The sequence below is a fragment of the Astatotilapia calliptera genome, chromosome 18 (genome assembly GCF_964374335.1).
Source record: "Astatotilapia calliptera chromosome 18, fAstCal68.1, whole genome shotgun sequence".
Classification (NCBI taxonomy): domain Eukaryota; kingdom Metazoa; phylum Chordata; class Actinopteri; order Cichliformes; family Cichlidae; genus Astatotilapia; species Astatotilapia calliptera.
In genome coordinates, this window is record NC_137439.1 from 56,892 (window position 1) to 197,043 (window position 140,152).

The 140,152-nt window shown below is 43.0% G+C and overlaps 3 protein-coding genes and 1 long non-coding RNA gene across 11 annotated transcripts; 2 read left to right on the forward strand and 2 right to left on the reverse strand.

The window, feature by feature from the left end:
• Nucleotides 1-12,410: 12,410 nt before the first annotated feature.
• amph (amphiphysin) lies at nucleotides 12,411-61,035 on the reverse strand. Of its 8 annotated transcripts, none has more exons than XM_026148848.2 (22): nucleotides 60,881-61,035; nucleotides 60,365-60,445; nucleotides 59,286-59,340; nucleotides 56,132-56,226; nucleotides 55,946-56,041; nucleotides 55,761-55,868; nucleotides 55,550-55,635; nucleotides 42,652-42,727; nucleotides 42,477-42,559; nucleotides 36,972-37,110; nucleotides 30,201-30,320; nucleotides 30,036-30,119; nucleotides 29,592-29,618; nucleotides 29,447-29,470; nucleotides 24,641-24,883; nucleotides 21,575-21,607; nucleotides 17,321-17,611; nucleotides 16,720-16,764; nucleotides 16,149-16,199; nucleotides 13,951-14,139; nucleotides 13,730-13,831; nucleotides 12,411-13,622 (listed from the first exon to the last, which is right to left on the reverse strand). In XM_026148848.2, the coding sequence occupies exons 1-22, from the start codon at nucleotides 60,947-60,949 to the stop codon at nucleotides 13,518-13,520; spliced, it is 2,202 nt and encodes a 733-aa protein (XP_026004633.1). In that variant the 5' UTR covers nucleotides 60,950-61,035; the 3' UTR covers nucleotides 12,411-13,517. The 8 variants fall into 8 exon arrangements, with proteins under 8 accessions (XP_026004633.1, XP_080148451.1, XP_026004634.1 ...); XM_080292325.1 differs by having other exon boundaries at nucleotides 30,201-30,311; nucleotides 60,881-61,034; XM_026148849.2 differs by lacking the exon at nucleotides 21,575-21,607.
• Nucleotides 61,036-68,042: 7,007 nt separating this feature from the next.
• On the forward strand, nucleotides 68,043-72,042 carry inhbab (inhibin subunit beta Ab). Its single transcript, XM_026150907.2, has 2 exons — nucleotides 68,043-68,874; nucleotides 70,641-72,042. The coding sequence occupies exons 1-2, from the start codon at nucleotides 68,475-68,477 to the stop codon at nucleotides 71,414-71,416; spliced, it is 1,176 nt and encodes a 391-aa protein (XP_026006692.2). The 5' UTR covers nucleotides 68,043-68,474; the 3' UTR covers nucleotides 71,417-72,042.
• Nucleotides 72,043-99,830: 27,788 nt separating this feature from the next.
• LOC145421714 (uncharacterized) lies at nucleotides 99,831-100,792 on the reverse strand. Its single transcript, XR_013903071.1, has 2 exons — nucleotides 100,678-100,792; nucleotides 99,831-100,078 (listed from the first exon to the last, which is right to left on the reverse strand). It is a non-coding gene; the product is annotated as an uncharacterized LOC145421714 (long non-coding RNA).
• A 6,908-nt stretch (nucleotides 100,793-107,700) lies between these two features.
• mplkip (M-phase specific PLK1 interacting protein) lies at nucleotides 107,701-109,093 on the forward strand. Its single transcript, XM_026149865.2, has 2 exons — nucleotides 107,701-108,401; nucleotides 108,806-109,093. Exons 1-2 carry the CDS (start codon nucleotides 108,096-108,098, stop codon nucleotides 108,917-108,919), a joined length of 420 nt encoding a protein of 139 aa, XP_026005650.1. The 5' UTR covers nucleotides 107,701-108,095; the 3' UTR covers nucleotides 108,920-109,093.
• Nucleotides 109,094-140,152: the final 31,059 nt, after the last annotated feature.

Genomic DNA, 140,152 nt, shown 5'->3' on the forward strand with positions numbered 1-140,152 from the left:
GGTGGGAGCCCTAACCTTAATTTTAAGATGGGCTATGCTTAAATGTCATGAACAATCATGTAAGCTTTTCACTGGCTGCCAGGCAGGTCCTCAGAAGAGGGTGGAATTCCTTCCCTCCTCCTCCTTCTTTTAACTTGATCCTAATAAAGGTTTTAATTGAGGATATATTGTTTTAAACAGCTTTTATTTTATTTTTTAGAATTTACATCTGTCCTTTTTCTTATGTGTTTTGAAATGTATTTTATAGCCTGTGGATAATGGAACGTACATGATTAAGAAAGTGATTGTGAATGCACCATGGGAGGAACACGATCATGTGACCCGGTGCGACCTATCCTGAGGAGGGCCCACACAGGTGGGCGTCCCTCAGAGAATCATTTAAACTACTGTTTTGTCTCTCCTGGCCTCACTTGCGCTGTTCCCTCTGAAGAAGCGAGAGTATCGCGAAACGTAAGGGATGCCTCCCAGACCGGCGTGAGCAAGGATTTTTTACCTCCCCCAGAACAAGGTGATTGAGATCTTAATAGCCTTTTTTAGCACGAGTTTTTTAGTGGGAGTGAAACGCACTTTGTTCTCCCATTGAAGGCTAAATTGGATAATTGAACCAGGGAGTGAGGAACTTACGCTTCCCACTTTTATTTAAACCTTTTTAAACGCAAATCAGCGGGAATAAGCAAGTTAGCCCTCCCGACTGAGAGTTTTAATATAGAGTTGGGAATAAGCAAATCTAGCCCTCCCTACTCATATTTCTTAAAGGTTTTTTAGTGGGATGAAGCAGAATTAGCCCTCCCGGTTTTTAAGATTAACCTCTGGGGGAGAGGAGGAGAGATTTTTATTCTTTTAACCCTTTTAATTTTCTGGATTTTAAGAGGGGAACTCCAATGTTTTTTTACCTGTAATATATTCTGTATGGCATAAAGAGTTTGCAGCGTGTGTATGAACCATAGTCAACTACGACCTCCACAAAAACGAGACTGTGTGAAGGAGCAACAGTAAGAAGAGACTTGGTTCAGAGACACTTAAAAAGTACACCACCCTGCTCACAGGCCCTGGAACAGCAAATAAAGACTATTCTAACAAGATCCAGTGGAAAGCCTAACCGCAGATGTAAAGGCAGGTGAGTTCCCCGGTAAGACTTTTTAATCTTGGAATCCAGAATGATGAGGGTTTTAGGAGAAGGCTCAAAGGCTGGTCTGGGAGGGGAGGTGAGGTGAGGCCTGGGGGAGACAGGGACATATGTTTTGACGTTCTAATAGGAATTTTAAACCAAGTGGGCTGCTAACATATAACACATAGTTTGAATATGGTCAGGTGTTGTTTTAATTTTTATGGTTTGGGGAGGAGGGAGGGAAGGAAAATAACGAGGGTGGGATTAAGTGGATTGTGTTTTAAATAGATCGCTTTATTGAAGTGATTTTTATTGGTCCTATTGGTCTCTTTTAACTTTTTTCTTTTTATCTGGCCTGGCTCGACAGGGACATCCACGCCACATGACAGGATATATAGCTACAGCCGAAACAGGCAGTACATTGGGGAGATGATGAGAAATGTCCCAAATTGGGCCAATGCGGTCTACATAGGAGTAAATACTTCATGTGACTGCACAGATCCCCATTCATTTTAATATATCAGTAAAAAGTGAGGTTTGATTTGAGGCGGCGTAGTTTAAAGTAACACTGCTGCCAATGAAAAAAATCACATCACATAATCATGTGGAGGCATAGATTAGTTAAAATGGATGCACTTGGGAGCGGGCTGGATATTTTTAAGGATGAAAAATTGGCTGACCTTAGGACCACCCAGGATGAGGAGAATTTTAATATAAATCTCATCCTGTGGGTTTTTAGTAATTGTTAGCTTCATTGAGCTGGTCTTTTAAATCCACTTTGGACAGCCTGGCGGTCAGTGGAATGGCCTCGGTTTTTATTATAATTCCCTGGGTAAATGTTATTTTTAGCTTAATTATGCAAATTTTAACATTGTGAGAGGGGGAATAGGTTGTGCTTTTAGGTTTTTTAGGTATTATTATTTATGTTTTAGTAATTATTTATGTTTGATAGTAGATCCAACCCAAACAAGGGGATCAAGAAATATACTGATATGTCAGCAGATCCTCCTTAGCCTCCAAAAAATGTACTAACAGGATATGTAAATAAAAGTTTTGAAAAATAATTGATTGTGTTTGCTGGTTTTCATAACAGCTGCATGTATTATTATATTTACTAATTCCAAAAATCAAATTAATTTTTTATATAAATGGGTGAGATTTCCCCTATGGAGGTGTGGGAGGGTCTGTTCACATGTTAGTTTTTAATTAAGCCTATTTTTTATCAAGACCTGAGCACTTTTAGCCATTTCCCTGGATAAACATAATCAAACAGGGATTATATATTGGAGAGGACAAGCACTTATATAACACTATAAGATCACAAGGAGATTGAGGGTCCAGTCAACCGCTAGGACCGTGCAACCTAGCTCCAAGTGGAGACAACAAAGACACAATCTCCTAATACCTAACCAGCCTGTGCCAGTGGTTTGTTATGCTGGACCCCTCCGGACGTTGATCTGAAATAAAGTGTGGAATGAACTTAAATTGAGAAAGTGCTTTGTGGACCTTGGACTTTGATGGATACAGGCTATCCTATATAAGGACATGATTGAAATGATATGAGCTACAATGTAAACCCTTGATGTGTGGAAATCAGATTTTGATAACCTGACCTGGACATAAGGCCCTGACCTTAACCATGAGAGGGCCGAGATATGAACCCTGACCCAGGATCAGTTGCCCTAAACATAACCCGTGAGGGTGGGAGCCCTAACCTTAATTTTAAGATGGGCTATGCTTAAATGTCATGAACAATCATGTAAGCTTTTCACTGGCTGCCAGGCAGGTCCTCAGAAGAGGGTGGAATTCCTTCCCTCCTCCTCCTTCTTTTAACTTGATCCTAATAAAGGTTTTAATTGAGGATATATTGTTTTAAACAGCTTTTATTTTATTTTTTAGAATTTACATCTGTCCTTTTTCTTATGTGTTTTGAAATGTATTTTATAGCCTGTGGATAATGGAACGTACATGATTAAGAAAGTGATTGTGAATGCACCATGGGAGGAACACGATCATGTGACCCGGTGCGACCTATCCTGAGGAGGGCCCACACAGGTGGGCGTCCCTCAGAGAATCATTTAAACTACTGTTTTGTCTCTCCTGGCCTCACTTGCGCTGTTCCCTCTGAAGAAGCGAGAGTATCGCGAAACGTAAGGGATGCCTCCCAGACCGGCGTGAGCAAGGATTTTTTACCTCCCCCAGAACAAGGTGATTGAGATCTTAATAGCCTTTTTTAGCACGAGTTTTTTAGTGGGAGTGAAACGCACTTTGTTCTCCCATTGAAGGCTAAATTGGATAATTGAACCAGGGAGTGAGGAACTTACGCTTCCCACTTTTATTTAAACCTTTTTAAACGCAAATCAGCGGGAATAAGCAAGTTAGCCCTCCCGACTGAGAGTTTTAATATAGAGTTGGGAATAAGCAAATCTAGCCCTCCCTACTCATATTTCTTAAAGGTTTTTTAGTGGGATGAAGCAGAATTAGCCCTCCCGGTTTTTAAGATTAACCTCTGGGGGAGAGGAGGAGAGATTTTTATTCTTTTAACCCTTTTAATTTTCTGGATTTTAAGAGGGGAACTCCAATGTTTTTTTACCTGTAATATATTCTGTATGGCATAAAGAGTTTGCAGCGTGTGTATGAACCATAGTCAACTACGACCTCCACAAAAACGAGACTGTGTGAAGGAGCAACAGTAAGAAGAGACTTGGTTCAGAGACACTTAAAAAGTACACCACCCTGCTCACAGGCCCTGGAACAGCAAATAAAGACTATTCTAACAAGATCCAGTGGAAAGCCTAACCGCAGATGTAAAGGCAGGTGAGTTCCCCGGTAAGACTTTTTAATCTTGGAATCCAGAATGATGAGGGTTTTAGGAGAAGGCTCAAAGGCTGGTCTGGGAGGGGAGGTGAGGTGAGGCCTGGGGGAGACAGGGACATATGTTTTGACGTTCTAATAGGAATTTTAAACCAAGTGGGCTGCTAACATATAACACATAGTTTGAATATGGTCAGGTGTTGTTTTAATTTTTATGGTTTGGGGAGGAGGGAGGGAAGGAAAATAACGAGGGTGGGATTAAGTGGATTGTGTTTTAAATAGATCGCTTTATTGAAGTGATTTTTATTGGTCCTATTGGTCTCTTTTAACTTTTTTCTTTTTATCTGGCCTGGCTCGACAGGGACATCCACGCCACATGACAGGATATATAGCTACAGCCGAAACAGGCAGTACATTGGGGAGATGATGAGAAATGTCCCAAATTGGGCCAATGCGGTCTACATAGGAGTAAATACTTCATGTGACTGCACAGATCCCCATTCATTTTAATATATCAGTAAAAAGTGAGGTTTGATTTGAGGCGGCGTAGTTTAAAGTAACACTGCTGCCAATGAAAAAAATCACATCACATAATCATGTGGAGGCATAGATTAGTTAAAATGGATGCACTTGGGAGCGGGCTGGATATTTTTAAGGATGAAAAATTGGCTGACCTTAGGACCACCCAGGATGAGGAGAATTTTAATATAAATCTCATCCTGTGGGTTTTTAGTAATTGTTAGCTTCATTGAGCTGGTCTTTTAAATCCACTTTGGACAGCCTGGCGGTCAGTGGAATGGCCTCGGTTTTTATTATAATTCCCTGGGTAAATGTTATTTTTAGCTTAATTATGCAAATTTTAACATTGTGAGAGGGGGAATAGGTTGTGCTTTTAGGTTTTTTAGGTATTATTATTTATGTTTTAGTAATTATTTATGTTTGATAGTAGATCCAACCCAAACAAGGGGATCAAGAAATATACTGATATGTCAGCAGATCCTCCTTAGCCTCCAAAAAATGTACTAACAGGATATGTAAATAAAAGTTTTGAAAAATAATTGATTGTGTTTGCTGGTTTTCATAACAGCTGCATGTATTATTATATTTACTAATTCCAAAAATCAAATTAATTTTTTATATAAATGGGTGAGATTTCCCCTATGGAGGTGTGGGAGGGTCTGTTCACATGTTAGTTTTTAATTAAGCCTATTTTTTATCAAGACCTGAGCACTTTTAGCCATTTCCCTGGATAAACATAATCAAACAGGGATTATATATTGGAGAGGACAAGCACTTATATAACACTATAAGATCACAAGGAGATTGAGGGTCCAGTCAACCGCTAGGACCGTGCAACCTAGCTCCAAGTGGAGACAACAAAGACACAATCTCCTAATACCTAACCCTAACCACTCCCCCTCTTCCCCTTTACCTCCTATCCCCTCCCACTACCTTTCCCTAACCCCAACCCCTTCCCCTAACCCTAACCCCACCCATGTTCCCTTTCCCTAACCCTAACCTTTCCCCTTCCCCTAATAACCCCAATTGGCTTTATGTCCAACCCTAATATCAGGTGGGAATATTTAAATATTTTACTCTTCTGAAAAGGGGTTGGATTAATGACAGTAAATTCATTATTGTACTGTCAAAGTATAAATATACAATTATACACTCAAATGTTAAAAAGGCACTCACGCTAATAAATAAGTAAATAAATAAGTTAATTTAAATAGGGTATAATTTCAATTCATGTTGTGTAATTCATTTTAGTGTAATGTCAAGCCCTAATTTTAAAAGGACACAGGGAAACTGGAAAAACATTTAAAACGAACGGTTTAAATCGCACAACAGACCAGAGGATATAAAAGGAGCGCAGGCAGGAGAGAGAGCTCATTCTGCTTTCGACGGCCAAACAGTGCACATCTCCAGCAGCCAGCCATTGTTTTGAGCGCTTGGATTTTTGTTGGTTTTATTTTCTTTCGTGCCTCACAGGCCTGAGGAAGACCTTTTAGGGTCGAAACGTTGCCTGAGGCACGTTTGATTTTTTTTCAACCGGAAAACGGGGTTTTTTTGTTTTTAGGGATTTTCAAGCCCCGGTGCTCTCTTTTAGTTGTTTGCAGAATTTTTTATTTTTGTTTGTACTAAACAACCGAATACACGGTTTTCTTTTAAGGGATTTTTAAGCCTTCGGGCTCTCTTTTCGTTGTTTGGGACCGAATTTACGGTATTTTAGTTTAAGGGATTTTTAAGCCTTTGGGCTCTCTTTTAGTTGTTTGGAACCGAATTTACGGTGTTTTATTTTAAGGGTTTTTGAAGCCTTTGGGCTCTCTTTTAGTTGTTTAAAAACAAGTTTGTTTTATTTCATTTATATTTACAATAGTAAATTAAAAACCACTCGTCATGGCGGACGAGTGGCAAGTAGTCCGCTACGGAAGGCGACGCCATCGTCCCTTCCTTGAGAACCCAGACAGGGATCGGGGGTTCTCCCGTGGGATGGCCCGTGCACCTTCCTTCTACCCTCGTAGGAGGAATCAATTCCCCTACCCTAACCCTAACCCTAACCCTAACCCTAACCCTAACCCTAACTTGACAGGGCCCAATTGGCCCCTTGGAAACTTTAAAAATTAAAGCCCAGATGGGCATTAATTAATTACTGTTATTTTATTTAGTTGAATTGTGAACTAATGAGTCAAATTCTCAAAGTCACGTATATACGTTAGACTTCCATGAGCCCAAATAGGGCCTCATTAACTCTTTGAAATGCGACTCAACAAGACAGTATGTCATTAAATGTGAACAACAATTAACGGTACAACATTGACCCCTTGGAAACTTTAAAAATTAAAGCCCAGAAAGGCATTAATTAATTACTGTTATTTTATTTAGTTGATGACACACCCCAAGGCTTGATCAACCTGGGCGGGGCCTTCCTTGGAAGAGGGTGTCTAGTGATAAATGGCCGAAACACCCAATGATTCCAAGGTCCACTACTGATGATGTGTCCTTAAATATTACCTTAAAAAATTAAAATACACAATAATGTCAAATTAAGGAGAGAATAAAAAGATAATACAATAAAATAAATAAAAAGAAAACGTAACAATGATAAAGGATTGAAAAGAACATAGATCCTGACTATGAAAAGTATTTAAACAATAAGTTTAGTGTGTAAATGAAGGGCACCATATAAATGGGGAGTGGCCAAAAGTGCTGTCTCAGGGCCTCCTGGGGGCAAGCTGGTCACTTCTCAAGGACAGAAGGAGGAGGACTGAGACGGGGAAGGGAAATGGGGACTGAGCATGACGTGCGGTGGCCCGTGCCTTTCCAGTGGCCCTCCATCCAACCACCCAGTCGTCGGACGAAGTGGGGAGGGATCATTGCGTTTTCTCTCACAAACCCTAACCCTAACCCTCACTGTAAGCCCTATGTCAGTCTAACCCCAGTCCTTTGTCTTATCCTAACCCTAACCCCAGCCCTGTATGTTAGCCCTAACCCTAACCACTTTATCCCCACCTCCTGGCCCTCGGTATATGTTATTTAATAAAGGGGGACTTAATTAGTGAGAAATTGGAAAATTGGCTTAAAAATTCTAAAAACCAGGGTTCATATAATTTATTAGCACAATTCATAGGGTTTGCAAGACTATTTACAGTTAAAAATGGATTAAAAAAACAAATTGGGAATAAAAACAGTGATTAAATTAATTTGGGCACAATTCATAGGGTTTGCAAGACTATTTACAGTTAAAAATGGATTAAAAAACAAATTGGGAATAAAAACAGTGATTAAATTAATTTGGCTTTAAAATTCATTAACAGTAATTTCATGGAGTGCAAATAGGTTATTTTTGGCTAAAAAACAGTTAAAATGTAATGTAGCTTAAAAAATAAAGACCAAATTCATTTTTACCGAACCAAAGTTAAAAAAGACGAATGGGATTTTACACAGCCGAGGGGAGAATATAAAAGGCGGAGCTCACACAGGAGCTCATTTTCCACTCGGCACTCGATGGGAGCACATCTCTGCCAGTCCAACTGTTGCCAGCTAACCTAGCTTACAGTTTTCTGTGTGCCACACCTGAAGAAGACCGTGTACGGTCGAAACGTTGTGTTTTTTGTGTTTATTTTTGAATAAACAGTTTTTTTTGGCACACCTTCTTTTGTTGTTTACTGTTTTTACGTGATTTTTTCCTTTCCACATTTTGGAAAGCGTTTTTTGTTCACATTAAGATTAAATAAAAATATTTTTTGAAGCACATTTAATTTTTTTTGGAAAAAAGAAAAGAGACAAAAAAATTCTGGACGCCATGGACGATGGCTGGACGGTGGTGCGCTATGGCCGCCGCCGCCAACGTGACCGCCAAGTCTTCTGGAACGGGTACGGAGGGCCGCAGGGAGGGATGGACCGTGCACGCTCCTTTTCCTTTCGGAGAAGGGATTATTTTCCTCATCCTAACCCTTAGCCCCAACCCACGTGACAAACCCTAACCACTTGGTGTTCTGGCCTTAACCCTAATTAATTGGGTTCATAATTCATAATTAAATATTTTTTGATTTGGCCCTAACCCTAATTACTGGATAAAAATTACTTACAATTAATTAAAAACATTCAATTCATGACTTACAAAAAAATACTACATACACAATAATAAAAAATACAGTAGACATGGTTAAAAGTGGTTAAAAAATTGTTTCTACAATTATAAATTATTTACATGGTTAAAAAATTAAAATCTTTCTAAAAAGATGTTTTTGCCAGTGAGGAGTGATTAAAAAATACATTTGTAAAAATTCTATTCGAAAAATTAAAAGCGAAAAGGTAAAAACACTAATTTGGCTTTCTAAAACTAAATTCAAACTGAAAAAAAGTGGGAGGGTATAAATAGAAGGGGATGGCACTCGCTGCTCATTTCATTCCAAACCATCGGACAGAGCAGACCTCTGAGAGCAAGCCTGTTTCCCATTTCTTTTTGTGTGTGCCTGGCCTGAAGAAGACCTTCACAGGTCGAAACGTTGCCACATAGGCACACAAATTCATATTCATTTGGCCTATTATAATTTGATTTCTTTTTTCTTTAATAACTAAAACGTTTTTTTCAAAACCAATTCATTTTTTTATTTTGTTTCTTTAAAAATTTAGGTTAAAAATTACATATTTAAGTTAAAGCTTTAAAAATTTACTTTAAAAATTTAATTTAAACTTTGGTAGAAAAACCAATTAAAAAAAACACTCGCCTCCATCCAACTCACCATGGTTGGATGGACTTCTGACTGGACCCTGGTGCGACATGGCGGACGCCGTGGACAATCCAAGGTCCAGGCCCCTTACCGAGGGATGGCCCGTGCACCGCCCGCCTCCAATTGGAGGAGGGGCCCAAACACTCATCCTAACCCTAACCCTAACCCTAAAACGTTTAAAATCATTTGTACTGTGGGGTTTTCTTTTTCTTTTTCTTTTGGAGCCAGAGCTTATTTAAGGGATGAGCCTGCAGGCCAGGCTCATTCTTTCGCTGCCCTTCGACGAAGACAGTCGCTTTTTCTGCGGCAGATTTATTTTAGTTAGTTTTGAGTGTGCCCAGGCCTGAAGAAGACCACATTTGGTCGAAACGTCGCCACAGTGGCACACGTTTAATTTCTTTTGAACCCTTTTCAGGGCATTTTTAGTTTTTAAGAGTTTTATTCTCTTTTGATTTTGGTTTTCTCTTTTTCTAAAAATTTAAAAAATTTAAAAAAGTAAAAAACACAAAAAGCAACAAAAAAATATTGAAAAAAATTTACATAGCCCTCCATCATGGCTGATGAAGGGTGGCAGCAGGTCCGCTATGGGAGGAGGGGTCGCTCCCGTATGCGACCCGATACTTATCGACCCCAATCTCGAGACCAGGACTGGTCTTCTTGGAACCGGGGAGGGAGGGGCCCAGGAGGGAAGTGCATTCCTCGGTCCCCCCCAGGGGGGACGGGGCCATATCCCACGTCCTAACTCATATTTTTAAAGGTTTTTTAGTGGGATGAAGCAGAATTAGCCCTCCCGGTTTTTAAGATTAACCTCTGGGGGAGAGGAGGAGATTTTTATTCTTTTAACCCTTTTAATTTTCTGGATTTTAAGAGGGGAACTCCAATGTTTTTTTACCTGTAATATATCCTGTATGGCATAAAGAGTTTTGCAGCGTGTGTATGAACCATAGTCAACTACGACCTCCACAAAAACGAGACTGTGTGAAGGAGCAACAGTAAGAAGAGACTTGGTTCAGAGACACTTAAAAAGTACACCACCCTGCTCACAGGCCCTGGAACAGCAAATAAAGACTATTCTAACAAGATCCAGTGGAAAGCCTAATCGCAGATGTAAAGGCAGGTGAGTTCCCCGGTAAGACTTTTTAATCTTGGAATCCAGAATGATGAGGGTTTTAGGAGAAGGCTCAAAGGCTGGTCTGGGAGGGGAGGTGAGGCCTGGGGGAGACAGGGACATATGTTTTGACGTTCTAATAGGAATTTTAAACCAAGTGGGCTGCTAACATATAACACATAGTTTGAATATGGTCAGGTGTTGTTTTAATCTTTATGGTTTGGGGAGGAGGGAGGGAAGGAAAATAACGAGGGTGGGATTAAGTGGATTGTGTTTTAAATAGATCGCTTTATTGAAGTGACTTTTATTGGTCTTATTGGTCTCTTTTAACTTTTTTCTTTTTATCTGGCCTGGCTCGACAGGGACATCCACTCCACATGACAGGATATATAGCTACAGCCGAAACAGGCAGTACATTGGGGAGATGATGAGAAATGGCCCAAATTGGGCCAATGCGGTCCACATAGGAGTAAATACTTCATGTGACTGCACAGATCCCCATTCATTTTAATATATCAGTAAAAAGTGAGGCTTGATTTGAGGCGGCGTAGTTTAAAGTAACACTGCTGCCAATGAAAAAAATCACATCACATAATCATGTGGAGGCATAGATTAGTTAAAATGGATGCACTTGGGAGCGGGCTGGATACTTTTTAGGATGAAAAATTAGCTGACCTTAGGACCACCCAGGATGAGGAGAATTTTAATATAATATGTCATCCTGTGGGTTTTTAGTTTTTGTCAGCTTCATTGAGCTGGTCTTTTAATCCACTTTGGATAGCCTGGCAGTCAGTGGAATGGCCTCGGTTTTTATTATAATTCCCTGGCTAAATGTTATTTTTAGCTTATTTATGCAAATTTTAACATTGTGAGAGGGGGAATAGGTTGTGCTTTTAGGTTTTTTATGTATTATTATTTATGTTTTAGTAATTATTTATGTTTTATAGTAGATCCAACCCAAACAAGGGGATCAAGAAATATACTGATATGTCAGCAGATCTTCCTTAGCCTCCAAAAAATGTACTAACAGGATATGTAAATAAAAGTTTTGAAAAATAATTGATTGTGTTTGCTGGTTTTCACAACAGCTGCATGTATTATTATATTTACTAATTCCAAAAATTAAATTAATTTTTTATATAAACGGGTGAGATTTCCCCTATGGAGGTGTGGGAGGGTCTGTTCACATGTTCGTTTTTAATTAAGCCTATTTTTTATCAAGACCTGAGCACTTTTAGCCATTTCCCTGGATAAACATAATCAAACAGGGATTATATATTGGAGAGGACAAGCACTTATACAACACTATAAGACCACAAGGAGATTGAGGGTCCAGTCAACCGCTAGGACCGTGCAACCTAGCTCCAGGTGGAGACAACAAAGACACAATCTCCTAATACCTAACCCTACCCTAGCGGCTGCTGGGTCCCTGTTCTTTTTCCTAAACCCTAACCCCCGTGTGCGGACCAATAAGACTTCTCGACCCCAATCTCAGGACCAGGACTGGTCTTCTTGGGACCGGGGAGGGAGGGGCCCAGGAGGGAAGGACCGCGCATACCTCGGTCCTCCCCAGGGGGGACGGGGCCGTAACCCACGTCCTAACCTCTACACCCCTCCTCCCCCCACCTCTCTAACCGCATCTATGACATTCCATTTGGAACTCCACTGGGGGGGTCCTGGACGCCCGAGAGGGGAGAAGGTATGGTCTGTGCATTGGAGCGCGGCCCCCTTCGGGGACCGTGCTCCCAACTTTGATTTCCCCTTTTTCTTCACCCCTAACCCCAGCGTAATTTGTTTCTGAATCATTCATTGCAATTAAACACACTAAGGTGAGAACTGCAAGTCTGCATTTTGAGTCCACCAGGGAACCCTAGACATGACAATACTTAACCCCTAAAAACTCACATTTTGGCCCAAACTTGGCAGGCAGGTGCATGCTGCTACCAGGATGCCACAGAATTTGTGGATTCTTGGCGTTAGGGTTATTCAGTCATTTCCAGTGAACCCCGTTTTAGAGCTGGCTATAGCCTAATGTAAACCATTTAAATCTTTAAAGAATAATTAAAACATAATTCTAATAGCATACCCTTTTTTATCTTTTGACTGATTTCTAAACATTAAAGATACCATTTGGTCCAATTACTTGATTGAAACATTAATATTTTATTATTTATTTTATTAGCATAGAACCATATACAATATCAAACATGGAATTTACTATTTAATTCATTACACCAATATTATCTCAAGGCTGTGTGCATCACATAAAGGTCTACTGGGAGGCTTCACCTGGCTATCAAAACCAGTTTGATGAAGGTTTACATTTTCTAGAGTATAAGAGTAATTTTTCTGAAGCCTAAAAAAATAATTGCAGACTGGTTTGTTAATACCTTCTATTTGATGAAACACTTAAACCGCTGACAAAAAATTTCCTTATTTGCTTTTTTTTTTTTCTTGTAACCAAATTTTCAGATGATATGCCATACACAAATCTATGCGTAACACACAAGAAATTCTTTATTTGTCATCTTTAGTATATGTACTTTGAATATTTAGGATTTTCATGCAGCATTTGCACTACTTTGTGTGCCAAAACCCAGACAATAAACATCAGTATCCCCTTAGCAGAACCAAAGCAACACAGGTCAGTGAGTTAGTTCATCAACACATATTACAAATGAAAGATCAATCACCACACACCCAATAATGATAACACAGAAAACATCAACAGTGATTCAAGAGTTACAGTTACAACGTGTCAGAAAAGAGAAACCCAAGTTTCATGTTGCACTCACAAACAAATCACAGCATTAAAGTTTCTGTAGTCTTTCATAGCAAAACAAAATGATTACCACACAGTGCAAAGACAGTTTTATCTTTTTCCTTTGTTTTCACCTGGTCACTTCAAGCTTTTTGTTGTTGAGTTATTATTGTTTTATATATAATTTCTATTTAAACAAAAGGCATATCTTACTTCCACAGGAGGGTGGAACATACTACCACACCATGCTTAAATCATCAGGGGAACTCGGAAGAGTACTACTCTCTCTCTTCTTTTTTTCCTTTTTTTTTTAACAATAACATTTCATTTTAGTACAGTTTCACCTGCCAGAGAATTTTTATTGTTTGTCCAGCAGACAGCTGCAGCAGGTACAACGTACAAGAAAAGGAATGGCTACATGCTGATTCAATGGCTGGGACACAGATTACTCATGTTTCTACTTATCATTTTGCCATGTCAGGGAACATCTTACTCCAAATGTTGAGTAAAGTTTTCTGGGAAAAGTCCTTTTTGAGCACCAGCTCCAAATGTTAACCAGTCGCTTTCCTTGATCCCTGTGAGCCAGCCAGCATCCTGCAGCAAACACACAAAAACATCAGAACAATCCTGTTAAGATGTTGTTTGTCATGTTGGTGAAGAACTTTTATTTATTACATTTCTGTGTGACCAGCTATTATCACCTGATCTTCCACTGAGGCAGTGGGAACCACCAAAACCACATCGCCTCTCTTCAGGTCAAGTTCATCTGAATTTGCAGCCTCAAAGTCGTGTATGGTCTCCACCTGCAGGTATCCATCATAGTTTACAGACATTAGACTCCACATTTTAACAGTTCATTAGAAAAGTCTTTTTCCTCCTCAATTGATAGCATAAAATATTTGCTTTTACTAAGAAGCCTCACCTTGTAAAGGAAATCATCAGGAAGTCCAGACGCTCCCCCAGAAGGACTGATATGCTTGATGTTCTGGTTTTCAGTTGTCACCCCATTGTCACTGATTGCAGTGGGAGAGATGATGTCAGCATCTCGGTCATCATCACCTTCGTTACTTGAGGCAGGCTCAATCACAACAGAAGGGATTGGCATATTTTCCTGCAGAGGACATTGAGCATTTAGTGATCACATCTAAAAACTTTCATTTCATATTTACAGCATCACAGCAGGTTACTGCTGCAGAGCATCTTGCAAAATGAAATGTCTCACTTAATTTCGCAATATTTTTCTATGGCTGAAAGACTTAGCTGATCTCAGCCCAGCAGGGCACTTTTACAGTTAATAAATTCAAAACAGAAGGCAGAGAGCCACAAACAAGCAGCAGCTGATTGTGCTGCAGTAAAGACCCGCAGAGCATCTCAAAAAGCAAACAACATTCTAGTGTAATGATTCTACAGGCCGTTACCAACTGCAAATGATTTGCTTTCAAGTATTAAAAACAATTCTTATATCTGAAATTATGTCAGTTTTTCAGTTTTGAGCCTTGGTTTAGACCAGGGGTCTGCAACCTTTAACACCCAAAGAGCCACTTGGACCCGGTTTCCACGCAAAAGAAAACACTGGGAGCTGGGAATACTTTTTGAAATCTAAAGTGAAGATAACACTGTATATGTTGTTATTTTTACCTTTATGCTTTGTGTGAACAACTAAAGTAAGTAAGCAAAGTTTATTCATTAAGCGCTTTTCACAGACAGGCAGTCACAAAGCGCTGCACACAAATATTAAAATAAACAATACAATCAATAGACATTATACACAATGTAAAAGATCAAATGTAAATAATGTAAAGAATATAAAATACGTACAACAAAAGGCTTGTTTGAAAAGAAAAGTTTTTAACTGCTTTTTAAAAGAATCCACGGAGCAACTAAGGTGTGTTGCTTAAATCCATGAAGTGCTACAGAGAAAATTACCTTTTATTTATGTAATTAACACATTTTGAACTCTTAAAGAAATATAACCAAAGGAAAGACGCTGAACTAAAATGATCCAGCAGACAAAAGCTGCTGTGAGCCACCCTCATATCGCCTTTGTGCTTTTGGAGCCTTGACCTGACTTTTAAAAAATAACTGGAAAAAAGTACTATGCTGCTAAAAATGAAAAATAGATATTTGCAAAATTCTACCTAAATATGTATTTTACCTGGTTAATGTGTGTGGCGGGGCGTGGTCTGCAGTGCTGCTGCATGGAAGTCGGACGCACCTGAGCGGCACCCGCAATCACGCCTCGCCGCCTTAAAGTCTGTGCTCTCTCTGCTGTTGTGTTGGTATGTGTCGGGCTGTGAGCTGCAAAGCTACAGCCGGCTGTATGTGTACAGCAACCGTGTGTGAAAAGCGGTCAATAAAGAGATGCTGAAAAGCTTGTTCATGCAAGCATCGTCGGGTCTGCTGTGATATGTTTACAATGAGACTTGTGGTCCTGAACCTCTGCGCACAGTGTCTGCAAAACGAGGCTTTCATCTTCACGCAGGACTGTAAGCTGTCATCTGTGAGGCGTGAGCGGTGTTTGTTTTTAACGTAGTTCACGGTGGAGAACAGCTGCTGACATAATGTGGATCCGAAGATCCATAACTGGCCCACCTGGGGTTGAAAGTCTCGATAAATGCACAGCGTTTCGGCGGGTACACCGGCTTCCGCGAGTGTGACGCTTATTTTGAGCGATGAAAAAAATAATACGATATAATTTTATTTTTATATTTCAAAATCACAGTAATCTCCCAATTTAGAACTACAAGTTAAAAAGAACTAAACACAAATAAAATACACTTCAGCTAAATACTTCTAATTTATTTTCCCAAACCACCCGGAGCCGCAAAATAAGGACTAAAGAGCCGCGGGTTGCCGACCCCTGGTTTAGACAAATTCCTCCAGTGAAAATGGGAAGTTGTGTAACAGTTAATGCATTACTTTTGTTAAACCCCTTGAATGAAAGCTGAAAGTCTGCACTTCAATCAGATCTTATTGTCCAATCTAAATTAAGGAACAATTTGTATGTTTGTAGAACACGCTGATATGACAATTTCAGCCACTCTCTCTCACACACACACACGGGCATTGAGTTAAGTTTCATGATTTCTTCTGAATCTAAAGTGATGATGCTAGACTCACCGATGAAGCTGCTTCACTGGGAGAAGTTTTGGCCTGTTCAGCAGGAGGAATCTGTTTACAGACAGAAATCATTTCCATTTGAGAACATTTGTGTGGCCATTGAATGTTTGAACAAACATTTAATAATAACTTTTGCTCTTGTAAAATTAGAACTTTGACCTCCCTGTTCACATGTGAGAAAAGAGATATGAAACAGTGACCACCACCCTGAATTCAGCATGTGTAAAATCACAGAAAAAAAATGAATTTTGTTTCAAAAAACGACCAACGTAGGGGTCAAACCATTATTCTTCAAGGTCTCTTTCAGAGAGCTGCATTCATTCTCATCATTTCATTTCAACACTTCATCCATCCTCTTCAGGGTCATGGGGGGGCTGGAGCCTATTCCAGCTGTCTTCAAGTGAGAGGCAGGGTACACCCTGCACAGGTCGCCAGTCTGTCCCAGGGCTAACACACAGATGCAGACAAGCATTCGCACTCACATTCACACCTATGTTGTTCAATAATTGTTGCCGATAAACAGTAAAAATGACAGTGAAAGCAAACAAACAGAAGAAGTGGAGTATCCTACCTCACTGACCTCTGCCTGTTCTGAGCCTGGAGATACCACTGTTGACTTTGGGAAAATAAAATAGATTTTGCGTTGATACCTGCTCAATCATCCAGGTAAGAAAATCCAAAAAGTTGATTCTGTTCATCTGGACGTTTTCAGTGGGAGAAACATTTTATTGTCATCCCACTGGAAACGCTATGGACATAGTCAACTTTTTGGGAAAACAGTAGAATATAACGATTTAAACTCAGTGATGCTAATTGAAAAGGCTTTTGTTTTTGTTTTGTTTCAAAAAGCAGCAGTGTTTTATGAGATTGAGTTCATTTTGTGTCATAAAGTGGATGGGGTAGGGTAAAGATTGGGGTATGGGTTTGTTGGCATGAAATGAGAAGGGCAAAGGGTTAAAATCCTTACACAAAAAGACATTTCATGCGCACTGGATACAGGCTGGAAACAGAAGAATGATTTCCACACTGACACATCTCCAGTGTGGAGTTCAATGATTTTCTCATTCAGTGATGATGATGATACGATGAGATGGAGGTCACAGTGATGATATTGATGAGATGATGATTAGGTTATCACAAAAGGCAGCATTTTTACAAGGTTATCCACTCACAGCAGGCTTTTCCTCCTTCAGGCTGTCTGAATGTGTGTCTGTATCGTCCTGACCAGCTGGAGCAGCTCCAGATTCTTCCACCTCACCAGCAGGGGGAGCTGGAGGTTCCTCCATCTCTGCTCCTGCAGTTGAAGATACAGGTTCCTCTCCAGCAAAAAGAGGTGGGCACTCATCTTGCTCTCCTCCAGTAGTGAGAGATGGAGGTTTGTCTTCTGCTGCAGGCTCTCTTGAACCTGCAGCTTGGGCTTCTGCAGCTTCCAGAGCGTCATTTGATTCACTGTTTCCTTCATTCTTTTTCAGAGAAAGATGGCATTTAACTTTAAATGTCCCACTTCATTTCACAATATTTAGTATGATGTTCATTAAACGCCACAGAATTCATAATATGAGCTCCCAGCATTTAAACAGTTATATGATTACAAGTTAGGCTTTAGGTCAGTCTAACACTTTTCACTGGCAGAAATAAATACATCTCAGGACTGATATCATATATTTACATGATGTAAAAAAAAAAGTACGTAGTTACCTATGTAGGTGATAAGTACATACATATGCAGCTCTGTGAAAAACTAAGTACACCCTTAATTAAGGAATTAGGAGGTTCCATAGCAGCCAGATGCTGAAGAAAATGCACCAGTTATGGTTGTTTATCAAGTGTGAGCACCTCTGTAAGAGCAGATCTTCTGGAAATTTGCTGGTTTGCACCATTCTGGTGTATGTTAACACAATGACACAATCTGGTGGGCCTGATCTCTGATAACAACGAGACGGCCTACGTGAAGGAGATTAGGAATCTGGAGAACTGGTGCCAGAGGAACAACCTCCTTCTAAACGTCAGTAAGACAAAGGAGCTGATAGTGGACTTCAGCACTAAGCAGGAGAGGAACTACCAGACCCCCGTCATCAACGAGTGCCCAGTGGAGAGAGTGGACAGCTTCAAATACCTCGGAGTTCACATCACGCAGGACCTGTCATGGTCCTGTCACATCAACACCGTGGTGAAAAAGGCCCGACAGCGTCTCTACCACCTCAGACGCTTGAGAGACTTCCAACTGCCCTCCAAGGTGCTCAGGAACTTTTACTCCTGCACCATAGAGAGCATCCTGGCGGGAAACATCTTAACCTGGTTCGGGAACAGCACCATGCAGGACAGACGAGCTCTACAGAGGGTTGTGCGGTCAGCTGAGCGCACCATCCGCTCCGAGCTCCCTGACCTGCACTCAATCTACAGCAGGCGGTGCTGGACCAAGGCCAGGAAGATGGTGAAGGACCTCAGCCATCCCAACAACAGACTGTTCTCTCTGTTGAGGTCAGGAAAGCGATTCCGCTCCCTGAAGACCAACACAGAGAGACTGAGGAGGAGCTTCTTCCCGCAGGCGATACGGTCTCTCAATCACACCACCACATAGTACTGACCCACACATATGGTTCTTACACACACACTGGACTTTCTGGACATTGTTTTTGCACAACACTGGTCACTATATTCTTCATTTCCAGTTAATACTTGTACAGCTGCTGTTATTGTGTATATATTTATTTATATTTAGATTTCTTCATACATTCTTATATAGTTCTATATTGTGTATTGTGTATTTTGTTGTACAGTTATTTTATTTTCAACTTTAATTTATATATTTTATCTTATTCTTCCCAGTTAAATTTACCCTTCATTCTAATTTGTGTTGTACAGTTATTTCATTTTTAACCTTAATTTATATTTTATTCCTTCCTAGTTAAATTTACCCTTTTTAATTTTTCATATTTATTTCCTATCTTATTCATAGCCTTTTCCTTTTTTGTTTTCTTTAGGTCACGAGCAGTTGTCCAAGCATTTCACTACATATCGTACTGTGTATGACTGTGTACGTGACAAATAAAATTTGAATTTGAATTTGAATCTTCCCTGGCGTGGACATCACAGCAAATTTACCCCACCCCAACGTTAGATCATAGGATGGCTGTGGTTCAGTGGGTTGTCTAGCAGTCTGGAGGTCAATGGACGATTCCACAGCTATTTCAGCCTTAATGTCAAAGTATCCCTGGCCAAGATACTGAATTTTCCTCCAGTGCATGCATTACAGTGTTTAACAAGGGATTTTGGCTTTTAAAACAAACAAACAAACAAACAAAAAACCCACTTTAATGAATGTGTGTATGAGTGGGTGGATAACAGGGCTGGACTGGGACAAAAAAATCAGCCCGAGCATTTTGACTAGAGACCGGCCCACCGGGTATTAAAGCCATAAAGCCTTTGAATGAAAACAAACACTGTTGTGACAGTGATGTACAGTCTTGTTGGTATATGTATGATTTCTATACATTTTAGATCAGATAAAAACTTTGGTCTTTAAGATTCTGATCATTATATATTAAAGTGAGACATTTTAAATGAGAATAAGAAAGTGCTTCTTTGTGTCCTCCTCTCCCTGTTAATGCCCTACCTGGCCCCCTGGCAAAGCTTTGCTAGATCCGCCCCTGCACAGTTACCAGCTGTCAGCTACTTAAAAAAGGATCCTGGTGTTATTTGTCTCTCAGAAACAGCTCATAACTTCCCTTCAACTCATTCATGTCACCTAAAAGGTAAACCTGTTTCTCCATCACCTGTTCATCTCCTGGTTTCATCTTCATGTTTCCCTCTCACCACATATCGAAACCGACATCATGACCAGCAGCTTTACAGCTGTGGCTCCAGCAAACATCAGCTGATACTAGAAACTAATATTAAATAAATTCTAACAACAGCTGATCAAGCTTAAACGTGCTGCTGTTGTTTAGCGCGACATCCGCTGGTTTCCTCTTTCTGGCGCAAAGTGGGCGATAAACAAAAAAAGAGACGATCAGCTGATCATTGATCAGTTTCATGATTGAAGTAGCAACAGGAGAGGGAGGGCGAGAGAATGAAAGAAGAAACAGCTGACAGCGTGAAGACACAGAATAACTCCAGCTTTGTGTCATTTTTCCATTCTAGCTGAAGTCCGGGACAAACTGTTCCTTTTCAGCTCAACACGAAACACGTAATATTTTCTCTGAATACGAGATGATTCCGTTTTTACGGGATGGTTGGCAACTCTACTAACTAACCTTATGAGTAAAATACAATTCCTTATCAGTAACATCATAGCACCCACCCAGCTGTATATAAACTCCGTCATGCTAGCTAGTACACAGTACGAGTTATTGTAACTGACTGTAAAAAGTCAGCACAGCGCAAAAAAACTCCACCTAAACTTGGTTTATATCTGACCCAGATACACTGCAGTGATAACTTCTTACCTGAAGTTCAGTTCACCTGACACTCGGACCGGCAGCCGCCTCGGGTCTCTCCTCCTCCTGCCTCCCCTTTCTCTCATCCACCTGCTGACTCTGTGGAAGCTCCGCCATAGCCACCACCAAACAACCGACTTATTTTTACACATCGGCCAGCATAAAAAAAAAACGTAAAAAAAAAACATCGGCCCACCAGGCAAATGCCCGGTATGCCCGATGGCCAGTCCAGCTATGGTGAATACGGCTTGTAAGCAAAAAGCCTGCAGTGGTCAGCTAAAGCACAAAAGCAGTATGCAACTACAAGTCCATTTATCATTTACTGTGGGAAACTCCAAAAAAATACAAGAGCTCCATCTCAGACTCTTCAGTTTGCAGGTTTAAACTTAAACTTCATGACAGTATGACTAAAAAAAAGCCTGAGCATGCAGGACTGCCGGGGAAGGCTTCTTCTGTCTAAAAAGAAAGCCTCCTGGAGCAGTATCCTTCAGACAGACAAGACCAAAGTGGAGATGTTTGTCCATAACGCACAAAATCAAACCCAGCATATCAGCAAAAACACCTGAGAGCAGCTGTCAGCACGGTGGAGGAGGGACGATGATCTTAGTGCACCGTGAACTCTTGTCTAAGTGTTCTAGAGTCAGTGTGAGGCCGTCTGTCCCATAGCTGAAGCTCGGACCATCAGCAGCAGCACAAACATCCAACAGAACGGCTGAAACAGGAACAAATGGAGCAACTACGATGGTTTGGTCAGAGTCCAGAGCTCAACCTGAGTGAGATGCTGTGGTTGGACCTTCAGAAGGCTGTGCATAAGTGAGTGGACATAAACTCCTTCACAGTGACAGAGAAAGTCCCACAGAAAGCATCACAGCAGGTTACTGCTGCTGAAAAATGAGGTGGATTCAGTTTTTCACAGAACTGTAAATAGGTGTGTAGATACTTAGTTAGATGGAAGATGGGGGTTACACAAATGTTTATAAAACTCACCATCTTATCAAAATCTGCGAAAAATGATGGATCCTTAAGAGTGCATGTGTTTAATAAAAAGAGAAAAACAAGTCACAACTGACTGACTGAGAATTGCATCATTTTTTAGCATTCACAAATAAAAGGGAAATATTTAAGAGATGGGGATGTAGGATAAGATGCAATCAAAGTTCTGCAACTGCACCTTCAAAAATTATGGTCCTATGAGGCCACTTAAAGTGTGAGATCCATGATTTCAACAGAGTTATCATACATAGAGAATTTCCCCCCGTGAAAGTTTTCTCAGATTTCTTCTCTAACATGCTATGGTTAGAATCTTTGGAGAAAGCAACCATCTCCAGATTTAACTCAAATGCAGGTTTAAGGAGCTACGTTTGAAAAATTCAAATGTAGCAGGAGTGCTGTTGCTTTACTTTCAGTACATCTGCAGAACACTCTCATCAAACATTGTTGTGACATAGAACAGAGACACTTGGAGAGGAGACTAACATTACTTGGACAATAAAGGCTTCTTGGCTTTGTGGAAGTAAGCTGTTGGGTTCGCCATCTACTTTCAAAGTCACTAGTCTCTGGCAGTGATCTCTGAACTCTGCATTGACCCCTTCCTGCTTCTGCATTGACCCCTTCCTGCTTCTAATCTTTTTACGTTGTTCTACTCTGTCTGAAAATTGTTTGTAGAAACTAGAGAAAATAGTAAAAATGACAATGAATTAGAGCGAATCATTGGTGAAACCCAAACTTTCAGTTGACTTAGTAAGAACGATCTTCTACCAAAACCCAGACACTAATCACAACAACTCGATTCATTTCAGTGTTTTGGATCCAATTACTTTAAGCTTAGAATAAAATTACCTGTGAAAATCCATTAAATGTATTGGTCACCTAAATTGAATTCCAGAGATATATGTTAGTATTAATAATATTAGAAGCCTTCAAGTAAGACCAATCTAATAACAAGATGGACTCGTTTTGAAATGGGTGTAAACATGGAATGAACAAGCAGAGGATAGTAAGAGATGGAGGCAAGCAAAAGGAGAGGCAGGAGGAGCTCAGGCTGAGGTCCAGGTTTTAGGACTTTCACTGTTTCTCAGTCTCTGGGAGGGTGGTAGACAGGAAAGGTCTGTTTGAAATTTGTTTCTATTCTTTTCTAATCTACCATTCAACTACAAAAGGAAGGGAGTCAAGTACCTCTTCCTTTTCTGTATCTAGCTCTTGGTACAACTTTCCAAATCTCCGGTTTGCCGCCTCATCTTCGGACATGTCTGAATTTTCTGGTTCTTTGTGAATTCGGGGATTGTTTACTTCTTTATTTCCTGCTGCTGCTGTTCCACAGATGGATGCAGAATTTTTGCTGCCACTACCTTCCTGCCAGGAGGTATTGCTGGAAGCAGGAGCCCCGGTCCCTGAAGAGATGGCTGAGAAACTGTTGGAAAAATCCCACCCACTCTTTCTATCCCCAGTTAACACAGCCTCAGCTTTCTTTGAAGTCTCAGCAAATGGATCAAATTCAAAACCACCCATTTTGTCTCCACAATGTGATTGTGCAAAAGGATCTGAATCAAACACACCTCCTCCCTGTTTTTCTTCAGAAGGATCAGAATCAAACGCACCTCCTCCCTGTGTTTCTTCAAAAGGATCGGAATCAAACGCACCCCCTCCCTGTGTTTCTGCAATAAGATCGGAATCAAACGCACCTCCTCCCTGTGTTTTTGCAAAAGGATCGGAATCAAACGCACCTCCTCCACAAGTTTCTGCAAAAGGATCGGAATCAAACGCACCTCCTCCCTGTTTTTCTTCAGAAGGATCAGAATCAAACGCACCTCCTCCCTGTGTTTCTTCAAAAGGATCGGAATCAAACGCACCCCCTCCCTGTGTTTCTGCAATAAGATCGGAATCAAACGCACCTCCTCCCTGTGTTTTTGCAAAAGGATCGGAATCAAACGCACCTCCTCCACAAGTTTCTGCAAAAGGATCAGAATCAAACGCACCTCCTCCCTGAGTTATTGCAAAAGGATCGGAATCAAACGCACCTCCTCCCTTTGTTTCCGCAATAAGATCTGAATCACACGCACCCCCTCCCTTTGTTTCTGCAAAAGGATCGGAATCAAACGCACCTCCTCCCTTTGTTTCCGCAATAAGATCTGAATCAAACGCACCTCCTCCCTGTGTTTCTGCAAAAGGATCAGAATCAAACGCACCTCCTCCCAGTTTTTCTTCAAAAGGATCAGAATCAAACGCACCTCCTCCCTGAGTTATTGCAAAAGGATCGGAATCAAACGCACCTCCTCCCTTTGTTTCCGCAATAAGATCTGAATCACACGCACCCCCTCCCTTTGTTTCTGCAAAAGGATCAGAATCAAACACACCTCCTCCCTTTGTTTCTGCAAAAGGATCGGAATCAAATGCACCTCCTCCCTGTGTTTCTGCAAAAGGATCGGAATCAAACGCACCTCCTCCACAAGTTTCTGCAAGTAGATCGGAATCAAACGCACCTCCTCCCTGTTTTTCTGAGATAAGATCAAAATCAAACGCACCTCCCTGTGTTTCAGAGAAATAAACTCTTTCATCTGTTTCTCCTTCAGTTTCACAGTGATCTTGATAAACATCTGGTCTCTCTGGCACTGCTTCGGATGAATTATTTCTGTTTCTTTTGGCTGCAATACTAGAACAATCGGAAACAACTTCTCTTGTTTGAGGACAATCTCCTGGGACAGCTCCACCTGCCTGAACCTTCTGGCTCTTCTCTTGGGTTCGATCATCATATGAAAGCTCATCATCAGCACTTGCCCAGCCTCCTCCCTGACCACCATCACCCCACTCCTCAGCAGTTTCATATTCAGATCCTGACCCTTCAGGAGACCTGGACCATTTGTCTCCTCTGTCCTCTGCAATTTCCTCAATTTGTTCACCGTACTCATTGGTGAATATAAGTCCCGGGGTAGACTTTCTGCGATCTTCCTTCCTTAATTCATCTGCCCCTGAATCTGCCTGCCCTGTACTATCATCCTCTCCACAGCACAGGGAGGAATGAAGGTTGGAGTTAGGTTGAGATTCCCAGCAGCTAACCTCATCTTCAGCTGGTGTGATTTCACTGTCCCGGGTGATTGCTGTTGATTCTCCACCTGGCTGAATTCCTTCTCCCTGGGGCCAGCCCCGAGTCTCACCCTGCACCCCTTCTTGTGCCCCTTCCTGCCCCACAGTCGGACCTCCAGGGATAGCAGGTTCCTCAGCTCCTGAAGCATCTTCTCCGTTGGCTGACACTGAACCAAAATCAGCAGACCAGTCAGCGACAAAGCCGGTATCTGCAGCCTGCTTGGACAGGTAGCGAATGATGAATTAAAGTTTGCCCCTCCCCACTCTAACCTCAGTACAAGGTTGTGCAACACAGCATGTTATCAGGCAGACATGTGGTTTCATGGAAGGAAATGAGAATACAGTGTCGTCTGCACAAAGATGACCAGTCACAGCTGATCAAACTGTTTCAGTTTTCTGATTGAAGCACCTGCACTGCTTCAATGTAACTTCAAGGGGAAGTTTTAAAATAAACAATCAAAGAAAAAAAACCCCACTAGATTAGAAACCTTCTAGTCAAACTGTTGGACTTTTGGGGGGCATTTTGCCTTCATTTGACTGTAGTCTATAGAATCGGTCAGGTCCCTGAAGAAGCAACGTGTACAACTCAGAAGTCATCTTAGATGTAAAGTAGATGATTATTTTTTTAATGAATGCAGATATAGCCATAACTTTAATTTCAATGGGACTCTGACCCATAGTCCCATTAGACATTAGCTGCTGCATTTTTATTCTAGTGCCTTGTACCTGACCATTTTCACAGGGTTTGCACATTGAAATATATATCACACTGAGTAACTTAGATTTTGTGTTAGTCCTTATTTAGTTTTTGCCATCAGTCTGACTGTAGTAGGAAAGAAGCAGTTGTGAGAGCGTCTCGTGATCAGCACGTCCACTCTCCTGCATCTCGAGCTGCATGCGATCCATGATTGTTTTGGTCTGAGGACGTGTGACCCCTGATGATAACTGTCTCTGATGATGTTTTGGGCTCTTTTCTTGCAGAGTTGTGTGTATGTTGAGTCAATTGATGGAGGATTAGCTCTTATAATTCTCTCTGTAGCCTTTATGACTCTCTTGAGAGCCTTCTATGCTTGAGTGGTGTTTTTCATAACATACAATGGCGCTAGTAATGACAACGCTCTCCACCAGTCCTCTGTAGGCTTTAGTGATGAAGCAGCCGGTTCCTTCCTAAACACCCTGAAGAAATAATGCCACTGCTTGGCCCATTGTCACTGTGGCATTTACATCCACCTCAGGGGTCCATGACATGTGAATGTCAAGGAATGTGTGGCCATAAGCTCTTTTCACCCCAGTGACATTGATATGGAGAGGCAGGCTGTGTTTCCTGAAGTCTAGGAGATAGATAGATGTGTGTTATTCAAGTTTTCTTTCAGAAAATATAAGTGTTACAATTGAGTTGAATGCACTTTTGGTCCATAATTATCATTAGCGTAACAAAACAGAGAAGGAAAGACGAAAACAAAACTAATAAACCAGTGGAGAATAGTGACTAGCATTTTACTCGAGATAAGAAAATTATCTGTTCATTTTAATAAATTTATTTATTTATTAAAATTAAAATCTTAGAGGATCTGGTGTAGTGAGTTCAGGGTTTCCAGATGAGTGTGATTTTTTTTCCAACTCCTGTCTCAAAATAAGAGTCAGCTTCTCACATCACATAAATATTGTAAATCACATCAACCCAGACTTCAGTTGAAGGGGAGATTTAATTAGTTACTTCCTGTTGAGTGCTTTCTTACCGGCTACTAACAAATACTTCTTATCACCCTCCAGAGTTGGAAATTTGGAAACTAAGTACAGGGTATCAAATGATAACAGAATTGTTACTTTAAATGTTTTTTTCTAATGTCTTGTGTATGTGCTGATTTGTGGGCAAGACCAGAAAATATGGAAGTGGTTTCTATGCTTTTCACCTCAGGATCTCCAGCAAGTTAGTTCCCCGTGGAGAAACCTACATTGCACTGAAGCTCTGAAAAGTTCTCCCATCCAAACTCTCTGAAGGAAAAAGAGGAGGTACTTTTCCACTGGTATTGATATTTTTTCCCAAGTTTCTGGTTAACTTTAGAATATCCTCCCTTTTCCCATCTTTCCTTTTATATACCTTTTAGAAATGTATCTGATTCCAGGAATTGATTTACATGCCATTAGGAAAAGCTTCAAAACACCCAACATGGCTCTTTCAAGAGCTTTCTTTTTAAATATACTTTCTGATATTATGCCTAATTTGTTTCCCCTCCATGAATCGCTACCTTATCATGGTGGAAGGGTTTGTGTGTCCCAGGGATCCTAGGGGTTATTTTGTCAGGTGGGCTTATGTCCCCTTGCAGGGCCCCAATGGTAGTATACCATTAAGGGAACAGTTTACCCTGCCCTGGATAGGGTTACTGGGGTCTCACCCTGAAGGCAGGCCTTTGGATGGTGCCTGAGGGCAAGGGTCTGGTGGCTGGGCCTTAGTTCATGGGGCCTGGCGGGGCACAACCCGACAAAAGGGACATGGGCCCGTCCTCTTGTAGGCCCACCAACTGCAGGAAGTGCCGTAGGAGCTGGGTGTCAGGCTGCAGCCAGTAGCGGAGGCCCTGTCTGACCAATCCTCAGCTACCAAGACTAGCAGTTGGGACATGTCACATCTGTCTTGAAAGAAGCCTGAGTTAGTGCAACTCTGGATAAAGAAATGACTCTAGATCGGGAGGAACGGCCTCCTGGATCTGAACCTGAGTGGTATTTTTGATGTTGAACTTCTGTGCAAATCACAGCTTGTCCATAACAAACAAAGTGAAGGTATCCATAAGTGCACCAGGCACCAGGGCACTCTTGGCTGCAGGTCGATGATCAATTTTGTAATCGTATTATTAGACCTAAGGCCATATGTTCTGGACACTTTGGTAAAGAGAGCTGCTGAGCCATCAACTGATCACCACCTGGTAGTGAGTTCAATCAGGCGGCAGGGGAGGACGCTAGACAAACTCATATAGTGAGTGAACGCCTTGCAGAGGCCCAGGCCGGTGAGATCTTCGACATATACCTCCGGCAGTATTCTGAAGGAGACTGGGGACATTGAGTCTGAATGGACCATGTTCAGCACCTCCATTGCCAAAGCCACTGCACTGAGCTGTGGCCACAACGTGGTTGGTGCCTGTCATGGTGGTAACCCCCAAACCAAATTGTAGACACCAGAGATGAAGGGAGCCACCAGGCTGCAAAAGGAATCCTATCGGGCTCAGTTAGCCTGTGGAATTTGTGGCAGCTGATACGTACCAGGCCAAGCGTAATGCAGCTCAGGCAGTGGAAGAAGCAAAAACTTGTGTAGCAGGAGTTTGGAGAGGCCATGGAAAAAGACTTTCAGAGAGATTCTGGCAAATCGTCAGGTGACTCAGGAGGGGGAAACTGTGTTCTACCTGCACTGTGTATAGTCACTATCAACACATTAATGATCTAACCACAATAACGCGTTGACGCCGTGCAGCCCCACGCACGGGCCGATCCGCGATAACTCGCTAACAGGGATTTGCCACGTTAATGTGGTTATGGCGTTAACAACATACAAATTGTCATGACCTTTGGTCAATGGCCATGACATGCCATTCACTTCCTCGATTCAGAGATGGTCTTTCCCTTTTCACGTAAATAGCCTCCTTGACTCCACCCTCAAGCCAGCATTCCTCCCTGTCCAGGATGTTACATCCTCATCATTGAAAGAGTGTCCACTGGCCTGTAGGTGTAAATAGACTGCAGAGTCCTGGCCTGACAAGGTAGCTCTTCTGTGTTGTGCCATCCGCTTCGCCAGAGGTTGTTTGGTTTCCCCGATGTATAAATCCTGGCAATCCTCCTGGTACTTAACAGCGTACACTATGTTACTCTGTTTGTGTCAGGGGACCCAATCCCTGGGGTGGACCAATTTTTGGAGTGGCATATTTTGGGGTCTGAAAGAGACACCATGTCTCAGCTGTTCTGATACAGCAGTCTTCATGTCAAACAGTCTTCATGTGCAAATAAAGAGTGTTGCTTGGCAACCAGGCATGCTGCAACTGTTGTGCATTAATTTCTTTGGGGTCAAAATGAATTAGTCGGTGGTTCAAGGTATGTGTTTGTTTGTGTTGTTTCTTTTTTAATCCACACACCTAAAATTCACAACATGAATGAATCCATTTTAGAGAAAGTTAAATATGAGATGATGGGGTTTTAATTTAAACCAGTTATATGATTTTTTCCCCCAAACTAATTTTAAAAAGGTTATACTACTAGTACCACTACACATATAAACACTATAAGATTACAGCTTCCGAGAACCTATGCTGTGTTTTGGTGTATAAGTGGTTAATATATTTTTGTCTTAAACTAAACAGGGGTAAGACAACCAGCCTTGGGGAAATCTCCCATAAGTCTTGGTCTTGATAAATGCTCAATTATCTATGTCAGGAAAGCCCAGAAAATGTATTCTGTTCTTCTGGACATGGTATTTTGGAACGATGCATCCAGATGTACAGAATAAATTTTGTGGGGCTTCCTGAATTTAACTAACTGCTCCATCTCCTCTTTTTGATAATGTTTTTTTAAACTGTGGAAATTGTAAATATGTGGCAACAGCTCTTCAGCGATAACACGACTGAGTAAAATAATGATTTACATTTCCAAAGAAAGAAAAACTGACCCAGAAAGATCCATTTGTTGACCAGCGTTGACTTTGTGCAGACTATACTGGATTAACAAGACCATCTGATGGAGTGAATAACTTTATTAATAAATGATGTATTACAGAGTGAACTATGCGAGTTTACTTACAGGCTGAGCAGCTTGAGTATTTGCCTTAAAAAGGGGATAAAACTGAATTTACCACTGCAATCTGGATTTATAGATTTACTTGATCGTTTTCTCATTAAATCAAGCTGTAGAATAAGAAGTAGTTGGGTTAGGGTTAGTTACTCACCGACCACATGTCCCATGGTACAGCAGTCTGAAAGGAGCAAAAATACAGAATAACTAACACAGTTTGTGAGGTACTGGCAAGAAGAAAGGAACAATGTTTGGACTGTTTGATTTGTCAAATATATTACAGTTTAAGAAAATCCATATAAAACTGCTTATCTTCAGAAGTAATTTTTACTACAACAAGAAGAAATATAAAAATCTAATCTGAGAATTAAGGACCAAAGAGCTACTAACAGGTGTGTCAGCAGCTGAAACGCCACCTGTCTTCTAGTCTGTTAGCTGATAGCAGGTGAATTATTTATCAGTTTGCTTCCCATTGTCATCATTACAGTAAGTGAAGACTCAGCTCTCAATCGCTCCTGCCGAGATGTCAGAAATAAGACCTGTGCACTGCTATGGTTTTCAGGTGTATGTGTGGATGCTTTCGGGTAATAAAGGGAACCTGTGGTACTGGTGAAACGCTTTCATCTGGTTGAAAAGCATCAAAGTCCAGATCAAGAAGAGATTCGCCGGGCCGTTCATTGGGCTGCAGATGACAGTGCAAAAACAAGTAAGCAAGTCTGTCACCCACACGACATCTGCCGTCATTATTCACATGGACTCATACCTGTGATGGCGAAGGAGCAGGTAAAAATTCTCCACCAAAGAGGTCGATGATCTGTTCCTCTGCCACCTCCTTGGTTGGTGTGACCTTTGGTGGAGGAGGCACCGGTGGCCCCTTTTTAAGCTACAATGAACACAGCGAGCTGTTAACGATCATTGTGAAAAAAATAAATAAATAAAAACATGCTGCCAAAGACAGACACCTTCTGACAAACTGTTTCAATGTCTGCACCAGCATTAAGTGTCTAATCACTGCCACTGGACATAAAACACAAGAATCCCACAGAAAATGGATAGAGGCTGAAGCACTAAACCAACCTTTAAAACAGGGCTGGGGAACTTTCCTCCACCATAACATGTTTACTTTTCAGCTAAATTGTAAAAGTATGAAGCCAAATTTACTTCAATAGATGATTAATACTTATTTTAATTTTGATACCGTTTTTGAATTTGTTCATAGGTTAGACAGTGATAGCTGCTACGTGCGTACAGATCACACAGAGTTTATGTCTGAGATCTGAGACCTTTATCACACAAGTACAAAATAAACCAGTCTGAAGAAAACCTTCAACTGTTCTGATGGCAGACGGCAGATTCTACAACACTGGTTCCTGTGACATCTTCAGAACTGTTGTGCTTTCCAGGAATTGGAGACGCACTCTACCATTTGCCTCGGCCCTGATGGAAAGCACGATGAGGTGAAGTGAAAGAGACCTGAGAAGGGCTCGGTCTGGTGTTTAGAAAGTTTGACTGGTGCATCACTGATTAAACATTTGGTGGCAGACGTAGCTGATGTGGCTCTGCTATGGAGAAACAACATCATCCTTTAGATTAACTCGCATACTTCACTCAGTTCTTAGTGAGGGCGGCCTCCTGGAATGTGAATGGGTGCAGGGATGCAAATCAAAGAGCCTTATTAGCTGAGGTGATCAAACAGAAGAGACTAGATATAGTCTTTCTCCAAGAAACACATACTGACAGTTTAAATGAAATAGACTGGGATCTGTGGTGGGGAGGGCAGAAGTTTCTTAGCCATGGGACAAATTTTAGCGCAGGAGTTGCTGTTTTATTTTCTCCTTCTCTAAATGGAAATATTTTCAGCATAGAGATGGTAAAGGGCAGAGTCCTTTTGGTGAAGGCTGAAATTGAAGGTTTTAGTTTTACTTTTGTTATTGTCTATGCACCAACCTTAGGGTCTAAACGTGAGATTTTGTTTAAAACATTAAAAGGAAAATTAAGTGGTGCTGCTTAAGGGGACTGTATTGTGTTGGGTGGGGACTGGAATTGTTGTCTTGACTTTACTTTGGACAGGACTGGGGCGGAGCCGCATCTTCAGTCATCTTCTGCTTTATCAGATGTCCTACGGAAAATTAATTTGGTTGATGCGTGGCGGATGAAGCATCCCTCATCCAGGCAGTATACCTGGGTGAAAGTGACTGATGGCAGGATTAGTGCAGCGAGATTAGACAGGTTTTATGTGTCTGTTTCATTTACTGCTCGAATTTTTAACCATCAGTGTTTTCCTGTTGTTTTTACAGATCATCGCTTAGCTTTAATGGACCCGTTTCTATCTACCACCAGCAATTCCAAATCTTTTTGGCGGTTTAATATAAAAATTTTGCATGATCGATATTCTGTGACAATTTTAGTTTTTTGGGATTACTGGAGATCAAGAAAGGCTGATTTTGATTCCCTTACTCAATGGTGGGAGGTAGAAAAGTCCCAAATTCATGTATTTTGTCAGCGATCTAGTTTTCTTTTTAACAGCCAATATCATGAGAACTGTGCAGGACCTTGAAAAAGAGATAACACATATGGAGAATGTGTCTGGTTGACAGTTAGGTCAGCAGAATAATGATTGTCTACATTCTAAAAGGCAAGAGCTTAACCATTTTTTACATGAGGGAGCTAAAGGAGCTTTGGTTCGAGCACGTTTCGCCAGGCTCCAGGACATGGATGCTCCAACCACATTTTTCTTTAATTTGGGGAAGTCTGTGGTTCACAGAAAGCAAATGGTGTGTCTTCAGCTTTCGGATGGAAAGGTGACCACGGATCTGGCTGAGATGAGAAGGCATGCAGTGGCCTTTTACACGGACTTGTTTAGTGCGGATAGCTGCGATGTGGACTCTGCTTCGGATCTTCTGCAGAGGCTTCCTCAGCTGTGCCCAGGGGATCGGGACGTTTTGAACAGGGATATGACCTTGGATGAGCTGTCTGCGGCGGTGTCTCAGATGGCTTTAGGCAAAGCTCCAGGAATAGATGGTTTACCATCAGACTTTTTTAAGCACTTCTGGAGTCTTCTGGGTTGGGACCTACTGGACGTGTTTAAGGAATGTTTTATAGAAGGGATACTTCCAGCTTCCTGCAGGCATGCAGTTATCTCTCTCATACCAAAGAAGGGAGATTTAACCCTTCTTAAAAACTGGAGACCAGTGGCCCTTTTATGTGCGGACTACAAGATTCTTTCCAGGGTTTTATCGAACAGACTGAAAATGGTCATTGAACTACTGATTGGTTTGGATCAATCTTACTGTATTCTGGATCAGTCTGTGATTGATAACTTATTTTTAATGAGAGATGTGTTTGATATTTGCAAAGTGTACAATGCTAAAGTTGGCATCGTTTCTATTGATCAGGAGAAGGCATTTGACCGTGTGGACCATGATTTTCTTTTTTCCACCTTGAAGACCTTTGGTGTTGGGTGGGGGTTTCTGACTTGGGTGAAGCTGTTGTATAGCGATGCTTGCTGTGTTGTGAAGGTGGGAGGAGGGTTGAGTTGTCCTGTGCCGGTTCGGAGAGGGATTAGACAAGGTTGCCCTATCTCTGGACAGCTTTATAGCATTGCTATTGAGCCTTTTCTCTGTAGACTGAGAAGCAAGTTGAAGGGTTTCTCTTTGCCAGATCTGGTTCAGAGCCCTCCTGTCGTTATGTCAGCATATGCTGATGATGTTAATGTTTTTATTACAGATCAAAGGGATGTGCAGGAATTGCAGGAATGTCTGGTTTTGTATGGAAACGCTTCCTCAGCTAGGGTTAATTGGGATAAGAGTGAGGCCTGCTTGGTGGGGCAGTGGAACTTCTCGAGTATTCCCAAGCTTCCTGGGAACCTTCGCTGGGGTCAAAGGGGCATTAAAACTCTTGGGGTTTACTTGGGGAGTGATGACTTTGTGCAGCAGAACTGGGAGGGAGTGCGGGAAAAGGTGGAGGCTAAGCTGTCTAAATGGAACCGGTTGCTCCCCTACCTGTCCTACAGGGGTAGAGTTCTAGTAGCTAACAATCTAGTTGCCTCATTTTTATGGCACAGATTGCTTGTTTTAGTGCCACCACGCGGTCTTCTGGAAGAGGTGCAGCGGCTTCTGGTGAAGTTTGTCTGGTCGGGTCAGCATTGGCTTCGTGCGGCGGGCCTGTATCTTCCTGTGGCGGAGGGGGGACAAGGCCTGATAAATGTTTTGTGCAGAACAGCAACCTTTAGACTGCAGACGGCACAGAGGCTGCTGTATGGCTGTGGTCACAGCTGGATGACTTCTGCTCAGTTGCTGCTTAGGAGAGCGGGCCGGCTTGGATTGGATAAACACCTCTTTCTTCTGAAGTTGGATCAGGTGGATCTGTCTGGACTTGTGCCATTTTACAGCTCGGTGGTGAACGCCTGGCGGACGCTGAAGGTTGCACGTACTCCTGACCCCAGACCTGGGATGTGGCTTTTCGAGGAGCCACTGTTTTTTAATGACTTTTTTCCCAGCACTGTACTTTCTTCTGCTACAATACGGACCAAGTTTGTGGAGGCTGGCGTTGTCAAACTGGGTCATCTTACAAGGATGTCTCTGGGTGCACTTGGTGGTGTCACAGGCATTAAGTCCTACAGAGTGCCGGAGAGAATTATGGAGGAAGTTTGGCAATCTCTGTCGCCATCACTGAGAGACTTTGCTGGTGATCGTGTCCTAGCTGATCAAAGGGCTGATGACAGCGAATATGTTTTCCCTTCATTGATGGTCAGTCCTGCCTTTGAGGAGCAGCCTGAGGGGAGTGGCATGCTTCTCTCCCTGGGGACACCAGTGCTGGATAGTTTCAGCTCTTGTGGCAAGAAGCAGCTTTATTTCTGCTGTGTTAAGGTGCTGAATTTCCACTCTCTGGTTGGAATCCGGGAGTCAAAATGGACTGAGTTTTTTGCTTCGGTTTCTACCCCTAAAGGCAGGTGGAGTGTCCTGTATAAGCCTCCTGTTGAGAAACGGATGGCTGACCTCCAGTGGAGGATTATACATGGAGCAATAGCCACGAACAGACACAGAGCCCACCTGGACCCAAGCACTGGGGAGGGTTGTCCTTTTTGTTCAGAAAGGGAGACGCTGGAGCACTTAGTGGTCTGTTGTCCGCGGCTAGTGGGTTTATTTTCTTTGTTGCAGGAGTGGGTGGAATCTTTAGGGGAGACTTTCTCCGTACCTTTGTTTGTCTTTGGCTGTAAGTATTCAGTGCAGAAAAGACGGACCTTGGTTCTGATTAATTTTTTGTCTGGCACAGCTAAGCTGGCAATATGGAAGACTAGGAAGAACCAGATGCTAGGTCAGGGTTGGACTGATGTTGTGCAAAGTCTAAAGGGCCTGTTGGCATCCCGTCTGAGAGTAGAGCATGCTTTTTATTCTCTGACTGATAGACTGGGCTCCTTTGAAACTATGTGGGGGATTGGATGGGACACTTGTTCTTAACTTTTAAGTGTGTGCGCTGGGTACCTTAGTTAATGGTTAGTGTACAATGAATGTTGCTGATTATGTGGTAGCATTTTTGGGTTAGTTTTTTTAGTTTCACCTTTCAGCCTGTTTAGATTTAACTGTTTGGTATTTTCAGTTAGTTCTGCACCCACCCACAGGGTGAGTGGTAGGGCAGGTCACCTACTTACCGGAAGGTTGGTGGTTTGATCCCAGTCTGCATACCAAATCTTTGGGCAAGATACCACCCCATGTTGCTCTCTGAAGCAGTGTGTGAATGTCAGAACGCACTTAAAACAAAAAACAGTGCTTTACTGAATGGTTGTATATAAGAAACAGTCCATTTACCATGTCTATGACATGATTATAATGTGAACCCCCACCATGTCAGACTGACAAGGAGGATTCAGACCCGACCCTGACTCATGTGTGGATCTTAACCCTCCTTCAAAGTTCTGTAAGTAAGAAAAAACAGCAGAGTGCTCCTTTTCTTTCAGTCATCACTGAGATGTGATGACTTGTTTTCATTCGTTAGTATGGTCAGAGTGTGCTCTAGTCTGCCGTGGCTCTATTTTAAAATTAGACAACAAATGTTTTTTAGAAATGATAAATCTCCTTTCTTTAATTTTGGTTGTATTTCGTTTTTGTAAAAATGTTTTTGATCATTTGTACACCAACAAACTTAATTATTATTGTACATCATACATAAGAATCTGCACATTACACAGCCAGCGTCTTTATTTGAGTCAATGAACCAATGCTCAGATATTCCTGTATTTTGTCTTAAGGTGTCTGATGACATTTCAGTATCAGCAGCAGCTCATATGGGCTGGCTGACAATTGAGATCCTCCGTGTTTTGGTGTTTTTACACTATTTCCTGGTTAAGATATCAGCTCTTGCACTGCACCTTAGCAAACTCAACCAGTGTTGTAGAAACTTGCCATGACATTACAGACACACCAACATACACTGACATGTACAGAACGTTAAATGTTAGGAAAGGTCAGATCTCATGAACATCAGTAGAAACTAGGTGATGTTCTACTCTCGGGCTCTACTGTGTTATATATGATCTGCAGACTGTATATAACACTGCTGTAGTGATCTACAGACAGAGGCACAGACACAGGACAGACAGCTCTTGTTCACTCACCAAATCAACAGACAAAAGTGTGCAGCAAAGAAAAAACAGTCCCAGAAAGTTACCGTGAAGTTCAAACAAACACACCACTATCAGTCATGCATACCCATCGATCGCTTGTTATTATTGTTCAGTCTGATCAGGTCGAGTTTTGCAGTTAAAGACAATGGTGAGCTGTGACTTTGACATTATTGATCACTGACAGAAATTCCTATTCGCAGCCTTTGAGGTTGGAACAGCAAAGAGATTTCCGCCGTCAACAGCGGAGGACAAAAGTTGGTTAGCAGCACTGCCACAGAGTTCTGTTTTTAAAGGAAACACCTGAATGCTTTGGTAATGAGGCCATGTGATCGATCACTGCTGTGAGTGAGGTCGGGTGTTTAAAATTATTAAAATTTTCATGTTTTTAAAAACACAATCCAAATCCAGGGCTGTCAAACTCCAGTCACTGAGGGCCGCTGTCCTGAAGCTTGTCCATGGTGCAACACACCTGAATAACGTTAGTGGCTAATTAGCAAGACTCTATAAAGTTTGACTGCAACCCCTAACCCTACTCAAGTAACTTAGAGTGAAGTAAAGGGTTTTGAAAAATGTACTTCTAAAAGTACTTTTATTGCACCATGTTCATTCACTCATGAGCTGCTGTTACACGAATCAAAGGGCTGAACTGCCTCCTCAGCTTGCAGTCAAGTCCTATAAAGTCTTGCTAATGTTATTCAGGTGTGCTGCAGCAGGGACACATGGAAAAGTTTAGGACCACAGCCCTCGAGGACTGGAGTTTGACACCTGCACCTATGAAATTAACTTCGGTCAAATATTCAAGTGCAAAACTAATTACTACATTTACATTTTTACAAACAATGAAAATTATTATTTTGTCCAGATACACAACTAGATCCAGTGACTAACATCTACATGGGACCTGACACTTACCTGCATTGGAGATTTGGGTCGAGGCGGTCCAGGTGAGATGGGACGGAGCATATGATTGGTGCTGAGATCTGGACTATCAGGTGGACTCTCATCTTCTGGTGGTGATGGGGTTCTCGCGAGTCGTAGAGGTCCTGAATCACTGATGAACAGGACAGGAACTAAGCAAAGACTTCTGTCACACTCACATTCAAACTTAGTGTTGAAAATTTGTTAAATTGTTTATAAAATAATTAAATGAAGCCATTTTATTATGTTAATATATAAACAATGCAAATGTTCTCATAAGTGTGTTGGCGCGTGTTTGAGGGTTGAGAGCTTCATTCAGCGCTGTTGTCTGGATTTGAAAATTTGCACACGTAGAGTGCAGAGGGTTTTTGCAGCATGCTTACATACATGATAATGGTTAGAATAGTCTCTGGGTCAGGAAGTCCGAAAAAGATGTCCTGAACTGAAATCAGCATAACAATAAGAGCAGATAGCCAAGGATACGTAGGGTGTATTTATGTGTCTGTGTCTTCCAGGAATCAGAGCAGATGGGAGGTCGGAAGTGAATGGATGGGAGGAGCACACTGCCGCATTTGTGTTGGGAGAAGATGGCTATAATAATCTTTTGTTATTGTCACAGTATATAAGCTGGACAGCCCGTTTCACCATTATTGTCAGGGCCCTTTGGATCAGCAGGTAGCTGATCAGTAGCACTGTTGTCTCTCTCTCGCTGGGGCGGAACTCAATGTGGGTTCATGCCCTCGGCTACGCACCCGTGAAGAGGAAACAGCTGAACCCTTACGCTGTTAGCATTTAAGCCGAGGGATGGCGGCTATTCATCGCTGGATCATTGTGTGACTCGCGTCAGTGTAGCCGGGCTCTCAAAGTATAAAGCCTTTGTTACTTCTGTGCCTTTGTGCTAACGTGTATGTTCTGTATATAAATTCCCGGACCCGTCCCTGTGTTCCCTGAGAGGATTCCTTGTAGCGAGTGATTGTAGAGTGGCCGGTGGCGAGCAGTGAGTGATCGAAGAGGAGCGAGTGTTTTCCCCCCATCCTCCCCACCTTGGATTCCCTGGAGCCCACACCCCTGTCACCTTTGTATATGGCACTATTCCCTACGCTGTCTGTACATACACTTGGTGGAACGTGTAAAAAATTCCACTGTGTCCTTCTCAAGTTGGAGCGTCCTGCGTGTGAGTCCTCAGTGATTTGTGACAGTCATCCTTTCTGAGTAGCAGACCAGTGGTTCACACAGAGGTTCAATGCTTCAACTTGTAATTTCAACTGCTGAAGCAAATTAAATCTTTTTAACCGACAGAAATTTCTCCTGAATCCCTTCTGAAAAATTTGAACACGACAACAGCTGCAGTCAGAAGTTTTCATCCACTAATCATGGCCATGAATGTTAGGGTAATTTTGTGCTATTCATCATTTCTCTGAACTGTTCTTTTTCCAGGATGTAACCTAAAAAAAAAAAAGAACCAGAAATTTTATTCTCTACAATCCACATAGGAAAAAAGTATACATACACCCGCTTACATTTTTAATAAGTGGTGCTGAATGTCTTTTAACATTAAAAGGTAAGGTATTTTAACTTTACATTACTAAGTAGAAGTTATTTGGATCAGTCAACACTTTGTTAGGTCTGGAAGACCCAAACTGTCCCCCTCAGGTTCAGAGGAAATTGGTTGGTTCAAGAATACCCAGGAACCACCAAGGCTCAAGCTTGCCATGAACTGGAAACATCTCAGGAACTAAGAGGGTGCCATCCAAGAAAGAAGCCCCTGCTCCATAATCAACACCTTTAAACTCAACTTGCAACTGCCCACACTGGACTTCTGTGCAAACTACAGTTTGTCCAAAGTGAACACCACATTCGAACATAAGGATGCCCGTAAGTGCAGGTGGCACTAGGACACCCTAGGTCACAGTTCGATGATCAGTTTTGTAATCATATCATCAGCTATGCAGCCATATGTTCTGGGAACTCGGGTGAAGAGAGGAGCGGATCACCACCTGGTGGCGAGTTGGATCAGGTGGTGGGGGAGTACGCTGGACAGACCGGCTTCACCTAAACATTCAGTGATGGTGCAGTAGCAGTGGGAGATGCCCTGGTACGTCAGAGCTTCAACTCCCACCTGTTGTAGAGCTTGGACAAGCATTCTAAGGGTGGCTGGGGACATTGAGTCTGAATGCACCATGTTTAGTACATTGATAATTTCATTATTAAGTGTGCCTATGCCGAGTGGCACACTTATTACTATTCGTCAGATTTATACTTATTACTATTCGTCAGATTTATTCTTCTTATTAGGGTTAGGGTTAGTGTGCATAAGTGTGCCTATGCCAAGACCCAGTACAAGAGTTATTCTTCTATCCCAACTAATTTTTGAGTTACACGACGTTTTGTAACACCAAAAAAAACGGCGTTTTTCGCCTCTCAGTGCGATCTAATTCTGACTGCTCATCACTCTGGTTTCCAGGCACCCCTTGCTCTTGTCAGTGGCGCAATTGGTAATGACACGGGTCTGCAGACCAAACATTGTGGGTTTGATTCCACCTGGTTCAACCTTATTGTTTTCCATTACGAATTAATACACTACCACAGACCAGCAATTTATATTGCTAATTTATTACAATTCTGTAAAGTTTTATGATTTTAGCAGCTTTTCTAATATGGACCTCAGCTTCTTTTTTAAGCTACCAATTAATAGACTATGACACCGTGTGTGTGTGTGTGTGTGTGTGTGTGTGTGTGTGTGTGTGTGAGTAAGAGATAGAGACTATTTTTAGCTTTTGGGGCACAGCATCTTATTGTTGGATTCAAACTGAGCAGATACAGACTAATTGACTAATTTCAGTCATCACCTTTACATCTGGCCCACTTTGCGCCAGAATGGGGAAATCGGCGGGTGTCGCGCTAAACAACAGCAGCACGTTTAAGTTTGATCGGCTGTTGTTAGAATTTTTTTATATTAATTTCTAGTATCAGCTGATGTTTGCTGGAGCCACAGCTATAAAACCTGCTGGTCATGATATTGGTTTGTATATCTGGTGAGAGGGAAACATGAAGATGAAACCAGGAGATGTCCTTACTGAATCATCAGAGCTGAACAGGTGATGGAGAAACAGGTTTACCTTTTAGGTGACATGAATGAGTTGAAGGGAAGTTATGAGCTGTTTCTGAGAGACAAATAACACCAGGATACTTTTCTAAGTAGCTGACAGCTGGTAACTGTGCAGGGGCGAATCTAGCAAAGTTTTGCCAGGGGGCCAGGCAGGGCATTAACAGGGAAAGGGGGACACAAAGAAATACTTTTCTTTCTTATTCTCATTTAAAATATCTGGCTTTTATTTAATAATTATCTGAATCTTACGAACAATGTTTTTATCTGACGTAAAATGTATAGAAATCATACATATACCAACAGGAATATGTATGACAGTGATGTAAGCTGACTTAAAGCCTTTTGTTTTCATTCAAAGGCTTTAAGAAAGCGTGTTCATGCAAACATCATCATGTCTGCCGTGGTACAATGGGACTTTTGCTCCTGAACTTCTGCGCACAGCGTCTGCAAATCGGGGCTGTACGAAGTCACTTCATCTTTACGCAAGACTGTAAGCTGTCATCTGTAAGGCGCGAGCAGTGTTTGTTTTTACCGTAGTTCATGGTGGAGAAGGGCTGCTCTGCTGAGTTTTGCTCCCTGTAGCCGGCAATGGCAAACAACACTCATTGGCAGCAGCATAGGCACACTTAAAATTTCTTCTGAAACTTTCTAGTTTTATATTGCTAGTTTATATTCAGAAGACACGTCTTCTCCTGAGGACAGAGCAAAATTCCTGGGGAAAAAATATATATATATATTTTTGCTGTCTGAGCCACAAAGAAAGGACTTATGCAAGTAAGAAGTGTCAGAAGCCATTCCATCTCTTAATCCAGACCTTCCCAAAGTGTGGGGCCCGCCCCCTAGGGGGGGGGCGCAGCGCCATTACAGCGGGTCGCGGTATGAAAAGGGAAAAAAAAAACCTGAACGCTTGGACACTGCTAGCACGGGGCGCCCACAAACGCAAAGCAGGAAATGAAGCATCGCTGAATATGTTTCCAAACCAACTTCATTCTAAGCCAAAGACTAGAAAATATGGTGAAGCAAATCTTCCCTTTGGCTTCACCTGCACCAGTGTCCTGCAGGATTAATTTTCTGTTCGTCGGGAGCAGCGCTGAGCTCTCCAAATCACGGACAAACAGGATCCCACATTCTTGATTTTTAGTTCACAAACACTTGTTGTAATGACTAACTACTCCTGACATGTTGGAGATGTTTGCTCTTTATACAGTAAAGTTACAGCGGGATACAAATAACATCAGGCTGATCCTGACACGATTTGTTCCCCCAGTTCAAATCACAGGCAAACAGGATTCCACAGCTGTTTATGTTTTTGAACCCATTTTTCACAGAGAGCCTTTTTTTGAAAAATGTATTGACAGCAATGTTGAACATTATTACACAGGAAAAAACAACTACACGTAAAATAATGACACCGTGACGCCTCTGCCTTTGTAAATGGAGGGACAGTAACTGCGTGTAAAACCTGCAGACAGTCAGATTAACAGTATTTTGTCTCTATCTGCTATTCTGCAATTCATCTCATGTAAACAATAACGTGGCCACAGCGTGACGTGGAAAAAGGCACATACCTTTGACGTTGCGTGACGAACTCTGTATTCCTCGTCCACACGTAAACGCAAAAAAGGAGTTTAAAAAAATCTCAGTTTTCTGTGATTCGAAACGCCGTTTATGTGGACGAAACAGCTGCGTGTTCAAAAATACCCGTGTAGGTGCGGACACAGCGTAAAAGAGTTAGTAGTTTATTTCCTTAATACCTGTAATTTATTGCAGGTTACTTGTATTTGTTTAATTGTTTACTAAATGTTTGAAGTGTGAAATAAACCACGATGGAGCAAAATAAGGGTGTGTGAGGTTGGAGGATGTGTTTGTGCGTGCGTGTGCGAACATTTTTCTTGTAAAACAAAGGGGGGCGTAGCAAAAAAGGTTTGGGAAACACTGTCTTAATCCTAAATAAATTCTGAAGAACTTTCTGGAAAAAGAACAGTTCAAAGAAATCATTAAAAGCCCCAAATTACCATGACATCCATGTCCATGATGAGTGGATTAAAACTCTATGGGTACTTTACAATGACCAGTTAATAAATCTGTGAAGGTTCTCAGTCATCCAGGTTATCGTAGTCCAGATGCTTTTCTTTCCAAGCTCCTTAGATGACCAGTTAAAATGCATGTGTTTGAACTGTGGAAGGAAACTGGACTATTATCTTTAAATCCCAGCCACCCAAACTCTAGTTTGATTGGTTTATGTTGAAAGAATAACTAAAAACAGAATAATAAAATTGATTTTTTCTAAACCCATTGCTGCCATCACATTGTACAATCAGTTTAAGACACTGAAACCAAACGCTGATCTACCTTCGTTTTCCTCAGTTATGGAAAAAGCTTGTACTGACCTCGGAGCCCCTTGGATGGTGAATATCTTGTCAGAGTGCTGCTCTCCCAGTTTGGTCATCACTTCGTACAGTTCTCTGCACACCTGGATGGTTTAAAAGAGACATTTTTCAGTTCAAATGATTTCGAAGAAAAAAAGAAAAGCAACCCTGTTGGTTTAGGAAATGAAAAACTCACCAGTGAGATCTCACGATGAAACTTTGCTTCAAGATTCGTTACACTCTTGAAGGTGCTGATGTAGAAGCCAACTCGGCTGCAGAACACAAAAGTAAAACTTGGTTGTTGTTGTTTTTATAAATACTACAATTTGGGGCTGTGAAGGTTCTCTTCTCTTCTCTTTTTTTTTTTTTTTTGCCTGTCCCGTTTGGCTCTTTTGCCATCAGAATTATTGTCTAAAGGCGAGGAAAGATGCCCAACGGATTTACTTTACCAAATGGACCATCCCAGCCTTGCCGTAATGGTCTATTTGATTCACCTTTTATTGTGTATTTTATTTTTTATTTTCACTTGCTAAATACGGGACAGACTTGAATGAGGAAAAGAAAAGGGAGAAAGGAAGAGGGGGAAAAAACAGCGGAGAAGAGGGACGGGGATAAAGGGCAAAAAACAAAAACCAACTAAATAAGCAGACAAAAAATACATCTATCAATCACCTGGATTACCTGTTGAGAAAGAAAAAAGAAAACAAGAAAACGAGAGCAATACTGGTGCGACCAACTGTTCGAGTAACAAAATAAATAAATAAAAAATACTCCGCAACTCTGAAAGTCTCCGTGTGGTCAACAGCAGACACACATTGTGCCCCTATCATGGTCTAAACCAATCAAAGATAGTCAGGGGCGGGACCTCTCTGATTGGTCGTGGTCCAGATATTCATGTAATCCGTGTATATGTTTGAAAGTCCAGGGCGGGCAGACAGACAGAGGTGAGTAGCTTGAATAAAGCGATATCGATTCATATTCACATCCTGAATCAACTTTTAAATATAAATGGATTTTGCCAGAAATGACAGAATCTCAGGTTAAAGCTCACAAAACTATTTCAACAAACAGCAAATGAGAGCACGTAAACAGATGCCACACAAAGACGTAAACGCGGACCCGACACATCCGAATCAGCTTTCTCTTCCTCGGCTTTCTCACCCAACGGCCCTCACACGGCATCGGGGCTGAAAAGCCGACAGCTCACTGATCCTGATGCGTCGGGTCGGCGCTGTGTTTACGTCTTTTTTTGCGCTCGATTCTGAGTCGCGAACCGGTCGCAGCAGATGGCCCCGCCCCTCCCTGAGCCGGTTCTTCCGGAGGTTTCTTCCTGTTAAAAGGGAGTTTTTCCTTCCTACTGTTGCCAAAGTGCTGCTCATAGGGGGTCATATGATTGTTGGGTTTTTCTCTGTATCCATTATTGTAGGGTCTACCTTACAATATAAAGCACCTTGAGGCGACTGTTGTTGTGGTTTGGTGCTGTGTAAATAAAATTGAATTGAATAGAGGAACTGCAGGAATGAGTCACTGATCCATAGTCTGATCAATTACCAATTCAATTAAACATATTTGTTCAATATGTGCGGTGAAGGACATGTCCTGGTCAAAAATGACTCCAAGGTTCCTCACAGCGTTACTGGAGGCCAAGGTAATGCCATCCAGAGTAAGAATCTGGTTAGATACCATATTTCTAAGATATTCAGGGCCGAGTACAATAACCTCAGTTTGATCTGAATTAAGAAGCAGAAAGTTAGCGGCCATCCAGGTCTTTATGTCTTTAAGACATTCCTGCAGTTTAACTCATTGGTGTGTGTTATCTGGCATCATGGACAGATAGAGCTGGGTGCCATCTGCATAGCAGTGTAAATGTATGCTATGTCTTCTAATGATGCTGCCTAAGGGAAGCATGTATAATGTAAACAGAACTGGTCCTAGCACTGAACCCTGTGGAACTCCATAATTAACCTCAGTGTGTGAAGAGGACTCTCCATTTACATGCACAAACTGGAGTCTATTAGATAGATATGATACAAACCACTGCAGCACAGTAGAATAGAATAGAATAGAATAGAATAAAATAAAATTCAACTTTGTTGTCATTGCACATGCACAGGTACAGGGCAACGAAATGCAGTGTGCATCCATCCAGAAGTGCTTTAGTGATATAGATATATTACAATATATATTAGCAATAATATAGATATGTGAGTATATTACAGAAATGGGTCTATTATGGTATGTTATAATGTACACGGTATGAAGTATGTTGTGAATATTCTATAACTATATGTACAGGCTGTAGTGAGTACAAGCTATGTACAGGCTATGAACAGGATATAAATATGAAAAACTATACAGAAATCTGAGATATACAGCTATACAGAAATGGGAACTATGCAAGTTGTAAACAGTTGTAGAATTAAAATTATCATATTGTACAGAATGATTATTTACACAGAGCTATACAGTAGTGCAGTTAAAATAAGTGAGATATGTGGATAATTTCTACAGAGGTATGTAAAGTGCTAGTGGTTGTGAGTGGTGGTTCAGTCCATGTTATTATTGTGTGTTTGACGGTACAGTTGTCCATTGTGTGTGTAGGTGGTTGTGGGTGTGTGTATATGTCCAGTCCATGAGTTTAACGTGGGTCAGATGTCAGGAGGCAGAGTTCAGGAGTCTGACAGCTGTGGGGAAGAAGCTGTTCTGGTACCTGGTGGTCTTAGTCCGGAGGCTCCTGTAGCGCCTCCCAGAGGGCAGGAGGGTGAAGAGTCCATGTGATGGGTGACTGGGGTCTTTGATGATTTTCCCAGCCCTTTTCAGACACCGCTTCCTGTAGATGTCCTTTAAGGCAGGAAGTGGTGCTCTGGCGATGCGCTGGGCAGTTTTCACGACCTTCTGCAACGCCTTCCGGTCCGAGGCAGAGCAGTTCCCGTACCAGACTGTTATACAGTTGGTCAGGATGCTCTCGATGGTGCAACGATAGAAGTTCACCAGGATGTCTGAGGACAGGTGGTTCTTCCTCAGAGTCCTCAAGAAGAAGAGGCGCTGGTGAGCCAACCAGCTTGGAGCAGTTGGTCGTCCAGGTGAGATCCTCGGAGATGTGGACTCCCAGGAACTTGAAGCTGCTCACACGCTCCACAGCCGTACCCTTAATGTGGATGGGTGGATGTGGGTCAGCATTCCTCCTGTAGTCCACGATGAGCTCCTTGGTCTTCTCGGTGTTAAGCAGCAGGTTGTTTGTGTCGCACCACTCAGCCAGACGATCCACCTCCTCCCTGTAGGCGCCCTCATCGTTGTCACTGATGAGGCCAATCACCGCGGTGTCATCTGCAAACTTAATGATGGTGTTGGAACCATCAGCAGGTCTGCAGTCGTGGGTGAAGAGGGAGTAGAGGAAAGGGCTCATCACACAGCCTTGTGGTACACCGGTGTTCATTGTGATGGTAGATGAGCAGTGGTTATCCAGCCGGACATGTTGGGGGCGGTTGGTCAGGAAGTCCAGTAACCATTTGCACATGAGGGAACTGATGCCCAGGTCTGTCAGTTTCCTGATGAGTTGTGAGGGGTGGATTGTATTGAATGCTGAACTGAAGTCTATAGGGCTTTGGAGCGTGATGTCACGGGGGTGGGCGTGGAAAGGATTTTGGCCCGATCCGCCATTTTGGGGGTCTAAGTAAGGAGCGAAATCATAGCCATGGTTCGTACTTGCTGTGTGGTCGGCTGCAATGTTCGATCTTACGACCGGCATGGGAATAAGTTTGGATTGTCTTTTTATGCTTTCCCAACCTGGAAGCAACATGAAGGAGCTCATGTATCGGATATTACCAAACGAAGGCGTCTAGCCTGGATAGCAGCCGTGAGACGAGCTGATATCATGTTCTGTTACGTCTCCAGATATCAGCTGGTGTGCTCAAGACATTTTCATTCCGGTAAGTTCTAAATATGTTCACATCACACTTTATAGCTGAATAATATCATCGTCTCGGAACTTATAGAAATTGCGATCAAACATAGAATGGAGTGACTTGATTGGTTGATGTAAAGACAATAAATGAAATGAGACAGGAAGGACACAAATTGGCGTTAATAATTTACCCGATTATCAATGTGTTAATTTGCATGTACTTTACAATTATGGGCATATAATATGATAACGATATTTTAGCAGTTAAATGATAAATGTGTAACATTAATTATGGTGGGGGGTGGAAAATGGCTATTTCACTCGATGCACTCCAGCTGACTTAGTTTGACGACGTACTCAGAGTTTGGCGGCTTGAAAATAGCCAAATCTTGCACCCAGCCATTTGTAAATTGGATGTGCGCCTCCAGTGACTTGTAATTACGAAACTGGTTCGCTGTGTAAGCGCTTACTCCACAAACAAGATACGTGAAGATATCGGGGTAGGACAGTGGCGGTAAGTCGTCTGGGTCTTTACTCCACTGCCGTATTTCAAATGGGTCCAGATTTGCGATGCACTCTATTTTTTTTCAAGTACCGCTGCTTCGCCTCTGGACGCAATCGGTCTCTATACCGTCCGTTTTCTTTTGAGCTGCTTTTAAGCATGTTTCTTGTCGTCGTCGTTCCAACACAGTGTGTTTGTTTTGATTCGTAGACCCCGAAAATGGAGCTGCGCTCCCACAATGCATTGCGGCGTGACGTCAACTCCAAAGCCCTATAAACAGCATTCTGGCGTAGGTGTTGTTGTTGTCCAGGTGTGAGAGGACAGAGTGCAGTGCGATGGAGACTGCATCCTCTGTGCTCCTGTTCTGGCGGTATGCGAATTGGTGGGGGTCCAGGGTGGGGGGAGACAGGATTTGTAGTGTGCTAGGGCCAGCTGCTCTAAGCACTTAGTGATGATGGGGGTGAGTGCTACTGGGAGGTAGTCATTGAGGCTAGATGGGTTGGAGTTTTTGGGTATCGGGACAATGGAGGTGGATTTGAAGCAGGCCGGTACCACAGCGTGGGCCAAGGACAGGTTGATTATGTCTGTCAGCACTCCTGCAAGCTCCCCAGAACACGCTCTGAGAACACGCCCGAGGATGCCATCAGGACCTGCAGCCTTGTGGACATTACCTGTAATACCTACAGCATGTTCTAATCGCTGTAATAGGATATTATGGTCGACAGTATCGAACGCTGCACTGAGGTCTAGCAGGACAAGCACAGAGACGAGTCCACTGTCAGAGGCCATAAGAAGATCATTTGTAACCTTCACTAAAGCTGTTTCTGTGCTGTGATGAGCTCTGAAACCTGACTGAAACTCTTCAAATAAACCATTCCTCTGCAGATGATCTGTTAGCTGTTTGACAACTACTCTTTCAAGGATGTTTGATATGAAAGGAAGGTTGGAGATTGGCCTATAATTAGCTAAGACTGCTGGGTCTAGAGATGCTTTTTGAGTAAAGGTTTAACTACCCCTTGTGATGTCCACGGGTCATTTTTGTCCTCTAAAGAAATCTTTTGCTATCAAAAATGTGTTTTTTATTCATCAAATGGTCTGAAAATAACAGAAGTTATTCATTACTATACTATGAATGATTGGAATAAGTTTTAAGTAATTTGATTTATTTATGTGGTTTTTATTGAATTTTATAACATTGGTGGTCCTCGTAGGACAGAAATGACCCCAAAGTACAAAGTGTTGCAAAGAGCCGTATTTTCACACCATACTGCTTTCAAACATCTTTGATCTTGGATCACTGATGTGTGGGGTCAAGCACTGGTCATAACAACCACAACAGGCAGCACAATGAGGAGGCAGGTGCTCTATATTCAATGAAATTTTATTTATACAGCGCCAAATCACAACAACAGCCGCATCAAAGTGTTTCGTATTGTAAGGTAGACTCTACAATAATACATACACAGAAAGTATCCTCAAAAGCCTCCATTGCACTGGAGATTTGCATACTTTGATGAGCATACTTTTTTTTACCATGTTGTGCAAAGCAATGACCAGTAGGACAAAGCACATATTGTCCTCTAGTATAATGAGGAGGGAGAATCAATGTTCAGGAAGATCCAGGGTTAGAAGATATAGAAAATATTTGTCAATATTTAGAGCACATGCTACCCTTTCTCTGAAAAAGCACATCAGCCACCTGCAGAAGTGGAAGAAGGCTATGAAGTGAAGAAAAGTGATGAAGAATCTGAACTATGTTCAAGTAGCTTCTCAGGCATCCAGGACATGGTAGTCTGAGGAGCTTGGAGAGAAAGTGACTGGGCTTCTTGAAGTTTCTTGAATTTTCAGAATGTGAAACTGAAATAGAAGATGTGTCAGAGGACTACACATCATCCATTTCAATTATCAATCAATCAATCAATCAATCTTTATTTATAAAGCACTTTTCATACAAAAAAAATGTAGCACAAAGTGCTTTACATAGTTAAAAGCAGCCCACCCCACCCTCCAACTCACTCCCCACACTCTCATTAACATAAATGATGTGAATACACACATACCCCCCCCCCCCCACACACACACACACACACACACACACACACACACACCCACACACGCGCACACTTAAAGAGTAAAAATTGGGCTGGGCTCGCATGAGCCAAGTGAGGAAACACTATAACAGGGAGCCGTCTGCACCGGGAGCCGGTCACAGACCGCAGCCTCCAGGCTGGGCACACAGCAGGAGGGAGGCCAAGGAGCCCCCCAGCCAGGCTGAGAGGACCCCCAGAGACCCAGCAGCCACGGTCAATCACAGCCCCGGTGCAGAGAGCGCCCTCTGAGGAAACACTGGAGATATGACACAATAGGATATATACAGGGTAAAACGATAAAGTAAATAAGAACAGGATACAATATAAATATAAATAGAGTAAGAAGATTAAAAAATGAATAAGAATAAAATCAATAAATATTAGGTAAAGTCTAAATTAATAATAGAATAACAGGATAGAATAAATAAGCATAAAATAAATAAACGCTAAGTAAAAGCTAAATTAAAAAGGTGGGTCTTGAGCCTGTTCTTAAAAACATGTACGTTCTCTGCGGCCCTGAGCTCCTCCGGCAGGCTGTTCCACAGACGAGGACCATACCACTGAAAAGCTGCCTCTCCGTGAGTATGTGTCCTGACTTTAGGGACAATCAAAAGGCCAGCACCAGAGGACCTCAGGGTCCGCGAGGGTTCGTATGGTAAAAGCAGATCTGAGAGATAAGAAGGCCCAAGACCATTAAGACATTTAAAAACCAATAAAAGAACTTTAAAATCGATCCTGAAACACACGGGGAGCCAGTGCAGCGATTCTAAAACCGGTGTAATGTGGGCCCGCCCTCTGGTCTTCGTCAGCACACGAGCTGCCGAGTTTTGCAAAAGTTGTAAAGTTGAAATATTCTTCTTAGGAAGACCAGAGAGCAGGGCATTACAGTAATCAATGCGACTGGTAATAAAAGCATGCATCAGCATCTCTGTGTTGGCCCGAGAGAGAATAGGGCGGACTCTGGCTATATTTTTTAGATGATAAAATCCAATTTTGGTCACATGTTTAATATGTGGGATAAAACCAAGCTCAGAGTCAAAAATAACACCCAGGTTTTTCACTTGTAGCGAAGGACATAGTGAAAATGCCTCTAATTTAGACAAGAGTTTCTCTCTCTGAGCCTCGGGACCGACGATTAAAACTTCAGTTTTGTCCTGGTTAAGCTGTAAAAAGTTTTCTGCCATCCAAGATCGTATATCTAAGATACAGTTAAAAAGGGCATCCATTGGTCTGGTGTAATCAGGAGACACGGAGATGTACAGCTGAGTGTCATCAGCGTAACTGTGGAAGTTCACTCCATGCCTCCTGATGACACCGCCGAGAGGGAGCATATACAAATTAAAAAGTACAGGGCCTAAAACCGACCCTTGAGGCACACCACATGTCATTTTATGGATCTTAGAGGAGCATGTATCCATACTCACCATAAAAGATCTGTCAGAGAGATAGGAAGTGAACCAGTTGTGTACAGCACCAGAGAGGCCCACCATGTGTTTCAGTCTGTTTAAAAGAATAGCGTGGTCTACTGTATCAAAGACTGCGCTTAGATCCAGTAGCACCAGGACTGAGAGCTTTTGGGCGTCCCAGTTACATCTAAGATCATTTAAAACCTTTAGGAGAGCCGTCTCTGTGCTGTGGTTCACCCTAAATCCAGACTGGAATATCTCCAGGATCTGTCTATCATTGAGAAAATCAGTAATCTGAGTAAAAACAAGTTTTTCTAAGATTTTACTTAAAAATGGTAAGTTGGATACAGGTCTGTAGTTATTAAAATCATTACAATCCAAATTGCTCTTCTTCAGAAGGGGCCTCACCACCGCCGTTTTAAAGGCAGCAGGGAAGACACCCAACTGAAGAGAGCAGTTCATCATGTATAAAAGCTCAGCCTCAAAAAATCCATAAAGTGTTTTAAAGAGTGAAGAGGGGATTGGATCTAAAAGACATGTGGTGGGTCTCACTGTGGAGAAAACCTTCTGAAGGTTCTCAGCATTAACCAGGACAAAGCTGTCCAGTGTCTCCTCAGGTACAATCGAGCCCTCAGATGTGTTTACAATCATATCGCGATTAGATAAAATATCAGATCTGATGGCGCTGATTTTTCCCCTGAAGTGGTCTGCAAACTGCTCACAGAGCGAGTCTGTGGGGGTTCTTTGGGAGCTGTTAAAATCAGGGTTAAATAAATGATCTATGGTGGAAAAGAGGACCTTGGGATTATTTTTGTTATTACTGATTATTTTGGCGAAGTATGAATTTCTTGAATTCCTTAATGTATTATTGTACATTTTAAGTTGCTTGCAAAATATTTGATGGTTGATAGTATTTTTATTTTTCCTCCACCTCCTTTCTGCTGCCCTGCAATTTCTTTTGAGTTTTTTGACTTCTTCGTGATGAAGACAAAGAATCAAGCAGGAAAGAGGAATCAGCTGAGACAGAGGAATATTTGCAGTAACGTGAGGAAACACTGATCTGGTCTTCTAACCTTCCCAGTGACAGACGATGCCTGACTCTCTCATGTGCCTCAGAGAAAGATGATCTACCACAGTCCAAGCACATGTGCCAGGTCCCATACTCCTTCAGTGGCTTTTCTACTCGAGTACTGAAAGCATTATACACAGTGTATTCTGCTTGTATTCTGCTTTTTAACGTTCACGTGCCAATGGATGCATCAGAGACCAAGTTGGGGTTCAGTAACTTGCCCAATGACACCTTGGTAAGAACTCCAGACTAGAGCACACAGAGATTGAACCAACAACCATCCAATTAGCAGATGACCTGCTCTACAGCCAACTCGATGACGAACAAGGAGGGACAACGAGAGAGGAAGAAAAATGGACCAAATGCAGCTGTAGGCATATGTGGGTGTGTTGATTCTTACTGCCGTGCATCCAGTAGAGTCGCTACGGCCAGTTTATGACATCCTGAGTCTGGTAGAGAAGTTTTAAAGGTGACACAAGATTAATCACAGAAGCACAAAAAGGACATAATTTCTTGATAAAGACACAATAGATGATCGTCGTTCATGACACAAACGTGCTCCCATTTGAGGTGTATGATGTGTGTTGGTGTTGACTTGACTTGAAACACAAGTGGGTGTTCCTCCTGCTGTGATGTAAGATCCTGGTACTGATGTGACTGTATGAGCACCAAGTCCCCTTCAAAGGACTCTGTCCCCTCCAACAGAACATCCAAGTAAACCAGGGAACTTTGAGACAAAAACATGGGCAGCATGTGATGCAGGTCCAGCTGTACATGGAACATGCTCTTGTGCGATGGCAAACCGTCTGTCCTGCAGTCAGGACACGCGAGTTGTCCCTAACATTGCAGGTTTCCAAAAGAAAACAATCACCTGTAACAGCTTGTTTACTGTATATGACCCTTGGCCTGCAACTGCAGAAAGAATGCTGTCCATGATGGGACCAGTGCAGAGGAATAAACCTGAGCTTCCTCCTGCACTTGGGTCAAATATGGACACGCCTTTGTCCTCATGAAAGTTTGCCTTCACTCAGACTCATGCCCTCCTACCATGCCAAAATATAGAAAACTGTCAGGCAATGAGTTGGAATAAAGTTGAATAAAACCTTGAAACACAGAGATGGATGATATTTTATACTTTATAAACAGTCAAAGCAAACGGGGTCATTTTTGAGCCCTGAGGACCACAGGTGTGATTATGTGCTGCCATTTAAAATTTATAAATGGTTCAAAAAAAGAATTCTCACTAAAGTTCAACATACAGCACTCTGTATGTTGAACTTTAGTGAGAATTCTTTTTTTAATTTTTAATTTTTATTTTTTTTAAAATATTTAATTTAATTAAATATTTAATTTTCTTGTTTTATTTTCGCTAAAAAACAGGGTGTATTTTTTGTAAACAAGGTCTGGTGGCCCTAAAATGTAAAATGTTGGGTAAATTATGTGTTAATGTGTTGGTCTTAAGTAAAACTAAGGTGTAACACTGAATTGATTGTCAATTTATACTTTTTACTTTTAAAAAACAGTCAAATGAAGTGGGGACATTTTTGACCCCTGAGGACCACCAGTGTGATTATTTGCTGCCATTAAAAAAATTTATAAACGCTTGAAAAAAAACTTTCTCACTAAAGTTCAACATACAGCACTCTCTAGTTATTCAGATAGTCAAAATTATCTAAACAATTAAATATTTTATTTTCTCAATTTGTTTTCGCTAAAAAACAGGGTGTATTTTTTGTAAACAAGGTCTGGTGGCCCTAAAATGTAAAATGTTGGGTAAATTATGTGTTAATGTTAGAGATGGACCGATCCGATATTACGTATCGGTATCGGTCCGATACTGACCTAAATTACTGGATCGGATATCGGAGAAAAATAAAAAATGTAATCCGATCCATTAAATATCACGAAAGCACCTCACAAAACTTGCAACACGCCGTAACTCACCTCAGAACGTTAGCACGTCAGAGCAGTATGCATCACGTGATAGAGCGGCTGTGGCATGCGGGACCTGTCGGTGGTCTGGATAGCATTTGGAGCTTCGCTAGCAACCCAGCATTTCATCTCCGACAAAGTTATCCCGAGAGAAGTAAAGCAAGTGTGTAAGTCCATCTCTGAATGTAAAGCATTCCTGCGTTAAGCTTAACAAGCGATATATGGAGCGACTGCCTCTTCTTGCTGCTACTTCAATCATGAAACTGCTTAACGATCAGCTGATCGGCTTTTCTGTCGCGAGTCCGTCTCTCTAGTTTGTTTTTGGCCCACTTTGCACCAGAAAGAGGAAACCAGCGGCTGAACAACAGCAGCACGTTTAAGCTTGATCAGCTGTTGTTAGAATGTATTTAATGTTACTTTCTACACCAGGATCTTTTTCTACAGCTGACGTAACTGTGCAGGGGCGGATCTAGCAAAGTTTAGCCAGGGGGGCCGATAGGGCATTAACAGGGAAAAGGGGGCACAAAGACATACTTTTCTTTCTTATTCTCATTTAAAATGTCGAGCTTTTAATAAATAATTATCTGACACCCAAAGTTTTAATCTGATGTAAAATGAATAGAAGTCCATTACTGTATATAGTGACTATTAAGTCTAATATATATACCCTAGTAAGCTATAGTACTTTTTCCTTTGGGAAGGTACCATCTGTGCAGTCTGCAATTCTGTTGAAGAAAGATGTTGAATCTATTTAATATTTCTTGAAAAATAATTGATTTCTGTGCATTTTTTTCACACTGCATCAAATTAAGGTTGATTACGTCGATTAAGCATCATGAGGTGGAGCGTGAGGGGTGGTTCCCTATTTTTTATTTATTTATTTTTGTTGTTGCTGGGAGTTGGAACCCTATTAGTTAGGTTGCTTAATATTTATGCTAAGTACTCTTTAAAATACCAGAATAGGGAGGATGGTGTAGGTTTAAGTTTATTAGATTGATCAGTATTGCTGAACTATGAAATATTTTTTTTTGCATACAGGTATAACAGAATAGCTTTAGTGTAGTTGTTGTTTTAAACTTGAGTATGAACTTATACAAAATGCAGCAAGATATTTAAAAAACAGTTTTGTTGATTAAAAAACACTATATCGGATTCATATCGGTATCGGCAGATATCCAAATTTATGATATCGGTATCGGTATCGGACATAAAAAAGTGGTATCGTGCCATCTCTAGTTAATGTGTTGGTCTTAAGTAAAACTAAGGTGTAACACTGAATTGATTGACAATTTATACTTTTTACTTTAAAAAAACAGTCAAATGAAGTGGGGTCATTTTTGACCCCTGAGGACCACCAGTGTGATTATGTGCTGCCATTAAAAATTTATAAACGCTTGAAAAAAAACTTTCTCACTAAAGTTCAACATACAGCACTCTCTAGTTATTCAGATAGTCAAAATTATCTAAACAATTAAATATTTTATTTTCTCAATTTGTTTTTGCTAAAAAACAGGGTGTATTTTTTGTAAAGAAGGTCTGGTGGCCCTAAAATGTAAAATGTTGAGTAAATTTTGTGTTAATGTGTTGGTCTTAAGTAAAACTAAGGTGTAACACTGAATTGATTGACAATTTATACTTTATACTTTAAAAAACAGTCAAATGAAGTGGGGACATTTTTGACCCCTGATGAACTGCATTGTATGCAAATCGGGAGGACATCACAAGGGCTACAGCCAGCTTGAAGGCCTGTGGTACATAGCTGATTATTAGAGATAGGTTGATCATATTTAAGATCGAAGCATTAATTAATGGCAGGACTTCTTTGAGCAGTTTTTCTAGGAATGGGGTCTAAAAGACACGTTGATGGTTTGGAGGAAGTAATTATTGAAGTTAACTCAGAAAGATCAATTGGAGAAAAAGAGTCTAACTTAACATCAATGGTACTAAGAGTAGCTGTAGAAACCATCGCAGGTTGCTACATATGGCCTGGAACTAATCAGTGTTTTAATAATAACTTGTTCAATCTATCAGGGATCATGTACAAAAGCAGTCTTCTCTAAGATGTCAGTATTAAAATCCAGACTCAAACCAGGAGCTCGTTGTTCAGGAGCTTTAACCTTTTTTCTTATAAGTTACTCACCCTGAAATTTTAGTTGCCCACTCAAACCTAGCATGCTATGTCAAAACTCACCGATCCCAAAGAGTTGGCAGTTCTTCCTGTAGACCAGTATTCAACTCATCAAACACCTTCTGTGCCTTTTTGAGCTCCTCCTCTGCCTACAGACAAAGTTCATGATTAAATCAACTACAAAACACCTGCACAGATACAACAGCTGCACAGGTAACAGGAAACAGCTGATCCTTTATCTTGTGAATGTCCGTCTACACATGAAATGACTCACTTTGATCATCTTGCGGTCATTCTTCATCCCAGACGTCTGCATGGTTTCCATGTGGTGTCGGGCACTGTCATAGTCAATGAGTTTGCGGCTTCTTTTGGCGACACGGGTCTGAAACGAAAAGAAGTTGAGCTTTCATGACATGCATCCATTTCAGAAAATCATTCCCTAACCAAACTGTTGATTGCCTTGAGATCTGGAAACTGCTGCAGGTATGCATCCAGATTTAGCAGTGTCGAGTCCACCAGCTTGTTGTGGAAGTCTTCCCACAATGCATCACAGTCCTGCAGAAAATAGAAACCTAGGTTTATGGTACATATTTCAGGTGGATTTTGGTGTTCTTCTGTACTCTGGGATGTTTTTATGACTCTGACCTTCCCGATGGTCAGGACGTCATCCTTTCCATGCCAGTCGGGTTCATAGACTTCGTGCAGAGACTGAGTCAGGTTGATGGATGCTTGCTGCATCCCTGCCAATGACAGTACAATTTCAGCTGGTGGTCACAATGGCAACATTTAACTTTGCTACTCACTGCGTAAAGAAGATAAGCTTTTCTCTATCGTCCTGTCCAGAAATTTTAAATAGTGAGGTCAGAGCTCTGCCCACCTGCGCCATCTAACTGAAACCTTTTCTGTGAGGCTATGTTAGTTTACTCAGGAGTTGTAGTTCAATTTAATTCAGTTCCATTTTAATTATACAGCACCAAATCATAACAGTCACCAATTATTACTTCCAGGCTGGACGACTGTAATTCATTATTATCAGGAAGTCCTAAAAACTCCCTGAAAAGCCTTCAGTTAATCCAAAATGCTGCAGCAAGAGTCCTGACAGGGACTAGAAAGAGAGAGCAGATTTCTCCTGTTTTGGCTTCCTGTTAAATCCTGAATTGAATTCAAAATCCTGCTCCTCACATACAAGGTCTCAAATAATCAGGCCCCATCTTATCTTAATGACCTTGTAGTACCATATCACCCTATTAGAGCACTTCGCTCTCGCTCTGCAGGCCTACTTGTTGTTCCTAGAGTATTTAAAAGTAGAATGGGAGGCAGAGCCTTCAGTTTTCAGGCCCCTCTTCTGTGGAACCAGCTTCCAGTTTGGATTCAGGAGACAGACACTATCTCTACTTTCAAGATTAGGCTTCAAACTTTCCTTTTTGCTAAAGCATATAGTTAGGGCTGGACCAGGTGACCCTGGATCCTCCCTTAGTTATGCTGCAATAGACGTAGGCTGCCGGGGATTCCCATGATGCATTGAGTTTTTCCTTTCCAGTCACCTTTCTCACTCACTATGTATTAACAGACCTCTCTGCATTGAATCATATCTGTTATTAACCTCTGTCTCTCTTCCACAGCATGTCTTTATCCTGTCTTCCTTCTCTCACCCCAACCTGTCACAGCAGATGGCCCCGCCCCTCCCTGAGCCTGGTTCTGCTGGAGGTTTCTTCCTGTTAAAAGGGAGTTTTTCCTTCCCACTGTCACCAAAGTGCTTGCTCATAGGCGTTATAAATAGGGGTGGGTTTTAATAATCGATTCATCGATTAAACTGGATGCTGGCTTGGATAATGTAATATCGATTCATTAAAATCCTGAATCGATTTTTTTATATAAATGTATTTTGCCCAAAATTCCAGAATCTCAGGTAGAACGTCACAAAATTTCAACAACCACCAAACATTTAAAACAGTAAATGAGAGCAGGAACACGGATTCTGCACAAAGACGTAAACACAAAGCGCGGACCTGCGGATCAGAATCAGTGAGATGTCGCCTTTCTTACCTGACGGCACGGACACGGTCGGGGCTGAAAGCCAACAGCTCGCTGATTCTGATGTGTCGGCGGGTCCGCGCTTTGTGTTTACGCCCTTTTTGCGCTGATTCTAAAGCTGTTAGTTTGATCTCTCTCCAGACAATATTGACTGAACCAGCAGCAAAAGAAGATCCAAACTACGCTTCACATAAACATCGTCATGGACTCCCTCTGACTTTTGCTGTTTTGCTTCCACCACAATAAAATCACACTTCATGCACAGCTCTCTCTCTCTCTCTCTCTCTCTGTATACTTCAAGAACAGTTTCCCGTCTATCCCTGAAATCTGTTTTCTGCATTATTCGCTTGCTTGTTACACACCGTCTACCGTTGTTTACAGCGCTGTCGGCCGCTGTTTTTTTTTTCCTTTTACTTACTTCCAAAAAGAAAACCTAATTTCTGCCGTTCAACAGGCTTCTGAACAAATTTAAACTTTTTAAAATTATGCAAAATGCAAAACGCTCAGCTGTGTCTCTAATAAAACCGCTGTAACTTCAGAGGTGATGTTCATAAGTTGATTAATGATTTTCTTTCGTTTTTGATCTACTGCAGAATATTTTTATAAAATCTCAGGCCAGGAAAATCACCTCCATGTTTTCTGTGTTTTATCTTCAGCTGCTTTGACACAAAGGCCTCTGCTGTGATGCTCACACCTGTGATAAAGTCTCGCAAGTGTCAGCTTCCTTTTTATAGATACAAAAATATGTAAATGTACTGATCTGAATTATAATATTTCTGGCTGTCTGAGGCAAAATTTCCCAGATTCAAATCGAATTGAATCGAATCGTGGATCGAATCGATTCAGGACCTTGTGAATCGGAATCAAATCAATTCTAGAAATCAGTGACGATACCCAGCCCTAGTTATAAAGCACCCTAAAGCGACTGTTGTTGTGATTTGGTGCTGTATAAATAAAACTGAACTGGGCGCCTCCTGGGTGAGGTGTTCCAGGCATGTCCCACCGGGAGGAGGCCCCGGGGCAGACCCAGGACACGCTGGAGAGATTATATCTCTCGGCTGGCCTGGGAACGCCTTGGTGTTCCCCTGGATAAGCTGGAGGAGGTGGCTGGGGAGAGAGAGGTCTGGGCCTCTTTGCTTAGGCTGCTGCCCCCGCGACCCGGTCTCGGATAAAGCGGATGAAGATGGATGGATGGATGGATGGATGGATGAGTTGAATTGAATATTGAATAGAATCCTAGTGAGGGGCAGCCAATCATAACAAAGTAGTCTTGAAGGGGAAGAAACTAAAAAAGCTTTTTTAAGACAGAGGATGAACTGATGCCACATTCCAGGTACCTCGTAATTCAGCAGTGGCATCACTCCTGAGTTCATATGTTTCAGTAAGAAAGTTTGCAATGTGAGAAAACAAAACAGGATTTGTTTTGGTTCTTAGCAAGATAGAGTCCTTCAGTTATTACTGACAATACAGCATAATAATATTTTTTGTACTTAAAAACTCCCCTGCAGCACATTCATGGATAGAGCCTGGTCAGTACTCTCTATGTCTTATTTAGTGAGTCACAAATACACCACAGTGGCAGTACAGATTCAAAGTTGACTGCCGCCATCTTGGACTGTTTACTTCTGTGGCTGCTCTGACTTTCCAAGTAGGTTGCAGCATTAGATAATGAAAGATCATTATAAACTGTGAATCATGCAAAGTGTCACTGAAGACGTTTCTTTCATTTGAGGTTTGTATCACGTAGATAATGAACCATACAGACCTTTAATGGCAGACATGTAGGCCTTCATCTCCCTCTGCAGCCGAGAACCTTCAGTCTGCCAAAGCACACACAAACGTGATATCAGTTATTTTACACTGGAGGAATTTGGTTTCCACATTTTGCAGAGGTTTCCTCCTGTTCAAAGGGAGTTTTTCGTTCCCACTGTCACCAGTTTCTTGTCTGAGTTTTCTCTTTATATTATAGGGTCTTTATCTTACAATATAAAGTGCCTTGAGGCAACCGTTGTTGTGATTATGCACAATATCAATCAAATCAAACATAAACTGAGGTTTTTCACACTAAAGGCATGAACTGAGCTCTCTACGACACAGGATTTGGAATCCAGGTAACTTAAAGTTTAACTCTGTGTTTTCAAGGTTACACAGAGTGTTTACGTCTTACCAGGTTACATTGCCATGGTAAGTGGTGCTGTACTCGCCTCACATATTCTGTTAACTGCCAACTAACGAATCAGATCTCTGGAAAATAAGGCCACTGCAGATCTGTTAGAATGGCTGAGATCTCATCTACAGCACGCCTGGGCATTAAAAACACCTGGTCACATGGCTGCCTGGCCCCTTTCAGGTCAAAGGGAAATTTGTTAAAGCATATATCATGCAGTTTCTCCCCATCAGAGAATGGCTTACCGTTTACCAGAAAATCACAATGTAATTTTGTTGCTTTTATTTTGAAAGCAACTCTTATGTTACACATTTACATCTGTATAAAATTGAAAGTCTTTGAATTTTTGAAATTAATGTGAATGCTGATTAAACAGTGATCAAACATTGGTGTTTTTACATATACACTGTCTGACTGTGACACCTGCTCCCACCAGCAGTGGTTTATAATGAGGTCAAATATGGAGACAGTCAAGTTCAGCTTATTAACCAATTTGTCAGTAATTATCCAGCCTTTGTCTTCAAGTGTCAGTGAGAGCTGTACATCCAGAGCAGAGCATTGAAGTCTTCGACCTTCCAGCTCTGTATAAAATCTGTAAGTAAACTAAGCCAAGTTGACCTGGTAAATGGCCTGTATTTGTAAAGCACTTCACTTAGTTATCCCAGGTATCGTCTTACCTCCTGCCTCCGGAAGTTGATGACCACCTGTTCAAACTGCTCATCTTTGGTCTCGTCTGCTTTTCCCAACTTCTGCAGAACCTGAAAGAGAAATCACATCAAAGCGCCTGATAAACAAAACTAAGGTAGCACAATGACGTCATCACGTCGTGGACAACATTGTCGACCTTGGACCTGGGAAATACGTCACTAACGTCTTTAATTTACAAGAGGAAAACGTGTGTGACGCGTTTTACCGCACACGTGACATCACGATCTGCTTCAGCCAATCAGAACGTGCTCTATTTGTTTTTGATGATTTCTCCGTTTCTGATGATTTTTCTCCTCAGCCCGTAGCTAATCACGTGACCTCCGAGCGGCTCAATAGCGGATGATCAGTAATACATCGATCCTCATGTGTGAGCGATCGGATTAGAGAGCGGCGGTGACCGGGCCTCCTGCAGCCTCCAGCACCGCTTCTCCATCCGCCCTCCGCGTCACCTCCATCACCTGCTCCTCCTCTCCTCCCCCTCTCACCTTCTCCTGGGCTCGGTTCAGGCGCTTCTGCACGTTCTTAGCGAAGATTCCCGTTTTAATTTCCGCCATGACGACCGCACCGAGAGAGAGCGGAGGATTACCGGAGACACGGGAGGGGGAGGGGTGTGTAAGTGTAGTGGGGCGGGGCCGAGGACTCTTTGCTCCTCTGATTGGACGGTGTGTGTGTGTGTGTGTGTGTGTGTGTGTGTGTGTGTGTGTGTGTGTGTGTGTGTGTGTGTCCGCGAAGCTTTCAGACTGTCACGGGTTAATCTGCAGGTGGAGCAGCTTACTCACGAGCTATTTCAGGTTTTAACTCAAATCTACAGTAAACAGGAAGTGATCTAAAGCCTGTCCTGACGTCATTAAGCAACAAAACGTTCTTTTTCTAGGTGAACAAACGTTAAGGCCTGACAGCGCATATGGGCTAAACTCCTGACCCTCGCATAGAAGCTCCTTCAGCTGTGACAGGTGTGACAGCTAACCCTAACAACCAGGTCTGGACTAATGGGTCATGATCTCTGATCAATAATCAATAAGGAGTGATTGGTTGTGTAGCAGCAGAGTGATCCAGGGGCATAATTTCCAGGTGGGTTATGAGCCCCCAATAATCCGACCCAGCCAATATAACCCCCACAATAAAATTATGAATGATCTTGCATAAATAGGCTGTTGATTTTCTTTACTCATTTCAGTTATTACCAGGAAAATAGTTGCATGTTTCGTCATCTGGGTATTTACCCACATTAATTATTTATTTAGACAGAGATCTTGACCCCCCCCCCCCCCCCCACACACACACACACACGCACACACACACACACACACACACACACAATGTTCACCACAAAGTTAATAGAATAATCAAAGCTAAAAAACACCTTTAATGAATATTTTATTTTATTTTATTCAATCCCCTGTGTGTGTGTTTGTGTGTATAATTACATCTGAGTGGCACTCAAACCCTAACCTGTGTGGGGCCACTTTGTGGTTTTTGTTTTTTTTGGGGGGGGGGGGTTTGTGTCCCGTTTGGATCTTTAGCCATCAGAATTGTTGTCTTAAGGCCAAGAAAGATGCCAAGCGGATTTATTTTACCAAGTGGATCATCATGGCCTTGCCATATTGGTCCATTTGATTGACCTTTATTATAATTATGAATTTATTTTATTTTCAGTTGCTACAAACGAGACAGACATGACTGGGGGATAGGACAGGGAGAAAGAATGAAAGAAAGAGAGGGAGAGAAAGAAAAACAGAGGGGAGAAGAGACGGTGAGAAGGGGGGGGAAGAAAGGAAAAAAACAAACAAACAAACAAAACACCTGGGTCACCTGTATGGAGAAAAAAAACAGAAGAGAAAGCAAACAACAAAGAGCAACATAATAAAAAAAACAGCACCATCACAATAAACTAGCTAGCAGTAGATATCAGTAGATACTAAATAATAAATGATATTGTGCAGCACGCAAGATAGACAGCGCACAATGTGCTTTGAGGCAGCAGCCAAGAAAGCTGTAGTCCGCGTCTGTGAATACCCGTGTGTACACCTGTGTGCATACCTGTGTGGATCAGCATGCTTGTATTCCAAAGGTTTCTCCATGTAACGATCTGCTAGGGAGTGTGGGGAGCCACAGCCCCGTCCTCCAGGGTATGAAGCAGGTATGGGCCACTTTGTGTTTAAAGGGAGTTCTTCCTTCTGGCTTCGATCCTCAGCCCGTTGGTAGGCAGCTCTGAACACCTGAACATCCAGAGCACATTGGATTTTGTTGAAAAGGTGAGAGATGCTATTGTGGAGGCAGATGAAACAATGGTCTACCACAATTTAGATAGATTTTTTGATTTAATAAGTCAAAAAAAGACAGCATCCTGGGAAATGTATACCTGTATTTGCTGACTTTGATCTCTTTGAGGTAAATGTCTGTGATCCCGCTGACATCATTTCTGCCTCACTTTGTTTTCTGGCTTGTGTTTAAGAGCAGCGGTCCCCAACCCTTTTTTTGCGCCACAGACTGGTTTAATATTCAGACAATATTTTCATGGACCAGCCTTTAAGGTGTGGGAGATAAATACAACAAAATAAAATGATACGACCAAAACAAAAACTGTGGTATTTTGTAAATATAATAATAAATGTGAATTCACTGTGTAAATGTTTTACTTTATTAGCAGCGTGCTCCTGAAAAAACATTGAGAGTAACATCCTCCTCTCTGCCCCTTAATGCTCTCTGGTTGCTATGGTAACGCGTAAATATTTATTTCAAGTAAAGACACACAACTACAAAAGAAATATAAAGTTCACTAAATTGTTTAGAAAATTTATTCATAACACACGGGAAAAGACCCAGGGAAGCCGAGTTAACGATAAAACCCCGAAAACCATACATTTCACACCCGAGCCTCAACTCTTGAGGCCCGGTACCAAACGACTCACAGACCAGTACCAGTCCGTGGCCTGGGAGTTGGGGGCCGCTGCTTTATAGACCAGTTTGTCAATGTGTCGCCAACAATGTCTGCCCCTGTCCAGGCCTGTAACACCTGTCAGGGCAGCATGAAGCACCTTGAGGCCCCTATCGATTGATTATCGCTTGGTGCTGTATTACTAAAGCTGAACTGATTGAATTTAATGTCCAGAAAAAACCAGCAGAGGGCAGCAGAGCCTCAAACTACATGCTGGAGAAGACTATCTTGTCTTTAAGTGATGACGAGATGAATCCTGCTTCCGGGCCAAAACTACTCTACGCTTAATAAGGCTTTTGTGTTTTTAACATGTTTTAATGTTTTGTATCTTGTTCTATTTAATCTCAACAAGCCCCTAAAAACAGTCAGTGATCACTGTCAGCTTTTCTCAGTTTTTATTACCACTGTTCATTTTAAAGCTCAGTTTTTAAAACCTTCCGATGTAACTACAGCCCATGCAGCAGTATATTAATGACTAACCTCGTATTGTGGATGGATTATCTCGGTTGTTCTCCTGACTGAAGTTTGGTCCGTTTACAGCATCCTGCCATGCTATTGCATTTGTCCCTAACTATTCTGAACCCTCACGTTAACTTTTATCGAGTGGAAAAAAGTTAGCGTTCATCCTCCAGCTTCACTGTGCTAATGTTATGCTAACATAGCTGTGTCGCTAGCGATCACGTAGCACATCATTATATACCAGCTAGCCCAACTTCAGTAACCCTACAAACGTCACTGCCGTTTAGTTTTCTGTCTTCATTTATGTTGGACGTGATAGCAGAGCTGTACGTTTGAATTGTTTCATAAATCTCTCAGTCAGAACATGCTATATCATGTTTAGATGGAAGCTAGCGAGCTAACTTCCTGCTAACTTCTAACTCTGTTAAATTTAATAATTTTTATTTTCATGGAAGCCTGGATGTTAAACTTAATTGTTACACCTGGTAAAGCAGCAACGCTGATCGTTTTATTAAAGATGAAAAATTTAGACAGCTTTTAACTCTCAGTGATGCTGCAGTGTTCATTTGACCTGCAGCGGAGTTTGGGCTCAGGCACGGCTGATGACATCAGACTTAATGACCGGATTGTTTCCATGAGTCTTGCTTTTGTCGCGGTTCTGTTTGTGTGTTGTTGAAGTAAAAGATCGTTTCCAGCTTAGAACATTATTTAAATTTACTCTTGATCATCAGGCTCTGTTTCAGAGCCCCTTCTCTTCAGTTCTGTCTTATAAAGGTTACATTTGTTGTGACACTGTAAGAATACTGAGTACAGTTATGTAGTTCATAGGGTTAGTTAGCTGCTAATTATTTGTTCCACGCCAACCGTGTTCAGACATCAGTGGGTTTCATGTTGCGCTTCTCCACAGTGAACACTCACAGCATGTTAAACCCTGCAGTCTGTATTCGCACATTTACCCTCATTCAGTTTTCATGCAGACGTGTAAATTCGATGGGTGCACCTGGGGCACTTTGACCACTTTCAACATGCAGATTGGATTCTAACCACCAACCTTCCAAACACCACAAAACCCCACTACCTCCTGAGTGCTGTTTTCCACAGGTCAGTGTGTCTGGTGGGGGAAACCTGAAGTTCAGATGTAGAGTGTCAGTGGGGAAATGAGTCACTTACAAAGAAGTCACATGATCATTTCTGTCCAGTAAGATTTATTTTCTGTGCCGTGCGGGTCCTAATGTTTCTGCAGGTGTGCAGCTGATGACTCTGCCAGTCACTCAACAGCCATGTTGAACTGGAGATAAAGTATCTGAATTTCTGGAGCGGGACCACATCTCCAAACACGCTCCTTCCAGTTGTTATCTATATACAGTGGGGCAAAAAAGTATTTAGTCAGCCACTGATTGTGCAAGTTCCCCCACTTAAAATGATGACAGAGGTCAGTAATTTGCACCAGAGGTACACTTCAACTGTGAAAGACAGAATGTGAAAAAAAAATCCATGAATCCACATGGTAGGATTTGTAAAGAATTTATTCGTAAATCAGGGTGGAAAATAAGTATTTGGTCACCTCAAACAAGGAAAATCTCTGGCTCTCACAGACCTGTAACGTCTTCTGTAAGAAGCTTTTCTGTCCCCCACTCGTTACCTGTATGAATGGCACCTGTTTGAACTCATCATCTGTATAAAAGACACCTGTCCACAGCCTCAAACAGTCAGACTCCAAACTCCGCCATGGCCAAGACCAAAGAGCTTTCGAAGGACACCAGGAAAAGTATTGTAGACCTGCACCAGACTGGGAAGAGTGAATCTACAATAGGCAAGCAGCTTGGTGTGAAAAAATCAACTGTGGGAGCAATCATCAGAAAATGGAAGACATACAAGACCACTGATAATCTCCCTTGATCTGGGGCTCCACGCAAGATCTCATCCCGTGGGGTCAAAATGATCATGAGAACGGTGAGCAAAGATCCCAGAACCACACGGGGGGACCTGGTGAATGACCTGCAGAGAGCTGGGACCAAAGTAACAAAGGTCACCATCAGTAACACACTACAACGGCAGGGAATCAAATCCCGCAGTGCCAGACGTGTTCCGCTGCTGAAGCCAGTGCATGTCCAGGCCCGTCTGAAGTTTGCCAGAGAGCACATGGATGATACAGCAGAGGATTGGGAGAATGTCATGTGGTCAGATGAAACCAAAGTAGAACTTTTTGGTATAAACTCAACTCGTCGTGTTTGGAGGACGAAGAATACTGAGTTGCATCCCAAGAACACCATACCTACTGTGAAGCATGGGGGTGGAAACATCATGCTATGGGGCTGTTTTTCTGCCAAGGGGACAGGACGACTGATCCGTGTTAAGGACAGAATGAATGGGGCCATATATCGTGAGATTTTGAGCCAAAACCTCCTTCCATCAGTGAGAACTTTGAAGATGAAACGAGGCTGGGTCTTCCAACATGACAATGATCCAAAACACACCGCCCGGGCAACAAAGGAGTGGCTCCGTAAGAAGCATTTGAAAGTCCTGGAGTGGCCTAGCCAGTCTCCAGACCTCAACCCCATAGAAAATCTGTGGCGGGAGTTGAAAGTCCGTGTTGCTCGGCGACAGCCCCAAAACATCACTGCTCTCGAGAAGATCTGCATGGAGGAATGGGCCAAAATACCAGCTACTGTGTGTGCAAACCTGGTAAAGACCTATAGTAAACGTTTGACCTCTGTTATTGCCAACAAAGGTTATGTTACAAAGTATTGAGTTGTATTTTTGTTATTGACCAAATACTTATTTTCCACCCTGATTTACCAATAAATTCTTTACAAATCCTACCATGTGGATTCATGGATTTTTTTTTTCACATTCTGTCTCTCACAGTTGAAGTGTACCTCTGGTGCAAATTACTGACCTCTGTCATCATTTTAGGTGGGGGAACTTGCACAATCGGTGGCTGACTAAATACTTTTTTGCCCCACTGTATGTTACCTCAGTTCTACATGCTTTTCGTTCTCGTCTATGTGCCCCACCCTCCCTTCCCTTTTCTTTAACTTCTTCTCTTCTATTTAGTGCATGGGGAACTGCCAGGCCCGGGAGCCGGCGCCAGTCCCCATCAAGGCCTTCCCCAAACCGCAGCTCAATTCATGTTCAAGCCATTCACCTTTATCGACTAAAACACTGTCAAACCTAAAATGAGGACGTGGGCCAGCAAGTGAAATGAAGCTTATGTGTAAGTTTAATAATCTGTAATCGCTCAACTGCTGCTTCTGTTCTTTTTCATCGCTTTTCCGCACTGTCAGTCTCAGCACTGACATCATTGCTCTAGTCCAGGGGGTGGGGAACTCCAGGCCTCAAGGGCCGGTGTCCTGCAGGTTTTACATGTGTCCATGATCCAACACAGCTGATTTAAACAGTTAAATGACCTCCTCTTGAAGTTCTCCAGAGGCCTAGTGTTGAACTACTCATGTGATTCAGGTGTGTTGACCCAGGGTCAGATCTAGAACCTGCAGGACACCGGCCCTCGAGGCCTGGAGTTCCCCAACCCTGCTTTAGTCCAATCATCTGCTGATCTCATCTTTATACAGGATGCTTCAAACAGCTTCTGCTTTAAATGACGTAACAGCATTACGTCATTTAAAAGTGAGATCAATCAAAAATTCACATCCACTTGAATTTTGTCAAAAAAAAGCACTTCTTGCCAGTTGACATCTTGAATTGATCAAACAAACGAGTGACTGTGTGACATTTTCAGCTGACGCTTGACCTGTGTTATGACGGCGTCACATTTGTAGGCTTTACAGCCGTTCAGGTCAGACATCTGCGGTCAGTTCACTGACATCCGCACATGGATATTCCCGATGTTTCTCCTTCCTGCCGCAGAGCTGACAGACCTGTGTTAACTTATAGGAGCCACTGACTCAGAGGGTCCCTCTCAGGTGAAGAGGACGCTGTAGGTCCTGACTCCCACCAGCAGAGGGCGTGCTGATGTCACTGTGTGTGCGTGTGTGGTAGTCTGTTTTGAGCACGCTCCATCTGCTCTGTGCAGGACTGGTCTTTAGAACAAACTCTCTCCATTCTAAAAATTTATTTCACACCGACAGTCTCTCCTCCACGTGAGGTGATGATGATGCTGCGCTGACTCATCTGTGTGTGTGTGTGTGTGTGTGTGTGTGTGTGTGTGTGTGTGGTGAATGAATCAGGGACACTACCTCCTCTTTCCTCCTTCCTCCTCCTCTTATGTCGTGACGTTCATTCAGGAGGAAACTCCACAAACAGTCCTGAGGTATTCTGAGAGACTTTGCTCACTGTGTGTGTGTGTGTGTGTGTGTGTGTGTGTGTGTGTGTGTGTGTGTGTGTGTGTGTGTGTGTGTGTGACTCACAGGGAAATACCTCTGTGGATGGAGGGAGGGATTAAACAGGCTGAGAGGTATAATTACTGTAACAGAGCAGAGAGGAAGAGTAGAGTGACCCTGCACACTGTTCGTTCAGTTCAGGACCACCGGGCCAGCACCAGGAGGACTAACAACACCAGAACATCCCTCACAGCGCATCAGACCTGCAGCAACTTCACGTCAGAGTTTCTAGTTTCCGCCCTGAAGTCTTTTGAATTTCAGAGGATTTCATCTGAAGAATCTCAAACCTGTTTCAAATAAAAACTCTACTGTCTTTTACTCTGCATCAGACCGCCAACCATTATGTGTTCTCTTTCTGCCGTGGTCTTTTCCATCTCAGCATGGCTTCTCATCGATGCCTCTCCGACCATCTCTCCGGCACCACGGCTGCAGGACTCAGCGGTGTCCTCTGACTGTCCTTCGTGCTCTTTGCCTCAGCTGAGGAGGAACTCGTCTTCGTCCGGAGCTCAGAGTGACATGGTGGAGGCAGTGAAGCGTCACATTCTCAACATGCTGCACCTGAGCGCCCGGCCCAACCTGACACAGCCAGTTCCTCGTGCCGCTCTGCTCAACGCCATCAAGAAACTTCACGTGGCCCATGTGGCTGAAGACGGCAGTGTGGAGATCCAGGAGGAGGGCCAGGGCACAGGCAATTCAGCACCACCCGAACCGCCATCTGAAATAATCACCTTTGGAGAGCCAGGTGAGTCCCACGGCACGTCAGGCGTGGTTTATCTTCTTGTCCTGACAGAGAACACATCCAGTTTCTGAGTTCAGGGTCAGTGTTATTAGTGTTATTAGCTCTGGTTAAATACAGCCGTAGAAAGTTTTCAGGCTCACCACTGAGCCCTCTGACTGGTTAAAGCTAATTCTGCGAGGAGGCGTCTGGCAGAAAAAAACCCTTTAATGTAAGAACTGAAGACACGATGAGCCTTTGACATTCAGGATGGATTAAAGAGTGTCTGTAGGGAACATTTTCTCTTGGCTGGGTTAGGGTTCGGTTATTAACGTCAGCAGATCCAGACTCAGTGGAGTCTGTAGAGTCAGACTCTTCAGAGGTTCACTGACCGTCAGTGATGTCAGACTGTCTGTTTGCTCTTTTAGCTCATTCACAATAATCCAAAGAGGTCAAAGTGTGTTTACAGATTTCAGCCACAGGTTTTCATGTTCAGGTCAGAACATTCAGCTCACATTCATGTGTTTGACTGCAGTGCTGAAACTTCCAGTTTGTCTCCGAGTGAAATAAACGTGTTTGTTCTGTTGACAGAAACAAGGAAGGGTTCTCTGATGGAACGACAGCCTTGTTTCTTTCATTTCTGAACCCCAAAATGTAAACTAACAAATCAACTTCTCATCAAAGTTCAAACAGTCACTGACGATGTCCATCAGACAGACTGGTGACCAATTAGCGGACAAACTTTACTTCAAACAGGAATGTTCGAATGATCTGCTGGTTTGGCTCACAAAGACTCAGAGTAACAATCAATATGAGAACATCTTAAATCCACAGAGTATTTTCACTGAGAACAACAGCTGGAGAAAGTCTCAACAGATGAAAGATGAGGGAAACATTGGTCTGAACAGCAGTAGATCTTTGCTGGCAGAACCTTTGCTGCTTGTCATTAACCTGCTCTCAATCCACTGTGACTTACTGAAGATGATGATGGTTGCAAAGCCTTTAAAATCTCCTGTGAATACGGACCCGTTACATTGCTGCTTTGCTTTGTTCTATAAATAGTTGTCTCTATCAAAAGGCCCCTCAAAGGATGCTCGCCCAAATTAGTGCACAGTAATTTGGGCGAGCATACCAAGTGATCTTAGCGCGTAAATAATCTGTTCATTCAGATAAATCTGGGCCTCACTAATTATTCTCTAACAGGAGACAAAGAAGGAAGCGCTGAGACAGGACGGGCCTTTTTTTTGTTGGGGTGGTGTCGGGTGGGTGGGGGCGGGGTTAGTGTCCTATATGACCAGGCTTGTTAACATCATTAACATCATTCCCTGAAATCAGGCCTGGTCTTTTTTTAGTGCCTTTCCTCATATTGAATATATTTAGAGGCTGAAGCTCCATTCAAGCTTTCACTGTTAAGAACATCGACTTTGTTCACTCATTAAAATTTCTATCTGGGGGCGTCAGCAGGGTCATGGTTTCAAGTTCCTCGTTTGTTCCCTTCCCTTCAGGGAAAAACAAACTGCCAGATGAAGTTGGTCTTTCCTAAGGCGTCTTCAGCACGTTTCATTTGATATCTTCCCAAACTCAGACACACCAACCCTAATCCACATTAACCCATCCAGTTTCCACTTAAAATACAATCTGAGAGGTCAAAGGTCAAAGACTATCAGACTGAATTCTGAACGCCCCTCTGTCATTGTCAAGGGTCAGAGATCGCACTGTTTTAGACTGAAATTTTCTGACTCTGTGTAGTAAATGGGACACAGCGCTAATGTCCTAACTATTCTCTTTCACAGGCGACGGGCCAAACGCGGTGACCTTTGACATTTCGAGGGAGGGCAGTGGCTCGTCTGTGGTGGAGCAGGCAAACGTTTGGATCTTCCTGAAAATGTCAAAGATGAACCGCCTGAGAAGCAAAGTGATGCTGCGGCTTTATCGTGACGATGATGACGAGGACTGTGTTTCAGAGAAGATGGCGGACACCCGTCGTAGTGGCTGGCACACCCTCGCCATTCCTCGCACTGTTCAGAATCTACTGGACGGCGGCAACAGTCCTCTTAGGTTACGGGTTTCCTGTCCTCTGTGTCTCGAAGCAGGTGCCGCTCCCATCCTGACGCCTGCAAACGGTGAACCGGCCACGGGACGAGATCAGTCACACCGGCCGTTCCTCATGGTGGCGCTTCGAGCTCAAGAGGAGGTGGCTAAGCGCCGAGCTAAACGAGCTCTGCAGTGCGATGGGAAAATACGCATCTGCTGCAAGCGAGAGTTTTACGTGAACTTTAAAGACATCGGCTGGAGTGACTGGATCATCGCTCCGGCTGGTTACCACGCCAACTACTGCGAAGGCGACTGTCCAAACCACATGGCAAGCATTGGAAGCTCACCACTGTCTTTCCATTCAACGGTCATCAACCATTATCGCATGAGAGGCTACAGCCCATTTCAAAACATCAAGTCGTGCTGCGTGCCAACGAGGCTGCGAGCAATGTCAATGCTCTACTACAACGAAGAGCAGAAGATTATCAAGAAGGACATCCAGAATATGATCGTGGAGGAGTGCGGCTGCTCGTGAACAGCTGGCTTTTGCTCTGCTGCTTCTACCAGACGTGGAAAAGACTCTGGAAACTGTCAGAGAACCTCTGAGAAATATTCTATGAAACCTGCAACCTGCAGGAAGAAACATCTGATATGCTCTTTCCCAGGAAAGACAGTCTCCTGTGTTCAGTGAATTTTTGTGTTTCATACTGGGAGAGACTTTTCCACATTGGAATGTGCTGAGGATACTATGCAACGTGGATGTCTCTGTGTGCTTCATCAGTGTTGGTTTTCTGCTGCTCAGAGAACATTTCCACATTATTAGCATGTTCCAGCTGAAAGTAGTTAATCTGGTTGCTGAAGCCAAACGTTATTTTCGTTATTGTTATGAAACACACTGAATGTAGATATTTGCACAGTAATAGGTATTTCTAGATGCATTGCCGCAGTTTGGATTCAGATGAAAGCCAAAGACAAACGTTTGGTTTATTTTCCTGAGAGACAAACGGCTGAAATCCACCTGTGTCAGATTAAACCTTTAATCTGCTGAAACAAAAACAAACTGAAGACATTTCTCTTCACATCAATCTTTAATTGTAATATATGTTGTTTCTGTAATTTATTTCCATTGATTGTTTTCTCATTAAACGGACTACCAATCCACATTTTGTCTCTGTCTTTGGAAAACTCTAAATAACACAAGTCTTTGCATCTCAATGACTCTCTGAGAGTTCGTGCCACCCTCAGGACAAACCTTGCACTGCAAATATGAGAACAGCTCAGCCATTATGAACTCTTTCAAACAGGGGTGGGGAACTCCAGGCCTCGAGGGCCGCTGTCCTGCAGATTTTAGATGTGTCAGCTGATTCCTCAACATGTCCTGAAGTGCTCCAGAGGCCTGGTAATGAACTAATCATGTAATTCAGCTCTGTTGACCCAGGGTGAGATCTAGAACCTGCAGGACATCGGCCCTCGAGGCCTGGAGTTCCCCACCCGTTTTAAAAGGTTTATTAAGGTCAATCATGAGTTAATATCACAGATTTGGGCTGGCTCAAACATCACTAAAGTGTATCCTAACTAAAGCAAAATGAAGATCTGAAAAGCAGGAAGTGATTTCATTTACTGCAGATCAGTCATTTTATTTCAGATTTGGTGTGATTGCTGGCACCCAGCCGCTCGGTTTTCAGGTTTCAAAGTGGGGTTTTTTTTGCAACCAGCCTTTATTTGATTCTCGAACCCTAACTCTTTTCAGAGGAAGACGTGCTTATGGGAAACTTTCAGGCAGCTACTCTCTGATGGTATTCATGCTGTAAATGGTAAACAGACTTGTTCTTAAATAGCTCTTTTCTCCTCTAAGCACATTTCCTCTAAGCTTCATTCATACAGATACTTTTCTTCTATACTCAAGCACCTTTCAAACATCCACAAACACACTGACACCCTGATGGGTTCAGTATCTTGGCCTGGACATGCAGGCTGGACTCCTGACGCATGTGTTCAAAGACACCCAGCCCCTCAGCTCTGAGCTGAACTCTGTTTTCACACATTCACAAAGCCATTCAGAGCGATGGAGAAATCTGAGAGCCAGCTCTTTGTCTTCAGGTAAAAATGGGAGCGATGGCTGGCAGACTGAGAGGCTCCTTCACGTTCACCTCTGTCTGTTCTGCCCCCTGATTGGCTGTTGACAGTGGTAAAGTTAAACCTTTCGCAGGCTGAAAGCAGCGGAGCAGCCAGCTGGCATGGTGGCGCTCTGTTTGTTCACTGACCTACAAACTCATCGCTGAGTTAACAAGTTGGTTTAAGAACCACAAAGACTGTTGAGGCAAACCCAAAGAATTCTGGGTACTGGAGCACAGAAACACTTGATGAAAAGAGCCTGAAACACAACATCAGGAGTCAGTTTCAAACGTGCCCACAGAGCTGCAGGCTGAGAAAAAGGGTTGTAGACAAAAGTACAGAAAAAAACCAAACAGAATGCAGAAACATTTAAGCTAAGATGCCTGTGATTGGCTGGAAACAGGGCCAGTACCCTCACCCATTGAATCCTGGGAGAGACTCCAGCAGTTACTGAGGTTATCAGGCTTATCAGCACTCTGGGCACTGATGAAACTCTTTGGACAATGACCAGCTTCAGCTCAGAGAGGTACTATTTGGAAGGTTTGAACTTGTGGAATTTGTGAGAGTTTAACTTTTAGCTTAAATTGTTTAAATTCACACAAACAGAGATATGGTTTAGATGGCAATTACATGAGAAAACCACCAATAACATCAGTCCATTGTCTTTGTTCTAAACAAAGTGAGATCCTTACAACTGACGGGTTAGATCCCCAATAACACAAACCATCATGAACAGGCAGAACATATACTGTAAAAAAAAACAGGAGTCAACACTGCTCTGAGCCTTTATATTTCTATTAACACTTGGTTAAAATGTGTGTTCTTGTGAAATGTGTAGCATGTTTCCTCTGTATAAAACAATACATTATTACCATTAGAAATGAGTGGGATACCCTTTGGTTACTTAAGCTGTGCTGTATGAAAGAGTTGACGGGACAGATAACAGATAGATGTATTGCCTGTAAAACAGAAATCATTCCTGAAGGTTTTGTTTATAATTAATGACATTATATATAACGTTAGTGAGAATTCATGTTTGGTTTCCACAGGTCTACATCGGGCATCAGTTCAATTCATTTTTATTGAACTGAAAAAAGGAATTGAATTTATATCATGACGACAGTTGCCTCACTGTGTTTGATGAGCCTTATTGTAAGGTAAAGACCCTACGATAATACACACTGTAAATGTATTTTACAAGTATTAAAGGCTAAAGGCCACATGTACTCTGGAATATCTGAATGGCAGATCTGATTAATTACACTGTAAACTACTGAAACTCTGTCTGTGACTCAGGGTGTTTCGATTCCGATTCTTTCCCTGATTTCGATGCAATAGTTGTGATCCCTGTTTAATATTTGTATTCTTAGTTTGTTATCATTCCTCCTCTGTTTCCTTGTCATCTTGGGTCTAGTTTCCTGTGTTATTGATGTCTATCTGTGCTCGTGCCCTCTGTATGTGGTCAGTCTGAGCCTCAGTGTGTCTCTCGTACTTCCTGTGTTATCTTTTCAGTTTCCCGTTGTCAGGCGCTGGCTCTGTGCACCAGCAGTTTGAGTTTATTTTGTATTTTTGATTTCTTATGTTATATTGGAAATAGGTTAAGTTGAGGGAGTACTTGAGTCTAGCACATGTCCTGATGTATGAGTCTTTTCTTGTCTTCAGTGTTTTTTCTTTCAGTAATGCATGTCCGTTAGTCTCTCCTCAGTTCCATGTGCTAATTGTCCGGCTTGTGCTGTCATGTTTACGTCGCTCCATGTTTCCTGTTTCATTTTGAAGAGTCTGGTGTTTCCATGTCCAGTGTGTATAGTTTTGGTCCCCCTATGGCATCATGTTCATTAGTGTCAGCTGTGTCTCCCCAGGTGTTTCCACTTCCATCATTATCCTCCTGTGTATTTGAGTCGTCTGTCTCCTTTGTTCTTTGTCTTCACGTCAGGTCACAGAGTTTTTTTCCCTACTGTTCAGGTTCTTGTTCATGCTGTTTTGATTATTGCACAGTTACATTTTTGCATGTTCCCGTTCAGTTTCATATTCATGTCTTTTCCCAGTTTAAGTTGTAGTTTAGGTCCGCCTTTGTTTTCGCCTTCCTTATCTGTTTTTTTTTTTTTGCATCAGTCACAATAAAGGCTCGCTTTTGTTTAAACTTCAGTTCATTTCTTCCATTTCTGCTTTTGGGTCCACTCTAAAAACACACCGGTGATCCCTGCCATGGCACTCTTCCTGTGTGCATTGTGTTCTGTTCTGCTTCCCATCTCATCAGTCACACTGTGTTCAGCTGTGTTCCTCACATGTTTCTTCTCTGCCCTGATTCTTTCTTGTGTATATATTGTCTGTGACTCCTGTGGTCCGTTATCACAATGTCCCTGAGCCCTTAATGCTGAGTGTTCTGTCCTGTTAATGTTCCTTTTAGTTGTGGTGTGTGTGTATGTATATATGTGTGTATACACACACACACACACACACACACACACACACACACACACACACACACACACACATTTATACATATATATATATATATATATATATATATATATATATATGTATATATGTATATATATGTATATATGTGTATATATGTATATATATGTATATATGTATATATATATATATATGTATATATATGTATATGGTCATATATATGTGGTATATACATGGTCATATATGTATATATATATATATATATATATATATATATATATATATATATATATATATATATATATATGCTCCAGGCGAGTGGCTCCAGCAGATCCCGGGAATAACATCGGAGATCTCTGTCCAGAAGAGCGCAGTCCTGGGAACAGCTAAGATACTGCGCAGGACCCTCAAGCTCCCAGGCCTCTGGTAGAGGACCCGAGCTTGAAGGATAAACCGCCCGCAGGGGCGTGCTGGGTGTTTTTTGTATGTATAAATGTGTGTGTGTGTGTGTGTGTGAGTGTATATGTATATGTGTGTGTATGTATATATATGTATCCTGCTTGACTCACACAGCATTATGATACGTACCACTTTCCTGGTTTGGTCATTTTTCAATACCTACATGGTTAACATTCATTTTAAAAACAATGACTATCAGAATTTCCTTTCCCCAGTTAACATGTGTTTGCTGGCCTATTCACCATCACAGTGATACCCTTCATCTCTGACTGGGCTGTTTTATCGAACCAGCTAACACTGAAAAGGCCCGGCTGTGATGAACGTTCTTCATAGTCACCTGCCTCAGGTTCAGTGACTTTAAGCTGATGACAGCACAGTGAAGTGGATGGATTATGTGTTGGTGGCACAATATAAACAAAAAGTTAGTCAATGATGTTTCTTTATTCCCACATTCATCTTCAGCCCTTGGCACAGTAAACCACACAGTGAAGTACACACTGAGCAGCATCTCCCAGTATCACAGCAAAGCACACAATCTCCACCATCAGCTGTTACATCAGGATGAGCATTAGCGAGGGGAGGCCCTGGGTGACCGGACGTGAACCAAGTACAGATCAGCTGGAGTTCACTGCAGGGCTGACCTCAAACTAGCTCAGTTTGTTCAGAGAGATAAAATCAGTTGGAGAGGAAGAGACTGAGCAAATAGTCAGAGTTCATTCACTGCATCTCTGCAGCCGGAAATGTTAACTGAGCAATGTTTGGACCCACACACTGGTTTCACTGGGTTTACTGGTTTAAGTGGGTGACAGGCAGTCACTGCAGTCAGAAACTGAAGCATCACTACACTGGGTTGACTGGAGGACAGATGGTCACAGAGCCTGTTTCACATGTTTCAGTCATCCCCACCTGCTCTTTCAGTATTGGCTTAGGACACTAAAAAATGAGCTCTGTCATTATTTGTCAGGTAAAAGAAGGCAGATTTATTCACAAAGCAGGGGTTATGATGACATAATACATGGTAAATGTCCCATTACATGAAACTTCATACCACGCAGAGTCTGTTCTACCAAGCAGCCCCACCGATCTCAGCAGGTCCAGGTCCCACACCCAGGAGCCTTAAAGAAAAGGATCACATTGAGAACGAGGGACCCACTGGTAAAGGGAAGTACACGACTGGCAGATATGGTTTTTGCTATGGCACATCTGGTGCATGTTACAAGATGTTTCCAACTGTATAACTGATGCAGAAGAGTGCAAGGAGTGTCTTGCCCCATCTGGCAGATCTATCCTTGCAGCTAGTTTCAGTAAGAAGTTGTTAAGCCCTGCGACCAAATCAAAACGTTGGTCGCAGAGTGACTGCCAGAGGTCATCACAAATGTCTAATATCACATGGTCTGCAGCAACAAAAATAAAAAATCACCACAATGTTTTATCAAAAGCCCAGCAACCAATAACAAATCTAGAATTAATGTATAAGCGCCAACCAAAGTGGCATACCTAAAGGTTCCTCCAGATTCTCTAGTCCAGCAAAACATCCCCAAGATGCCAAGAAAGAAGGAACCAAGCTTCAACAAAGCTCTCATAAAAACTCCGAACACAGCTAAGGTGCCTACAGAGAAGCTGCCAGAATAAAACTTCCTGTCACGGTCTATGGACCTTCTTGTGCCTCCTTGTAATCTCTCCTGTCATGTTAGCCATGTTAACCAAACAAGCATTTCATTATTCCAACCAGGTACTTTGTTAGGCCACAAATCCATAGACATCTGTACCAGAACAAGTGCAGCAGTAACGATAATGCCACAGAGTCTGTGCCAGTATATCCAGAATAAATCTCAATCCTAGTCTAGACAGATACTTGTGGTAGGTACTTGATTAGACTTGCACCAGACGATAAGCAGAAACCGGTTACACCCTATAAATCAGGAAAATGTTCCTGAGGCATCACCCACATTCTCCACTGCACTTAGGAGGAAACCTGGCAGATCAGCCATACCTAAGGGATGCAGAGGTCATGCAAACTTGACCCAAAGGACTTTTTATGTCTTCAATACATGGATTTGGACATCCACTAAAGCTAACCAAACAAAAGTAATGAAACCCACTAATCCAAAGAAAACGCTGTCTTTTGTGGAACTCCTCAAAGTATTCTGCACAATGCTGAAATAATTAAACTCAAACGAAAAGCTCCCCAGTCTCACCCCCAATGAGGTTGACTATTCTGTGTTTGATAAGTCCACAGGAGGTGGACTCCAAAGGTCAAGCCAGTGGAGTATCCGTTGTCCACAACAGGAAATGCTGCACAGGTTTGAAACCTAGATGCAGTTAGCAGGAGGACAATATGAAACCTTAGATCCTCTATGATGCCCTCCAACACAAAACTCTCCTGACCAGGTGTAACGAGCAACTCATCAAGGGTCACTTTTTGGTGAAAGAGCAGCTCCTCAGAGTTTCTGTGCTGCATAAGTTTGCAGTGCCAGTAGTGCGGATGAAGTTAGACCAAAATGACGCAGATGGTGCCCTCATGGGTTTATTCATGATGTAATCTAATGAAGCTTGTTCTGTCCGCGCTGGCTAAATTTATCCCTGCTAAACTCTTGGTGAGGACCTTCTCCTTCCATCAGGACTGTTAGTTTATTTTTACAGGTGAGGTGTTTTTGATCAAACGTGCATACAGTCTGACGGAGGCAGTGACGACATGAACGTGCAGACGGGCTGCGAGGAGGGAAGACGTCCAGAGAAACGTGATGAGAGGTGGAGGATCATCGTGTGAGTCAAACTGAAAGATCTATTTTTTCTGTGTGGGCAGGCTGCAGGACACGTCAGTGTTGTTAGAAGCCCCAATAACCTCGACACCACCTCCACTACAAACTGCTACTCTATCACTGAACGCAGACTCACTGCTGCTATTCAAAGGCATTCACCCCCACAGATTCACTCACTCACACTCCGCTGCAGCTAAATTAAACCTGACTTCATTTGTCATCTGTAACTCATAGCTCAGGGACTCTTCTTTTATTTAGATGTGAGAAAGATGAGTCCTCTGGCGGAAGAGTCGCTTTGTGTCAGCAGGTGAAAAGAATCAGAAAATTTCACTTTTTATTTATTCATGATGATGACAGGATGACCTACATGATCGTATGTGAGACCCAGAGTTCAGGTTTTCCTGTTATCCCCAAGAAGCAGACAGTGTTTTCTGTCTGTGAGGGCTTATTTCAAACATGTTAAAACATAAACTATACAAACAACAATCACAATAAATAACATAATCAAAAAGGAGCTGGAAGAAACCTAAGCCTGTTTAATCCCCATGTATACATGCTCACTGTATACTACAGAAACAGACAGAGAGGAAAAATCTTTTATTAGAATAGAATAGAATAGAATAGAATAGAATGCCTTTTTTGTCACTACACACACATGTACAATGAGATTCAGAGCATCTCCTGCTCAGTGCAGACATGAGGCAAAAGTTCTGCAGCACTACATACATATGAACAGTATTCAAACATATAACAAGTACAAATATACAAATATTGGGGGAAAAAATACATAATGTTATGTATTTACAGTGTGGGGTTTTGCACGTAACTCAGTATTGCACAGTGCTGATGGTAGCTGTGTTGTCTGTGTATAGTAGTCCTTGGATTGGGGGCTGGAGCTGTGTTGTCAGTGCATGTGTGAGTTCAGGGTGGTTATGGCTCTTGCAAAGAAACAGTTTTTGAGTCTGTGGGGTTTTGTGTTGATGCACCTGTAGTGCTGCCCTGAGGAAAGCAGGCTGAACATGTTGAAACCAGGGTGGGAGCTGTTCTTGATAATGTTTGCTGCTCTGCTGAGGCAGCGGGAGGAATAAATGTACATCAAGGAGGGGAGAGGGCAGCTGAAGCCTCACTCTGTCCGCCTTAGTGCAGTTGCTGTACCATACTGTGATGCAGTGTGTAAGCAGGCTCTCCACGAATGAGCGGTAAAAGGTAGGTCTGAGTCCAGCTTCTACTTCCTGAGGACCCTCAGGAAGTGCAGCCGCTCTTGTGCCTTTTTAACGACCACTGAGATGTTGTCTGTCCAGGAGATGTCAGTGGAGATGAGGACACCAAGGAACCGGAAGCTGTGGAGCCTCTCCACACACTCCCTGTTGATGTAAAGGGGGTTAAGTCAGTGCTGTACCTCCTGAAGTTGACAATGACCTCTTTGGTTTTCTTGGTGTTCAGTGCCAGGTTGTTCTCTGAACACCAGGCTGCCAACTTCAGGACTTCTTCTCTGTAGGCTGCCTCATCTCAAAGGGAGATGAGTCTGTGGTGTCATCAGCAAACTTGATGATGAGATTGTACAAATAACAGTGGATTCAGACAATCGCTGTACCTGGTGTCTTTCATTATCCTAGTCATCACATTACTAATTATTTGTAAGTACTTGGCCCCCACCTCCCCCCACTGTCAGCACCGGATCCCCACAGGGCTGCGTTCTCAGCCCCTGATGTACACCCTGTACACCTACCCACCCAACCAACTTCATCGTCAAGTATGCCGATGACACCGCCATGTTTGGGCTCATCTCTGATGGGGATGAGACAGCGTACAGGGTGGAGGTATAGAACTGTGACATCATGAAACCATGTTTTTGAGGACTTGTGTGTGCAGATCAAGACTGTTTCCACATTCAGGAATAACAATCCAACCAGGAAGCTGGAAGCCAACCCCGAGGAGAAACTGGGCACAGTGGTTGGCCGAGTATGCAGTCAGTTTGGGACTCCAACACACACAACTGCATCGCCCCAACCAACCTGGGATACTGTTCCTGGACTTCAGCTCGGCCTTCAACACCGTAATCCCAGATATCCTCTATCGAAAGCTCACCCATCTCACTGTGCCCACCTCCACCTTTCCATGGAACACCAGCTTCCTGCTGGACAGGCAACAGCAGGTGAGACTGAGGAGTATCACATCCCACACCAGACCATCAGCTCTTCTCCCTCTACACCAGGGGTGGGCAACTCCAGGCCTCAAGGGCCGGTGTCCCTGCAGGTTTTAGAAGTGTCCTTGAACCAACACAGCTGATTTAAATGGCTAAATTAGCTCCTCAACATGTCCTGAAGTTCTCCAGAGGCCTGGTATGGAACTAATCATGTGATTCAGGTGTGTTGATCCAAGGTGAGATCTAAAACCTGCAGGACACCGGCCCTCGAGGCCTGGAATTGCCCACCCCTGCTCTACACTGACGACTGCACCTCAGAAGAACCATCTGAGAATACCTGAAGTTCGTGAAGGGTTAGGGAGACCACTGTTACTGGTCTGGTCCAGAACGATGCAATCTGCATACAGACAGGAGGTGGAGCAGCTGGTCCACTGGTGCAGTCAGAACCACCTGGAGCTGAACCCACTCAAGACTGTGGAGATGGCGGCTGACTTTAGGAGAACCCCGGCTCACCATCCTCAACAGTACAGTACCAGTACCCACTGTGGATCACTTCTTTTATAATATAAAGCACCTTGAGGCGAGTGCTACATAAATAACACTGAATTTGACTGAATATCTATTAAAAATACATCAACAATAAAAGGATGTCTGTCTACATTACATTACTTGTTCATGTGTTTCTTTTGAGCAGTTTAGACCTGATACAAAAACTTGCAACTGGGATTTTACCAAATCAACGAGCATGTTCCTGTACAGAGTAAACTTCCTGAACACCTGAGCTCACCTGAGACTCTCATTTAAATGGAGCGTCAGAACTTTATTAATGGAAGAGGTTTATCCATAAATCATGTTTGTGACCTCTTAACTTTTTAATGTTGCGTGTTCTCACATGGTCTGAAGATGAGTCCTTACAGGGTGGAGTCAAACAGCTGTCACAGGGGACTATTTCCCCACTGCTCTGACGCTGGGTTTGAGGTGACGATCGCATCTGCAGGATTTAAACGAACATGTGTGACGGTCTCGAGCCTGGCCCTCTAAGTCGTGCTACACGAGTCCACTAACGTGACCTGACTTGGCTGTAGAGGTCGGAGGTGTGGTGTGCGGGCTCTCCCGCTCATAGACTCACTGATTGGTCTACCGACTCCGCTCAGATCCGTGTTTTCATTCAGATGGCGAGAATCTTTCTTCTCGCCTCAAATTGGCCTCAGCAGCGAGTCAGTTTGTTCAGACGCCCACAGAACAGAGTGACAGATGACTCACGAGCGTCAGGAGGAGGAGAGAAGCCGTCTGACTTTAGCATTTCAGAGATGTTTGAAATTCTGCAGAAGGAGCCTTTAATTGGCCTGAGCGCATATAAACAGCAGAGCCATGAAAATACTGTGTGTGTGTTTGTATCTGTGAACTGGTTTTCCCTGTCATGGTGGGAACCAAAATCTGAAATGTACTCTACTCACGGGGACCATAACCCAGGTCCCCATGAGAGCTGAAGGCTTTTTCACAATGAAATGTGATTTCAGGGCTACAGCTGGGTTATGACTGTGGTTAGGCTCAGGCTTAAGCATTCATTTTTATGGTTAGGGTAAGCAGCAAAGCAACACCAGACGTACGTACGTACATACATGTGTGGGGGGCTCCAGCTGAGACAAAGAGTACCTTTCTAATTAACTTGAAGCAGAAATACTACTGTTGAAAAATACTCCAGTAAAGGCTGAAGTACTGATTCAACTTCTTTACTCCAGTAAAAATAAAAAGGAACTGGCTCTGAAATGTACTCAGAGTAACAAAGTAAAAAGTAGTTCTCTGGAGGATCTTACTGTGCAAAGCTAACTGAACCTTGTGCTACATTAACATAATTATTAAATGATAGATAGATGGGAATACAAACTTTAGTCTATCTTTGTTTATTCTAATTGTTCTCAGCTTGAATCAGAATAAAAAGCATAGAAATAAAAACAAGTCTCTATTTCCTGTTGCCTACATTGTAGAGGGGGACTTTGTCTCCAAACAGGAATATGTGTACAGTCAGAGGTTAATGTGGATTCAGCAGGTGGAGGAACCTTTAAATCAGCTGTCATGTCTCAGTGTGGGGGAAAGACTGAAAGTCATTTCCACTGAGAGCTCCAGTAGTTTCTTAGCGTGCAGGCTGTGATCAGCTGACCTGCTGCTCTCTGTGGATGTACACACCTGGATTCATCCAGATTTGAGCAAATGTAAAATTCATATGAATGAATTCCTATAAAAAGTTTTTTTTAAGTACTTCTAAAAGTACTTTTATTGCACCATACTTTTTACGTTTACTTGAGTACATTTGTGAAGAAGAAACATTACTTTTACTCCACTATATTTGGCAATATTCAACTTTTTAAAATAATTAATTTCACACATTAGATAATGCTACTAATAATAGATCATGCCACCAGTGCAGTTTCACCAATCAGATGTAGCCATGCAGTTACACGACCAGTTATACACTATGGCGGGCAGAGCGACCCAAGAAAGAAGAAACACATAAAAACATGGCAGAGGCAACCGTCTCCACTAGAACTGAAGAGGATGAACACCCTTGGCCTCAAATACAAAGCATGTTTCACTTAAATGTAGAACAAAAGAACAGCTATATAACGCGTCTTCAGTGTGAGCCAAAACAAACCGACATTTCAGCATGAAAAAACTCGTCTAACCGCGTCACGGTAAGTTTACTCTAAATTTCTTTTTAACTGTGGTTAGGTGGATGTCAGTCTAATGTTGTGTTTTCATGTTGGCGTAGTCCAACACACATGAATTAAATGGCTGAATTGCCACCTCAGCATGCAGTCAAGTACTATAGAGTCCCACTAATGACCTAATAATTTTATTCTGGTGTGTTGTGGTGAGGACATTTAATAGTTTCAGGACACTGGGCCTCAAGGATTGGACCCTGTCCACCTCTCTCATGTGGAGAGGTCTGTCACATGACTGTGAGGATATGGAGGCGGTTTTCCTCCTGCAATCAGTTTGATTGAGCTAGAATCACATCATATTTTCGGCGCTACGTTGTGGTGAGATACGTTTCTGGGTATTGTGTCCGCAGCTTTGGCCGTCCTTTTAACCTCTCACTGGTTAGCTAGCATGAGCTACAAGCTAACAGCTAGCCTGGTTAATGAAGCTAAAGTTCCACACACATGTAAGCACAGCTCGTCTCTACTGCTCTAACTGTTAAAACAGAAGGCAATACTGCAGTTGACAGGGTTTATTATGTCAAACAGCAGCTTATTAGGTTTAAACAGCCTGCGTTAGGAGGCTAGACCAGAGGTGGGCAATCTCAGTCCACGAGGGCCGGTGTTAGGGTTGCCAACTCCCTGAAAAATAAATAAGGGACACCTCGTGGCCAGGGCCGGGCGACCCAATTGTCTTCACCCTTCCCAGTGTGGTGAATTTTCTAGCTCTTTTTTTGTGTGTGAAATTATTTTTTTAACCATTTGACTTGAATTTGATTTAAGCAGATGCATATTCTTTGTGATATGAACACATGTGAAACAAATGATCATTTAGCCATTTATTTTTAGCTCAAAATGACAACATTAACACAGTAAAACAGGTCTCTTTCTTAAACAGAAGCCTGTCATGCTTAACTTTTGAGAATATAAGTAAATCTTTCTTTAAAAGAACTCTGTCCTGCTTAACTTAAAATAATAGAAAACAATAGAAAGAAAAACATTCTTGTAACAGTGCACATTTAGTGCATTTAGTACAATTGGCTTCAGTTGAGGTATTATTTCAGCTTTTCTAATGCTAATCAGCTGCTCCTGTTTGTAAACCCGCTTGTTCCCATGATTACGCATCATAACTCATCATCATTATTCATCTATGTATTACTTTTATGTATTAGTCATCTATTTGTTGTAATCATCTATCCTTGCAGTTGTTTATTACACAAAATAAATTATATTATCACACTTCTGGCCACATAGAGCTGATATTCACTGCACATGCCCATATTAACTTTTTCCAGCCAGGTGTTTTCCTTTTCCCATTCTTCCCTTTCTCTGAGGGGAACAAACATTGCTGCTCTAATGCTGGGCTTACACTGTGCAGTTTTAGGCCCATTTTGAGCCGATTTTTGAGTGATCGGACCGATTTTGGCCTTCATCGTGCATCGTGTAGTATACGTGGGGTAACGAGAAGTGATTAACACCTCACGACCAGCTCCCGATCATCAATCGCTCGTGAGGGTCTCACCACAGCCGCTCACACTGCTCGCGCGCAAACACGTAAACGTTGGTGTATAAGATGGAGCAGCACGGCAGTGCAGCGTGTGATCTGGACACAAGCGATGGAGGCACAACTTGGAGAACTTTGGAAAGCTCATCCGAGCCTTTTCGATGTGGCATCACAAAATTATCACGACCACAACAACCGTGAAAATAGTTGGATTTACATGCTGCTCAGTCACAGCTGCCTGATCATGTTTTTCATTAGCAATTTAGCAAAGTTGATGGTGGTGGTGTGTGTGTCTGTGTGAGTGTAAGACGGAGAGAGAGAGCGACAGATTTTCTGTTATAACCTTCATTTTATGGAGACACAGTGTGAGCACTCAGGTCGCATCAGAGCATTGGGCGGTATAGTGTGAGACCTGCATCGTGACCTACCAACTGCGAGTCAATCGTGCAGTTTGAGCAGGAGCTGAATAACGTGACTGAAAAAAAATTGCACAGTGTCTGCCCAGCTTTAGGTGTACTGTCATCCGAGACTTGCACCGCAGTGTCTGCGTTTGTTTCCCTGTTGGCCATGCTTCTTGTTGTGGTCATTTGTTGTCTTCCGGTATTTTCTCCGTAAGCGACCTTTCCTCGACCAATGAGATGAGTGGTAATCTGAATTGTCATACTCGTAAGTGTGCTGTCAGCTCATTGGTCACAAAGCAGGAGAGGGGCTGGGAATTATGTTTTCAAACAAAGCGTTAATTCCATTAACATTTATAGACTACTTTTGATTCTCACTGTATTACGGGACAAAGTGCGTCCCTTATTAGCTCAATACGGGACGTGTGCTTTTGTCTCGAAATACGGGACGATTCCGTATTTTAAGGGACGGTTGGCAACCCTAGCCGGTGTCCTGCAGGTTTTAGATCTCACCTTGGGTCAACAAACCTGAATCACATGATTAGTTCCTTACCAGGCCTCTGGAGAACTTCAGGACATGTTGAGGAGCTAATTTAGCCATTTAAATAAGCTGTGTTGGTTCAAGGACACATCTAAAACCTGCAGGGACACCGGCCCTTGAGGCCTGGAGTTGCCCACCTCTGGTGTAGAGGGAGAAGAGCTGATGGTCTGGTGTGGGATGTGATACTCCTCAGTCTCACCTGCTGTTGCCTGTCCATCAGGAAGCTGGTGTTCCATGGAAAGGTGGAGGTGGGCCAATCGAGAATCTGTGGCAAGATCTGAAAACTGCTGTTCACAAACGCTGTCCATCTAATCTGACTGAGCTGGAGCTATTTTGCAAAGAAGAATGTGCAAAGATTTCAGTCTGTAGATGTGCAAAGCTGGTAGAGACAGACCCTAAAAGACTGGCAGCTGGAACTGCAGCAAAAGGTGGTTCTACAAAGTATTGACTCAGGGGGTGAATAATTACGCACACCCCACTTTGCAGTTATTTATTTGTAAAAAAATGTTTGGAATCATGTCTGATTTTCGTTCCACTTCTCACGTGTGCACCACTTTGTGTTGGTCTTTCACGTGGAATTCCAATAACATTGATTCATGTTTGTGGCTGTAATGTGACAACATGTGGAAAAGTTCAAGGGGGCCGAATACTTTTGCAAGCCACTGTATGTCATTTACTGTAGCTATTGGTTATAAAAGCTTTAGGTTGTGAAAAACTTAATCTGGATGTTTTTACGTATGTTCTTTTTGAAAATACTACAATTTGTATTTTTATTTATTTTTGTTTATTTAAAAAAAATAAATCAGACATTACAACCAGTTACTCAGTGCTTGAGTAGTCTTTTCACCAACTACCTGTCACTTTTACTTGAGTAGTAATATTTTAAAGTGACGCTACTCTTGAGTACAATTTTTGGATACTCGACCCACCTCTGGTAAGGAGTAGAAAGTACAGCTGCTAGTTTAAAAAAGTAACAAGTAGTCAGGAAAAATTACTGAAGAACAGATACCTGAGAATTCTACTTAAGTACAGTAAGTATTTGTACTTTGTTACTTCCCAGTTCTGGTGAAGAGTGTGTGAAGTGTGCAGGTGGGCTGCAGCGCGTCTCAGATTACACGGTGCCAGCTTTAATCCCTGAGCCTCGGCGAGACCTCTGCACTCCTTTCTAAGCAGACTCAGGCCTGAGAGCTCGGCCGTGCATCAAAGAGTGAATCTCATGTTTGAGGTCAGTGCTGCTGCGCACATGCTCAGTCTGTTAGAACAGATTCAGGTGTCAGCTCTGCCGTCACAGATTCACTGCACATTTGGTTTAAGGCTGCATTGAAAGAGAGGATGACAGATGACACCTGTGAACAGGTGACTGTGGGGACCACATATGGAGCACCAACGTTTGGGAGAAATCAGAATCAGAATCAGAATCAGAATACTTTATTGATCCCTGGGGGAAATTATTTTTTGTTACAGTGCTCCATTTTAAACCAACATTAAGACAAGACAGACAATACGCTAACTAAGAATAGTACAATATATACATATATATACATACATACATACATAAGTCACTTATAAATAAATATTTGGAAAAGAAACATGTGTAGTTGAAATATCAGGCTCTGTGATATCATCGGGTCTTCATCACCAGACACCTGCTGCAGTCGCTCCTCATCGTCACAGGACTGGAGGATGTTATCAGCAGGCAGGTCTTGGATAGGAACGGGCTTTATGAGCCTGTGCTGTTTCTGAACTCCACACCTGCACCCAAACAACGAGAGCACCACCCAGAGGACAAACCTGCTCATTACAACAGCCTAACATTTTAAAAGTCGCTGAAGCACGTTAGTAAACAGCGAGGACGTGGGTCCCGTGCTTCACTTCATGAAGATCTCACCAACAGAGTGAGCTGTCTGCTTGTATGCTTCTACCCCACTGAAGAGCTCCGGTTAGAAACCAGCGTTTCAGCTTTTTAATCCTTTTTTTTTATTGTTTTAAATGTTTCTGCATTTAAAACCTCCACAGTAAGTAGATCAGATCGAATGATTGATGGGTTGGTGTTATACTGAGTCAGGGCCATTCGTTTTTGGATAACAGAGTCCGAATCAGAGAGACTATCAATCCCAGAGGGAAATTGAGTTGTCATAGCAACAAATATATAACCAACAACAAGCGCTCGTATAAAACGAGCGTAGAAGCAGAGATATTGATAGATAACTATGAGGTGTGACTAATCCCGTTCCACATGTGTGGATCTGACACCAGTGGATGAATGACAGCAGCAGAAGGAACGAGCTCCTGTTCCCTCACACAGCCAGGCTGAAGGAACCTGTTGCTGAAACTGGGAGTCACTGATCACCTCCTCCAGGCTGGGAGCTTCAGAGCTGCACACACTGAAGGATCTGAGCCGGCTCAGACTCTTTCTGTAGGCAGCGTCCGGCCGGCAGACCTCTCCAGCTTCTCATCCAGTTGAACGACACATTATTTGTAGTTTTGCCTCTGTGGTCCACCACAGGGGATTTTAAACTGATCAATCAAGCTGAGACTGATGTGCACACTTTCAGTTTTTATCAATAAAACAGTAAATGTCTTAATACTCGTTCAATCAGGTAAGTAAATCCCAACGTTGATTCTGTTCATCTGGATGTTTTCAGTGGGAGAAACGTTTCATCATCATCAGGTGACGTCTTCAGTCTCAGCTGCCTGCAGGTTTCCCCAACCTTAGAAACAGGACATTTGCACAATGACTGCTCCACTGAATGAACAGTGGGCTGGTTGTCCTGTTTATAAGGTTAGAAACCTGCAGTCAGCTGAGACTGAAGGATCCACGACTGTGACAGACAAAGGTTTCTCCCACTGAAAACATCCAGATGAACAGAATCAACCTCCCGGGATCAGTTAATGTTAAATGAACTCTTCAGGAATTACGGCCATTTTATACACACTTCTATAACTGGAGCATCATTTTAAATAATTACTCTTCTTAAATACTCGTGTACATACTGACTTTGTTCATATTTTAAAGTCATCTTTGGTAGTCACTGTTTGTTTGTGCCACAGTCAGATGAATTCCCGAGTCTAATATGAGTTTAATATGTGTAAAGGATTTTATAACCCACCCTGCCTGCACTCTCTTCTTCTCCTCTCTGCTTGACCCGACGTATTTGCCTCTCTTTGCTACCTGTAGCTTCACCTGTCCACCCGTATTCTGTCTTCTTTCTACTGACTTTCAGTCTTCTTCTCTCCAGAGCACACCTCCACCTCTGCAGGCTCTCCTCCACCCGCTCTCACCACAGAGACGCCTTCAGTCTGTCCATCAGCACTGCAAATGAGAAGGACAGATCCCTGATGTAATCCCACCTTGAAGCCATGTGTCACTCCTCACAGACTTGTTTGCCACTCCTGACTTCCTCATGCAGTACTACGGTTCCTCTCTCAGCAGCCAATCATCTGCTTTCTCTGATCGACAAAGACACAGTAACATTCCTCCTGACCTTCTCCATCAGCTGTCAGAGCAAACATCACACCTGTAGAGCTCTGTCTCTACAGAGAGTCGCTCTGAGGTGATGCAGGCGGTCCCGGGTCTTTGATGCACTGTTTTTCTGAATCATCGTCTTTGACTTCAATATTTGTCTTTTGGTTTTTGTTCCTGTGTTCCTGTGCTCCATGTAACTCACTCCCTCTGTCTCCCCGGTCAACTTCCTGTTTTACTTTGACAGTCTGTGTCCTACGTCGAAGTTTTCTGTTTTGCTTCCTCCCTGTCTCGTCATGTCTGGTAAGTCGCAGCTGTGTCTCCCTCCCGTTTGCTATTTCCTCGTTCCCTGCGTCCCTCGTCGGATCGTCTGTTTGTCGTTCCCGGTGTTTTGTGTCTCTGTCTCTTCATTCCCGCTTGTGAGGTTTTTGGAAACATTTTCCACTGTTCCTCGTGTTCTTTATTTTAAGTTTTGTTAGTTCCTTTCTAGTTATTCCTCACCTTTTGTTTGTGTTTTTTTCAGTCAAACAATAAAGGCTTGCCTTTTGTTTATCCCACCCCCACCTCCATGTGTCTGCACACGGTTTGCCTCACGAACCACGACCACAGTGTCTGTAACAATGACTGTAGAAAACATGGACGACGCGACAGCACCTCCTACCACTGTGCAAAAATGAAGCCAAAATATCCCTCTTGTGGAGGCTGCCATCTTGCAAATTTGGAGCCAGAGTCTGCGCAGTAATGACTTGAGGTGGGGCAACTGTGTAACGCTCCCGCCCACACACCTGCTGGACGTGACCGCAAACACGCCCCCCTACACTTTTTACGTAGCCTGGCGGCTTGAGTTTTTTGCTGGTTTACCACGACTCGTTTAATTAAGGTAAATACAACCATGTCACTGTTATAAAAAAAGACACACAGCTTATCATCTTATAGCTCTAAAACATCTAAAATCGCTCTGTTGTTAATTCGTTTGCTAGATTAGCCGTGTTAAGGGTTCAAATATTGAGGAGGGATACAGGAGGCAATCCAAATAACAACACTGATCCGGCCGGGTGGAGTCAAACGATGATTTTAATGAACACACGTGTGGGAGATGTACACTGCAAAACATCAGCTGTAGATCTCTCTTAACAATACACAAAACAGTTATTTTATATCATCAGGGAAATTTATAACGCCCCTTCATGCGTTAAGCAGATACAATATATGCATACGTCAAATCAAAACCACAATGACTTTTAGCACAGTTTGAAAAAGCAACATCGCCTCATCCCAGGTGTCTTCCTGTCGCTGCCGGACACTCGCTTATCGTCTGGAACATCAGGCACACATTCTGCAACAAACTGTTCTTTTGCAGTGTTACGACTGTGATCGTAATCATGTGTGAATTTGAGTGTCCAGGTGCTCCTCCGGGATTGGTGCATCCAGGGTGGATGGCTCACACCGATTGGCTGAGGACTGGGAGGCAGCGGATAAAAAGAGACCGCCAGGGACTGCCAATTCATTCATCCTCGGCCCAACCCAACCGGCAGACCGTTCACTGTGTCACTATATTATGTTAATGTAAGAGCATGGCCTCATCAGTGACAACGATGAGGCCTACAGGGAGGAGGTGGATCGTCTGGCTGAGTGGTGCGACACAAACAACCTGCTGCTTAACACCGAGAAGACCAAGGAGCTCATCGTGGACTACAGGAGGAATGCTGACCCACATCCACCCATCCACATTAAGGGGACGGCTGTGGAGCGTGTGAGCAGCTTCAAGTTCCTGGGAGTCCACATCTCCGAGGATCTCACCTGGACGACCAACTGCTCCAAGCTGGTCAAGAAGGCTCACCAGCGCCTCTTCTTCTTGAGGACTCTGAGGAAGAACCACCTGTCCTCAGACATCCTGGTGAATTTCTATCGCTGCACCATCGAGAGCATCCTGACCAACTGTATAACAGTCTGGTACGGGAACTGCTCTGCCTCGGACCGGAAGGCGTTGCAGAGGGTCGTGAAAACTGCCCAGCGCATCGCCGGAGCACCACTTCCTGCCATAAAAGACATCTACAGGAAGCGGTGTCTGAAAAGGGCTGGGAAAATCATCAAAGACCCCAGTCACCCATCACATGGACTCTTCACCCTCCTGCCCTCTGGGAGGCGCTACAGGAGCCTCCGGACTAAGACCACCAGGTACCGGAACAGCTTCTTCCCCACAGCTGTCAGACTCCTGAACTCTGCCTCCTGACATCTGACCCACGTTAAACTCATGGACTGAACATACACACACCCACAATGGACAACTGTACCCTCAAACACACAATAATAACATGGACTGAACCACCACTCACAACCACTAGCACTTTATACAGCCTCTGTAGAAACTATATCTCACTTATCTTAACTGCACTACTGTATAGCTCTGTGTAAATAATCATTCTGTACATTCGATAACCTTTAATCCTACAACTGTTTACAACTTGCATAGTTCCCATTTCTGTATAGCTGTATATCTCAGATTCTGTAAAGTTATTTATTTCATATTCTGTATAGTTTTTCATATTTATATCCTGTTCATATCCTGTACATAGCTTGTACTCACTACAGCCTGTACATACTTATAGTTATAGAATATTCACAACATACTTCATACCGTGTACATTATAACATACCATAATAGACCCATTTCTGTAATATACTCACATATCTATATTATTGCTTTTTTATTTTTTTTTTATTTTTGGCCTGTCCCGTTTGGCTCTTTTGCCATCAGAATTGTTGTCTAAAGGCAAAGAAAGATGCCCAACGGATTTACTTTACCAAACTGACCATCCCAGCCTTGCCGTAATGGTCCATTTGATTCACCTTTTATTGTTTCTTTTATTTTCACTTACTGAATACGGGACAGACTTGACTGGGGGAAAGAAGGGGAGAAAGAAAGAGGGAAAGAGAAACAGCTGAGAAGAGGGATGGGGGAGAAGGGCAAAAGACAAAAACCAACAGAACGGGCAGAGAAAAAAATGCATATATCAATCACCTGGGTCACCTGCTGAGAAAGAAAAAAGAAAGCAAGCAGAAGAGAACAAGAGTAATAGAATAAACAACATCACAATGATATATGGGAATATGACAGTAAATACTAAATGTTAAACATTATTGTGCAGCACAACAGAACACAGTGTGCTTTGAGGTAGGAGCCAAAAAGGGTGTAGTTTGTGGGTGTGATCACCCGTGTGTACACCTGTGAGCATGGACGCGCTTGTTTTTTGTTTTTTAAAAGGTTCCTTCATGTAATAATCTGCTAGAGGGTGTGGGGGGGCCACAGCCCCGTCCTCCAGGGCATGAAGCAGGTGTGGAGGAGATCAAAACTCCAGACATCCAGAGGCCCCCAGAACACAAGAGACCAAGGAAGACCAACAGAGGGGCAGCTGCGCCACTGTCCCGGAAAGAGCTGAGGAGAGTCCCAGATGAGGGCTCACTCAGCAGCCGCGGAGCAGAAGCCAGGGGGAGTTGCAGTGACGCGCCCGTGAGCTCCGCCGGCAGCCAGCCGTGCCTGAGTGACCGAGCCCCAGGCCGAGAGGCCGGGGGCACCCCACCTCCGAAGTGGCCCGAGCGAGCCCCAGGCTCCAGGCCCCGATAAGCGGCCGCCAAGGAGTGAGCCGGTGTGTACCTGGACGCCCATCCCCGGACACAAAGAACCACCAACGCACCGATGTCTGAGGGGGTCCGCCACTGGCAGGGGAAGTGGTGGTAGGGGGAGATAGGCCTCCAAACCTTGGAGGGCCTGAGATGTCCCCAGAGAGGTGGCGCCTGACACCCAACCTGACATATAGACACAGAAATACAGGCACACACAGATACAAACATCCATTCCCACCCTCATGCTCTCATATGCACTTACTCCACACTCAACCAACCTGGAGACAGACATAAAGAGACGTTGTACACACGATCACACTCCCCAAGCGTACTCTACAAACCGGGTCTAGGTGCCCCCACCCCTGGAGGGGGGAACTGCACCCAGACCCAGGTGGTGTTTCCCTTTTCCCTGTGGTGGGGGGAGGCAGACCGCCCCGACTCCGCAGCAGCAGGAAGGCTCCACACTCCAGACCGCAGTCGGACGGCCAACTCCTCCTCCTAGCCCCCCTGCTCCAGCAGGTCGCAGAGAATGGGGGTGAGAGAAGACTCCAAACCTCCCTCCACCCGCTCATTGTAGTGTTGATGCATGTGTGTTTTAAGGTGCATTTAAAACCCAGGAGGGCTTGGAGCTACCTGCCAGAGAGCAGCAGGTAAGCGCATGGTCCCTCCTGCTAGCCCTCAATGTCTACGTGTATTTAAAATTGAGAGGTGGGCAACGATGCCAGGGGTGGGGTGTACACCCTGATGGTACTTTGGACTCCGTGTATCGTGCCCACCCCCAAGATCCTATATGTATGTGTAATGAGAGTGTGAGTAATGTGAATGTCTAAGTTGTGGGATAAAATTGAGGCAGAGGCAGCCAGAAGGGGACAGAGGGGGGGGGGATGCCTCCTCTGCACCCTGGTGACATACCCCTACTCCAAGGCCCTGCATGTGTGGGTGGTTGTGGTGGAGCGGGAAGAGGGAGGCAGCTGGAGATGGGGAGGGAAGGAAGGGAGGGGCAAGTGACCCCTCCCTGGGGCCAGCTCCCCCGCTGACCCCAGTAGGCACCCCCACACTCCGCGACCCGCCAGGGAAAGGGGGCCCAGGCCCATCCAGACCGGGGCCCAGTGCAGCAGCGCCGCCCGGCCCCACAGAGCCCGGGACAGTCCACCCAACCCCACCACAGAGAAAACTGCACCCACCCCACCATCCACTCATCTTCCAGACTACATAAGACAATAAACACCCAGGCTGAGATCTTCCTCCACCTCTCCTGTATCTCCCCCTCCTGCAGAGGGAGCTCCTGAGGAGAGGAAAGCTCCTGCAAGATGTGACAATCTCCCCCACCAGTTGAAGAGCCCCCCAGGTGGCTCGATGCACCGGCGGCACCCTGCTCCAGGGCTGGGCCCCCATGCACCCACCCGCCCACAACCCCGGCAACACACCAACCAGGACCCAAGCCCCCGAGGCCCGGTCCGGGTCCCAGCCCAGAGACGGAGCGCCCCCAGAACCTCACGCCCATCCCGGACCCACCCAGGGGCAGCCAGGCTACCAGGTCAGTAACCCACGTCCGTCAGCACAGACCCTCCCCTAGCCCCGCTGCACGCAGCCGCGAGGAAACAGTCACCTGAGAGCCAACAGAGCCCCTAACCGGACATGACCGCTACCCCGGGTTGAGCCCCCCAAGGAAGATGCCTCCGGGGAACCCCCCGACGCCCTAAGCCTGTCCCTACCCCCACACCAATCACAACAGTGAAGGCGGGACCAAACTATGACCCCCCACCCCCACTAGGTGATGGAGCTGATCAAAGGAGCCCAGAGCAATTGATCTGATGTGGTGGCAGAGGCTGTATCAAGACTAATGTAATCTAATAGATAATTTCTATATTGGTTAGAATTAAGATTATTTTTATTTTTCCAGTTCATGAGGACTGTTTTCTTGGCTATGCATAGGGCAGTGAAAACCATATGGGCTATATTCTTTTCTGAAGTGACATTATCTAAGCTGCCCAACAAACACACTAAGGGGGAAGTTGGAATGTTACATTTCAGACACTTCGATAAGTCTTCACATATCTCGCGCCAAAACTTCTGAACTGGTGGACAGAACCAAAGAGCGTGGATATAATTGTCCGGTGAATTGGTTTGGCAGTGTGAGCAGTTGTTGGTAGACCTAAAGCCCATCTTGAACATCCGATGACCTGTATAGTGCACTCTATGTAATATTTTGTATTGAATTAATTGAAGACTGGGATTTCTAATTAGATGAAAGGTTTTTAAGCAAATCTGAGACCAGAAGTTTAGGTCTAAGTTAACTGATAAATCCGCTTCCCATTTTGCAATAGGAAGTGATATTGATTCATCTGTTTTAGAAAGCATTCTGTATATTTTGGATAGTAATTTGGGGGTTTTAAGAGTAAGAAATTGAACCACACTTGGTGGTGTTTGTAGTTCAACTTGACCCGGTTTAAATTTCTTTTTTACTATGGATTTAATTTGTTGATATTCTAAAAATCTTTTCTTGTTGATCCCATATTGTGTAACTAGTCCGTCAAATGAAATAAATTCTGTTCCTTCTAGTATATGTTCTAAATATTTGATTCCTTTACCACTCCAATCTGAAAAGTTTATCATATTATTGTTTTGTAATATGTCAGGGTTGTTCCAGATAGGTGTACGTTTGCATGGGATTAATGAAGACGCCGTCAATTTTAGAAACTCCCACCATGCTGTCAGAGAAGAGCTGATGTTGACGCTTTTAAAGCATTCATGTCGTTGGATGTTTGAGCTGATAAGGGGCAGGGATAGCTCAGTAGGTAAAGTGGTCGCCCCATGATCGGAAGGTCGGCGGTTCGAATCCACTTAACGGCTACCCTGAGGTACCCCTGAGCAAGGTACCGTCCCTACACACTGCTCCCCGGGCGCCTGCTTAGTGGGCTGCCCACTGCTTCACTGAGTGAATGGGTCAAATGCAGAGAAAAACAAGTAATTTCCCCATGGGGATCAATAAAGTATCCATTATTATTATTAAATGGTAGGTCTGAGATCTCTAGATTATTGCAGAGTGTTTGTTCTACATCTAGCCAAGGTTCATCTAAGAGGGTATGTTTTAGCCATCCTGAGATAAACTGAAGCCTGTTGGCTAAGAAGTAGTGCTGAAAGTTAGGCAGTTCTAGTCCTCCTTTATCCTTGGTCTTTTGTAGTGTTTTTAAGCTTATACGTGGGGGTTTATTTTTCCAAAGGAATTTGGACATACATGAATCTAGAGATCTGAACCAATCTTGTGGCGGTTTAGTTGGGATCATTGAGAATAAATAATTTATTTTTGGTAAGACCATCATTTTTATAGCGGCAACCCTTCCCATGAGTGATATGGGTAGACATTTCCATCTAGCCAGATCATCTTCTACCTTCTTTAAAAGTGGGATATGGTTTAATTTAGTTAGATCTGCAAGCTTGGGAGAAACATTAATACCTAAATATTTTATATTTCCCGATTGCAGTGGTGTAGAAGAGGAATTATGGAAAGAGCAATTAATCGGTAGGACTGTAGATTTTGACCAGTTAATTGAGTAATCTGATATTCTTGCAAAAGAGTTTATCAATTCAATCACCCCAGAGATATTGGTTTGTGAATTTTGGAGAAAGAGTAACACATCATCCGCATAAAGGCTGATTTTATGTTCCACGTTCTTGCATTTTATGCCCTTAATTACTGAATTCTGTCTAATTGCTGCTGCTAGTGGTTCAATAAAAATTGCAAATAGTGAAGGGGAGAGTGGGCATCCTTGCCTGGTGCCCCTCAAGAGACAGAAGCTGGAGGATGTCTGGTCATTTGTTCTAACACAAGCTGTTGGGGAATTATATAATATTTTTAACCAGTTTATGAAAGAGGATCCAAAACCAAATGTGTGTAAAGTTGCAAATAGAAATTTCCAGTTAACTGCACTACTGTATAGCTCTGTGTAAATAATCATTCTGTACATTCGATAACCTTTAATCCTACAACTGTTTACAATTTGCATAGTTCCCATTTCTGTATAGCTGTATATCTCAGATTCTGTAAAGTTATTTATTTCATATTCTGTATAGTTTTTCATATTTATATCCTGTTCATAGCCTGTACATAGCTTGTACTCACTACAGCCTGTACATACTTATAGTTATAGAATATTCACAACATACTTCATACCGTGTACATTATAACATACCATAATAGACCCATTTCTGTAATATACTCACATATCTATATTATTGCTAATATAAATTGTAATATATCTATATCACTAAAGCACTTCTGGATGGATGCACACTGCATTTCGTTGCCCTGTACCTGTGCATGTGCAATGACAATAAAGTTGAATTCTATTCTATTCTATGTAGGGGTGGACCACCTTTTTGTTTGATCGGTTTTCTCCTGTTTTTGTTAGGCAGGGAGGAAAGTGATTGTGGTTTGGTTTAGTTCTTTTGAGTAGGTAAGTTGTGTTTATTCCTGAGATAGGTTACCTTTTGTTTGTTGTTTTGGCCTTGGGTTCACCCTGAAGTTATGATGCTCCCTTCCTTTGTTTAACTGCACTTGTGGTAAATAAATCACTGTCACAAAATGTTAAGTGTGTGACGTGCTGCTTGGGGTTGGACGGGGATGGATCACCCTTTATGTTGTGGTCTGGCCGCGCCTAGACGGGCCATAACATGCAGGGACAATTTTTCAGTCACAAGCAAAATATGATTACACTTTCACCTATAAGTGAGTCTATCTACAGTGTGTGTATGTGTCAACCTGAAATGCACTCAGTTTCACCTCTCACCTCAACAGCTAAACCTTGTAACCTTTCCACCAGACCAGAGGCTCATCCTTATGTGTAACAACCTAACTGAAACTATATGTGTAATATACTGAATAAATGTTTTAATCAAGAATCTCTACTAAAAGCTTAATCAAAAGATATAAATGAATAAAAGACAATAATGAATAACCTGGTTATTCAAATAGCATCCTCCCAACAGCTCCTCAAAGTAACTTACACTTAGACTCTGCGTTAGTTTCACTTTCACAAGCACGCTCTGCAAAAGCCTGCGCTTCCTGTCTACTGCGGCACAGAGTGTACTCAGAGTTAGGCCTTTCTTTTATAATGCAATATAATCTGCATATAAACATTTAAGATTATAGATTTAACTCAACAGTTTAAAGTGGTTATAACTGCACCTGTAATAAAGGCTAATTGGGTACCAATATGTTTAAACATCTGAATGCAATATCAATATTAATTATTAATGCAATGGTAATGATGATGATTATAAACAATAGCAGCAAAATATTTCTCTAATCCCCACGCTCCCTCTCTTGGTGACCCTCTTTCCTTGAAAAGAGGACTGTGTCATTGTGAAACTTTATGAGCAGCGTGTCACAGGCTGGGTCTCCGACCCAGCACTCTGAGTTTTCTTTGTATTTTTTGATATGTTATTAGTTTGTGTTATTTCCTATTTTGCCTTTAGTTTAGGCAGTTATTGGTTATTGTTCCTGGGTTTTCTATGTTTTGGGGTTTGGTATTTATTCATCACGTGTTGGGTCTGTTGTGTTGTCATGTTCAGTTGTTAGTATTTCCTGTTTTATTTTGACAATGTCATGTGTTCTTTGTTCATTGTATTTAGCTTTCTCTCCTGGTCCTGTCATTAGGTTTATGTCTGTCAGCTGTTCCCCCATGTGTCCCCACTTCCCCTGATCACCTCATGTCTGTATTTAAGCTTTTTGTTTTCTTCATGCCATTGTCGGTTCGTCTGTTTATCTCACCAGGGTCACAGTTTTAGTCATGGTCTTAGCCTGTTTACCTCACCTCAGTCATAGTTCTAGTTTTCATCTGTTATGTATTATTAGTCTTAGTCATGGTCTTTGTTTATTATTTTTCCACCACAGTCATAGTTTAGGTTTTGGTCTCAGTACCATTTAGTATTTTGTTTCTTAGTGTTTTGCCTGTTTGTTTTTGGTCTCTTGGTTCATTTCCCTGCCGTCATCGCATTAAAGGTTCACCTTTCTGTTAATCATTACAATTCCTCGTCATCATCTGCTTTTGGGTCCTGTTTCCACACACATCGGCGCACCCCGCCGTGACACAGCGTCCTCCTGAAATGCGCTAAAAACATTGTGAGTAACGTCCTCCTCTCTGCTTCTTGATGCTCTCTGGTCGCTATGGTAACGCGTAAATAGTTCTTTCAAAATTAGACACTCGACCACAACACGGGAAAAAACCCAGGGAAACCGACTCAACGGTGTACAGGAGACACTGTACTAGGTTGGTCTACAGCAATCAGAACGTACAACACAATGTACTGTAAAAAAATAAAATAAAATAAAATAAAATAAAATAAAATAAAATAAAATAAATCAGCGAAACAGTCCGCAAAAGGTGAACCGGGTTATAGTGAGGGACCACTGTACAATAATTTCTAGTAGCACTGCTGATATATGAAATGGTGAGTTTTGAGGTTGTCTTGAAACACGTGCATTGTACTACACAGCAAATCCAGCATGTCCAAATTAACACTGTCAGATTTGATTTCAACACTATTAAAGTGTCTATATGGGTCCACACCAGAGAGTGTTAATTTAACTCTTTTTGGAGAGTTGGTACGTTAACTCTGATTTAGTGTTAAACACCAAATCTGTCTGGAGTTGATAATTTAACACTTGGTGTTAAGAGTTTATATATTAACTCTCAAAGAGTATTTTAGTTTAACTACGTAAGAGTTATCTTCTAATTCATTCTAAAAAGCGGGAATTTTACTGTTCTGAACTTCTAGAAATTTCTTTTGGAAATAAACATTTACTAAAAAGATGCAATGGTTTTGAAAAACATTTATTCTGAACTGTGCACCACAATTTCAAAACATTTTCTGAAAGATGTAATAGTATACATGTTCTCACTTTCATTAGAATTTTGTTTATCAAAAGGTCTGACATGGTAAATGCAAATAACAGCATTCTCATCACTTATTTCTTCAATACAATATGCATGTCCTTCATTCATCCCTTTGTGGAACTTCAACGCACTTCTGCTCTCCCCCATATTCCATCTTCACAAGCATATCCTGTGCGGAGATTGAATAAAAATTAGTTGACACTAATTAATGGCACAAATAATCCAGTAAACAATTGCAGCACAGTAAAAAAAAAAAAAAAAGGAATCCTCTTTGAGCCATTACTTGTGTAAAGTATTTTCCCAAAAGACAAGGACACAGGCAACAGGTAATACTGAACTAAATGTAAAACCTCAACCTTTTTCATTTTTACCTAAACTGTGTGCACAAAACTCTGGAGGGATCTATGCTAACGTAGAATCGAGTCAGGACTTCAGCTACTGCTGTTTGCTCGTTTTTTTTTATTTTGTTTTTTTTATGGGCGATCGTTTTCAGGCTTCAAGCAGCACCATTATACCAACATTTCACATTCTAGACATTGTTTTAGGTGTATTTGACCAAACGTTTGACTGAAAATTCACATGCAAGCTTTTTTCAAGGCTGTGGTATTTGCCCGCAAACAATACCTTTCAGCTAGCTAAAACAGAATATTATGCTATCAGCGAGCAACATGGCTAATGCCTTTCACACAGCTTTGTCTCAACTCCAAAGAGCCACAGAAGTAAAAGCTCATAATAATAATTGAAACAATCTTTGAAAAAATGACTTACCAAGCATGGCAAACAACTCAAACATGTAGAGCAAAATGTTCTGAAACGGCTTCACTTCAGCTTCGATTGGAGCCGTGCTGGGGGCGGAGTCTGTGAATTTACTCTAGTGGTGTCATAGCCCCTGTAGGAGTTCAGAGTTAAGAGGTCAAGAGTTAATGTTTCCATTGTAACACCTCCAGATTTGACAGAGAAACACTCATTTTTAACACTCGATTTTAACTACTATCATTTTACACCTCAGAGTTACATTAAAAGAATGTGACTCTGCTTAGAGTAAAATTAACTCTACTTTTGCAAGAAGACTATTAACACCAAAACATTTAACACTTTTGAATTTGCTGTGAGAAAAAAGTGTTTGAAGGATTAAAAATGTAAAAAGTAATGACTAGTTTATATTTATGAAAAAACCTTTATGCAGAAAAAGTAGCAAACAAACAAAAACATAACACATGGACACTTTTGCCACAAACAAGCTGAAGGGATGGTGATTTTTTTTTTTTAATAAACCCAGAGTGTTAAAAAAAACACTTAGAAACAAATTTATTTATCAGCAGCATGAATAGTAAAAAATACACAATTTCATTTTAGCTGTCAAAGTCGATTTAACTGAATTACGTGTTTCCGGTTAGTGTGGAGGTCGCAATATGGCACTCCCCAGTGGCTGCAGCCAGATGCTCTTGAAACGAACCCTGACAGCCGAGTGCTCATCTTAGCTAGCTAGGTCTGAGGACCGAGCTAAGGACGGTAGTTACGGATTAGCTTACAAACATGTTTAACTTACCGAAAAAGTGCAGCGAGGTCTCGGGTCCTTCTGTCGGGTAGTCCAGTTTACTGAAGAACACCTCAGGCTGTCAGGTAAAAACACTCGGTCGTGTTTTCGTAAAGTAAACGCTGACCCCAATTTAACATCACGGCGGTAGGAATTAGAATCAAACTTATGGGAAAGGAGACCTCTTGGACATAAATCAGCGTGATGAGAACTATTGAAAACAAAAGAAAGAAACTTTTGAAAAAAATTATCTGAGGAGAATAAATTAATTTTAGTCTGACCCCAGTCCCATCCGCTAACATGGAGAAGGCGGGGTTTATGACCTATACTGCAGCCAGACACCAGGGGGCGATAGAGACGTTTTGGCTTCATTTTTGGGGCGCTGTCGCGTCGTCCATGTTTTCTACAGTCATTGGTCTGTAAGCCTGGAGGCCATTTGTTGAGTTTGCCATGGTCAGGCTGGAGTCATTTTCAAATTCTCTAAACATGAAGAAACAGTTTCATGCAGTGTGTTTGCAGCAGCTTCCTCGTGGTGTGACTGCAGTTAAATTTATTTTTCACCTTTATAGAGGTGACACATTTTAAAACTCGAGTCATCAGTCAGGAATTGATTGTTGTTTATAATTAACCTGCCAAGTGTGGCCTCATTAAATCAGTTTTCAGCAGGGCCGTGCAGAGATGTTTGAGGGGTGGGTGCTCGACCCAGGCTGAAGAACAACAACACACATTCATCAAGACTCTAACATGAATCAGATCACACTGTATCACTGTCATCAGGTGTGTTTTACCTGATTGGTACACTGTTGGAGGGCAGGCTGTGTTGATCTGAGGCCGAGTCCACAGGAGAGACGCGAGCTGTCAGACAATAACATGCAAAGGTTGGTGACAGCGCTCGGAAACATAAAGATTAGAAAACTGTGGGAAATAAACTGAAACTGGAATATTAGTAGGGATGGTCATGGTATACACACACACACACACAATCCAGTATACTGTATATACTGTAGCCACAAGTTTGCATCATGGTGCTGATCCAGAATCCTTCCCTTTATTCCTACTGCTGTAATAATAAAGTCATAAGAATAAAACAACTAAAGTGTTAAATATAAAATAGTTGAACATAGGCAGAAAGCTGATTAAATGTTTAAACTGTAGCGATCATGTGGCTGCTGTAAAATCAGCATTTTGTCATATTTGAAATATAAATCTAATATAAATCGTAATGTATTTTCTTTAAAAATAGTGTTTTTTTAATAGTTCATAATTATATTGATGAGGATATTAGATAGTTTTTAGTGTAATATAAGCCCCCCCCCCAGAAAGTCAGGGAAAGCCCTGTAACTTACTTTAAAACTAAATATGTTCCTGAGACATGACAGGCTTACCCAGTTAGCTAGCAGCTAATGACCCAGACACCTGTGCAGCTAATAAAAGGTAACAGGTAATGTTTGTCGCGCTGTTGCACACACAGCACGCTCATTTGAGTCAATTCGTCAGTCTACACAACACAACGTGGCCATAATAAGCTGATACTGCTGTGTGCTATAGGCTACAGTGTTGACTGGTTTGTGTCGCACCAGTCTCCCAGTTTTTTTTTTTTGGTTTTTTTTTGGGGTTTTTTAAATATTAAACTTTATTAAGAAACAGTATACAGAACATGTATACAATCAGAACAAAATTAACATATGCCAGGGGGTGTAATACAAAGAATTACCGTACATGCATTCAATAATTTGTAATTACTACAAACAGTAATAGTTTTCACAGCCTTTTCGTTAATTGATCCACGAATCAATTTTATGTAACATAAAACATCATTATAGTAATGTTTAAAATTACCATACCATACCATACCAACTTTATTTCTAAAGCACTTTAACATAAAACCAGAGTTTCACAAAGTGCTGTACATGTTAATAGCATACGTAAGGAAAATTAAAATGAGATACAATAAAATAAATAGATACAATAAATTACAAAAAAATTACAATAAATTACAAAAAAATTAGGTTTTTTGTTACTGTATTTGCATTTGTGAAAATAAAATTTAGCTAAGATAACTAACAAGTGTATTATAAAGTAAACATCTTCTTTTTTTTGCCTTCAAAAGAAGCAAAATACAACATTTTCCCATTTCACAGTAAAGTCTTTGTAGAGATGTCCAGGAATGAATCTACTGAAGTCTTTCCAAAATGTTCCAGCGTATGAACAGATCCAGAAGAGGTGCTGCAGTCTCAGGATGGCTTCCACAAAATCCACAGTTCACATTTATGTCCCTTTTGAACTTCGTCATGTAATGATTAGCAGGATAACATTTATGCAATATTTTAAATGAGACTTCCTTCACTTTATTCGTTACCAGATACTTGTTAGGAATTGTCCATACTCTTTTCCAGTTAATGTCACTGACAAAGGAATCCCAGTAAGAGACCACATGTGGGACAGTTAGAGATTCTGTCTGGAACAAAGCACGAATATTCTTATTACTTTTACTGTGGTTTGTTAGACAGATTCTTCCTATGTGTGAATCTAAAGGGTTGGGGAGAGAAACAGATGATATGCAAGGTTGAATACCTTTAAAAAGCATTATAATACCCGTAGGTATTGCATCAAATAATATGGCATATTCTTTGGGTGTGGCTGGAAATTTATAGGTGTTTAAAAATTCTGAATAAGACATGAGCTGCTCATTAGGATTAAACAGCTGATTCACTAAAACAATCCGTTTCTCAACCCACCTAGAAAAAAATAATGATTTATTTTTATACACTATGTTCCTATTATTCCAGATTAAACACGTTGGGGGTGTAAAGTTGTGTTTATATATAAGGGACCAAGCTAATAGAACTTGTTTGTGAAACATCGAGAGCTTTTCTGGAAGCTTATCTATATTACAATCACAACCTAAGACAAAACTTAGACCCCCAAACTTAGAGAAAATGTAGTGAGGAATAAAATTCCAAATGGATACCGGATTTTTAAGAAAATGTTTAACCCAATTAATCTTAAATGTATTGTTTAGAGTAGTAAAATCCAAAACATTGAGACCACCGTGTTCATAGTCATTCATCAATACACTTTTTCTGATGTAATGTGTCCCGTTTTTCCAAAGGAAGTTGAAGAGCATTCGGTCGATATCCTTACAAGTTTTGCCGTCCACATGCAGAGAAATTGCTGCATAAGTCAGTCGAGACAGACCTTCTGCTTTTGAGAGCAATACCCTTCCTCTTAAACTTAAATGTCTCTGCAACCATTGATTTAATTTGGTTTGAGATTTTTTAATAATTGGGGGAAAATTTAGTAAAATTCTGTCTTTTGGATCTTTGCAGATAATCAGACCTAAATATGTTGCTTCATTTTTAACTGTTATATTACAAATACTCTGAACATTACACTCTTTGACAGGTAATAACTGACATTTATTTAAGTTTAGGACCAATCCAGACCCTTTTGAGAAATCCTCTATTACACGTAAAGCAATTGGCACTTGGCTGGCATTTTTAAGAAAAATTGTGGTATCATCTGCCAATTGACTGATGACAATCTCTCTGTCTGCTATGTTTATACCTTTCACAGGGCTATTCGAAATATGAGAGGCAAGAATTTGGGTGCAAAGTAAAAAAAGATAAGGGCTAATCGGACCAGTCTCCCAGTTCACAGCTCTACACCAATCAGGCAGTATGGAAATGCGCATGCTCTTTGTGAGCGCGTTCCCAGTTAACCAGTGTGCGCTGACGTCAAGGGTGATCATTGGTTAATGTTAGTCATGTGACTGATGCAAGCCAGATCCTTTTATTTAGTAACACTGTGATTAATAGTGAAATACTAATAGTATAATAATATAATAATAGAGGACACACTGTTGACCTACTGATCTCCAAGGGCCTGAGCATTTCAAAGGTTACTGTGTCTGATGTGGGCCTGTCTGACCATTAGGCTACTGTGTTTTTGTTGAAAGTAAAATTTCAGCCCACACAAATATGTCAGCAGCAGTGATCACAAAACGGTGTATAACTGAATACAGTGAGATCTTTAACCAGGTCTTCCCATTAGCATCTGGCCTGCCCAAAGGTTCAGTCAATGAGCTTGTCAATAGCTCCCCCTAACAAACTCCCAGAAAGCCTCAGATCAGCTGAAACACTCAGTTTATTTAAATCCAGGTTGAAGACTCACCTGTTCTCAGCTACATTTGAATAAAGCACCAAATCCGCACTGTTCTACTTTTAAGCTTAAATTTCAAAACTTACATTTTAACTACTGATTCTATCTACTGCTCCTTTCTTCTTCTTTTATCCCATTTTAAATGCTTTTTATTTGTTTTTGTTTTTTAATGTCTCTGTAAAGTACTTTGAATCACCTTGCTGTGTTATGCTATATAAATAAACTTGCTTTGCTTTACACCAGGGGTCGGAAACCCGCGGCTCTTTAGTCCTTATTTTGCGGCTCCGGGTGGTTTGGGAAAATAAATTAGAAGTATTTAGCTGAAGTGTATTTTATTTGTGTTTAGTTCTTTTTAACTTGTAGTTCTAAATTGGGAGATTACTGTGATTTTGAAATATAAAAATAAAATTATATCGTATTATTTTTTTCATCGCTCAAAATAAGCGTCACACTCGCGGAAGCCGGTGTACCCGCCGAAACGCTGTGCATTTATCGAGACTTTCAACCCCAGGTGGGCCAGTTATGGATCTTCGGATCCACATTATGTCAGCAGCTGTTCTCCACCGTGAACTACGTTAAAAACAAACACCGCTCACGCCTCACAGATGACAGCTTACAGTCCTGCGTAAAGATGAAAGCCTCGTTTTGCAGACGCTGTGCGCAGAGGTTCAGGACCACAAGTCTCATTGTAAACATATCACAGCAGACCCGACGATGCTTGCATGAACAAGCTTTTCAGCATCTCTTTATTGACCGCTTTTCACACACGGTTGCTGTACACATACAGCCGGCTGTAGCTTTGCAGCTCACAGCCCGACACACACCAACACAACAGCAGAGAGAGCACAGACTTTAAGGCGGCGAGGCGTGATTGCGGGTGCTGCTCAGGTGCGTCCGACTTCCATGCAGCGGCACTGCAGACCACGCCCCGCCACACACATTAACCAGGTAAAATACATATTTAGGCAGAATTTTGCAAATATCCATTTTTCATTTTTAGCAGCATAGTACTTTTTTCCAGTTATTTTTTAAAAGTCAGGTCAAGGCTCCAAAAACACAAAGGCGATATGAGGGTGGCTCACAGCAGCTTTTGTCTGCTGGATCATTTTAGTTCAGCGTCTTTCCTTTGGTTATATTTCTTTAAGAGTTCAAAATGTGTTAATTACATAAATAAAAGGTAATTTTCTCTGTAGCACTTCGTGGATTTCATAAGCAACACACCTTAGTTGCTCCGTGGATTCTTTTAAAAAGCAGTTAAAAACTTTTCTTTTCAAACAAGCCTTTTGTTGTACGTATTTTATATTCTTTACATTATTTACATTTGATCTTTTACATTGTGTATAATGTCTATTAATTGTATTGTTTATTTTAATATTTGTGTGCAGCGCTTTGTGACTGCCTGTCTGTGAAAAGCGCTTAATGAATAAACTTTACTTACTTACTTTAGTTGTTCACACAAAGCATAAAGGTAAAAATAACAACATATACAGTGTTATTTTCACTTAATCAGCTCTGTAGTTAAGGGATCTTTTTATCATTTACGGATTTTAGCCAAAGTCAAGTCTTACCTTTGCAGGAACGATCTAGAAAGAGTGGTCCATGCTTTTATTACTTCACGGCTGGACTACTGTAATTCCCTCTATGCTGGCCTAGATCGTTCCTGTCTGCATCGCCTTCAACTGGTGCAGAACGCTGCCGCTCGCCTGTTGACCGGTTCAAAAAAAAGAGACCACATCACTCCGGTTCTCTGCTCTCTCCACTGGCTCCCAGTTGCTTTTAGGATTGATTTTAAAATCTTACTGCTGGCTTTTAAGGTTTTAAATGGCACTGCACCTTCTTACCTGTCAGAACTCCTTAGTACTTATCGCCCCAGGAGATCTTTGAGGTCAGCCGATCTGATGCTTTTAGATGTTCCCAGGTATAAATTAAAGACAAAGGGAGAGAGGGCGTTTGCTGTGGCTGCACCCAGACTGTGGAACAGTTTACCTCCTCACGTCAGATTCTCCAAAAGCCTAGAAACTTTTAAAACTGCTCTTAAAACTCACCTCTTTTCATTGGCTTTTAGAAAGGTTTAATTTATTTGTTTATTTATTTTTTATTTGATCAGCGAGGTGTTTTACGAAATTGTGTTCTATTGTATTTTTATCTGTATTTACTGTACAGCACTTTGGTCAGCCTTGGTTGTTTTTAAATGTGCTCTATAAATAAACTTGACTTGACTTTAGATTTCAAAAAGTATTTGCGGCTCCCAGTTTTCTTTTGCGTGGAAACCGGGTCCAAGTGGCTCTTTGGGTGTTAAAGGTTGCTGAGCCCTGCTTTACACGGATATGAACAGAACTGTTCACCCTGCGGTCCGCTGAGCGGCGCTGCAGTCTGTGGGCGGAGCTGAAAGCTGTGTTTCCGGTTCCGGCCTCCTAGTGTTTTGTTGTGTTGTTCGTCGTTCTGTGGCAGCAGTTTAATTCTCCTCTTCCGCTCTTTACCCGTTCACATGTTCCGCGCTCCAGACAGACATCAGCGGAGTCCCGGAGCTCCACGACCGGCGTCCGGCTGGGGCTTCCCCCGCTCCCCATACGGAGGCTCCTCGCGGAGCTACTCTCCGGGATCTCCAGGCTACTCTCCGGGTTCTAATCGAGGATACAGAGACGGATCTCCAGCCGGGTTCGGAAACGGTTCCGGGGGGTTCGGAGATACGTTCGGCAGCGGCTCGCGCGGTTTCGGGGGTCCGATGCGGCGCAGAGGGGACGGTTTCCGGCGGCCACAGTCCCTCAGTCCAACTTCAGCTCCGAACTTCAAGGTAAGGATCCGAGGCTGGATCAGAACTGGCAGCACTCCCAATCAGACAGCCTGATCGGTACAGATGATCCGTGAGTCATTCATAAGTCCGCCTGATCATTAATAAGATCGATTTTAGGTGACTCTTCTTTGTCTTGGGTGGGGGTCATGATCAGCAAGAGGTCGTCCACCCGAGGACAGGCGGAGGTTGCGGGGAGGGGGGGGCGTCACTCTCACTGTAATCTCAGAGCAGAGAGAAGCAGATGTAGTGAGTGTTTAATAAATAGCTGTTAAACCAAAACTTCCTGCAAAGCTGACTCCGTTAGCGAGATTTGTCACGTGACCGAAGTTCTTCAAACAAACTGGGACATGTGAGAGACGTGTGTCTGTGACGTGTTTTAAACGTGTCATTGCTGTGTGTTTCAGTCTTCAGACGCGCCCGTGCAGAAATACTTCAGCCCGTCTATGATGCAGGATCCGTGGAAAAATCTGCAGCCCGTAACCACCGTGGATGCCGCTGCTGCCAGGCAGATCACATGACTGGAAATACTACAAGTGGTGACCACATGACATCACCAGCAAGGATCAATAACTGATGAGACGAACTGAAGTTTTTAGTCAGATGTTTTAACCTTTTTAAAAACTGTTTTTAAACTGTTTGTGAAAAGAAGTTTTGAGTTTTTAAAATATAAAAAGTTAAAATTTTTCTTCAAATCTTCGTTTGTTCTTTAAGCTCTGAAAAGAAAAGGAAAAGGTGATCCGCATCGACTCTGTGCTCTGCATAATTTAAAATGACAAAAGTATGTATGCACATACAAGGAACTGGGCTCGGGTTATTTAAAGAACAACGAGCACACACGATAGCGACAGCAGCAACACTGGGTGTGTAGTGGCAAGAATATGCAGTATGTATGGCAGTACAGGGGAGACAATACTAAAAGCCAGGCAATATTACGTTAAGACTGAATTTAATTGTAGGAAAACTCACAGTTAACAGTCCAAACTATGCTTAAAATGAAACTGAGGGGTACGTGGACAAGTTCACATCTGCCTTATCAGAAGTCAATCAAAAACTACATTCATGAAAAATCAACTCTTCTGTTTAACATGAAAAATATGTAAACAATTTAACATTGAGCTCTTACTTATTGAGTACTTTGATTTTAAAATAATAATAATAAAAATGCTCTCTGCAACTTAGAAATAAATCCAAATGAAACAGCTTGAAGGATTCATCCACGTAAACACAGCAACAACATAAAGTGCTAAAAACTACACATGCAGCCCTGCAGTGGAACACTTTGTGCAACCTGAAAAAGGGAATTTACTTATTAAATGTTACATGTTGGAGTGTTTTCTCAGTGCTTACCTTTCAGTTTCCACATTAGTGTGCAGAAATACAAGCTTGTCCATGTGGTCGGCTCTCAGGAATAGGGCAGGGCAATATGGCCAAAAATATTTATCACTAGATATATTTGAAAATTTGTGATAACAATATGACTGACGATATAATTGATGTGAGACAAAATAGATAAACAGACGCAGGAAGTTAACGTGTTGGCACCGTCATACGTGTTCCTGCAGAGCAGGGCTGTTTACCTGTTAGGTCACCACGGTAACCAAATCAAATCACTTTTATTCAAATCAAATCACTTTTATTGTCACATCACATGTGCAGGTACATTGGTACAGCACATGTGAGTGAAATTCTTGTGTGCGAGCTTCACAAGCAACAGAGTTGTGCAAAATACAATAATGTAAACAAGCAAAATACAAGAATGGCTACATCTGAAACTAATAAATATATGTACAATATATAATAGTATATGCATTTCTGGATGTGTATACTAAATATTTTTCTACGTGTGTGTGTGTGTGTGTGTGTGTGTGTATACACATATTTTACAAATTAAATAGAGTCAACAATGAATAGAATATATAAAATAAAATATACAGAGTGAGACATGTGCAAAACAGTGGCGTTACTGTACAGTATGGAGTGCATAATGTTAAAGTTCCAGTAGTGAAGCTGAGGTGTCTATGACGTGTTCAGCAGTCTGATGGCCTGGTGGAAGAAGCTGTCTCTCAGTCTGCTGGTACGGGACCGGATGCTGCAGAACCTCCTTCCTGATGGAAGCAGTCTGAACAGTTTATGGCTGGGGTGACTGGAGTCCTTGATGATCCTCCCCGCTTTCCTCAGGCACCGCTTCCTGTAGATGTCTTGGAGGGAGGGAAGCTCACCTCCAATTATCCGTTCAGAGCACCGCACTACTCGCTGGAGAGCTTTGCAGTTGTAGGCGGTGCTGTTGCCATACCAGGTGGTGATGCATCCAGTGAGGATGCTCTCAATGGCACAGTGATAGAAGGTCCTGAGGATGCGGGGGCTCATGCCGAATCTTTTCAGTCTCCTGAGAAAGAAGAGGCGCTGCTGCGCCTTCTTCACTGTTTTGTTTGTGTGTACTGACCACGTAAGATCCTCAGCCAGATGTACACCAAGGAACCGGAAGCTGCTCACTCTCTCCACAGCAGCGCCGCTGATGGTGATGGGGGTGTGTACTTCTCTGCACCTCCGGAAGTCCACTATCAACTCCTTTGTCTTTGCGACGTTGAGGGTGAGATGGTTGTCTTGACACCAGTGGGTCAGGGCGCTGACCTCCTCCCTGTAAGCCGTCTCATCACCGTTGGTGATAAGACCCACCACTGTAGTGTCGTCCGCAAACTTCACAATGATGTTGGAGCTGTTAGTGGCTGTGCAGTCGTAGGTGTAGAGTGAGTACAGGAGAGGGCTCAGTACACACCCCTGTGGAGCACCAGTGTTCAGTGTGATGGGGGATGAGGTGATGCTGCCCAGTCTGACCACTTGGCGTCTGTCAGACAGGAAGCTAAGGATCCAGCTGCAGAGGGAGCTGCTCAGTCCTAGATCCTGCAGTTTCCTGTCCAGCTTCGAGGGAACGATGGTATTGAATGCTGAGCTGTAATCTACAAACAGCATTCTCACATACGTGTCTCTCTTCTCCAGGTGTGACAGGGCAGTGTGTAGTGTCAGGGCTATGGCATCATCAGTGGACCTGTTGTGGCGGTATGCAAACTGTAGAGGGTCCAGTGAGTCGGGTAGTGCAGAGCAGATGAAGTCCCTGACCAGCTTCTCGAAGCATTTGCTCACGATGGGGGTCAGGGCTACAGGTCGCCAGTCGTTCAATGAGGAGATGGTGGAGGATTTGGGTACAGGGACGATGGTGGCCATTTTGAAGCAGGCTGGGACTACAGACAGAGAGAGGGAAAGGTTGAAGATGTGCGTGAACACTCCAGCCAGCTGAGCCGCGCATGACTTGAGGACGCGGCCGGGAATCCCGTCCGGACCAGTAGCTTTGCGCGCGTTCACCTTCCTGAAGCACTTCCGCACATCCTCCTCAGACACAGTGTGCGCACTGACGTCATCCGCGGTGCGCACACTGTCCGGTCTCATGGTGTTCGCTGTGTCGAATCTAGCGTAGAATACGTTTAGATCCTCACACAGAGAGGCCGTGGTCTGCGGTGTGCTGGTTTTCCCTCTAAAGTCTGTGATCGTGTTTAGTCCCTGCCACATACTCCGAGGGTTGTCAAGCTGTTGCTCCACCCTGTCCCTGTACTCACGTTTGGCTGCTTTGATCGTCTTCCGGAGTTGGTAATGTGCGTGTTTGTAGTCCGATGTGTTCACGGAGGCAAAGGCGGTGCTCTGTGCCGCCCGAACATCTCCGTTAATCCAGGGTTTTTGATTTGGGAAGGATTTAACTGTTCTGGATGGGACGACATCTTCCACGCATTTCCTGATAAATCCGCAGACTGAGTCTGTATACTCATCAATGTCCCTAGCAGCCACGTAACCAGTGCCCATCAGCGTTTTAAATGAGCTGATTCAGTGTGCCGAACACCAAGCCAAACAGGAAGTCATCTGCTTCAAAGTAAAGGTTCATCCTAACATTCACGCTGGTCACATCATCGATCTACCCGCTGAGGGACGGCTCGAGCTGAACATTGATCATCCTTCACATCAATCACATCTTAAGTGTGATTTCATAGCAGAATGAACACCGTCACTCTCCGTCAATGGTTTAATTGGAATGTTTCCGGGGGGTTTTCTTCTCCCCCGCCCCCCCTCTTTTTTATGCTGCTCACCATTGTCCTTGGTTTCTTTCTTTTTATTTTCTTTCACTACTTCGAACACCTGCTTCCAGACTCATCCACAAACAACATCCTTTATTTCGACACATACGCACAGCACAATCATGCATAGTCATGCGCTCAACAGCAGCACATTTGCATCAGTCAGACAGCGCACACAGTCGTTTAGGATACACACACTTAAGCCAAGCGTACTCATATTAGTAAATATGCATACACATAGTCAAACTCAGGGAGCATCTCGCCACACATTTTCTCTCTCTCTCCTTCTCTTTATTTACGAATAAGTGACGTATTCTCTCCACCTGTCTAAGCAACGCACACAGCGTACATCCCTAGTTATACACAGTCATCTATGGGGGCACTGAGGTTTGTTACATGGAATATAAATGGAGCTGACTCCAGAGAAAAGAGGTTAAAAATATTTAACCAACTCAAAAAACTACAGGCAGATGTTGTCCTTTTACAAGAGACCCACAGACCTCTTAGAGGTTCGAATGAACTTAAAACACCTCAGTTTGCTAATGTGTTCTCAGCTTGTTATAATTCTAGACAAAGGGGAGTAGCAATTTTAATACATAAAAATATTAATTTCACAGTACTCGATACAGTTATAGATCCAGAGGGCAGATTCTTAATCATTAAACTATCTATACGTGATAAAAAGCTATGTATTGCAAGTGTATATGGTCCAAATGTTGATGATCCCTCATTCTTTCACGGTTTTTTCAGTGCACTCTCTGAACACTTAGATGGCACACTTGTTCTTGGAGGCGACCTCAACCTTGGACTAAATGAAGACATGGATAGGCTCAATACAGCGGGAACTCAGCGTAATTGGCAGTCCACAAATATAATCAAACAGTATATGAGCGACTTTGGTCTTTGCGATGCATGGCGCTCCCTTCACCCCACCAGTAAGGAATATACTTTTTTCTCACATGTCCATCACTCCTACTCTCGTCTGGATTATTTTTTGGTCAGCAGCTCACTGCTGAACGACATTTCAGACACTGAGATTCATCCTATAGCTGTCAGCGATCATGCTCCTGTATCTTTAACACTAATGCACAAGAATAATACTACGCCAAGAAAAAACTGGAGATTTAATATATCACTACTTAAAGATGAAGACTTTATTAAATATTTTAAAAAAGAGTGGACTTCATATTTGGACTATAATGACACTCCCGGAATATCTGCTTCTGTTCTATGGGAAGCAGGGAAAGCTGTGATGAGAGGTAAAATAATTTCTTTCTCATCACATAAAAAGAAAAAAGAAAACAAAAATATTCAGGAATTAGAAAAAAACATCAAATCACTAGAAGAAGCCTACGCGTCCCACCAAGATCAGGAAACATTGAACAAAATACGCAAAACAAAACTAGATTTAAATGAGATAATTGATAAAAAAAAATAAAAAATAAAAATTCTTTGTACAAAGACTACACTTACAAAATAATGAACATGGTAATAAATCCAGTCAATTTCTAGCAAACCAGCTAAAAATAAATAAAGAAAAAAACAACTATATGTGCTGTTCAAGATTCATCTGGGAACACAGTATACAGGGAGTGCAGAATTATTAGGCAAGTTGTATTTTTGAGGAATAATGTTATTATTGAACAACAACCATGTTCTCAATGAACCCAAAAATCTCATTAATATCAAAGCTGAATATTTTTGGAAGTAGTTTTTAGTTTGTTTTTAGTTTTAGCTATTTTAGGGGGATATCTGTGTGTGCAGGTGACTATTACTGTGCATAATTATTAGGCAACTTAACAAAAAACAAATATATACCCATTTCAATTATTTATTTTTTACCAGTGACACCAATATAACATCTCCACATTCACAAATATACATTTCTGACATTCAAAAACAAAACAAAAACAAATCAGCGACCAATATAGCCACCTTTCTTTGCAAGGACACTCAAAAGCCTGCCATCCATGGATTCTGTCAGTGTTTTGATCTGTTCACCATCAACATTGCGTGCAGCAGCAACCACAGCCTCCCAGACACTGTTCAGAGAGGTGTACTGTTTTCCCTCCTTGTAAATCTCACATTTGATGATGGACCACAGGTTCTCAATGGGGTTCAGATCAGGTGAACAAGGAGGCCATGTCATTAGTTTTTCTTCTTTTATACCCTTTCTTGCAGCCACGCTGTGGAGTACTTGGACGCGTGTGATGGAGCATTGTCCTGCATGGAAATCATGTTTTTCTTGAAGGATGCAGACTTCTTCCTGTACCACTGCTTGAAGAAGGTGTCTTCCAGAAACTGACAGTAGGACTGGGAGTTGAGCTTGACTCCATCCTCAACCCGAAAAGGCCCCACAAGCTCATCTTTGATGATACCAGCCCAAACCAGTACTCCACCTCCACCTTGCTGGCGTCTGAGTCGGACTGGAGCTCTCTGCCCTTTACCAATCCAGCCACGGGCCCATCCATCTGGCCCATCAAGACTCACTCTCATTTCATCAGTCCATAAAACCTTAGAAAAACCAGTCTTGAGATATTTCTTGGCCCAGTCTTGACGTTTCAGCTTGTGTGTCTTGTTCAGTGGTGGTCGTCTTTCAGCCTTTCTTACCTTGGCCATGTCTCTGAGTATTGCACACCTTGTGCTTTTGGGCACTCCAGTGATGTTGCAGCTCTGAGATATGGCCAAACTGGTGGCAAGTGGCATCTTGGCAGCTGCACGCTTGACTTTTCTCAGTTCATGGGCAGTTATTTTGCGCCTTGGTTTTTCCACACGCTTCTTGCGACCCTGTTGACTATTTTGAATGAAACGCTTGATTGTTCGATGATCACGCTTCAGAAGCTTTGCAATTTTGAGACTGCTGCATCCCTCTGCAAGATATCTCACTATTTTTGACTTTTCTGAGCCTGTCAAGTCCTTCTTTTGACCCATTTTGCCAAAGGAAAGGACGTTGCCTAATAATTATGCACACCTGATATAGGGTGTTGATGTCATTAGACCACACCCCTTCTCATTACAGAGATGCACATCACCTAATATGCTTAATTGGTAGTAGGCTTTCGAGCCTATACAGCTTGGAGTAAGACAACATACATGAAGAGGATGATGTGGATTTAGCTGACAGGTCAGGCTAGGTAGCGAGAGGAGTGACCCAGGCTCCCTGAGCAGCGATGGACTTATCTTTTATTATATGTATTTTTGGTAGTGCTGTCCTCCTTCAACCTGTTTGCAGATATGAGTGTGTGTGTGTGTGTATGGATGCAGGTGTGTCTGCGAATACTTGTTTACAGGCGCCTTCAAATATTAGGTTTCTCTCCTCCAAGTCTCTGTTAGTACATGACTTAATAATTGATCAACAAATTGATTTACTCTGCCTTACAGAAACCTGGTTGCAGCAGGATGATTATGTTAGTTTAAATGAATCAACACCCCCGAGTCATTCTAACTACCAGAAACCTCGAAGCACAGGCCGAGGGGGAGGTGTGGCAGCAATTTTTCACACCAGCCTATTAATTAATGAAAGACCAAGACAGACTTTTAATTCATTTGAAAGCCTGATGCTTAGCCTCGTCCACCCCAGCTGTGAAACTCAGAAACCAGTCTTACTTGTTATCATCTATCGTCCACCTGGGCCTTACACAGAGTTTCTGTCTGATTTCTCAGACTTTATATCTGATTTAGTTCTGAGCTCAGATAAAATAATTATTGTGGGTGATTTTAACATCCATGTAGATGCTAAAAATGACAGCCTCAACATGGCATTTAATCTGTTATTAGACTCAATTGGTTTCTCTCAAAATGTAAAAGAACCCACCCACCACTTTAATCACACTCTAGATCTTGTTTTAACATATGGCATAGAAACTGAACATTTAACAGTGTTTCCTGAAAACCCTCTCCTGTCTGATCATTTCCTGATAACATTTACATTTACAATAATTGATTACACAGCGGTGAAGAGTAGACTTTATCACAGTAGATGTCTTTCTGAAAGCGCTGTAACTAAGTTAAAGAATATAATCCACCCACTGTTATCATCTCCAATGCCCTGTACCAACACAGCAGAGCAGCTATCTGAACACTACTCTAACAGAGGTCGATCATCTTGGTAATAATTTCACCTCCTCACTACGTACGACTCTGGATACTGTAGCTCCTGTGAAAAGTAAGGTCTCTAGTCAGAAGTACCTGACTCTGTGGTATAATTCTCAAACACGTACCCTAAAGCAGATGACTCGTAAGCTGGAGAGGAAATGGCGTGTCACAAATTTAGAGGATCATCATTTAGCCTGGAGAAATAGTTTGCTGCTTTATAAGAAAGCCCTCCACAAAGCCAGAACATCTTACTATTCATCACTGATTGAAGAAAATAAGAACAACCCCAGGTTTCTCTTCAGCTCTGTAGCCAGGCTGACAAACAGTCAGAGCTCTGTTGAGCCAACCATCCCTTTAACGTTAACTAGTAATGACTTCATGAACTTCTTCACAGCTAAAATATTTATCATTAGAGAAAAAATTACCAGTAATCATCCCACAGATGTAATATTATCTACAGCTACTCTTAGTACCATTGATGTTAAGTTAGACTCTTTTTCTCTAATTGATCTTTCTGAGTTAACTTCAATAATTACTTCCTCCAAACCATCAACGTGTCTTTTAGACCCCATTCCTACAAAACTGCTCAAAGAAGTCCTGCCATTAATTAATTCTTCGATCTTAAATATGATCAACCTATCTCTAATAATCAGCTATGTACCACAGGCCTTCAAGCTGGCTGTAGTTAAACCTTTACTCAAAAAGCATCTCTAGACCCAGCAGTCTTAGCTAATTATAGGCCAATCTCCAACCTTCCTTTCATATCAAAGATCCTTGAAAGAGTAGTTGTCAAACAGCTAACAGATCATCTGCAGAGGCTTATTTGAAGAGTTTCATTCAGGTTTCAGAGCTCATCACAGCACAGAAACAGCTTTAGTGAAGGTTACAAATGATCTTCTTATGGCCTCTGACAGTGGACTCATCTCTGTGCTTGTCCTGCTAGACCTCAGTGCAGCGTTCGATACTGTCGACCATAATATCCTATTAGAGCAATTAGAACATGCTGTAGGTATTACTGTTGTGGGATTCATCGGGAAACTAGCGGATGATACCGTGGAGACAAAGACTATCACAACGTTTCCCAACCAGAAGCCGTGGGTGGATAAAACCATCCACGATGCTCTGAGATCCCGCACTGCTGCCTACAACACGGGACTCATGACGGGGGACATGGACCTGTACAAAGCCGCGTCATATAACGTGCGGAGGGCGGTGAAAGAGGCGAAGCAGCGCTACGGGAGGAAACTAGAGTCACAACTCCAACAGAGTGACTCTAGGAGCTTGTGGCGGGGACTAAGGACAATAACGGACTATAAAGCACCAACAACCGGTATGACGAACGCGGCCGTGACTCTGGCAGACAAGCTGAACACTTTCTATGCTCGCTTCGAGGCTGCAGCTAAGGACTCCAACAATGCTAGTGCTAGCGGCGCTAACGGCTGCAGACAGGAAGATACTGCCAGCACCGGAAACGTGCTCGTCATCTCCGAGCATGAAGTAAGGAGAGCCTTCAAAAGAGTGAACACCAGGAAAGCAGCAGGACCAGACGGCATCCCAGGTCGTATCCTCAGAGACTGCGCATACCAGCTAACTCCTGTGTTCACTGAGATATTCAACATCTCTTTATCTCAGTCGGTCATCCCCACATGCTTCAAAGAGTCCATCATTGTTCCTGTCCCGAAGAAACCCCACCCTGCTTCTCTCAATGACTATCGCCCTGTAGCCCTCACCTCAGTAGTGATGAAGTGCTTTGAACGCCTGGTCAGAGACTTCATCATTTCTTCACTACCAGACACACTGGACCCACTACAGTTCGCTTACCGTCCAAATCGTTCCACAGACGATGCCATCTCTCATCTCCTCCACACATCACTCACTCACTTGGACACTAGAAAGGGGAATTATGTTAAAATGCTCTTCATAGACTACAGCTCTGCATTTAATACCATAATTCCCTCCACACTCACCACCAAGCTGGAGCATCTGGGACTCAGCTCATCTATGTGTCAGTGGGTCTCCAACTTCCTAACTGGCAGACCACAGGCAGTAAGGATGGGCGGACATGTCTCAGCCTCCACCACTCTCAGCACTGGAGCCCCCCAGGGGTGTGTTCTGAGCCCCCTGCTGTACTCTTTGTACACATATGACTGTGTGTTCACTACCAGCTCCACCACCATCATCAAGTTTGCTGACGACACCGTCGTGGTGGGCCTGATCTCTGATAACAACGAGACGGCCTACTAGACCTCAGTGCAGGAGATTAGGAATCTGGAGAACTGGTGCCAGAGGAACAACCTCCTTCTAAACGTCAGTAAGACAAAGGAGCTGATAGTGGACTTCAGAACTAAGCAGGAGAGGAACTACCAGACCCCCGTCACCAACGAGTGCCCAGTGGAGAGAGTGGACAGCTTCAAATACCTCGGAGTTCACATCACGCAGGACCTGTCATGGTCCTGTCACATCAACACCGTGGTGAAAAAGGCCCGACAGCGTCTCTACCACCTCAGACGCTTGAGAGACTTCCAACTGCCCTCCAAGGTGCTCAGGAACTTTTACTCGTGCACCATAGAGAGCATCCTGACGGGAAACATCTCAACCTGGTTCGGGAACAGCACCATGCAGGACAGACGAGCTCTACAGAGGGTTGTGCGGTCAGCTGAGCGCACCATCCGCTCCGAGCTCCCTGACCTGCACTCAATCTACAGCAGGCGGTGCTGGACCAAGGCCAGGAAGATGGTGAAGGACCTCAGCCATCCCAACAACAGACTGTTCTCTCTGCTGAGGTCAGGAAAGCGATTCCGCTCCCTGAAGACCAACACAGAGAGACTGAGGAGGAGCTTCTTCCCTCAGGCGATACGGTCTCTCAATCACACCACCACACAGTACTGACCCACACATATGGTTCTTACACACACACTGGACTTTCTGGACATTGTTTTCACTTCATCACTTAAATAACTTTAAGCATATTTGCACTGCACAACACATAATGTGGATCGCACAACACTGGACACTATATTCTTCATTTCCAGTTAATACTTGTACAGCTGCTGTTATTGTGTATATATTTATTTATATTTAGATTTCTTCATACATTCTTATATAGTTCTATATTGTGTATTTTGTTGTACAGTTATTTTATTTTCAACTTTAATTTATATATTTTATCTTATTCTTTCCCAGTTAAATTTACCCTTCATTCTAATTTGTGTTGTACAGTTATTTCATTTTTAACCTTAATTTATATTTTATTCCTTCTTAGTTAAATTTACCCTTTTTAATTTTTCATATTATTTCCTATCTTATTCATAGCCTTTTCCTTTTTTGTTTTCTTTAGGTCACGAGCAGTTGTCCAAGCATTTCACTACATATCGTATTGTGTATGACTGTGTACGTGACAAATAAAATTTGAATTTGATTTGAATTTGTATTACAGGTACTGTGCTGCAGTGGTTTGTATCATATCTATCTAATAGACTCCAGTTTGTGCATGTAAATGGAGAGTCCTCTTCACACACTGAGGTTAATTATGGAGTTCCACAGGGTTCAGTGCTAGGACCAATTCTGTTTACATTATACATGCTTCCCTTAGGCAGTATCATTAGAAGACATAGCATACATTTTCACTGCTATGCAGATGACACCTAGCTCTATCTGTCCATGAAGCCAGATAACACACACCAATGAGTTAAACTGCAGGAATGTCTTAAAGACATAAAGACCTGGATGGCCGCTAACTTTCTGCTTCTTAATTCAGATCAAACTGAGGTTATTGTACTCGGCCCTGAAAAGCCTAGAAATATGGTATCTAACCAGATTCTTACTCTGGATGGCATTACCTTGGCCTCCAGTAACGCTGTGAGGAACCTTGGAGTCATTTTTGACCAGGACATGTCCTTCAACGCACATATTAAACAAATATGTAAGCCTGCTTTCTTCCATTTGTGCAACATCTCTAAAATTAGAAATATCCTGTCTCAGAGTGACGCTGAAAAACTAGTTCATGCATTTATAACTTCCAGGCTGGACGACTGTAATTCATTATTATCAGGAAGTCCTAAAAACTCCCTGAAAAGCCTTCAGCTAATCCAAAATGCTGCAGCAAGAGTCCTGACAGGGACTAGAAAGAGAGAGCAGATTTCTCCTGTTTTGGCTTCCTGTTAAATCCAGTGAACTGGACATGTGTGTGCTTAATAAACTGGCAAATTACAGCAGGATTTTCCTATTCTCGGTCAGAAGGCACAGGTGACTTATATGATGAAAGAGAGGGTCCACAGCAATGAGAATTAGGGTTCCTTTAATCCAAAACGTCTCCAGAAGTAAATTCGTGTGAGTATATGTATGTGTGTGGTTCTGTAAAATAACAGAAATTACAATTAGCAAACAATTAAAGTCAACCAAGCTGGTCTAAATAATACAGAAAGGGTTGAACAGAAAGTCTAATTCGAAAATGACTAAACACCACCCCCTGGTGGACACAAATGGGCTGCTGCACAGGGATAGACTCCATCTTTACTTTGGGCAGCTCAGTTCACAAGGGTAGCACCATTTTGGTCAAATCAGCGTGAATATACATTGTCTCGTGGCTACACAAACCGCTGGAAAACTCTATAAAAGCATCACACAATGTACATAGGCAAGTATATGATAAGTTACAACCATAGAACAAACAAATACAAGGCACTTACTTATCATCACGCACACGCACGACACATGTTCAGTACAACAGCCCAGCTCCACCAGCGCTATCACGGTGAACCAGCGCAAACACAAACAAAGGATGGGAGGAATGTACCATCTTAGCAGTGGTTAGAGGGGTCCGTGGAACAGTCTATATACACAAAATCACAGGGGTTTTATACATCCAGAATTCAAAATCCTGCTCCTCACATACAAGGTCTTAAATAATCAGGCCCCATCTTATCTTAATGACCTTGTAGTACCATATCACCCTATTAGAGCACTTCGCTCTCGCTCTGCAGGCCTACTTGTTGTTCCTAGAGTATTTAAAAGTAGAATGGGAGGCAGAGCCTTCAGTTTTCAGGCCCCTCTTCTGTGGAACCAGCTTCCAGTTTGGATTCAGGAGACAGACACTATCTCTACTTTCAAGATCAGGCTTCAAACTTTCCTTTTTGCTAAAGCATATAGTTAGGGCTGGACCAGGTGACCCTGAATCCTCCCTTAGTTATGCTGCAATAGACGTAGGCTGCCGGGGGATTCCCATGATGCATTGAGTTTTTCCTTTCCAGTCACCTTTCTCACTCACTATGTGTTAACAGACCTCTCTGCATTGAATCATATCTGTTATTAACCTCTGTCTCTCTTCCACAGCATGTCTTTGTCCTGTCTTCCTTCTCTCACCCCAACCAATCACAGCAGATGGCCCTGCCCCTCCCTGAGCCTGGTTCTGCCAGAGGTTTCTTCCTGTTAAAAGGGAGTTTTTCCTTCCCACTGTCGCCAAAGAGCTTGCTCATAGGGGGTCATATGATTGTTGGGTTTTTCTCTGTATCTATGAAGCACCTTGAGGCGACTTTTGTTGTGATTTGGCGCTATATAAAGAAAATTGAATTGAATTGAAATAAACGCATTGCTTACACAGAGCATCGTGCCTGGGTCCTCCTTTTCCCACATCCCCACCGTTTGCCCTGCCAAACCGCGACAGAATGATCCCGCCCAGCATTGACCCAGCTGTCTCTGAGGAGAGGCTCAGGAGGGAGGTTATGGACAGAGTTTACAGACTGTGTGAATTGTGGTGGGAGAAACCCGGGGAAGTGTTGCGTCGCGCCATGGAGAGACGGCTACAGGAAACGCTGTTTAAATTCCCCTGTCTGGTGGATTCCCATAATTCAGTTGTCCTGGACTTACTGCTCTCAACCCTCCACCTCCACTCTCCAACTCATCAGCCCGGACAGCTGGTGGATTCACAGCCTGACACGCCGGCCCCGACGTCTACACGGAAACGACATTCGCGCCGCCGGCGTTCCTCACCGCAGCCGATTTCCCGGACGTCTCAAGAGCCGGCTGTGGTAATACGTAATAATACAGACAATTTTTCATTTTCCTCACCATCTGTTTGTGTGTCTGCAGTGGACGCTGACGCTGGTGTAAGCCAGCAGGTAGCATCGCCGCCGTCGTCTCATCTGCCTGCAGCCACCATTCTGCCATCTTCTTCACCGCCTGCTACGTCGCCACCCGGACCTGCTCAGCCGCTGCCGCAGGAGCTCAACAAGCCGGAGCTGGAGCTCAGTGAGCCGGGGGAGCCAGCGCCACTGCCGGAGGAGGTCAGCAAGCCGGAGCTGGAGCAGGGCGAGCCGGAGCTCAGCAAGCGGCAGGAGCCCGCACCGCCACCGGAGGAGGGACATGCGCCGCCAGCTGAGGAGCTCGGAGAGCGGGACGAGCCCGCGCTGGCCGCTGAAGACCTCTGCAAGCCAGAGGGACCAGCACGTCCTCCGCAACCAGCAACATGGCTGCCACGTCTACATCCGGCGTGGCCACGTCCTGCACGGCCAGCACATCGGGAATAGTGGGTTGTTACGTCTCCTTGAGGGCAGGAGGGGATAACACAACAACTCCGGAAACTCGGTACAGGTGTTATGAAAAAGGTTTAATGGCAGCGCTGTCACAAAATAAACAACCCAGATTCAAACAACAAATGTGGGGGGAAAAGGGACAGTTAGGTTGTGCCAAAAAAAACACCAAAAAGACAAAACCAAAACTTAGCTGAGCTGAGCTATTATCCTAGAAAAGCAACAAACAGGAGAGAAAGACCCTGAACCTTAACTTAAAACAAGCTCAAAATTACATGGGTGGCACCAACCTACTTACCTAGTGTTTCTAACAAAAAGACTCTATGTGAGTAAGTGTATGGGGTCCCCAAACTTACCTAGTCCACTTTACTCCTACCACAATCATCAAACAAAAGAAAGCCGGCAGGAAAACCGTCACACATGTGCCAAACAATTCAAAGGAGGGAAGAGCACCACACCCAGCCACAGGTGAGTCTCCTTATCAAGGTGTTCACTCCTGGTTTGTCCAATCAGGGCCTCCCTCCTCTAATTAGTTGGACGTCCCCAGATTGACATCAGCCTGCAGTCTGCGACCTAAGGGAACGGCAAACAAAAGGAGAGGGAAAGAAAACATGCAGCCTGCAGACACGTAACATGGGTTGTGCTAAATTGTCGCCTGCCGGAGCTGCCATGCCGCTGCCTCCGGACCCGGGACAGGTCGCCGGAGGAGCAGCGTCGCCGCCACTGGACCCGGGCCAGGCCGCCGGAACCGTTTTGCCGCTGCTGCCGGACCCATGGCTGCCCGCAGGAGCTTCAAGGCTGTCACAACTGGACTCGAGGTAGGCCCCCTAAAGCGTCCTACTGCTGTCACGGGACCCGAGGTAGGCCTCCTGAACTCTGTTATTGTTGTTGCCACCGGGGACTGTTTTGTGGGGGGGGTTCTTTTTTTTTTTTTTGCACCGCTGTTGGATGCGCAGTCTAACTTTGGGACTGTGACCTGGGAGGGTTTGTTATTTTGTTGTTTTTGCTTGTTTTGGTTCTGAGAGAGAGAGAGCACGGAAAATGGAAGAGCAGCGAGCACGGGGAGTCCAGACACACGGGAGCAGAGACCACAAGACACGGACTTATTGGGAAGGAAGACACGACACGGGAGTCACGGGAGAGCACGGGGATTTACTGTTATTGTTCCTGTCGTGTTATTCAATTATACGCGGGTCCACTGTACGATTCATAACCCTTGTTTATTTTTTCCAATTCCTGCTCTGCTCCCCACACACCATACCATTACATTCCAAACTCCCCGGTCTCGCCCTCTAGCTGCCGTCAGCCTAACTACACTAACCGGCTGCATTAATATCTACTGTACAATGCAATTACACCACAGTTCCATTCACTGTAAATAAATGCACTGCTTATACACAGAGCACCGCGCCTGGGTCCTCCTTTCCCACATCCCCACGGTTTGCCCTGCCAAACCGTGACAGTTGGGAAGGACTGGTGTAACGGGGCGTTTTAATCGTGTGATGTTCCAAGCGGTAAGGACCCACGGAGACTATTTGGACCTCGCAGTCATCTTTTTATTACCGGAACTGGGTCATAAAGAAAAACACTGTTGCCCCCTGGTGGTCAAAACGCTGCTAACCTACTGTTACTTCATAACAAATCATATTACAAGATCCTTTATTCTCCACAGCACAACATGTCTTTGCAAATAAAAACAAGTACTGACTGCTTTATTTTGGTTGCACGAGCTAAAGTTGCTGCTAGTTTCCAAAAGTGAACTTCTTCTGTTGTCTGTTGCATGGGATCACCTGTCTTTAAAGTTAGCATTTGATGCTATGTTGATCTGGTGTCTAGATACATGTGCTCGCAAAAATGTCGTGTTACCCGAGTATTTGACCCTGGCGGTGCAGATTTTACAGACTGCATAGCTCTTGTCATAGTCTTTACTGCCTTCTTTTGTCCTGAATCCAAAAAAGCTGCTGGGGCTGCTGCATCCTGTCCTCTTCAGTCATCAGTGAGCTAGCACTATTTGTCACACATCCACTGTTCTACTTCTCCGTTTGGCAAACTAGCCAGGAACCTCGACGTTCCATCAGAGTGAAGGTGGTGAAAATTGCCAACAACTAGCGGTTGCACCACACAGAAATAAGAAATAAACAATAAATGGATGGACATTCTCAATGAAAATACCAAAACGCTGCTTTTGAACATTGATTCAGTATGACAACACAAAATATGGAGATATTTCTTACATCCCTAGTACCAACACGTACAGCACTTTTAGATTTATGGTGCAAAAGTGGTGGAATAAATTGGTGGTAGATAAGCTGCTACTATAGAGATAGAGCATACACATGAGGACCTGACCATCTGTGAGGGTTCTCAGTCATCCCTGTGGGAGTGTTCCCAATAGGGTCTTGAATCCCCTACCCTTACACAGTTGAGCAGAAAACATGAATCTGTGATGACTCACAGTTTCAGAGACACAGATGATGTCACACAGTCACTATCAAGGTTTATTTATTTATGTGTGTCAATACGTTTTAATCAGCTGCATCCCAGACATGAAGTCATGTCACTTCCTGTCAGCTGGTAACCACCTGATGGTATGCGTGTGTGTGTCACCCCGAACTGCAACCTTTAGGCTGAAGCAGGACACTCTGAAATGCCAAACCTCTGAAACTGTCACCTGATATTACACTGACTGTGTGTGCGTGCGTGTGTGTGTGTGCGTGTGTGTGTACTCATGCTGGTGTTGTGCTTTTAAACATCCAGACGTTCTAACAGTCAATAATCTGAAATCTGCAGTCACACCAAAGGCTTGAACACTGAGCAAAACACAAGATGACAGATTAGCGATTTTGAAGCTGAAAGCATCAGGTCCTACATCTTGTTTAAAAACAGTTTCCAGCAGGTCAGCGAGGCGTCGGGATCGTCCCGTGGTTCAGAAGCTGAACTGTGTCAGAGTCTGAGCTCAGATTTTGGTGTTAAAGACTAAGGCTACGTTCACACTGCAGGTGAAAGCGCGTCAAATACGACTTTTTTGACCCTATGCGACCCATATCCGATCATGGTGTGACAGTGTGAACGGCACAAATCCGATATTTTCAAATCCGATCTGGGTCACTTTCGTATGTGGTGCTGAATCCGATACATATCTGATGTTTTAGAAAGCGACTGCTGTTTGATGGTCACGTTGCATTAAATCCGTCTTTTACATCACTGACACAAGACAGACGCCAATTATCAGCGCCGGAGAAGCGCTCGATAAGACATCGTGAACGCTTCCTGTCCATCCAGTGAAACTGTTGGGAAGACAATGTTGGAGAAACGTGAACATTTTATTTGTACTGTATAATCTGCAGAGTCTGACAGAAATCTGCAGCTATCCTTCGAAGCACCGCTCCTCTCTTAAACAGCAATAAGGATCATTATTAGGCCAAATGTAGATAACACAAAAACTTTATAACTTAAAGCAAAACTGGGAAATGTAAACAAGTCTTTATATTAAGGCCATCAGTCAAACATTGTTTGCTCTGTGTCTAAACAGAGCGTGTTGTGTGTGACGCCTTCTTTTGTGCATGCGGCTGCTTTGAGGGTTCACACTAGAGCGCGTTTGCCGTCGCATTTTATTTATCGTGTGAACAAGCAGATAAAAAAATCTGATTTTTAAAAAAATTGGAATTGAGCATTAAAACCTGCAGAGTGAACGCAGCCAAAGTCAGCTTTATTGTCAGAAACCGCATGTACAGATCATGCACAGGAATTTGAAATTGCAATGTTACCACGGCCCTCAGTGTGACACTAAACAACATAAAGATAAAAAAGTAAAAATCTTATAGAGTCCAACACAATCCAAGAATTTGTGTGCACATGGTGTGTGGTGGTTCAGAGTGTGTATGTTTGGGGGTTCAGAGGGAAGAGGTGGATGCAGGTCTGGAGTTCATGTGTGAGAGCAGGGAGAGACTTCAGCATCCTGACAACCTGATGGACGAAGTCTCTCAGTCTGCTGGTTCTGGCCTGGAGGCTCTTCAAATTCAAATTCAAATTCAAATTCAAATTTTATTTGTCACGTACACAGTCATACACAGTACGATATGTAGTGAAATGCTTGGACAACTGCTCGTGACCTAAAAAAAAAAAAAGGCTATGAATAAGATAGGAAATAAATATGAAAAATTAAAAAGGGTAAATTTAACTAGGAAGGAATAAAATATAAATTAAGGTTAAAAATGAAATAACTGTACAACACAAATTAGAATGAAGGGTAAATTTAACTGGGAAAGAATAAGATCAATAAATATATAAATATATATATAAATATATATATAAATATATACACAATAACAGCAGCTGTACAAGTATTAACTGGAAATGAAGAATATAGTGACCAGTGTTGTGCAAAAACAATGTCCAGAAAGTCCAGTGTGTGTGTAAGAACCATATGTGTGGGTCAGTACTGTGTGGTGGTGTGATTGAGAGACCGTATCGCCTGCGGGAAGAAGCTCCTCCTCAGTCTCTCTGTGTTGGTCTTCAGGGAGCGGAATCGCTTTCCTGACCTCAGCAGAGAGAACAGTCTGTTGTTGGGATGGCTGAGGTCCTTCACCATCTTCCTGGCCTTGGTCCAGCACCGCCTGCTGTAGATTGAGTGCAGGTCAGGGAGCTCGGAGCGGATGGTGCGCTCAGCTGACCGCACAACTCTCTGTAGAGCTCGTCTGTCCTGCATGGTGCTGTTCCCGAACCAGGTTAAGATATTTCCCGCCAGGATGCTCTCTATGGTGCACGAGTAAAAGTTCCTGAGCACCTTGGAGGGCAGTTGGAAGTCTCTCAAGCGTCTGAGGTGGTAGAGACGCTGTCGGGCCTTTTTCACCACGGTGTTGATGTGACAGGACCATGACAGGTCCTGCGTGATGTGAACTCTGAGGTATTTGAAGCTGTCCACTCTCTCCACTGGGCACTCGTTGATGACGGGGGTCTGGTAGTTCCTCTCCTGCTTAGTGCTGAAGTCCACTATCAGCTCCTTTGTCTTACTGACGTTTAGAAGGAGGTTGTTCCTCTGGGACCAGTTCTCCAGATTCCTAATCTCCTTCAGGTAGGTTCTAGGTTCTAGGTTCTAGGTTCTTTATTATTTGTCACATGCATAGTTATACAAGTATAACACACAGTGAAATGTAGCCTGACACGCTCCTCGACATGTGCAAAAATTGGGGTGTGGGGGGGGGGGGGGGTGTAGAGGAAGAACATTATATATATATATATATATATATATATATATATATATATATATATATATATATATATATATATATATATACATATAGTATATACACTGGGTGAATGTGCAGTAGTAGCAGCAAGCAGGTGAATTCTGTACATTAATATGAATAGACATCTGACTATTTTACAGGATAGACAATATAAACATATTTAAAATTAAAGGAATTGAAATGTACATTGTGCCTTGGTTTAGTGTCTGGAAGAGTACTGTCTCAGTCAATTATAGATAATGTGAGAGGGCGGGTGTGTGTGTTTAGGGCACGGATGGCTTGGGGATAGAAGCTCCTCTTGAGTCTCTCTGTCCTTGCCCGGATGATGCGGAACCTTCTACCAGATTGCAGAAGTTGGAACAGTTTGTTGCCAGGATGGGACGGGTCCTTCAGTATCTGCTCTAGTCCGGCATCTCCTGGTGTAGGTGTCCTGAAGCGGGGGGAGAGCAATCCTGCAGCAGCGTTCTGCTGTACGGATCACTCTCTGGAGAGCTTTTTGGTCCTTCTCACAGCTGTTCCCGAACCACGATGTCATGTTCTGTGTGAGGATGCTCTCCACAGCGCCTGTATAGAAAATCCTGAGGATCTTTGGAGAGACCCTGAACTTCCTCAGTTGTCGTAGGTGATACAGGCGCTGCCTAGCCTTTTTGGTCTGGACCTGAATGTGGGCAGCCCATGTCAGGTCTGAGGAGATGTGGACACCAAGATACTTGAAGGACTGCACCCTCTCCACTGGAGCTCCATTGATGATGATGGGCTTGTAGTCTCTGTGCTGACCCCTTCTGAAGTCCACCACCAGCTCCTTGGTCTTGCTGACGTTCAGCTGGAGGTGGTTGTCCTGGCACCACGATGCCAGATTCTTCACTTCATCCATGTAGGCCGCCTCATCGTTGTTGGAGATGGCACCCAACACCACTGTGCCGTCAGCAAACTTCACAATGGTGTTGGAGCCATGGGTGGCCACACAGTCTGAAGTGTAGAGGGCGTAGAGCAGTGGCGAGAGGACACATCCCTGAGGTGCTCCTGTGTTGATGGTGATGCTGTTGGAGAAGCACCTGCCCACCCTCACCACCTGAGTTCTGCCAGTGAGGAAGTCCAACACCCATGCACACAGACGGCTGTTAAGTCCCAGATCCCTCAGCATTGTGAACAGTCTGCAGGGCACTATTGTGTTAAACGCTGAACTGTAATCAACAAACAGCATTCGCACATAGTTACCCTGTTTCTTGTCCACGTGGCTGAGAGTGGTGTGTAGGACGTGGGCGATGGCATCCTCTGTGGATCTGTTGGATCTGTAGGCAAACTGCAGCGGATCTGTGGTGTCTGGGATGGAGGAGGAGATGATGTTCTTCAGCAGCCTCTCAAACACCTTCATTACTACCGAGGTCAGTGCAACTGGCCGGTAATCGTTCAGGGATGAGGGTTTGCTGTTCTTGGGCACAGGGATGATGGTGGATCTCGGTAGTCAGGCGGTAGATAGCATTAGCCGCCTGGCTAACCTCGAAACGGGCGTAGAACCGATTCAGCTCGTTGGTGAATGCAGAGTCGGCGTTGATCGGCGCAGTGTCCCTGGCTTTGTAGTCCGTAATGGTGCGTAGTCCGTGCCACATACTCCGTGTGTCACCCTGGTGGAAGCGGGAATCCACACGTTCCCGGTACCTGCGTTTGGCATCTCTCACCGCGCGCCGCACGCCGTATGAGGCCGCTTTGTAGGCGCTCATATTGCCAGCGGCGAGACCCGCGTTGTAGGTGGCGGTTCTGGCGTTCACTGCAGTGCGGATCGATCTGTCCATCCACGGTTTCTGGTTTGGGAATGTGGTGAATCTCGCAGTGGGGATAATCTCCTCCGCTAGCATACTGACGAAGCATACTGCTACTTCCGTAAACTCGTTGATGTCGACTGCGCATGCTCTGAACATGTCCCAGTCTACGTCGTTGAGTGCGTCCTGTAGCGTAGCTTCTGATTGGGCAGTCCACCGTTTTACCTCTCTCGTGGTCACGTCTTCCCTCCGTATGCTTTGTTTATACTGGGGGATGAGGAAGATGGCGTTGTGGTCAGACTTCCCAAAAGCCGGGTGTGAGACAGCTTTGTAGCCCTGCTTGTATGGCGTGTAGCAGTGATCCAAAATCCGATCCCCTCTCGTTGGACACGAGACATGCTGGTAAAAGTTTGGCATGACTTGTCTGAGGTTCGCTTTGTTAAAGTCTCCTGCTACAATGAGGGCTGCGCCCGGGTCCTTGTTTTGAAGCGAGCTCAGCACATCATGTAATTCGGACAAAGCCATACCTGTGTCCGCTTGGGGTGGGATGTAGACCGCCGTGGCGATGACCGAGGTGAACTCACGGGGCAGATAGAAAGGGCGGCACTTAATGCTCAGGAACTCCAGATGTGGCGAGCAGCCGCTGGAGAGAGTAGAAATGCTCCTGGCATCACACCACTTTCTGTTTACCATGAAACACACTCCTCCACCTTTGGTTTTGTTCGACTCTGCCGTTCTGTCCGCGCGGAGCACAAAGAATGAATCCGACGGAGTTACGGCCTGGTCCGGCACGGTGGGGGTCAGCCATGTCTCCGTGAAGCACAGAATGTTGCAGTCCCTCATGTCACGTTGGAAGGTGACCCTTGCTCTTAGGTCATCGAGCTTGTTCTCCATGGATTGTACATTGGCCAGTAGGATACTGGGCAGTGGTGCGCGATGCGCCTGCTGTCTCAGTCTGTTCCTAATACCAGGTAGGCTCAGGTTCAGTCTCTTTCCTCATCGCAGCAAAGTGAAGAAGCTGTTGAATGAATGGGTGGAGTCACCTGTAATGCAGAGGGCTTTCTGGGTGAGGTGGGTGCAGTAGATGTCCTGGAGAGAGGGAAGAGAAGCAGCTGTGAGGATGCTCTCCATGTGCTCATTATGGGGGTTGAGGCTCTCGCACACCCAGGACTTTGGTGCTGCTTACCCTCTCCACAGCAGCACCATTGATGGTTAGTGCAGGGTGTAAGTTCTCCTGAAGTATATGATGATCTCCAACCCAGCATCTGACCAATCACAAAGGGGCATTTCACAGGTCGCATGACCCCTCCTCCACAGAAACGATCCTCGTGAATGCCACCTGCTCCACACGTTATCAAATGGTGACAAAAGAGATCATGAAAATATAGCAGTAAAAATTCTTCAGTTAATCACAACAAACCTTTTAACTCTGGTTAACGGTTTTATCACTGAGCGCACTCAGAGCTGCGGTTGGTTTCTAAGGCGACGGCTGCACAACCTCCCCTCGCAGCTTTGCGCGCTCTCAGCTGCAGACTCGCTGCTGTTTGACAGTAAAGAACAAAGTGAACTCAAATCTGATCTGAGCTCAGCCGGTGCAGCGGACCTGTTTCAGGAGCAGATATTAATGCTGCTCACTGCTGCTGACAGAAATAATAATGAACTTATTATTTATTAAAACATCACACTAGTAAAAACTTCACAGCCTCCGACTGTTCACACACAGAGCTGTGAGGGATCTTCCAGGAATGGCGACAGTATTTTCTGGAGAACTGATTGGTCAGCAGGTGGTGATGGAAACATCAGTAAATCGCCATGTTAAGAAATGAACCACCTTCACAGTCCAGAAGCCCCAAGCTTAACCTTGAAGGTATCCGGATAAGACGAGGTCCTGCGTCACAGTACAGCCTCCAGCTTCAGGTTCAGACCTGTCACAGGTGTTACTGCAGCACAGTTATTATACAGAAATGCATTTAAAGCACTAAACACATTGAAGCCCTGTCAGTTCTGTCTTTGTCTGTAGTTGGAGACCACGGCGAGTTCACAGTGGGAATCTGTGACAGGAAGCAGGAAGCACTTCACAGTTCTCATTCCTGTTCTTGCTTGTTGTTGTTGTTGTATGTCATTGTGTCCACTGTCGTGTGTCAGTCTGAAGGCCAGCTTCAGCTGCTCTAGGGCAGTGTGTCCTCTGCTGTGGTTCCTGCAAATTTCAAACATGCAGCAGTGCAGCCGCTGCCTTGATCACACAGCCTTAGCTAATTATGTTTCCAAGATGCCTTTACTTTCCAAGGCTTTAGAGAAAATTGTTTTCAGTCAACTGAGATGGATGGAATTTTTTTTGTGTGATTTATTTAATTATTTTATTTATATCTTATGTAATTTTATTATTTAGTTCAAATCTACAGCACTTTGTGCTTTATGAATAAAAGTGATGATGATGATGATGCTCTGCTGTTTGTGGATGAGCTGTGTTCATGTTGAAGGTATTCAGGCATGGTCCACAGCTCTGAGGGTATGAACATCACCAACCTCTGAGCTCTGCTTCATGAATCTCTGAATCATCAGCACAGACGATGGAGTCACTGACCTTGTTCTTACCTGCTGACCTGTCTGTTCTTGGCTGTTTGTGTCACCTCTCTCTGTGTCTGTTGATCTTGTTGTTCAAATAAATGTTAACTGAAGAGTCTGGGCCTGTGTAAATTTAAGTTTGAAGCAGACGTATGACCCTTTGTTGACACCTGAGTAACTCTGCTGTGGTTTGAACTGCTGCAGAAGTGTCCTTAAGTCAAACCTGCAGAGCTCAGCTGTGAGTTCTTGTTTGTCTGCAGGACTTGTTTATCTCTGGAAACAATCAGCTTGTCCTCCGCTCCACTTAGCACAGCGAGGAGATGTTTCCCAGCATGCTCTCTGCCTGGTGCAGTCCTGGTGACATCAGCTGTCCTCTCACTGATGTCATGGTTTCATGCGGTAGTGTTTTTTTTTAGCTGTGTGTGTGTGTGTGTGTGTGTGTGTGTGTGTGTGTGTGTGTGTGTGTGTTGCCCTCAGTAGCACTTGATTCACTTCCTGTGAACACCTGAGCTCAGAGCAGCTGCAGGCTGTCACAGATCAGAACACCTGAGACTCACGGGTCTCTGTGGCTCCGCCCCCACCCCTTTAGACAAACGGAAGATTCACATTAGGTACCTATTACCTTGCAGTACTGACCTTTGACCTCTGAGACAGTTTTCTGTCCTATATCAGTTGCTTGTCCACTTAACAACAGCATAACCACAGCCTCACCAAGCTTTAAACTGTGCAGCACTGTCATCGCTCAGTTCCTGGCTGTTCCTCTCAAAGTGGAAACACACACTTCTTCTCATTCTAAATATAAACAGCTGTCCTGTGAGCTGCATGTCATAAACCTGCAGATGAACCACGGCAGAGTTTGATCTGCTGATGAACTGCTGAGACCGACATGAGAAGATGAAGAGGATAATGCTGATGAAGGTGGCGTGGTGGTAGACTTCCTGTGATGTTTGACTTAAGCTTGATAAAATCTTGTGGCAGCTCCTGCAGGCAGACTCCCACTCAGTAGACAAAGTCAGCCTTTTCTCTTTCTCTCTCTCTCTGTTTACTCAAGTAGCTCAGGAAAATGTACTGGTTCATTTCCAGTAACTGATCAGCTGACCAAGAGCAGCGATCATTCAGGCAGGTGATGAGCACAGGTAGGACGGAAGTTTGGAAACGAGGCTCAACAGAACAGTTCCCTGTGGTTTTTTCTTCTTCACCTCTGATTTGGACTTCCTGCAGCTTATATGTTATTTATTCTTATTTCCTGCTGTCTGGTGTAAATGTCAAACAAGCATCTTCACACTGGGCCCTGCAGGAGCCCATCAGAGCTCCTTCAGACCTTTATCAGTCCTTATTCGTCACGGTCCGGGGTCTGTGACCCAGCATTTTGTGTTTTTGAATTATGAATAGTCTTTGATTTCATTGTTATTTCGTTTCTAGTCTCTTAATTTCTGTCTCTGTGCTTCCCCTGAGTTCCTTGTGTCATGTCCAGTGTTGGGACTAACGCGTTATTAAGTAACGCGTTACAGTAACTACGTTATTATTGTGGTAACGAGCATGGTAACTAGTTATTATGCCAAAATCAGGAACGCGTTAGTCGTTACTGGGATTTAGATAGGGTCGTTACTTCGTGTGGTGGCTATCGCGGAGCTTCCACAGATTCAGTAACATTAGCAAGTGGTGGAGGCCAGCAGGTGGATGAGAGAAAGCAACACGTTCTGGGGCTGGAGAAAGGGGATGCAGAAGGAAAAGAGACCCGAGGCAGCCGCCGGTCCAAGTGTGAACTGAACTTCAGGTAAGAAGTTATGACCTGCAGTCTCTCTGGGTCAGATATAAACCAAGTTTAGGTGGAGTACGTAGCACTTTCTACGTAGCACTCATAATTCTTATTCTCATGTATATATCTCATGCACATATCTTTCTTTCTACATAGCACTTTAATTCTTATTGTCTGCACTGAAGCACCGCAGCAATTTCCTAATGTTGTAAACCTCAACATCTGGCAATAAACCCATTCTGATTCTGATTCTGATTCTGAGTTTATTTTCGTTGTGCTGACTTTTTCCGTACTGCGTGCTAGCTAGCATGACGGAGTTTCTATACAGCTGGGTGGTGCTATGAAGTTAATGATGTTGAACTTTATTTTGTTCATAAGTTATTAGAGTTGCCAACCGTCCCGTCTGGTATTCAGAGAAAATATTACGCGTTTCTTATTGAGGTGAAAAGGAACAGTTTGTCCCATAATTCAGCTACAATGAAAAAGGCACAAAGCTGCAGTTATTCTGTGTCTTTGCTGCACAGCTGCCTCTTCTTCTCTCATTCTCCCCCCTCTCTCTCCTGTTTCTACTTCAATCATGAAACTGATCAATGATCAGCTGATCGGCTCTCTTGTTTATTTATCGCTCACTTTGCGCCAGAAAGAGGAAACCAGCGGATGTCGCGCTAAACAACAGCAGCATGTTTAAGCTTGATCAGCTGTTGTTAGAATTTATTTAATATTAATTTCTAGTATCAGCTGATGTTTGCTGGAGCCACAGCTGTAAAGCTGCTGGTCATGATATGGTTTGGTTATCTGGTGAGAGGGAAACATGAAGATGAAACCAGGAGATGTCCTTACTGAATCATCAGAGCTGAACAGGTGATGGAGAAACAGGTTTACCTTTTAGGTGACATGGATGAGTTGAAGTTATGAACTGTTTCTGAGAGACAAATAACACCAGCATCCTTTTCTAAGTAGCTGACAGCTGGTAACTGTGCAGGTGCGGATCTAGCAAAGTTTTGCCAGGGGGGCAGGTAGGGCATTAACAGGGAGAGGGGGGCACAAAGAAATACTTTTCTATCTTATTCTCATTTAAAATTTCTAGCTTTTAAAAAATAATTATCTGAATCTTACAACAAACGATTGATAGATTGATGCATATATACCATCAAAACAGTGTACATCACTGTCACAACAGTGTTTGTTTTCATTCAAAGGCTTTATGATTTTTCCTATAATGGTGTCTAAAATGTCCGGGCCAATTTTCTGTCCCAGTCCAGCTCTGTAAGCAGCTAATCTGCAGTCTGGTGTTACCTACATCTTCCTATTCAGAAGGCAGAATTTACGAGTTCTGAGTACAATCAAAGCACCACGACTGCAGTTTTTGTGTTGGATGTAAAAGGCGCACATGACGCTGTGACGTAGGCTAGAATCATGGCAGCAGTCAATGATGGTCCAGGTGTGGGATTTCTCTCGTGGAAATATGCACAGTATCTTTTCCTTTCTATTGGTAGGTGGCACAGTGCACTTGTGGCAGGTAAGCAAGCTAGAAGACTGGCAAAGTTATGGAAGAAACACATTAACAAGAGAATTCTGAGTAAAACCAAAGTTACTTTCCCTAGTAACTAGTTACTTTGAAAGTAACAAGTAACTTGAAGTAACTGAGTTACTTTTGAGAGAAGTAACTAGTAATGTAACTAAGTTACTATTTTAAAGTAACTTACCCAACACTGGTCATGTCTGACCCAGTTGTGTCATGTTTCCTGTTTTACTTTGACAGTCTCGAGTGCCTGCCTTACGTTTCCTGTTTTACTTTTCAGTTTTGCTTCCCCCAGCCTCGTTGTGTGTCATTTCCTCGTTATCCCTCTACAATCATATGACCCCCTCAGAGGGGTCAATTGTGTGTTTAAGCCCTCGTGTTCCTCTGTTTGTCGCCAGATCATCTACGTATTTCCCAGTGCATTTCCTATTTTTCAGTTTTCACATCTCAAGGTTTTAAAGTTGTTTATACATGTTTCTAGTTTCCTTCCTGTTTAGCTTTTGTCAGTGTAGTCATTATCTTACTGCGCTGTGTTTGTGTTTCTTCTGCCTCAACAAAAGGTGTGTTTTCAGTTTAAGTCCGTTGCCAGTGTTTGCATTTGGGTCCACACTCTCTCCACTCCACCCCTTTGCTACTACAGTTAGGTGGAGTGGAGAGTATTGTAATGTAGATCCTACAATAATACATACAGAGAAAAAAACCCAACAATCATATGACCCCCATGAGCAAGAACTTTGGCGAGAGTGGGAAGGAAAAACTCCCTTTTAACAGGAAGAACCAGGCTCAGGGAGGGGCGGGGCCATCTGCTGTGATTGGTTGGGGTGAGAGAAGGAAGACAGAATAAAGACATGCTGTGGAAGAGAGACAGAGGTTAATAACAGATATGATTCAATGCAGAGAGGTCTATTAATACATAGTGAGTGAAGAAGAAACACCCATTGCATCATGGGAATCCCTCAGTAGCCTACACCTATTGCAGCATAACTAAGGGGTGACCGTGGCTCAGGGGGTTGGGAAGCGCATCTGTAACTGGAAGGTTACCAGTTCGATCCCCGGGCTCTCTGTCCTGGTCGTTGTGTCCTTGGGCAAGACACTTTACCCTACTTGCCTACTGGTGATGGCCAGAGGGGCCGATGGCGCGATATGGCAGCCTCGCTTCTGTCAGTCTGCCCCACAACTGTAGCTGCCTCCACCAGTGTATGAATGTGAGAGTGAATGAATAGTGGCATTGTAAAGCGCTTTGGGTGCCTTGAAAAGCGCTATATAAATGCAATTATTATTATAAGGGAGGATTCAGGGTCACCTGATCCAGCCCTAACTATATGCTTTTTTTTTTTTTTTTTTTTTTTTTTCTTCTAAATGACATCAGAAACAGCAGTATGCGACATTACGTGATGGCAGAGCTTCAGTTCATCCTTTGTCATTTTTTTTTTTTTTTTTTTTTTTTAAATGACATCAGAAACAGCAGTATGCGACATTACGTGATGGCAGAGCTTCAGTTCATCCTTTGTCATTTTTTTTTTTTTTTTTTTTTTTTTTAAATAAATAGGACAGGGGGAATGAATGAGAGAGAGGGGGGGAGAGAAAGAAAGAAAACCAAAGGGGAGAAGAGACGGTGAGAAGGGGGGGAAGAGAGAGAAAAAAAAAAGAACTCCTGGGTCACCTGTATGGAGAAAAAAAACAAACAAACAAACAAAAAAACCAAACAGAGGAGACAGCAAACAACAAAGAGCAACATAATAATAGAGAAAACAAAGCACCATCACAATAAACTAGCTAGTCATAGATATCAGTATTTACTAAGTAATAAACGATATTGTGCAGCACGCAAGATAGACAGCGCACAGTGTGCTTTGAGGCAGCAGCCAAGAAAGCTTTAGTCCGCGTCTGTGAATACCCATGTGTGCATACCTGTGTGGATCAGCATGCTTGCATTCCAAAGGTTCCTTCATGTAATGATCTGCTAGAGGGTGTGGGGGGGCCACAGCCCCGTCCTCCAGGGTGTGAAGCGGGTATGGAGGAGATCAAAACTCCAGACATCCAGAGGCCCCCAGAACACAAGAGACCATGGAAGACCAACAGAGGGGCAGCCGCGCCACTGTCCCAGTAAGAGCTGAGGAGAGTCCCAGATGAGGGCTCGCCCAGCAGCCGCGGAGCAGAAGTCAGGGGGAGTTGCAGTGACGCGCCCGTGAGCTCCGCCGGCCCCCAGCTGCGCCTGAGTGACCGAGCCCTAGGCCGAGAGGCCGGGGGCACCCCACCTCCAAAGGGGCCCGAGCGAGCCCCAGGCCCCAGGCCCCGACAAGCGGCCGCCAAGGAGTGAGCCGGTGTGTACCCGGACGCCCACCCCCAGACACAAAGAACCACCAACACACCGACACCTGAGGGAGTCCGCCACCGGCAGGGGAAGTGGTGGTGGGTGGAGATAGGCCTCCAAACCTTGGAGGGCCTGAGATGTCCCCAGAGAGGTGGCGTCTGATACCCAACCTGACATATAGACACAGATATACAGGCACACACAGATACAAACATCCATTCCCACCCTCATGCTCTCATATGCACTTACTCCACACTCAACCAACGTGGAGACAGACATAAAGAGACGCTGTACACACAATCACACTCCCCAAGCGTACTCTACAAACCGGGTCTAGGTACCCTTGCCCCTGGAGGGGGGGATTGCACCCAGACCCAGGTGGTGTTACCCTTTTCCCTGCGGTGGGGAGAGGCAGACCACCCCGACTCCGCAGTAGCAGGGAGGCCCCACACCCCAGACCGCAGTCGGACGGCCAACTCCTCCTACTAGCCCTCCCGCTCCAGCAGGCCGCAGAGAATGGGGGTGGGAGAAGACTCCAAACCTTTAGCAAAAAGGAAAGTCCTCCATCAGACATCCATCACGATCTCTTCACACCTCAGGACTCTTTTCAGTCATTTGATCCACAGTCTGATTAATCACACATCAGTCAGTAATCAATAACAGGCCCTGATGCCCTTTAATTCAATTTTCTGAACATTGTTTTGTGTTTAAGCTTTGAGTTTTGACTTGAGGCCTCCTCTGTGAGTTTTCATTCTCACTGAGAGTCTGTCAGAGGTTCAGCTTCTCCTTGCTTTCTGTCATCTATCTCCTGTTTCAGTGCTGGATTTTCATATTAAAGCGAGAGTAACAGCATCTTTATTAGAGATGGCACGATACCACTTTTTTATGTCCGATACCGATATCATAAATTTGGATATCTGCCGATACCGATATGAATCCGATATAGTGTTTTTTAATCAACAAAACTGTTTTTTAAATATCTTGCTGCATTTTGTATAAGTTCATGCTCAAGTTTAAAACAACAACTACACTAAAGCTATTCTGTTATACCTGTATGCAAAAAAAATATTTCATAGTTCAGCAATACTGATCAATCTAATAAACTTAAACCTACACCATCCTCCCTATTCTGGTATTTTAAAGAGTACTTAGCATAAATATTAAGCAACCTAACTAATAGGGTTCCAACTCCCAGCAACAACAAAAATAAATAAATAAAAAATAGGGAACCACCCCTCACGCTCCACCTCATGATGCTTAATCGACGTAATCAACCTTAGTTTGATGCAGTGTGAAAAAAAATGCACAGAAATCAATTATTTTTCAAGAAATATTAAATAGATTCAACATCTTTCTTCAACAAAATTGCAGACTGCACAGATGGTACCTTCCCAAAGGAAAAAGTACTATAGCTTACTAGGGTATATATATTAGACTTAATAGTCACTATATACAGTAATTGACTTCTATTCATTTTACTTCAGATTAAAACTTTGGGTGTCAGATAATTATTTATTAAAAGCTAGACATTTTAAATGAGAATAAGAAAGAAAAGTATGTCTTTGTGCCCCCTTTTCCCTGTTCATGCCGTATCGGCCCCCCTGGCTAAACTTTGCTAGATCCGCCCCTGCACAGTTACGTCAGCTACGTAGAAAAAGATCCTGGAGTAGAAAGTAATATTAAATACATTCTAACAACAGCTGATCAAGCTTAAACATGCTGCTGTTGTTCAGCCGCTGGTTTCCTCTTTCTGGTGCAAAGTGGGCCAAAAGCAAACAAGAGACACGGACTCGCGACAGAAAAGCCGATCAGCTGATCATTAAGCAGTTTCATGATTGA

Bases quoted from the DNA above. Each gene is read 5' to 3' on its own strand.
- amph (XM_026148848.2), bottom strand. From the start codon at position 60,949: ATGGCGGAAATTAAAACGGGAATCTTCGCTAAGAACGTGCAGAAGCGC. The intron at 56,227-59,285 runs GTCTGTATGGTT...TGTCATTGGCAG, and splicing joins CTACATGTCTGCCATTAAAG to GGATGCAGCAAGCATCCATC. The intron at 13,832-13,950 runs GTGAGGCTTCTT...GGATACCTGCAG, and splicing joins CTGATGATTTCCTTTACAAG to GTGGAGACCATACACGACTT.
- inhbab (XM_026150907.2), top strand. From the start codon at position 68,475: ATGTGTTCTCTTTCTGCCGTGGTCTTTTCCATCTCAGCATGGCTTCTC. The intron at 68,875-70,640 runs GTGAGTCCCACG...TCTCTTTCACAG, and splicing joins AATCACCTTTGGAGAGCCAG to GCGACGGGCCAAACGCGGTG.
- mplkip (XM_026149865.2), top strand. From the start codon at position 108,096: ATGTTCCGCGCTCCAGACAGACATCAGCGGAGTCCCGGAGCTCCACGA. The intron at 108,402-108,805 runs GTAAGGATCCGA...TGTGTGTTTCAG, and splicing joins CTTCAGCTCCGAACTTCAAG to TCTTCAGACGCGCCCGTGCA.